The sequence below is a fragment of the Rattus rattus genome, chromosome 5 (assembly GCF_011064425.1).
Source record: "Rattus rattus isolate New Zealand chromosome 5, Rrattus_CSIRO_v1, whole genome shotgun sequence".
NCBI classification, from domain to species: domain Eukaryota; kingdom Metazoa; phylum Chordata; class Mammalia; order Rodentia; family Muridae; genus Rattus; species Rattus rattus.
The window spans coordinates 574,450-691,041 of record NC_046158.1 but is presented as its reverse complement, the minus strand read 5'-3'; the positions used below and the strand labels follow the sequence as shown (position 1 = coordinate 691,041).

At 44.8% G+C, this 116,592-nt stretch overlaps 1 protein-coding gene across 1 annotated transcript; it reads right to left on the bottom strand.

The window, feature by feature from the left end:
- Positions 1–20,826: 20,826 nt before the first annotated feature.
- On the bottom strand, positions 20,827–104,743 carry C5 (complement C5). Its single transcript, XM_032901831.1, has 41 exons — positions 104,612–104,743; positions 100,732–100,924; positions 92,771–92,933; positions 89,433–89,503; positions 88,821–88,912; positions 88,193–88,275; positions 85,786–85,876; positions 85,320–85,434; positions 83,725–83,851; positions 82,439–82,554; positions 82,146–82,331; positions 80,699–80,902; positions 78,991–79,200; positions 78,723–78,872; positions 77,117–77,249; positions 74,811–74,882; positions 73,352–73,549; positions 65,629–65,719; positions 63,408–63,481; positions 62,523–62,662; positions 60,668–60,895; positions 59,265–59,325; positions 56,060–56,149; positions 54,456–54,668; positions 53,981–54,056; positions 50,943–51,102; positions 48,718–48,813; positions 46,814–46,985; positions 43,504–43,709; positions 40,955–41,107; positions 37,613–37,675; positions 35,725–35,806; positions 34,459–34,516; positions 29,751–29,853; positions 29,349–29,423; positions 29,133–29,238; positions 27,966–28,049; positions 27,243–27,332; positions 23,786–23,869; positions 22,264–22,402; positions 20,827–21,332 (listed from the first exon to the last, which is right to left on the bottom strand). The coding sequence occupies exons 1-41, from the start codon at positions 104,689–104,691 to the stop codon at positions 21,194–21,196; spliced, it is 5,067 nt and encodes a 1,688-aa protein (XP_032757722.1). The 5' UTR covers positions 104,692–104,743; the 3' UTR covers positions 20,827–21,193.
- Between the last annotated feature and the right edge of the window lie 11,849 nt (positions 104,744–116,592).

Sequence of the window (116,592 nt, the reverse complement as noted above, 5' to 3'; positions counted from 1 at the left end):
CCTGCCTCAGCTTCCCAAGTGCTGATATTACAGGCTGGGCTTTTGTTTGGAATGTGGGAGGTGTGGACATCTCTGCCCCGTAGCAGTCTGCTGCTGGCTTCAGGTTTCTAGCAGGCCAGTGATGCTGAGAATTCCAAATGCTGGAATAAAGACTTTCAGGGTTTGACTTGGAAGGGAATGTCCCCCTGAAGGCAAGTATTATGTCTCAGGAACCTCAAAACACAACCTCTGTGATCTGTGCAAGCATGGGCAGAGGTGACCTCTAAGGGTCTTCCATTCATCTGCTTTTAATTTTTATTTTTGAGACAGGGTTTTGCTATGTAGTCCAGCCTAGAACTTGTGATCCTCCTGCCTCAGTTTCTCAAGTGCCGTGACCACAGGCATACGCCACTTAGCCCGCTGTGGGGCTTTCAATTCTAACAGTGAAGGATTCTACAAGCTCTCTGTGTCCTTGACATTAAAAGTCACTGGCTGGGGCTGGAGAGATGGCTCAGTGGTTAAGAGCACCCGACTGCTCTTCCAGAGGTCATGAGTTCAATTCCCAGCAACCACATGGTGGCTCACAACCATCTGTAAAGAGATCTGATGCCCTCTTCTGGTGTGTCTGAAGACAGCGACAGTGTACTTATATATAATAAATAAATAAATCTTTAAAAAAAAAAAAAAGTCACTGGCTGTCTCTTAGTTCTGGTCGCGACCCTATCCTTTAATGGCTGATCTACCGCCTGCACACAAAAGTCACTGATTCTCAAATGCAATCGGCGAAGTGACATTTCTCAAGTGCGGGTGCTGTAAGATCCTCTCTGGTCCCACCTCTCTCCCACCCCTCCTTCCTCTCTGCCTTAGGGTAAAGAAAAAAGAGCAGGCAGTCTGACCTCACACTTTATGTGCCACATCCTGTTTTCAGATGAGTGAGTTCATATACTGGAAAATTACCAAGGGAAATAGTTTAATTTCGGAAAGTACCAAAAACTCATCTGTAGTCACCCGGCTTAATTTTGGGGGCCCTTTAAACAGCGGGGGCATCACCGGAGGACCACTACGTGCCCAGGGATGAGCCAGGCAGCGGAAATCGAAAGCCGAGCATGGATGAAGCTTTCGATTCAGAAAGACAGTAAACCTTTTGGAGAACATTCACCTCTACCCGGGGCACTTGCTTTACTTTCTAAAAAAAGAAGTTTCAAAAGAGGAATCGTCTCCCTGGCCAAGGCCTCGTATCAGATAGTCTCTGACTGGGGCTGCGATGGAGGATCAGGAAAGCAGACATGGGCTGAGGGGCGTAGCTTAGCTGATAAAGTATTTACTAGGTACTTGAAGACCTGGCTTTGCTCCCCAGCACCACATGAAACTGAGCATGGAGTTAAACACCTGAAATTCTAGCACCCCAAGAAGGGGAAAGGAGATCAGAAGCTCAAGGTTATCCATGAGTATACAGAGAAGCACGTGACCAAGTGATCACGTGATCACGTACGCCTCCGCCCATTTCCTTCTCACCCACACCTGTTCCTTTGGATCTCAGCGGCACTGACCACAAAGGTTTCAGTCCCGAGTTCTGTCTCAGTTCCGCAGCAGTCAGACCTTTGACATTGAAGGGAACTGCCTGGCTTTCTACAGTTTATATAGAGTTCGTGGCAGCTGCCATGGAGTTGGGGGTTGAATGGCAAGGGGGATGCTGGGTAATTAACAGGTTTGTGAATCACTGTGCACTGAAGAGGAGCACAGGACACCGATGAACGCCCTGGAACTGCTTCCAAGTGTCTGGTCCCGTTTCCTAGAGGAAGTTTATGGTCCAATGCCGGGACACACAGAGCAGAAAACTGGCGAAAAGTGAGGTGGTTTTCATGGCTTAAGACAAGGTTGAAAGGCCCCCCCACCCCTTACCCCTCCACCCCCACCCTACCCCCACCCCATGTAGAGACTCCAGAATGAGCGCTGAGCTGGGAGCTGAGTAAGCTTCTGTTTTGCTTTATATTTCTCAGTCACACAAATAGTTGTTTTCTGGGGAGGGCGATGTAAACGAAATAGAAAATGCAAGGCACAATGGTTTATAGATAGTTTTGGTCTTTCCCTCTCTCCCTCTGAGTATGTGTGTGCAGGTGCATTGGCGTATGGAGGTCAGAGGTCAGCCTTGTTTTCCCACCCCCCACCCCCCGCCCCAAACACACCCGGAGTTATCCATCTCGTTTTATAGAGACAGAATTTCTTACTGGGACCTGGGGCTCGAAGATTAACCCAGGCTGGCTGGTGAGCAGGCTCTAGAGGTCAGCAGATCTCTCTGTCTCCATCACTACAAGGGTCCAGGATCATGCTGAATAAATAGTGTTTTTGTGTGGCTCCAGGGTGTGGCCTTAAGTCTGTGTGGAGAAGTGCTTTCCTGAATGAATTGTCTTCCCCAATCCACTTTAGAGAATTTGTTTCATTTTTGTTTGTTTGGTTGGTTGGTTTGGTTTGAGACAGCGTTTTTCTGTGTAGTCCTGGCTGCCTCGGAACTCACTCTGAAGACCAGGCTGGCCTTGAACTCAGTGATCTACTTGCCTCTGCTCCGGGAGAGCCGAGATTGCAGGCATGTGCCACCACTGCTGAGTTAGATTTTTTTTTTTCTTTTCTTTTTTTCGGAGCTGGGGACCGAACCCAGGGCCTTACGCTTGCTAGGCAAGCGCTCTACCGCTGAGCTAAATCCCCAACTCCTAGATTTTTTTTTAAAGGCAGAAAATGACCTTAATAATCATAAAACACACCGGATTTTTCAAACTTTGTCTGTCTTATTTTTACATACTCACAAAAGGAGCCCAAATACACAATACAGATGGGAGGGAAGAAGAGAGAATGTAAGTAGGACAGGAGGCTAGGAATCTGTGTACCGGCTGCTCCCTCTCCTGCCACCTGGATCTTGGGCTCTAGGCCCCCATTGAAACACAATCTGCAAATAACGCATGGAATTAGATGCTTTCAGGTACCAGATTAGGGAAGGGGATTCTCTCTCTGGCTGCCCTGCTTCTGTAGTCCCCGCCCTTCGCCCCTCCCCTCCCCGACACGCCCACCTTCACTTCCTGTGCTTCATGACTGAGTTGCTACAGAAGGAAGACTTTACACTGGCCTGGGTCACCAGCCTTCCGTTTCCAGCCTGGCACACTGGGGTCTGTGGTGTTGGTAAACGTCTAGCAGTGAGAATGAGTGGCTCCCTTTAATTTGATGTCAGTCATGGCTCTGAACGTATCTCATTCATGTCTTTAGAAAACCGAGGCCTTGAGGTACATAATTAGGCTCAGGTCAAACAGCCAGTGATGGTATGCTTGGGAGGGGTAGGCATCCACCTCTAGATACACATGCTTTTCTACTGCGATCCACACAAAAGTTCGAAATCAAACCTGATATTGTTCTCCCGCTGTGGGCCTCAGCTTCCTCCGTGTTGAGTAGCAAAGTTGCAGGATGGAAATTACGCTTTCTCTGACACTGCGCGCTGACATCATGAACCGTTGGGAACTCGGGAACCTGACTCCATATCCCTGCCCCACACACTAGCCTGTTCTTCAGCCTCTTCGGTCTTGACATTTCCCTATCAGGGCGCTGCTGACCCTGAATCACTGTGGTCCACATTTCCACTTCAGAGGGTGCCTTTGAGAGCCCAGCCCGGAGAGACACAGCTCTGCTGGGTCAGGGGTAAAGGCCACACAGGCATGGTCCTGGTGCCCTGGTGGCTGTCTCCAAGAACAGGACAAGGTGCGGGAGGAAGTGAATGAACCCACCCGGTCCGAAGCAGTCATGTGACACGGTCCTGCTTTCTTCCCGAGGCTCATGTCAGAAAAGGCACGCACACAGGACAGCTTTGCAGTCACTACCAGCCTAACCTCTGCTGACGCCTGACTCATGCGCCAGGACTTTTGGTTAACTGGATGACTGCGGGCCAGCAGCAACAGCCAATAAGGAGAGCAAGTGCTGGGTTCTGCAATGCAGGGGCAGCATCTCAGGAGTTTACACAACTGCTGTTCACAGCAGATCAGAAAAACACTCAACGAACTCGGAAAAACTAGAGTGCTAGGGCTTACCGTGCAAGTATGTTTGTTTGCTTAAGTGGTAGTTAGAGGCATTCTTGCTCTACATAACTAGAATTTTTTTTTTTAAATTCCATTTTGCAACCCCCCCCCCTTTTCTGCAGCAGACTCTAAGGGCATATCAAATGATAAGAAACAAGGCTTGTGGATGTGTGGCATCAAGCGAAGCGCGGCCTGGAGGCAAGCCGCCATTGCTTTAATGTTGTTTCCGGGTTTGCCCAGGCTTAGGTGCCTGTGTGCGTAACTTCCACCGCTTGTAGAAAGTTTAGGGCTAGTGCGATGGCTTTGTGGGCAAAGGTGCTTGCCACCATGCCTGACAAAAACTGAGTTAGATCCCTGGGATCCGCGTAGTGGAGGAAGAGAACCAGTTTGAACGGAATGTTCCCTGGCCTCACATGTTTCCTGCTGTGTTGTGATAGTGTATGTGTGAGTGTGCATGTGTGTGCGTGTGCATGTGTATGTATGTGTGTGTGTGCGTGTGTATGTCATGGCTCCTGGGCCTTGCCTTTTCGCACACACACACACACACACACACACACGCACACACGCATACTCACACTCACACACACACGCACACGCACGCACACACAAGTAAATAAATGTTTTACTTCAGGAAGAAATAGTTAAGGATGGTGTAATCATTAGCAAACATTAAGTTTGTCTTTGACGTTACCCTTTGGCTATTGAAAAGTTAGAAATAATGTGCTAATAAAACATTAAAAAAAAGTCTTGGTTCGTGGAAGGCAGAGACTATCTGTGTCTCGTGGTTTTTCCTGTCTCAATAGATTCAGATCCTAAATTAAAAGTCGTAAGCCCTGTGGAAGTCTCTGCATTCTGAGCGCTGGCTCCCTGAGGGTTTCTCAGAGAGCTGCTGACTGGGCCCTTTGCAGGTGATGTGGATGTCATGGAGAGGCCTGGACCCTCAGGAACATGTTGTAGGGGGGATCTTCTGTGCGACATGGGAAGCTTCTTCACCTGCCGATAAAATGTTGTTGGCCTATTCGCTTAGGCAGGAAGCAGGGAGGTGGATGTTCTGGTACACAGGGAGGATTCTCAGAGGGTTTGAGGCATGGGAGATTTACCAGAATGCAGATGGAGAGAGACACAGGAAACTGAAGGAGCAGTAGCAGGATTATTGAGACAGGAGCTAATTGGAGAACAGAGCCACAAAGCTATTGGTCTTTGTGTATAATCATAAAGAATTCAGTCTTGGGGCTGGGGAGATGGCTCAGTGATTAAGAGCACTGACTGCTCTTCCAGAGGTCCCGAGTTCAATTCCCAGCAACCACATGGTAGCTTACGACCATCTGTAATGGGATCTGATGCCCCCTTCTGGTGCGTCTGAAGAGAGTGACAGTGTACCCACATAACCACATACATGAAATAAATAAAAAATAAATAAATAAAGACAATTAAAAAAAAGAATTCAACCTCAGAGTTGTTGTTCAGGGAACTTGGGCATAGGTAGCAAAGCCGGTGGTTACAGCAGGTATCACGGTCCAGGGGAAGAGCTTGACGGATACAAAACAACCCCAAGATGTCCACACTGGGGAAGACCTTAATCCTAGCCCACTTCTCTTTGCCTTTTCTGGCTACCCAGGTGCCATGCTCTGTGACCATTTTCGCCGTGTATCAACCCCTTCTTTCATGGACTCTCCCCCAACGGTGGAAACATCAGCAGGGGCCTCCACATTACTACTCCACACGGTGTGAGTCATGTTTCTGCTGGTTATTGACAACTGCAGAAGAAGAGGGTCCATGTTCTAAATCAGCGGCAGTTGGTGTCTGGTGGAGGCAGGGTGCAGTCTGATGGTCCTCGGGCACATCATCCCCGAAGACGCAGTCTCAGGGAAAAAAATAAGCTGTATTCGATCAGGGTTCTCAGCCTGTGGGTTGCCACTGCTGTGGGGTTAAACGACCCTTTTACAAAGGTTGTCTAAGACCTTCCAGAAACACAGATGTTTACGTTACAATTCATAACAGTGACAGAATTACAGTTGTGAAGTAGCAATGAAAATAACTTTATGGTTGGGGGTCACCACAACATGAGGAACTGTATTAAAGGGTCACAGCATTGGGCAGGTTGAGAATCACTGCTTCAGAGGGACAGACCTTATAGAATATATATATATATATATATATATATATATACATATGTATATATATTTTAGAGAGAGAGAGAGAGAGAGAGAGAGAGAGAGAGAGAGAGAAGGGATTTATTACAGTGGCTTACAGACTGTGGACCAGCTAGTCCAATAGTGGCTGTCCACCAGTGGAAAGTCCAAGAGTACAGTAGCGCTCAGTCCATGAGGCTGAGTGTCTCAGCTGGTCTTCAGTAGACACCAGAATCCCAAAGAAGCAGACTCTAATGCCAGAGAAGGAATGGGCTTGCCAGCAAGGGGGAGAATGATCACACACACACAAACACACACACACACATGCACACACACATATGAGCACACACACATGCACACACACACATACAAACACACACACAAACACACATTATTAGTGTTGATAGATCCCATTTAAGGGATGGAGGGAGGAGAGGAGGGAGAGAATGGTAGGGAGAGATAGTAGAGGGAGAGGGACACAAACACACACACATACAGAGAGAAAGAGAGAGAGAGAGAGGGAGAGAGAGACACACGAACGAACTCCTTTTTTTTTAGTTTATCATTTATTAAAGATTAAAACCAATTTGCATACTAATAACACGTTTGTTTATGAAGCACCAATTCTTGGCTGAATATTTGAGACTAACCTAGTTTGCTTGTTGTTAGGATAAAACACTGTGGTGATCAAAAGCAGCTTAAGGAAGGAAAGGGTTTATTTGGATTACACTTCCGGATCATTGTTCATCCAGGGGAGTCAGGGTAGGAATTCAAAGCAGGAACTGGAAGAAGAAGCCATGGAAGCTATTTGCTGATTTGTTCACAGGTTCATTCTTTGTTAGCCATCTTATAACCCAGGTCCACCCGCCTAGGGCAGGGTCCTCGAACATCCATCATCAGTTAAGACAATCCCTCATAGCTATGATTCTAGCTCAATCTGATACAGACAGTTCTTCAGTTATCTCTTCCCAGGTAACTCTAGCTTGTGTCAAACTGACAATGCCAACAATAATAACCAGGACACAGTGTCTTGAGTGTTTTTTTCAGGGTTAACGGGTAGCTTGGCTTCATCATCATCAATACTGAGAACGCCCCTCATAGGAACACATAGAACAAAGTGTCAGAAGTATGTTCGAAACCTTTGCAGAGATGTTTGGAAATTCTGTCCTACTCCCGAGACAAAATCCATTTAGCAACTTTTTTTATTTTAAGTGAAATTCAAGTTAGCAACTCTAACAGAAAAAAAAAATTTAAATAGAACATTCTAGCACAATACAAACTCATTTGATATTTACCTGCTGAGGAATCCCAGTAAGGAAATATCAAGTCTTTGTTTCCTCATAATTAAACCATCATGTTACTATACGAACAGAAAACTTAGGAAGGTTCGGTCAAAACATGGCGGTTCATAGCCGCCGGTGGCCCGGGGTCTGAGCCGGGGATGTACAGGCAGCGCTCGTCGCTGCAGTGCATGAAGGTGTAGGTGCAGAGCGTACGGGATGTGCGTACAGACCCAAAGCTGTAATGAAATCCCAAGGTCCAGCATGAGTGAGCAGAGCCAGAAACATCCGAGCTTTATTGCATGTTGATTTTGAATGACTCTCTGGCTGTTGTGTACTCTGGCCAAGGCCACCCAGGGGTGGCCTGACTTGCCAAGCCTTCTTGAACTTTGCTGCGAGGATTCGGTGTCTACACCCCACCGCGGAAGGAACCGGGCGCGCAGGCGCAGTCTAGAATCGTCGCACCGACAGCTCACCAAATAGACTCTGTCCCCTCTAGGATTGTGTGGCAGCCAGCAGCACTCCCGGGCACCAAGAGACCTTTTACATACCATATGGCTATAGAATTAATAATGTGCTGTTGGGGTAGAAATCTCGCGTCCGGACAAACCGCACCAGGCCAACATGGTTCCATGTGGAAAGGTTTAATGAGAGAAGAGTAGAAGAGGAGAGGAGTAGAGGCCGGCCATGAGCACATGGAGGAGAGGAGAGAGGGGAATGGTGAGAGAAGGGACAGAGGGGACGAGGGGAAAAGGGAAAGAATAAGGAGTGAGAGAGCACGAAACTCTCTTCTTCTAAGTCCTTTATACAGGCTGCCACTAGAAGGTTGTTCCCGACTAAAAGTGTGTTTTCTAACCTCAAAAGATCTGGATTTAAGGGGAGTCTTTCAGCTTCAAATGATCCTATAAACTAAAAATCCCTCATTGGCGTGCCTACCAGCCTAGGGTTTTAGCTAACTCTAGATGTGGTCTATTTGACAATCAAGAATGGCCACCACACAAGGTGCGAGGAACGCTGTTTCTCGGAAACCCGGACACCTGCTTTCTGCTGCCTTTGCAGCGGTGAGGGAAATGCTCTCCCATCCTCGCATCACATGTCCCCTTAAAGAGTGGGAGAAATTTCTCATGGTATCCTTTATTGTTCAACCCTGATGCTGGGGAAGGGGTACAACTCACCTGTTGTAGGGGTTGCTTTTCATATTTGGGCTTACTGTGGTAACAGGAACCATGGTAAGAAAATGCTGGAAGGTTCTACGAAAGGCCTAGCCTTTTTGAACTATGGACTTGATTTTTTTTTTTTTAAGGGAAGTTATGTGCAACCTCTCCTATGCTGGACTCCTCTTACCTCTCAAGCCAGACAAATTCCCAGCACAAGCCAAGACTTGGGATCAGGAATGCAGGTTGGGAGTAGAAGACCGAGAAGCAGGGCAGTGGCCTTTGCTCCTCAAAGAATCCAAAACGGGGGGGCCAGGCAGGTGTCAAAGTGAGGCTGTTCCTTGCTTGTCATTTCTGATGCTTTTCCTTACACAGGGGAACGGAGAACCCAGAGAGAGAGCCCAGCTTGCGCAGTCTGTCCAAGGGCCAGACACATCTTCGGCCTTGCCTTTTGTTCTGGAACATCTCAGTAATAACCTTCTATTTTGGGTGCTGCATTCATGTCTGCTCAGATGGCGATCTCTCTTCAAGACAAGACCCTGAGGGACAAGGAGGCAGGGCAGAGATGTCTCTGAAGGCCACCATACATCCCACCTCTTGCATTCAGTGAAAGCCCAGTTAATATTTGTTAGAATAGATTTGTCATCCTAAGAGGGCCCAGTGACACCAGGAAACCATCATTCACATCTATGGGCCTCTGAAATTTAATGATTCATTTTTAAAAAGATATCTAAATAATTTCTGAGGGAGGTCATTGTCTACCGTGTTTCAGACCTATCCTTGTAATATCTGTGTGCCTGCATACATACTTGTATGTGTATACATGTGCAGGCCTGAGGCTGGTTTTGGGTGAGGCCGTCACCACCCTCTGCCTTATTTATTTTGAGACAAGTCTTTCGCTGAACCTAGAGCTCGCTGATTTGGCTTCATGGCCAGTTTGCCTCGGGGATCTCCCTGGTGCCAGCTTTACAGGTGAATGCTGCTGTACCCAGCTCATTATGCATGTCCTAGGGATTCAAACCCAGGTTCGCAGGCCTCCGTGGCAATAATTTTACCAACTGTTTTCTGTCGCTAGTGTCTGGTTCACAGCTACAGATTCCCACGGAGGGCAGACAGGCAGTCTCTGTCTTCCATCGAGACCAGAGTGGATGGGGTAGGCCAGCTCACCAGCATTAGCTCCTGGCCCTGCCCTCCTTCTCCTTCCTAGAGAACATGTCTGCACATAAGCACCCCTGAGCTGCCTGGGATCCCCTCCAAACACTGCGCTGGAAACCAACCAGGCGAGAGAAGCTAGGGTGCCCCTGGGAAGGACATGGCTATTGAGAAGCAGAGGCTATGGTGTGCAGGCACACACATGCTCGTGGCTGCAGAAGCCTCCAGAGGAAACTGGAAATCTGTTTTTCTTTTTCCTGTGATCTCATGATTTTTTTTTTTCGTTTCTTTTTTTCGGAGCTGGGGACCGAACCCAGGGCCTTGCGCTTCCTAGGCAAGCGCTCTACCACTGAGCTAAATCCCCAACCCCTGATCTCATGATTTTTAAGAACCAAGAACAAAAGTCAAAACCAACCAACCAACCAACCACCACCAAAAGCCCCTCAAACCACATGAGATTCTCCACACTTCCTGTCTGTGGGCCACAGTATGAGACTTCTTCTGGTCAAACCTGGCATTCCAAAAACACACGGTGAGTGAAGGGGTGGGCGAGATGAGATGCCACTCACCCAGGCTACACACATTCTAAGTGTCTCTCCAGATGTAGATTTATGATTGGGGCCATCTCTGAAAATTGACGCGTGCATGCTCCCTCCCAGGACGTGGTCTTAATACTTAGATTTCTCATCTAAGAAGAGCAAATGCTGAGGACGTTACCAGGTCTCATGCAGTGAGTGGGTGGCTGGACTGGCAGGCCAGGTTGTCTGACTACAAATCCAGTGTGGGTCAATACAACTCAAACTGCCTCTCAGACACCCAAAATGAAATTGCCTGTTAGTTTGCTGAGCCCCTCGAATTTTGCAAATGTACCTTTTAAAATCGCCGTTGCAAAAAGGACATAGAAATCACGCAATCAATAACTGGTGGGATTGTACTCATAGTTGCACACAAATACACATTCAGACATGGAACACGTAAACATACATATGTGTGCATACCATACCCACACTCCAGTATGCATGTCTTTGGCGCATCAGAGTCCAAGCTGGGCCACCCCGAGTTCTCTCTGACAGCCCTGTGCCAGCCTCACCCAGCCTTCACCAAGAGTTTGCTGGAAATCTAACATCATCTGTGGAGTTGTTTTTTTTTTTTTTTTTTTTTTTTTTCCTAATCCAGGGGATGAATCAGCAGTTTTGTTTTTCAAAGTCTGGGTTTCGTAAACCTGGAATCCTTCCTTTATTTTTCCACTAGAAATTTCCTTGGCCTATTGCCTCTCTCCAGGACCTTGGCCAGGAGGTTACACTTGGAGCGCCCTCTGCTGGGCACCGTCCTTCCAACCTAGTGGGCACTTGCAGAGGGGAAGTGGTTGTCATCAAATGGGGAAACCAAGGGTGGCTAAGAGGGGGTGATGCTGAGATGTGTGTGTTCATCCTAACTATGTGCTGATGTGTGTGCTACTAGTGGGTGGACTTGTGTGTGTGCGTTTTCATTATTGAAAATAAAAGAGGGGCTGGAGAGATGGCTCAGTGGTTAAGAGCACTGTCTGCTCTTCCAGAGGACCTGAGTTCAATTCCCAGCAACCACATGGTGGCTCACAACCATCTGTAATGGGATCTGATGCCCTCTTCTGGTGTGTCTGAAGACAGTGACAGGACACTCATATAAAAACAATAAACAAATCTTTTTAAAAATAAAATAAAGAAAATAAAAGAAAAACTAATTCTGAGTTCTACCTAAAGGTCCCGGACTCTACTTAGGTCCCCTGCGTGAGACCCATGACAGGAGTTTGGGGACATGACCTAACTCAGTCTTGTTCTTCAATGCCTGTCACATTCAACAGGCTAAGACACAGGGAGACTAAAGAGGAGTGGAAGGCTTGTGTTTCCGAGTACCTGCCCATGGCTAGTTAAATCTGTAAAATCTCCCCCCTCCCTTTTAAAAGTGTGCAGCTCAGGCTGGCCTTGAACTCATGGATCCTCCTGCCTCTCTGTCTCCTTCAGCAAATCCTACCAGCATGCGCCACCACAGCCAGCCTACCTATACCTCTTGAGGTGCATAGTTTTGTTCTCAATTTAAAGATTAAGACACAGAGGTCTTACATAAGGAAGAACTATTCTGGGATTTGGTTCTTTTTTTTTTTTTTTTTTCCCGGAGCTGGGGACCAAACCCAGGGCCTTGCGCTTCCTAGGCAAGCGCTCTACCACTGAGCTAAATCCCCAACCCCCTATTCTGGGATTTGAATCCAACCTACTATCCTCTCGTCTTCTGAGGCTCTTGGATTTCCCCGTTTGGCCCAGAGCAGAGACAAGACACAGCACAGTGCTCCAGCTCAGAGATGAAGTCCTTGCCTGTAACCCTTCCTAGGGTGCTGTTCCCAGCCCTGATGGGGCTCCCCCACATCAGCTCTTGGAGCCGTGGGCTTCAGCAGGGAGTAGGGTCCTAGAGCCAGAGCAGTGATGGCAGGACTGGATGCTTCTCTAGACACTCAGTTCCACTCTGCAGCTGTCCTGGAAAGAAAGCAGGTCTTGGAAGGCGTCGGGTTTACTTTTCATTTTAAAGGGTCCTGGTTAATGGTGCAAGGAAATGCAGACCGAATTTCAGCTCTTCTCTCGGCTCTTGGTCCCACCTGGCTTTCCTTGCCTCTTGTCTCATTTGCACAAAAGACTGCCTGCCCTTGTCTGCTTTTATGACTCCTGTCTGAAATCCAAATCTTGACCGTTATTTTTAATCGACTGACTAATTCATTGTTTTCCTTCGTGCATGTTCAGGTCAGAGGTCAACTGTTTTCCTCCCAAGCAGCCGTGTAGCTTGTGTTTTGAGACAAGGCTAGCTGGCCAGCTAACTCCAGGGATCCTGCCTTCCTAGAGCTGGGATTGCAAACTCACCACCGCACTCAGCCCTGTAACATGGGTGCTCGCGACCAGGCTCCGTTCCCCGTGCTTATACAGCAAGCAATTTTACCAGCAGAGCCGTCTCCCCAAGCCAATCCTGATCATTCTTTAGAACCCCTCTCAGAGGTCACCTCTGTGGAGCCTTCTCTCCAGACATCAGCAAAAACTACCCTTCTCTTACAGCACAGGCCCCGTAGTGAGTGGAATATCCTGAGAAGCTAGCGGGTTCACCTTTGATCCTCCCGCCCCCCTCCCTCCGGCAGCCATCACAGTGTGCGTGTGGTGCGTGCACTTTATATGGCTTTTGTGTTCTGTTCCGATGAGGAACTAGTGACAAATTCCAAATCTACCCAGATTCCCACAGGGAGGTGCCCTCTCTGAGAAACAGGGTCCTCAGCAGACAAGTCCCAGACGGTAAATCATATTAGTTCGGGAGAAGATGGAGCTAGAAAGGAGGGAAAGCTGGCTGAGCAGGGCCGGGATGGGATGACTCCAAGGCAAAGGCCACAACAAGCACAGAACTGGCTTCAGGGAAAGGCTAAGGGAGCGCAGTGGGGCCCTTGCTGGTCCACGTGGCACCTGCTAAGGCTCCGCAAAGATGAAAGCTGCTGAGAGCAGCAATGCGAGTGGGAAACGGGAGGCAGAGGCCCCGCCCCTGCAGAGAGCAGCAGTGCAGTGGGAAACCGGAGACAGAGGCCCCGCCCCGGCTCCCTGAGCAGGGACTGTCACTTCCCCCAACAAGTCCTTTGGCTGGGGTCCATACTCAGGTAGGATGTTGTCCCCAAGGGGAGGGGAGGTTGCTTCTCTAGAGCCAGGGACCAGAGGGCTAAACCTGGAGTCTTACAGGAGGTTGTAGTCAGGCCCCAGGCAAGGGCTCACCTCCTGAAGGATCTGGCTGATGGCTTTGTTCTGATCTGTCTGCTGCCATGACAGAATCTGCTGGAACCGCTTGTCCATTTCAGCCATGCTGCCAGAAAAACAGCACAGTTACTCACTGGGTATTTCCTGAGCACCTACTATGTGCTGGGCATGTTGGAGGAGACAGAGATAACAACCACTCAGCGCTCCTGGCAGGGCAGTGTGCAGAATCTTGTGGACGACAAGGAGGATGGCAGAGCTTCCATTTGACAGAATCACCGGGCCTTGGGTCCATCGTCTCCCGCACCTTGTTTACCTGCATGCCGCCATGTTTCCCGCCTTCATGATAAACCTCTGAACTGTAAGTCGGCCCCACTAACTACTTCCCTCTGTAAGAGTTGCTGCGGTCATGGTGTCTCTTCACGGCAATTAAAAACCCTAACAAAGATGCATCGCTCTAGCCCTATGAAGTTTTAAAAGCACAGAACAAAGTCTCTGTAATATCTCAGCACGAAGATGCAGTAGGCGTTAGATAATATGGTCCGTTGTGGTTAGAATGTGTAGAGTCCGCCATAGGCTCAGGTCTCCGTGTATCTGTGGTTCCCAGGCAGTGCTGTTTGAGAAATTCGTGGGCTCTCTAAGAAGTAGAGTCTAACAGAAAGAAATATACGACTGGGGGCAGGCCTTGAGGTTTGGTAGCTCAGTCCCACTTCCTGCTCTCTCTCTCCACTTCTTTACTGCCCACACGGTGTGACTAGCATACTTCACACTCCTGCTTTCCCCACAGTGATGGACTGTAACCCATTGGAACTGTAAGCCAGGATACGCCTCTCCTCCCTTAAGTCGCTATAGCAATGCGCAAAGAAACTAAGAGTGTGAGACTACTTTTGCTTTATAGTTAAAATGTTCTTCACTCCTTTTTTTTTTTTTTTGCAGATTTATTCATTTATTATATATAAGTACACTGTAGCTGTCTTCAGACATACCAGAAGGGGGCATCGGATCCCATTACAGATGGTTGTGAGCCACCATGTGGTTGCTGGGATTTGAACTCAGGACCTCTGGAAGAGCAGTCAGTGTTCTTAACCACTGGGCCATTTCTCCAGCCCCCACTCTTTCTTTTTAAAAAATATTTATTTATTTATTTATTTACTTATTTATTTATTCATTCATTCTATGTGTATACGTGTTTTGTTAGCATGTATGTGTGCGTGCCTGTTGCCATGGAGACTAGAAGAGGGCATCCGATCTCTTGGAACTGGAGTTACAGATGGTCGTGAATCACCCTGTAGGTGCTGGAATCAAACAAAGGTCCCTTGCAAGAGTAGCCAGCCCTCCTACTTGAGGAGTCATCTCTTTGATCTGCTCGGCTCTTGCAACACATTTGTAAGCTGTGCCTGCAGAGAGCCATCACCTCTTTGCCAAGAGAAGGGAGGCACAGAGAGGAGGTGAATCCCGAAGCCAGTGATGGCCTTCAATACCTGGCTGGTACACAGCAGTATCTAATCTGTGCAGCCCTCGGGGCTAAGAATGTCACTTTCACTTTATGGGTGAGGTTCTAGAACTTTCCCAGGGTCGCAGTTCCCCACATTGTAAGCAGAAGTTACACGGCAGTAGACCTGGGTTTCCTTGGTACTGGGCTTTCGGGGACAACACTTCTGACTCATGGTTCAGTATCTCACTTCTTCTTGTCATTTCCTTCGGGTAGCACCTCCCTTCTCTGGTGCCATTTCTGTCCTGGAGCTGGTAAGAAGCAGTTCAGGCCACCAACAGCGGCGCACAGAGCCTGGCGCTGTGATTCTGACTGACTCTGCTGTGGAATCCTGGGTTCCTCGTTCTCCCTGTGAAGGGAGGAGGTGCTGATTATGTGACTTCTGGGGGAAATCTGGAATGTGAACAGTTTCTAATTTTAAGTAGAATGTTCATCAGGAAGGTTCTTTTTTTCCTTTTTCCTTTTTTTAAAAAATTAATGTCATCACCCCGTGGTATGCCAGAAAACTTATTACCGAGTCACATGTGCACCGGTTACCTTTTTACTGCTGTGAAACCTTACCTGACAAAAGTCACACAAGGAAGGGAGGTAGCATGATTCATGCGTGATGGTGCGGTCCCCAACAGTGAAGGAGACACGGCAGGAGCGTGAGGCAGCTGGTCCACAGCACCGGATGGATGGATGCTTGGCTCACCTACCCCTTTATTCAGTTCAGAACCCTGTCCTATGGGACGGTCCCACCTACACTCAGGGTGATTCCAATAAAGGAGATCCCACTAGGCATGTCCAGAGTGGTGCAGGTGATTCCACATGTCCGTCGAGTTGACTAGCAATGCTAACCCAAACTCTGACCGTGCCTGTCATTTTGTAAGTTATCTGTGCTGTCATTCAAGTCTTACAAAAAAAACAAAACAAAACAAACAAACAAACAAACAAACAAACAAAATCCTCTGACTTGGGAATTACTAGCTCTTCTAGTTGTCAGATATGAGGCCTGAGACCTCAGGAGGTAAAATGTCCTTTATTCTTTTTCTGCCTCACAGGTACAAAGATGCTGGGCCATCGCCAAGGCCTACTTCCTCCTGCCCGTGCAATATTCCTGGAACGTGGTATCTGGACTGCACTTGGTTATCCTGGGTGCTGGAAGCTCAGTTCCTCCTAGAGAGTTCCGTGTTATCTTTGAACATGGCCAGAAGGACATACTTTTCCCCAGGGAGGATTTGATTGCTTCAAACCTTCTGCTTATCTTTGTGGTAGAAAGAATGGTGGGTCCAGTCAGAGGCTTCGGACTTGTGTCCTGACCCAGTGAATATTTTATTCGTTTTGTTTAATTGTGTGTGCTCGTGTGCCTGCATGGCGTTGCATATGTACACGTGAGCATCTGTGTGCGGAAACCACAAGACATGGTTTCTCACTGGCCCGAAACTCACCAACTTGCCTGGGCTGATGACTACACTTTGAGCCCTCCACAATCTACCTGTTTAGACACCATTGTGATTATAAGCATGCACTATGTTGGCATTCCTCCTGGACTCCACCCAACCGTTACCTGGCAATAGCCAGGTAAGCCTGGCTTGTTATAAAAAGGGCTGTTTAGTCCTCTCTCTCTCTCTCTCTCTCTCTCTCTCTCTCTCTCTCTCTCTCTCTCTCTTCTCTCTCTCCTCTCTAGTCCCTTTTTAACCTCTCTTCCTCCTCTCCCCATGTTTTCCTGGCTGACCTCCTCCTCCTCTTCCTCTTCATCTTCCTCTTCCTCCTCCTCTTCCTCACCCCCTCTCCTTCCTTAACTTCCCCTCCAAGCTCCTAAATAAACTCTATTCTATACCTCAGTGAGGAGGCAATGCCTTAGCATGGGCCCACTGCTCATCGTACTATGCTCTATAAAACATATTCTGATCTTTTTATAAAACACAGTGCACTAGCTAGGCTGGTTTTAATGTGTGTTTAGAGGATCAGATTCAGGCTCTCGGGCGTGCAAACCAAGAATATTATCAGTTCAGTCATCTCTCTAGTCCTGTAAAGGTGCAGCTCGGTTTCCCCATCAAAGTGAAAGATCATGGCACTGGAAATAGATTCTCGTCACACTAACTCTATAGAACCAGTCTCAGGTGTAGGAAAAAGTCCATAAAACTTAACCGAGTCTTGTGTCTTTAGGGACCTTCCGATTCAGTTACTAAATAGTCAGCTCTCGAGCAGGGGTTTTCACTTCTGTGAGGCCTCTGCACGGCGGCCTCACAGGGGCACCTCTGAAACTGTGTGTGAGAGAGGAGAGCGGCCCTTGACGTTGGCTTTGGCCTTGGTGTCTGTAGGAGCTGGCCTGGTGTGTGAGGTCAGGCTACAGTGTTCCTTGTAATATTGTGTCACAGAATGCCAAGGCCAGACAAAAAGCATCAAAAAAAAAAAAAAAAAAAAAAAGAAAAGTACCTCTGCCATCATGTTTGATCAGAGAATAAAAAAGAACATTGCCTAATCCACAAGACTACCACATTCCCCTTTTCTGGCTCATTGAGACCCAAAGGCGTCCCTTTTTTTTTTTTTTTAAATTAAGAGTGTCAAGATACACACTGTATGATTGCTCCTGTATTCAGCCTAGAGAGAAGCTCTGCTCTCTTGAATCATCCCCCACCACAGCCCAAATCCCATAAGTCTTTGCTAATGTGTTCCCCATGCTGCGTTCTTCCTCAGCAAAGTCAATAGATTCTACCCAATGACAACCGTTCCTGTTAAACTGACTGCATGGTGTATAGCTTTAGACTCTGAACGTGGCTGGACACGTCCCAGAACCCAGGCTGACCAGTCCCTCTTTAAATTCATGTTGAGAAACTCCAGTGGACCCTTCCCACTGAGAGTACCTTATCCACCCTCAGTCTGTTCAGTTTCTCTCTTTCTAGACAATTGCATCCCTCTCGTGCCTCAGTTGGCTTTTTCCATCCGGAGTCTCCTTGATCTGTCTGCTGGTTTCTGAGAGGTGAGCTTTCTTAAGCACAATAGCTCACCGATTAGCTTCTGCTTTTCAGACTCTGCCTCTTGCTGATCGACATGGTCAAGGAGGGATATACCGCTGCCCAAGGGTCAAATCCACATCCTCCCTAAGTGCTGTCCCCAGCTGGGTTTGCACTACAGAGGCCACGTGACCTGGGTTGCCTGTTTACAGAAGCTTGAGTCCAAGCTGAGGCAAAGATGATCAAGCAATATGTTTTTTCCTTCTGTTCCTCTTCCTCCTCTCCCTTTTCCTCCTCCTCCTTCTTCTTCAACATGGTCTGAGAGTCACCAAACAAGGATGGTTTGGCCAGAGAGCTCTGTTAACCCACCTGTCCCCACTTGTCCAGCACTGGGGTTACAAGTGTATGCCCGACTCCCAGCTCTGCACAGAGTCTGGGAATTAAGTTCTCCTGACTTTGCCATCTGCCCAACCTACAGTGGACTTCTTAAATCTCAACTCTTTTATGTGTCAAGTTGGCTTTTCCTTAAGAAAAAAAATCTAGACTTTTACTTACCACTTTTCCTAAGAGTTACTTTTGGACACGTTTGCTGTAAAAGAAGATTTTAAACCAGGACTTGGACGAGCTGCTTCTGCGTTGCCCAGTGTAATGATATCATTGAGTTCTTCTGTGGAAACCACTGATAGTCTGGCTAACCTCTGGAGTGACTTGCTTACGTGTCTGCCCTCTGCTTTGAAGACCCTTGTGCCTCCTCACCTCCCTAGGTCCCCACATCCTTCTCTCAGAAGCTATGGACAGCACACACCTTCAGCTCTCTGAAGCACACACCCCAGGGCTGCATGCACGCATGCACGACTTTGGTTTTGTTTCCTGTTTCTCATCATGAGATTATTAGATAATTTTAGCTCTATAGAGAGAACCATCCAGGCCCCTTGTTTTTCAGTCTGTCAGAGAGATTAAACCAGTTAGGGGCAAAGCTGAGCCTAGAACTTGGATCTTCACATTCTTCAACATGTGTCTGTAGGATAGCCCACAAGCAAGAGCTTCCCGGATCCTGTCAAGTTCTTGGCATTGTGCCAGACACTCGAATTAAGGCGAAGAGAATGCTCGACCTTGCCTACTGGGAGCCATTTTGCCACTTTTCTGAAGCAGAGGAGGGAGGGAGAGAGAGAGAGAGAGAGAGAGAGAGAGAGAGAGAGAGAGAGAGAGAGAGAGAGAGTGTGTGTGTGTGTGTGTGTGTGTGTGTGTGTGTGTGTGTGTGTGTGTGTGTGTGTCAAGGCAGGTCGGGGCCTGCTGGCAGATTTTCCTGCTTGCTGAGACATGGAATTCTAAGAGGGGCGAACCTGAAACTCAATGCTAGGGGCTGAAGATTCTATTGACCTTGGTGGAAAGAGGCCTTTGGGATGGGAAGGAATATCTTGCGTACATGTAAGCAAATTGTTTCTGTTAGCTTGTGGCTTTGTTTCCCACGATGCTGTGGGCTACGTGGAGTCTGAGAGAATTCAACCGCAGTACTGACTGGACAGCCCTCCCGATTTCTAACCTTTGTGTGTCTGAGTCTTCCTTTCTGTCTTTCTTATAATCATCCTCACTTTCCACTCAGAGGACTGTTCCGGCCAGACGGGTACACTTGCCCATGCGGAGCTCATGAGGGATTCAGGGAGGCACATGCTACACAATTCTATATGATTAAGTCACGGCAGGTGTGCAGGAGCCTTGGAGGAGGAGAAGGGCAGGCTGAGTCAGGATTTGGCTGAGTCTGGAGTGTCACAAAAAAAACGTGACTAAAGGAGGCATGCTCAGAAGGGGCCGGGGTAGAAGAGGAGCAGCTCACATGCTATCAACAGTTCAGCTGCATTGGTGGCTTCATCTGGTGACTGTGGTCTGGCCTATCTGCCACCACACTTGGGGACAGAAGCCTAACGGCCTGGAGGTCTGTGCTGAGGAAGCAGGGCCTTCCTACCCTCAGCGAGAAGAGGCAGGAGCCAGGAGAAAGCTGGTTTAGCTGAGGCCCTTCCACTCTTGCTTGGCATCGTGGTCCTATGCTGTGCGGTGTGGGCTGGGACACCCAAAGTTCCTGGAAGTAGAAAATCCTCTGCCAATAAGGAGACGTGCTATGAAACCCTGCCAGTCTCACAGATGGGGCAGTGAAAGGCAGATTCCTTTTGTCCTTGTTACCCAGTCGGCTGACCTAGTTATACACTTCTTATGTTAATTCAGTGGAACTAGTTAGCCTATGCTTTAAGAATCTCTGGTTACATTTGCTTTCATCTTTGAAAATCAAGCCGAGTGAGCAGTGGGCTGTGTGGGAGTGTGGACCCGGGATACCCTGGGGTTTAGATCTGTTTATGCCTCTCAGGGAGGCTGGGGAATTGCTTTATGTTTTGGAGCCTCCACTTTGGCAACTCTAAAATGGTGCTTATAAGCATCCTGTACTTTGTGAGACTCTCAAGCCGCTGGATGGGGATATCTATGCGAACTCCTGAGACCTAAGTGCTACACACAATGTCACTCGAAATCTAACCCCTGTATAAGTCATTTGTATACAGCACAGACCGAGGATCCAAGAGAGAGTAGGTCTGGGCCAGAATGACAGTCTCGTGAGTCTTGGTTTCCTTTCACCGGGCTTTTGCAATGGGGTCTGCCTTCTGGTAGAGCAATTACTGGCAGGAGTAAGTTCCAGGGGAAATGGATACTGAGAGGAAGAGGCAGCTGGGAGAGCAGAAAGCTTTCCTGTCAGGGACACAAAGAAAGCAGGAGCGGGGAGCAACTCCCCTGCCTGCTAAGGAGGTCAGGGCCTTTCAGGGTCCAGGGACCTCTACTGACAGCTCCCTCTCAACCCTCGGGTGTGCCTGAAGCTGAACCAGCATAAAATAACACCATTTTCAATACAGTTGAGTGCAAAGTCAAGCTTTTATGGCATTTTCTGTCCTTGGTATTTTTTTTTTTCAAGCAAGACCATGTTTTCCTAAGGGGCTACAATTTCAGTGAGTCTCTTCTTCCGGCCCCAACAAACACCCCTGGCTGCTAACGTTACAGACTTGTTCCAGTTTATTGGTGCTGATGTCCAATAGCCTTGGGGGACCTGCCTTCGGCTCCCCACAAGGCTATTTTGTTTCACAAAGTAACTCTTCAACTTATGCTTTACTATAAAGAAAATGTATCCGATTCTAGGCTAAGTTTCCAAGCGAGCCTGGCTCCTAGGAGAAGGAGAAATTCCACCAACAGGAGTACCCGGGAAGGCCAGGCAGCAGAACTTCCTCAGGCATTTTCACAGCCATTTAGAAAGATGTCTTCAGCGAACTCGTCCAAATTAGCTACAAACGCTTGGCAGGATGGACACGTTGTGTCTGTGGGCCAATATTCAATCCAGGTGGAAGAATCTAGAGGGTATATATACCTAGGAAGGCAAAAATGGAAACAGTGTTGGTGGTGGTGCAGAAGTGTTCCATACTTAATGGTAGTGTGTGTGTGTGTGTGTGTGTGTGTGTGTGTGTGCGCGCTTGCTTGCTTGCTTGCTTGCTTGCTTGCTTGCTTGCTCATGGAAGCCAGAGGTCAACCTTGGGTGCTGTTCCTCATGCACTGTCTACATCATCGTTTTTGTTTGTTTATTTTTTGAGACAAAGCCTCTTACTGTCCTAGAACTTTGCCAGCGGGTGAGGCAGCCTGACATGTAAACCTCAGGGATCCACCTGGCTGTCTCCAGCACTGAGATTACAAGTGTATACCGCCAAGCCTGTTTGTTTGTTTGTTTTTAACTAATTATTTAGTATTTGTTTAATGCATGTGACTGTTTTTTCTACATGTATATTTGTGTACCACACATAATGTCTGATGCCTGTGGAGCCCAGAAGAGAACATACAATCACCTGGAATTGGAGTTCCAGGTTATTGTAAGCCATCATGTGGACACTGGGAATTGAACCTGGACTCTCTGGAAGAATAGCCTGTGCTTTCAATTACAGACCCACATGTCTGCTTTTGTGTTTGTTTTTGGTTTTTTGTCTTTTTTTGGTTTTAGGTTCTGGTCATTGAAGTCATCACAGCAAGCACTTTACTGATGAAGCTGTCATCTCAGCTCATAAGACCAGCTCTTTACAGATAATACGGTGCATGTTTAAACATCCTGCTATTTACAACTAGAACTCTTTGCATAGGAAGGACCAGGCTGGTAGTCAAAGGATGTGGACATGTATTCTCCATTCCCTATCAGGCTCTTGGATGATAAGACTACTAATAATTTGTTGATGGAAATTAAGGCACTGATATGGACCATGAATGTAGTTAAGAGTAAACGATGGTTGAGCCGGAAATCAACGCCAGCAACTTACTTGAAACTGAAATTGTGTTTGATCTGCAGAGCCTCTTTGCCCATGATTAAATACTGCTTCCCTTTCACCAGGTTGGCATTGGTACAGCTTATCTTTCTAATGAAGGTGATCTCAGAGTCCTTCTCAGCAGCGGCTTCCCCTAAGACACACAAGGCAGCTTATCACTGTCACAAAAATGTTAGTTATGAACCCTCTTGAGCCACTCTGATCCTCAGAGAGGTGAGTATGGCTGAAGATGTTCTCTTCCTGTGGTTGACTGCGACTCTGGAGCCAGACCGTCCTGGTTGAAGCCCAGCAGTGCCAGTTCCCACTGTGTGGTTCTGGACACTGATTTATACTCCCTGGAGTAAGGCCTCAGCCCCTCCTCTGATTGCCAACTTGGTATGACTGCAGAACTACTAGGGAAGCTGAACGGGCTATACCACAGGAAAGTGCCGAGAGCAAAGCAAGAGCCACGGAGTGGTTCGAAGACCCAGGACCACGGTTCATAGGCAAGGCACTACTTATCTCTCTGTGTTAATTAATTAACCTAATTAACAAAGTGTTCGGTAGCTGGCGGTGGTCAGCTTTCTAGAAAGGCACACAGTGTGAAGGGATCGCAAATTTAAGGGAAGATAACTTTGGGATGCCTAAGGGACTCAGAAGTAGCCATGAGTTGATACTTCTGCCCTGAATGCAGTCTTCCGCATGAAGCCTGTTGAGTTTCATGTGTGTAAGCCTACCTTCACTTCTCAGAGTATCGGCTAAGCCCTCTGTTCACTTCCGTTGTAGTAGCAACAGAGACTGAATCTGGGGTCTTAGACAAGTCGGTAACTTTCTAGCCCTGAGCTATACCCCGGCCCCTCCCCACTTCTTTTGTATCTCTATACCTCAATCTAATCTCCTCCTCCCCCTCCCTCCCTCCCCCCTCTGTCTCTCTCCAAGGACAAAGTGTTTTCTGATTTGAAATTCTTAACAGAATTTACCAAGAAGATACATGTCAATAAAAATGCATTATGATTTAGACTTACAGCCCCACCTATTGGAGAATTCATCGTCACTGAAATGAGAGATTGATTGTTTGGAAGATATCAATAGGGCAATAAGCCTAAGTTATTTAATAAATTCACTGATTCCATTTTAAATGTGTTTGAAGGGCCAGTAAGTTGGCTCGGCAGGGAAAGGTACTTGGTTCCAAGCCTGATGACCTGAGCTCAATGCCCAGGTGCCACATGGCAGAAGGAGAAAGCCAACCCCTGCAAGTTGCCCTCTGACCCCCACGTAGCCCACAGACACGCGCGCATGCGCACACGAATAAATGTGATTTAAGTTTCTTAAAGCGAAATGCTGAAGTCGAAAGGTGGTTGTGGCTTTTGCTGACATACAAAAAGCATTCGCTGACATCTGTGATAAGAGAATTCAATGAGAAAAAGAGGCTTCATGAAGGTGAGACCTCTGCTCCTGTAGTCAAGTCATCTCTGCTCCCGTACAGCGCCTGGCTCGTACGGCGCACCAAGTGTTCGAAGGAAGGAGGAGTTCTCACCTGTTTTGTAAATATCCAGAAGCGTCGCAGTGTACTTGACAAAAATGTTTTCTTCCGTGGCCGACGTGATCCTGACCTTATAAGCTGGCAAAAACAGACCAGGATGAAATGAATGCAACGGGCCGGGCTTGCCGTTGGGTGAGGAGTGAGGATGGCAGCTGTCTAGGGTGCCCTGAAGTAAGTCTCATTCATTCCAAGTATCCTCCCAAGCCCCCTCAGCCAAATCGCTAGATTAAATTAAAAAAATGGTGAGGAACTCGACGGAAAGAAGTACAGAAGGAATCCAGAGTCCACTCTAAGGTCAGTGATTGCACTGAGAAGAGTATGTAGAGAGCGATGGCACCAATATCAGGGCCAGTTATTTAATAAATAACTTCCTGCCTTTATGTCCCTCATGGCCTTGAGCAAACACTTAATGTCCTCAATGTGATTAGGTACGCGGATCAAGGCTACTCACAGCAAAGAGAACAGCAGCCTGTCTTGAGAAGATTAGGGCTCATGATGGCGGAGCAAACGAAGGATGGCAGGAGAGGTGGGGGGTCGGCTGGAGGGGTGGGGGGGTTAGTCGGGGAGGAGGATAGCGTGAACTTTTGAAACTAAACTTCAAAACCCACCCCCCAGTGACACATCTCTATCCCAAACGGGTCTACCAACTGCGGATCAAATGTATGAGCCCACGGAGGCCATTCTCATTCAAGACAACAAGGACATAATTCTCTCAGGGACTGTAGGATGATGTCATTATACAGGTGAGGGCAGGTACAGGATAGAACGAGGCCTGTCATTGGACGAGAAGGAAGGATGGGTGGGAGAAAAGTTTTAGAGAGCAGAGGAGACTGGAACAAGAGGAGGCAGCCGGGAGAACATGGAGGCGGATGTTAAACTTCCTCTCTGCACGTTTACAGGTTGGTATGAATATTCTTTTTTTTTTTTTTTTTTTTTTCGGAGCTGGGGACCGAACCCAGGGCCTTGCTCTTGCTAGGCAAGCGCTCTACCACTGAGCTAAATCCCCAACCCCCCCCTTTTTTTTTTTTAAAGATTTATTTATTTCATGTATATGAGTACATTGTAGCTGTTCTCAGACACACCAGAAGAGGGCATCAGATCTCATTACAGATGGTTGTGAGCCACCGTGTGGTTGCTGGGAATTGAACTCAGGACCTCTGGAAGAGCAGTCAGTGCTCTTAACCCCTGAGCCCTCTCTCTAGCCCTGTTATGAATATTCTTAAGGGATGGATGTGTACAGGGCTTTGTATATCTAGGTGGGCAATTATATCTTATCAATTGGATTAGAGGTTATTGTGTGGTGTGTTCTTTCATGTGGCGATTTAATTGAATTCAAGAGAGTGTGAGGTGGATGGAGACATGTGTATGTGTGGCATGGCGGTAACCTATCTTGGGAACTAGAGGGGTAAAGAGATTGTTGCCAGGCGCAGAGAGTAGCCATTGGCAGTGTGATATGGGATGGAGCAAAGCAAGTGAGGCATTTTGCTCTGAGATGAAGATATCTACCAGATATCTTGGGGCACCACGGTGCTGGACCTAGTACAGGATAAAAGATAGAATTATTTTACTTTTACTGCAACAAGGGACTTGAGACAGCCCACCACTGTACATGGAAACTTAGCTCTGAGCTCCGGATGATGAGAAATAAGGAGAGCCTTAGGCACAGATATCGACTGCACACATCAAAACGTCATTCAGTAGTTTTCTTTGCTTTAGAGAGAGATTTGAAGTAGTGGCCTTGTTTTCCTGCTCTACCCAGTGCACGAACACACTTAAGCTGAGACCTTAAGACTGTGGCCTTCTGCTCCCTCTCTATCTCTGTCTATCTCTGATTTTTTTTTTAAAAAAATTATGGCAATTTTAAATTTAAAATTTTTAGTTTTATGTTATTTAAGAATTTTAAGTTACTTTAAACTATCTGTGTGTCTGTGTTAGGGTCTAGGTAAAATATTAAGATCTAGATGGAATGTTAGGGCCTAGGTAACTGTTACCTGTCTAGCCTGCCATTTCCTGCTGTTACTGATATTATAAGGAAACTTTCTCATATGATGTTTCTGTTGTTACCAGGAAATTTTCTCACAACCAAGTTGATTGCACATCCTGTCATGTTCTGTGCCTCTGGAAACCAAGCCCGACAGAAGTCGGTAGAACTCCTTTGTGTGGTTACCCACAATAAGCTTGGCTCTGAACCAACCACACAGGAGTACTGACTGCACCTGGGTGTAAACTTTTATGGTATTTGCTTTTCTAACTTTCTCCTGGGACGGACCCCAACACACACCTGCACCTATTTAGAATAGGACTTCCATATTGAGTAGGGGTCAAGTAAAGTTTAATTTCCCAAGACCTCCCTGGAAACTAACATCATACATGGCAGAAAGAGACATGTATGTGGGTAACTGATATCCTGGTTGACAAGTTAAGAAAGGAATATTAGACAAGTTCCATCCTGGTGGACAAGACAGGAATGTTAGCCAAGGCAAGTCTCCTGCCAATACCCCAACCAATGGGAGCAGGATAAGTGTACAGCAAAGGATATAACAAAGACATGTTCCTAAGGAAGTCTCCGTCCCTAAATTGTGATTGGTGGGATAGCTTGGCACAGATGTTTGTAGAATTCAGGCTTGACTCAAAGTCATGGTCCAGCTTCTGAGCCTAGACCATGGCCCCGATGGATCAGTCTTGGGGTGTGTGGTCAATAAGCCATCCTTATTTGACTGAGATTGGTGTTTGAGTGGTTCGTGTAGCAATTCTCAGACCCCAACAGTTTATGCGTATATATGCAGGTGCTTATGGAGGCCAGAGGCTGGATATCGGGAGATGGAATCACAGGCAGTTGTGAGCTGCCCAGCGTGGGTGCTGGGAACTAAACTCGGAAGGGACGATCTCTTGCGTACTGTGTAGAAACATCACCTGCCAGTAAAAATCCGATGGCCTATTAGCAAAAGGCAGGGAGTAGAAGGTGGGAGTTCCAGTAGAGAGACTGGAACTCTGGGACATCTCCGTTGGAGGTGGGAGATTCATCCCAGACTCTGAGGAAATTGGACTAATGAAATGGAGGATAGGTAGCTAGCCATGTGGAAGACATAGAATAGTTTAAACAGGTTATAGAAGTCACCAGCTAGTCAGAGAATGAGCCAAAGCTTGTTGTCTAGGCATTTATTCATAAATAAATAAGCCTCCAAATTGTTATTTGGAAACTAGGGTGTGTGTGGAAAACCAGAGGTTATAAAACTCGGCTCCTATGGAAAAGCTTTACACATGCCTAACCATTGAGCCAACCCAACTTCTGTGGTGTTTCAAAAGCTTTCTTGGAATAAGTGTAGTACCTCTATTCAAACGAGGGACCAGAGGAATGTGATATTCACACAGCATCACCAGTGTGCAGTGTCTCATCTCTCTAACTGAACATGCGCTGATAACACTTCATGCTTAAAACATCTGCACTCACCATATGCGATCTCTGGTTTACATGCTGTTTCTTTCCTGGTGTCTGCAGAGATGGCCAGGTCCAGTTCCGCCTGCAGTTGCCCACAATCAGCTGGACAGTGTGGAGAAGGGTGAGAGCTAGGTTAGTCTGCTGAAGCAGGCATTCTCTGTGGGAGTGAACAGTTTCTAATGCGTCCTGAGACAAACATCATATTCTGAAGACCTGTCCATTTTCTTCTCTTCCATTGTAAAATGAAAGTTAAACCAGCTGACCAAAGTCTTGAACACAGACTCATTATTACACAGTTATTTGTTCCACAGTCACTCTTCAGAAATGCACATCCTTCCCTTGAAGGAAGGGAGTGGGGACTAACTTTCCATTTTCAGAGTCTAATGAAACATAAAATGATTTGCCGCAAATGAAAGAGAGTGGAAAAGACCTGGTGGCCAAGCCCAGTACCTCTGTTCTCTTTGGCTATTGTCCTTTGCTTAAAAAAAAAAAAAAAAAAAGTAGGCGAAAATAAAAAAGGAAAGCACATTGTGTCCCTTGGACACCCAACAACCATCTGGGTGGCCTTTCTCTGTTCTTAAACAGTGTCCCATCCAGGCGGCTGGTAGCTGTAAGGGGATTGTTACTTTTCAGTCAGTTGCAATTCTGTATCTACTTCAGAGAAAGGATTGTTTGGCTAAACAGCTTCCCAAGATGACCTTCAGACAGGCAAAGGCAGACTGAACAGGTGCTTACCTTCAACACATTTGCATGCCGCTCCTTCACAGACTCTCTGAAGGTTGGTGTCAGAAGTGCTGTAAATCATGGTACACTGCTTATCTGTGAGAATGGAGATATGATTACACGAAGTGGTTGGGCTGAAACACAGTGTTTATTAGCCATTGAGTCTCTTACAAGGGGCCTCAGCGATGGTTTATCTCAGTCTCTTAAAAGGGCTCCAGGCCCTAGGAGGTTAAACTATGAATTAGCTATCCTGAAGAAGACACCCCACACTTTGTTATTTTGGCTCTGTGCTCAGAATTTTACTCTTCAATAGTCACTTCTTAGAGTGAAAGTATTTTATGCTCCAAGGAATGAAAAGAAAGTAAATTATATTACTCCAGGGTCTTTACACACACAAACACACACACACACACACACACACACACACACACACACACACCACACATGAGAGAGAGATGTTATATACATACATATCTATCTATCTGTCTATCTATCTATCTATCTATCTATCTATCTATCTATCTATCTATGTATATATGCTGTGTTCTATGTGATTCCAGAGGATAAAACTAAGGTCAGCATTTGTTACACTTCAGGATTTTCTAACAAACAGAACTGCCCCGAGTGGGTTAAAAAGCTGTGTGTGATCTCTCATCTCCTCAGGAGCTGAACTGACTTTACATGTACCTGCTGCTACGCTATATACCAGGGGCATGAACATGAACATATGTCAGGGACTGGTGGGAATGGCATAAAAACCAGGCAATTTCAGTGCAAGGTGGCAACTGTTGATTTGTGCCAACTGAGAATACAGAAAGGGCGGGGGTCTTTTTGGGAGGATGAAAAAAAAATTGGAGCAGTAATTGGGCTTCTCTAGAAAGGAGAGATTCAAGGGACACAGGCAGTGACTACCTGACCTGAAGAAGAACCCGAGGCAAAGCATTTTAACATTGAGCAAAGGGTGATACAGTCCAGTTATATAAAAAAAAGGAAGAAGCTGAAATGCGAACTGATTGTGTTGACTACAAAGCCGTTTGAATGCAGCACATCAAAATGAATGTACTGGTTGGATTTTCCAAATTACGCGCTAAGATGCGCAGGCCTCCCTGCATTTCTAAGTTACAGGAAGACGGCAGCAAGGTCTTCTGGGAAACTGTGGAGTAGATCAGAGCCAGTTACCTGGTCTATGATACTCGTACACCGTGAACGTAGCAGGATTCAGAAACCCAACTTGGAAAAGTTCAAATATCCGGAACCGAACACAAAGGAAATCTCTGGAGGGAATCTGTTTGACAAAGTCAAGGTTTTAAGGCAGGCGTGGGGAAGAGGTATTCCTGATGCTTCAGCCTGTGAAGATGCGGTGGTCAGGCGCAGGTGCAGGGAGGTGGAGCTTACCGAATTCAATTGCAGAATAACATGGCTGTCTTTGATCTGGTAATCAGTTAGGAGTTGATCCACTCCTTCCACAAGCTAAGAAAGAAAGGGGAGAGGAGTTTGAAGGTACTTTCCTTATCTCTGTGTTTAATTCCATTTCCCTGTTGATGGAATATTAAGCCGCACCGTAGCCCACTACTCTGAGCGGAAGGATGATTCCTTTCCGGACTGAACACATCACTGCGCATGCTCCTGCTTCATTGTCATAGGTCAAATCACAGTTACACATTTGTTTTAGAAAGAATATTTTGAGTGATTGCATGAGAGTGAGATATTGAAGTAAAAGAATAAAAGTTTGCCCATAAAGTGACATAGGAAATAAAGCCAAGCATTCACAACATCTCGAAGAGAGAGAACACTTGCAGCTCGTAAATCTTCTTGGTTTGCTCCGATTCCGGTCGGCAGCAGTATATCCATTACTGCATGGGAGGACCCAGATGCTGACTCCTCCTTGCTGGGCTTGTAGCTAAAATAAATCAGAGATTGAAGGATGGGTTAGATAAATGATAAATTCTTAAAAAAAAAAAGGCCCCGTTATTTAGCAGCCTTTATGCTTTATGGGTCTCTCGATGTAGCCATTGGCTGTCCTGCAGCTACCTATGTAGACCAGGCTAGCCTCAAAGTCCCCGTGATCTACCTGCCTCTGTCTCCCCAAGTGCTGAGATTAAAGGTGTGCACCACTACACTCTACCCAGGACCTTGCGCTTCCTAGGCAAGCGCTCTACCACTGAGCCAAATCCCCAACCCCGCACCACTACACTCTTTATCAACTTTTAAAATTTACATTTGGTTCTACGTATTAAGGTAGATGGGTCAGATCCTGAGAGCTTTAGAACCGCAGGAGATCTCGGAGCTATCTATCCCGAGGCTTTCCTTGAGGAACAATCCCAGCACACTGCTGATCTGGTGCACAGAAATCACCCACCCACTCCATGACAACTGCCGAAGCCAGAGTTCAGCCCCGCGCCAGGGTTATACAGCTGGTTCACGCAGAACACTGCATGAATCCAGGTTTCTTGAATGTTTTAATTCTAGTTTTTCTAGCAGACTGCTTCCAAGGTAAACTACAGGTTGTATATTAGAAAGAGACCCGAAACCCTAATGCTAGCCCTAACGCTAGCTTTAACCCTGAGAATAGAGTGGAAGGAAACACATTAACACGTCAGCAGTCCTGTGTATGTCAGATTGTGCTTGGTTATATTTCCTTTTTCTTTTACTCTTGTCCGTTTTTTTTTTTTAAGTTCTAGGGCATGGGTACCCCACAAAATAACTCCCCAAAGACTGTTGTCTGGGAATTTGGGTAGTTTGAAGTTAAGAAGAAGCAAAGTGGGTAAATCGGAATTCATTCTCATTCTCATTCTCCCTTTCCCTCTTCCCCTCCCCCTCCCCCTCTTCCTCTCTCTCTCTCTCCCTCTCGCCCTCTCCCTGAAAGAGGATCAGGAAATCTGGGTCATGTCCAGTCTCACAGAGCAGTTTCCACAAGTCATTTTCTTATTTTTGAGAAGTATGAGCACGTGTTTTCAACCATCTTATGACTCCCGGGCTCGGAGGGCAGATGCTCACTGTTACCAGCAGACTGGGTCAGAGAATGGAGTCAGAGGAGAAAGGGGGCTGGGGTGGCGGCAGGAGAAGCAGGGAGAGAGCCTGGGTCCCAGGTGAGCCTCAGGGGAGTCAAAAGCATCTGCAGGCTGGAGCTCGGGCTCAGGATGAAGAGATAGCTCACAACTGATTTCACCCCAAGGAACTGTCTTGGGAAGCAGGTGATTAGGGAGCAGCAGAAGTTCAAAAGCTGCGTCTTTTCCTCCGCCTCTCCATGCAGAGCACGAAAAACAGCTCTTATTAGGAATTTTTAAAATCTCGTTTACCACAATAAGTGAATTCCTTAAAAAAAAAACAAAAACCCTGATTCATAAAAATGTAACTCCATTCCCACCGAAGGAGCGATTTAGGAGTGTCTCAGCATCCCCTTAGCTGGGTAAGGAGAAAAAGCAGGGATTTCTGGCTCACAGATGCAAATACCACTTCTTCAGGATGCAAAAGGACTCCAGAGTGGAGAGTATCTATGAAAAGGTCAGTGGAACTTCATGACTGGTTGCCATGGGGACTGTTTCAATCACGGAACAGAAATGTTTCCTTCAAGAAGCCCTTTGCCTGCTGCCAAATCCAGCAATCTTCCCAGAGGCATTTTGTTGTAGAAATGAAATCCTTCCAGCCCCCTCTGCTTTTCTTTCGAGTGTAACAAGAGGTTGGAGAGAGAGAGAGAGAGAGAGAGAGAGAGAGAGAGAGAGAGAGAGAGAGGAAGAAGAAAGAATGTGAGGCCGTGCTGGCATGATTTTAACCAGGAGAGAATATTTGATTTTTTTTTTTTTTTTTTTGGAGCTGGGACCGAACCCAGGGCCTTGCGCTTGCTAGGCAAGTGCTCTACCACTGAGCTAAATCCCCAACCCCAGGAGAGAATATTTGAAAGCAGAGAATGTTTTTAATGAAGAAGGACTTTGGAATCTAGCCAATATAAACCTCTTCAGTGTCACAGAGCCAAAAGCAACTTCTACCTGGGTTTTTAAGAACCCTCTGTCCCTAATCTGTAAAACAAACAAACAAATAATAAAACAAATAATAAGAACCCCCCAAAACAAACCAAGGCAACTCACGAAAGACATGCTGTGTAGCCTCCCTTTGTATGTTGACCATTAGGCATCTTGTCACGAATGTTGGTAGGGATGACTTTTGAAAGTTCCTTTTTGTGTACAGAAGGGTTGGGGACAATCAAAACTGTCAGAAACTTGGAGGTAAGACAGTCCAATATGCTCTACAGGAAATGTCTAGAGAATGAACTGCTCTGCTCTGCTCTGCTCTGCTGAGGATTATTTCAGTGTTTCTTTTCCTCCTGGGGGCTCCCCAAGTGCACCACCCATTACCCCAGAGTGCTTCTCCAGCCAGCCCCAGATGCCTCCTCGTCAGATCCTGGGTACTGATTCTAGCTCTCCCCAGATGTTTGCTCAGAATGTGACTTGTGTTATAGGCTTCAAAGAGCTGTGGCATCTCTGGCACCCAAGAGGAGGGATGGCAGTGAGCTGGAAGAAAGGTGCTGGGAGGTGACCTTGGAGGAGAGACATTGGGGTGAGAAGAAACAGAGGGCGAGACCGCCAAGGGCAGAAGTAACAAAGCTGGAAGGAAGAAAGGGAAGGAGGAAGTTAGGAAGCAGGAAGGAGGGAGGAAGGAAGAAAGGGAAGGAGGAGGAGGGAAGTTAGGAAAGAAGGAAGGAGAAAGGGAGGAAGTTAGATAGAAAGGAAGGGAGAGTGGGAGAGGAAGGAAAGAAGTTAAGAAGGAAGGAGGGAGGGAGGGAGGAAGAAAGGGAGGAAGGCATTAAGGAGGGCTTCCTGTCAGGGAGTGAAGCCTAGGCAGTAACAAAATGCAGACAAGTGAGAGAGGCTGGGGTGAGGAGAAGCGGGTATTTCTTGGGACTAATCATAGACCGAGGGAGGTGGATTAGATACTGAATTGAGTGGCACCAGAGGCCTTGCCTCTGCCTCTAATGGACACTGTAGCAGGTCACTTCACTTCCTTGGATGTCGGCTCTTTTGTTTCTAAAACAGGGCTTCCTACAGTCGCATCAAAGTCTCTCCACTTAGAATCTAGTAGACGTTTTACACCAATTTCAAGGTTCCCAACGGGCATTTTGCTATCATATATGATTATAGGCATGTATAGCCAGCAAAATATGATTTGGGGCTTGCCTGTTATTGATAATATAAGACTCAGGGAGATAGGACAGGGCAGGTGGCTCTGTGAGGGGATGGAAAGAAGTGCGTGCGTTTCAAAACCAGGGCACATTTTACAGACACACTAGGAAGGAGGCCATGGCATGCAGACTTATTGACTCCAAAGATGCTCACATCCTAATCTCTGACCTGTGATGATGTTGTATAGCAACAGGGCTTTAGACATGGGACTTGAGTCAGGATTGGTGTGTGTGTACATGTGTGTCTGTGTTGTATATGTAGTGCGTATGTATGATGTGTGATGTGTGAGTGTGGTATGCATTTGTGTGTGTGCTTTGTGGGTGTATGATGTGTGGTGTGTATGTGTGCCTGTGGTGTGTGGTCTGTGTATGCATGTATGTCTGTGGTGTGTGTATGCAGTATGCATGTGTGTGTGCATGTGTGTCTGTGTGTTGTGTGTTGGGTTGTGTGTGTGCTGTGTGCTGTGTGTGTGTTATTTGGAGGCATTCACTGGACTCACAAGACACTTTATGAGGTAAGATGAAGGAGAGCAGAGAAGTCCTAACCATGACAAGGATCTAATTCACAGTGAGCCAGGATTGCCTAGCAGCAATAGGAAACTAATGGAGTAACCAGTTTAGGGTTTGCACTCGCCAGCAGACGGTTTGACATGAAGACCATTCAGTTCTCAATGCTGGCAGCGTCAGACGGGGCGAGCTTTGGGTGCTTCTGAAGCTTCTGACCTGAGTGTGCAGCCTGAGCCGAGAGCAGCAGCTGAAAGGCCCGACCGAGTTGTTGGTGGGGAATGAGATATTTTCCCCCTGAGGATATGACCCACATGTGAGAAACCTTTCATATTTTCTTTCCCTAATAATTATATAAGATCTCTGCCATTCTGAAAAATCAGCAGAAGCTATTATATTCTTTGAATCAGAAGAAGACAAAAACAAAAAAAACAAACAGACAGACGAAAACTTGGGAGAGATGGCATATTAGCAGACCCGGAGCTGCCTTCTAGAAAAAGCAGCCAAGGATTCCTGCTGCATTCTACACTTAAAAACAAACAACTTTAATTCCAGCACTCGAGAAGGAGGAGGCAGTTGGATCTCTGAGTTCGAGGCCAGTCTGGTCTAGAGTGAGTTCCAGGCCAGCCAGAGCTACCCAGAGGAACCTTGTCTTGAAAAACCAACAAAACAAAACAACCCCCTGAAACCAACCAAGCATCCACCGCTGCCACAACCAACAGAAATGAACAATGGGGTACCCTTGGCTGTGTTAAAGGGCACCTAGGGTGTTGCTGCAAACTCGAGACCTCAGAACCTCCACTCCATACCTGGAACTGGGCTCACCTGGCACAGGCTATTATGCGCTTGTGTCCCGAGTCACTGTAGCTGAGGTAGCTGGAGGCTGGCACAGAGAAACACACAGATTACAAGCTAGGAAGTAACTGGTTTTTAAAGTTGTTTTGGAGCATGCTCTGACAGAATTGTTAATGAGAAAGTCTCTAAACACACTTAAGCATGATTTGTGATCTGGAAGTTGGCATTTGTGGAGATTTTAAAGCTACTGACAAGACAGGATCTGTCCATTGCTGGAGAAGTGCTCTCCTCTCAAACATCTCACCCCCTGAGGAAGCAAGTATGTGTGGGCAATGCCTTTGAGGAATCTAGAAAGAGGAGGGAGTAGAGAGCTGAATCTGCTGGTGTAGAAGTTTCTTGAAGGAACAGGCCCAAGTTCCTGACCCCAAGTTCCTGATGAGGAAGGTATCCTCTGACATTGTGACCCTGGAGCAAAGGTCAGAGGAGAAAGGCAGGGGCATGCAAGTGAACTTGACTTTGGAAGTGTGGATGATTAACAGGCACAGGAAGGTTGTATATTTGACGAAAGGAGGGGGAAGCACATTTTTAAAAAAAGACCATAAGTACTAGAGAAACTGAATGAGGTTATAAAGAAACCTGGGGGAGAAGGAGGTTTCTTGAAATAGAATCCTTACACAATGTAATCCAACACAATCGAAAGTAAAAGCAACCCGGAGCCTTACAACCTGCTACACTCTGTACAATCTGCTACACTCTGTACAACCTGCTACATCAGTAATGACCCGCTCGCTCTGTGCGACCCGCCACGCTCTGTAATGACCCTTCGCTCTGTAAGACCGCTTCGCTCTGTAAGACCCGCTACATTCTGTACAATCCGCTACACTCTGTACAACCCGCTACACTCTGTACAACCTGCTGCACTGTGTACAACCTGCTGCACTGTGTAAAACCTGCTACACTCTGTACAACCTGCTGCACTGTGTAAAACCTGCTACACTCTGTACAACCGGGCTACATTCTTTAAAAACATCAATTACAAAACAGCAGCAGCAAGTGCATTCAGTTATCTGCTTTGTCATTTGCTATTCATTTGTAATGGTAATTAAAATGGTATGTAAAGTTATTCCATCTGTTGTAATCAATGGCGGTACGTTCACTTGGACGCCCGCCTACTTAATAACTAGATGAAGAAAAACAATTTTTTTTTCGCACAGGCACACGTTTCCTAGTTAGAAACACTATCTACTCGACATTTTTAGTGTGTAGCTAAAACACTGCACATGGCAGGATGCTTACCTTCAACTTCTTGGGTATCAATTTTCAAGTAAAAGCTGCAAAATTCCTCAGCGACACTAGTTTTGTGAACCACAGTTTTTACCTGTGTTGGGGAATGGAAACAAGAAGATTCCATGTGAAATGGGAAAATGGAAAGACCGTTGACAGGACTGTGGCAGAGATGGGAAGGCCGGCAGCTTTGGTGCCTAGCGCATGTGTGTGAGTCTGTGACTCCACTGCTCAAATAAATGTGAAGAACCAGAAAAACCCAAATGATGACTCTTGGCCAAGCACAGTCTATAATACTAACACCCTACTCCACAGGCTAGCTTCTGGGCTAACACTCTACTCCACAGGCTAGCTTCTGGGCTAACACCCTACTCTGCAGGCCAGTTCCCAGACTACCACCCTACTCTGCAGGCTAGCTCCTGGGCTAACACCCTACTCCACAGGCTAGCTCCTGGGCTAACACCCTACTCCACAGGCTAGCTCCTGGGCTAACACCCTACTCCACAGGCTAGCTTCTGGGCTAACACCCTACTCCACAGGCTAGCTTCTGGGCTAACACCCTACTCTGCAGGCTAGCTCCTGGACTACCACCCTACTCTGCAGGCTAGCTCCTGGGCTAACACCCTACTCCACAGGCTAGCTCCTGGGCTAACACCCTACTCCACAGGCTAGCTCCTGGGCTAACACCCTACTCCACAGGCTAGCTCCTGCTAGCTCCTGGGCTAACACCCTACTCTGCAGGCTAGCTTCTGGGCTAACACCCTACTCCACAGGCTAGCTTCCTGGGCTAACACCCTACTCTACAGGCTAGCTCCTGAGCTAACACCCTATTCTGCAGGCTAGCTCCCTGAGCTAACACCCTACTCCACAGGCTAGCTCCTGGGCTAACACCCTACTCCATAGGCTAGCTTCCTGGGCTAACACCCTACTCCATAGGCTAGCTTCCTGGGCTAACTTCCTACTCTGCAGGCCAGTTCCCAGGCTAATGCCCTCCTCTGTAGGCTAGCTCCCCGGGCCTGCAGATTCACTTCTTACTCTAGTCTCAGCCAGCCTAAGAAGAGCTGACTCCTCTACACACCTTCAAGGCAAACGAGTCCCTGTAAACATTTGGATGAGTAGGGTACGGTCACAAATAGATACACTGACAGCGACCAGAATTGAGAGAAAAACAAACAACCCACTTTCCTCTGAGCCATCTAATAAACAGTCCTTCAAGCAGCAAACATGCAGAAGGCGGGAGCGTTACCAGAAGCATCGGTGTGATTTCTGCTCAGAGTGCAACTCTAAGCTGTGTGGATACACACAAAAAACAAAGAACACCAACCCCAAGGACACTGAGTAAGTGAGAGGACTATGTTACAAACCATAAAATACACACGCCATGCACCTCACAACACACACACACACACACACACACACACACACACACAGAATTTACAGATTGCACACTATGTAACAATGTGGATGCTTTCTAAGTTGCCGTATGTATACACACATCTTTGTTAGGCAAACCTTTTCATCCTGCAAACATCATAGAATATGTTTATTTAAAGTAGGGTAGTATGGCATCGCTAGCCTTATGTGACTATAATATATAGTCTTATGTGACTATAATATATGTAGCCATTTGTTGGCAGAAATACCATGATGCAGTGCATGATATATGCAAAATATAAATGTTCCCACCAATGCTCGGAGGGTGTGCATACAAAGATCACCAGTTATTGTCTAAAATAAACCATGAGAATGGTCAAGACATCATACATGGGAGAATTAGATAAATGAATCCTACTTCAGTCATGGTAATCCCAAGACATTTCTGTGACTTTGAATAAAGCAACGTATTTTTCCCCATGTTATCTAGACACACAGCTCTCCACGGCACCAGTCAAATACTCACATATACTGTAGCCAAGCCACTGCTGTAGCCTGTGGTGACGATGAGGTCATCATTGAGGGGTACCTGAAGGGATGGATAGAGAAACCATGCTTTTGTTCTTCATTTAACAAAGTGAAGAAAGGAGTTGGGGTGGCGGGGGCTTGTCAGCCTCCTCTCATTTCTCGTGAAATTAAGTGGATGACATTGAAGATCTCCACAGAGCGGCTTTAAAAGATGCTATGATCTCCCACCCCTGCCTTCCACCATAACAGGATGCTCCTCTCCTGAGCAAGCCAACTAAAGCATCAAATCAGAGGAATATATATTTTTATGTAAAAATATATAAATATATATTAATAAAAATACATAAATATGTATTTATAAAAATATATAATATATGCATTCTATTCATTAATTATAGATGTACACACACACACACACACATATATATATATATTCATTGTGAAACTAGTTAGTTATTCCCCTTTCTAAGGGATCAAAGTCCATTTGCAGTCTAGTTCAAGACTCACATCTCATGTGCCAGTGGGGATTGTTTTCATAGGCACCAAGATGCAAGATGGAAGGTTCTGAAGGGGCCATAATATATGCCTGGCCCTCTACTACCTCCTGTTTGCACCCCTCTTCTATATTTTACTTTGTGTATGTGAGTACACTGTCGCTGTCTTCAGACACCAGAAGAGGACATCAGATCCCATTATAGATGGTCGTGAGCCACCATGTGGTTGCTGGGAATTGAACTCAGGACCTCTGGAAAGAGCAGTCAGTGCTCTTAACCACTGAACCATCCCTCCAGCCCATCTCTTCCACTTCTTGATGGTACATCTTCCTTGCTTCTGACTGGCTAGCGCTTATTCAAACCCCACCCAGATGCCCCATGCCACACCCCTGGAACTCTACCCCAAGCCTCTGGCCACCCCACTTAATCCTGCTAAAAATCTGCTTGCTGTTTCCACTCCCCGAGAGAAAAGTGAAGACAGACACAGCTAAACAACCGTCCTCCCGAGAGGCACTCTATCATCTACCCACATGTTCAGTAGTTCGGGGACATTGCAGAAGAGATGACTTTGATCAAGGCTGAAGACTCAGCCCCCACTCCCTCCACACTTGCCTCTTCCACTTCTCTTTTCCTGGCACCGTGGTGCCAAGGGGCTTGGTACACATTTAAGTTTGCCAATCTTTCCTTCAAACTTTACTAAACCCAGGGAAATAGACCACGTTTCCTATTGTCCCTGACAGGATACAGCAGCGTTTACCCAGGGAATGAGTGCTTCCAGATGCTGAATGAGAAAGGCTTTAAATGAGTCTAGGAAATGTTGTGCATTGTACCCCACCTCTGCCCCCGATCCTCTTAGAGTCACCGTGCCTAGGAGCAAGCATTAGAGACCAGATTTAACCACATTTGACCATGTCTATTATTCAGCTGCCTAACACATTGCTTCGTGTGGCACATTTTAGGAAAAGCTGCGGTAGAGAATTCAAGCGAGATAATGGCAGCCCAGGTTTCACTTCAGTGTGAAAGCATCAAGACTGAGGTCGTGTTATTTTAAGACGGCAAAAGGTGCCTCACAGCATTACCTCCTAAAGACAGAAATAATTCTGTCTACTCGAAGCAGGGTGTGCTGGCTCATTTTAGTCGCCAGCAAAGCATCATTAGTATCACCCAGAAAGAACATCTCAATGAGGGACCACGTTGGTCTCTATTGGGTTGGCCTTGAGCACGTCTTTTAGAGCAGAGCTTTAATTATGCTAATTTATACAGGAAGACCCGCCTACTGTGGGCGGCACCATTCTCTGGATGCTGGACTGGCACCCAGAGCAAGGGAGCTGAACGTAAGCATTCCCACAGTTGCCGGGACTATGGACACGAGTAGCCGCTTAAAGCTCCAGCCTCCTTGATTTTACCTGCAGTGATGGGCTGTATCCTGGAACTGTGAGTTAAACCTTTTCTCCCACATGTTGTTTTGTCGGGTATTTTATCGCAGCACAGGGCACGAAAATAGGATACAGCCCTACTATGCTGTTCCGACCTACAGCTCCTCATTAGAGCTTAGATTCATAATCTGTCTCTGGTGACTTCTAAATGTTCTCTTGGACAAGAGATATAATCCCAACCTAGAGGCCACAGCGTGCCACCCAGAGTTTAGAGAAAATATGGACACAAATGGATCTGCAGATATCACATGACTGGCACAGATTGAAAAAGCCATGCCCTAAACTGGAGAGATGGCTCAGTGGTCAAAATCACTGACTGCTCTCCCAGAGGACCTGGGCTCAATTTCTGGTACCCATCCTCATAACTGCCTGTAAGTCCAGTTTCAGGGGGTCCGACACCTTCACACAACTATACAAGCAGGCAAAACACCAATGCACATGAAATAAAAATAAATAAATTATTTAAAAGAGAAGAAAGGGCCGTGCCTAATGTTGTCAGAACTGATTTTTTTTTCCCAAAGGAAGTTGGAAATCAGATCTGTATTTGAAATGTTTGGACCATTAGTTATTGGCATAGATTTTTGTCTATGGCCATCAACCTTATCTATTGTTATAATATTATTATATTAATATTTCCTCTATGAGCCACGGTTTATGATTTTTTTTGCCTAAATTTTATTTCTCATATCTATTTACTTTGACAAGCAAGGGTCTGTAAGGCGTGTCAGTCAGGAGTATTTCCATTGGTTTATATATTAAATGCATTAAATTCACAGATAACTAGAAAAGTGTGCATTAGACTGCTGGCTACGGACTGTCAACAATAACATATAGAATACTTTGCCTAATATATCTTTTCTTTGGGAAACTTTCATAACCCCATTGGAGTTTTCCCTTTAAAAATAATCTATCTTTGCGAAAAGACATGGAGCAAGGAGTCTAGTGACCCAGAGCTAGCTACAGTCTGTGTGTCAGACCAAGGGTAAAAGGGACCAGCAGCAGGTGCCTGACATGTGCTTCATGTCTCTTCAGTCGTGCTCTTGTGTGTGCTGCTACATATGTCTGTTCTTTACCCGACTGCCCCTTTCCGATCCTTCCAGATAGAGCCTATACACACGGGCATACAAAACTGTCCCCTACGTAGAACGTGTCAGCCTGGATCAGGAGGCCCCCTCTGCACTGCCACAGAGGTGTTTCAGAGCTCTTGCGTATTTAAGTGACTGTCCCTCCCCAGGACTTGAGTTCTTTGTATCGTCAGTGATGACGGTCTAAGAGGATCCCTGATTAGGAGTCAGGAGGCACTCGATGCTCGTTTAAGCAGTGACTAAAGATACGCATTCACCAAGGACAGAAGGGATGACTTAAACGGTTTCATCTGATTGTAAAATATTATAAAAATGCCTTCATTACCTCCACTGGCCTCCCGAGGAAGTTCTTCTCCGTCACCTTATACTGGTAGAAATCCCCTTTGTGTTTATAGGAGACATTGATATCCATATCCAAATGAAGTTGTTTAACCAGGAGTGAATACTCTGTCAGGCCCTCGATGGCGTTAATGGTATCCTAGCGATAATCCACAAGGCACGAAGGCACAGTTAGTTTATGTATTCATGCTCAGTTTACAAATACACCCATCTTCTTTTTGACAATGGGGTTCTGATACATCGACTTGAACTCGAAATGCTTTTACACTGGCCTCCCAAGCTCTGCTGTGCACCCAGCTCTGTAATTCCCTTCTTGGGAGATGGTAGGCAGCACCGTCTGGAGATGAAACTCCAGCTGACCGGGTGAAGCAGGTTGAGGAGCTATTGAGGAGGTATCAGGAAGGTTACTCTCCTCCACAGGAAGGAACTGTTTTCAGCAGGAAGAGGAAGGAAGTGTGGCCTCGGGTCTGGGTTCACTAAATCCTCAGTACACATATCCTCAGGCAAAGTCACTCTGAAAATTGCCTTTGACTCTTTTGCACCCTATAGTCTCAGCTTAACCACCCCCACAGCGATGCCAAAAACTATCTCTTCCTGATCATCATAGCGTTCATTTCCTGGCCCTCCATTTATAATGGTATCACTTACGTTATTTGATTGCTCCCTTCCTCTCTGCACTGTAAGGTTCATGGAGCACACTGGCATCCACATCTTCCTTGGTGTGTGTGGTAGGTGACTGTGTCCTTCAAAGTTCACACGTTGGGAACTTAATGTCCAATGTGGCGATGTTGGGGAGTGGGAGGCGGTATTTAACTGGAGGTGTGTGGATCATGGTGGCCACCCTCACAAATAGGTAAATGTCCTTGTCCTTATAAAAGAACGAATCTGTCCCTTCTCTCTCTGTTCCCCTCTCCTCTCCTCCCTTTCCTCCTCTCTCTGTTCCTCTTTCTCCTTCTCTTTGTCCTTCCTGGGATGACACAGCAAAGATGGTTTGGCCAATTATGGCCCCTCGATCTTGGTCTTTCTGTCCTTGAGAAACATGGGCTAGCACACTTCTGTTAATTACAAATTACTCAGCTGTGTACAACCAAAACCATGCCTGACACAGTGTCTGTTGCACCTCGTATGGATACATGGTTGCTCTTCAAACAGTATTTGAGGAAGGAATACTTGAACAAACTATCATTCTGGATCTTCCCTATCTTCTTCTATAATGTGAGTAACTGTGACTGGTTATTAAATGTCTGGCCACTCCTGTGTCTATAGCAGCAACACTAATCAATGGAGCACATTTTCCTGCTAGGCCTGTCTCTCCACAGTAAAACCCATTAAGCAATCACTAAATTGATCTAGAGAAACCCCTGTACTTCGTACAGACGCACCACCATTATGTAAACATCCAGAGGGCAAAGATGCTAACATCTGAGCTCAACTTTAAACACAGACGCACAGTCATGAACTGCTTCAAGACAGAGCATGCTCTGAAAATGGATTGCTGGGTAATTTCATAACTGTGTAAGCATCACTGAGTGTGCTCACACAAACCTGGTCAGTGCAAGTCAATCACAAACAAGAGGGACACTGAACACGACGCCCCAGTGTGTTGCTTGTGAAACATGCATGTATAAGTAAGATTCCCCTTCAGAAGCAGAATGAACGCATTCTCAATAAGGACAAGGTGTGTCTAGGGCTGGGGATGCATTTGGATGTAGACCATGTCCTTAGTAGCCAAGAGCTCCTGCGTTCAATCCATAGAAACCACAGATAAGCACACGAGCCAGTAGTGGAGCTGTCTGTCATCTTTCCGAGCACCACTGCACTAGTTGTAGGTGTCACATGTGTATGTGATTGGTAGCGCGGTAAGTTTGCTCACACCAGCATCAGCACAAGCATGTAATGTGTTACATACAACATTAAGATGGCCACAAATCTAGTGGTAGGCAATAGGAAGGTTTTAGCCCTGTTATAATTTTGTGAGGCATCATATTTGTGGTCTGCCATTGACCAAAACATTGTTACATAACACGTGACTGTGCATTATCCAACCGCATAACAGTGGTACTTGATAGGTAGATAGCTGTAGTGTTAGTCTTGCAGGAGAGGACTCACCAGCACCTTTGCTTCCATGGCAACCACTACTCATTAAACAGGATGTGATGTAATTGCTGATAATCTACTAGCTTTCCACGGTCTTTAAAGACAGTGAAAGCAGCACACCAGGCATAGGCTCAGGGAACATTGGTGCTGATGTGGATCCTTGACTAAGCCTCCTTAGGCTCATGTCCTCTTCTGAATAGTGATGTCACCAATACAGTTAACCTCCAGGGTCCTATGATTCTAGACTTGAGTTGTACCTACGGCAGTTCATTTGTGAGTCACGGAGGCCAAAAAAAGTGTAAAAGGTGTATGTGGGAAACAAGAACATGGATCAGGCTAAGAACATGCCAATAACATGCCAAGAACATGCTAAGAACATGCCAAGAATGTGCTAAGAACACACCAAGGACATCTAAGGACACACTAATGACATGTTACCTGGGTGGAATAAAAGCCGCCTCCATACCTCTGCTCCTCAGATAGCCACTTGATGATCGGGTTGACATAACTCGTCTCCTTCAGGTTCAGGCTGGTGAGCAAAGCATAGGCCGTGGTTTCTACCATACCTGCCGTGCCGCTGTTGGGTACAGAGCTGTCTGGACGTTGGAGAGTGTCTCTCCAGAAACGGTAAATGGGCGGATCACCTGAGGTCAAAACAGGACATTCTTCAGTAGAGGTAAAGACGAGAACTTGATGCGATCCTAGCACGTGGTGACTGCTCTCTCATTTCTAGAAGTCTCTCTTCTCTGTAAGAGCTTCATCAAGGTGGCCAAGAAAAATTGAGATCCCATATCACGGTGCCCCTTGTCCCCATTGTAGAAGGATGGCTACAACGTGCCAGGGAGTACATCCGGTCTGACAGTGGGGCAGCAGGGCTGATCAGCTAGGACTTAGCAGACCCAGATTATCTGGGTCTATCCTCCACCCTCTCCGGTTAGCTGACTTCATCGATCCAGGAAGTTCATTAGTTCTGTGGGACCCAGTCTCCCAATACTGTACATAGGCAACATTCGCTCCCATTTGGTGAAAGTCACAAGAAATACACAAGGGAACGAGTTTATAGGCCAGCAAACACCACCCGTAGATGAAGGGTTGTCATTATTCACATCAGCAGAATAAACTTGACATGATATCTTTCTCCTTGGAGGAAAAATACCATAGCCTGGAATGCTTGAGGTGACACCAAGATCGGCAGGCAGGGTTTCTCTCTGAGGGACAGAAAGCACCCATATTCTCCTAAGTGCAGCATTTCCCATAATATAGGTCCTATCTTACATTTGCTGCTGTTGCTCCAGTAACATGCAGGGATCACTGCAGACCTTTCTTGGAATAATTTGTTTTTTTAAATAGTAAGGTAAGATTATTTTGGGGGTATGTGTGTGATGCTTTGCATATGCTTGGCCCAGGGAGTGGCAATATTAGAAGGTGTGGCCTTGTTGGAGGAAGTGTGTCACTGGAGACCCTCCTCCTAGCTGCCTGAGGGTACTCAGTCTGTTCCTGGCTTCCTTCGGGTGAAGATGTAGAACTCAGCTCCTCCTGCACCAGGCCTGCCTGGATGCTGTGATGCTGCCATGCTCCCACCTTGATGATAATGGACTGAACCTCTGAACCTGTAAGCCAGCCCCAATTAAATGTTGTCCTTTATAAAACTTACATTGGTCATAGTGTCTGTTCACAGCAATAAAATCTTAACTAAGACAGAAGTTGGTACCAGGAATGGGGTATTGCTGTGATAGGCCTGACCATGCTTTTGTTTATGACTTGACTTGGTCATGGTGTCTGTTCACAGCAGTAAAACCCTAATTAAGACAGAAGGTTAGTCTAATTTTGAGGTGTCATTATACAATTATCACATGATTCACATGACTCTGAGCACAATAGTTTTTATCCTGCTCCTACTCAGATTTACCATGCTTAAAATGAAAGGTTTGTTTAGGTTTTAAATATTATTTGAATTATTCAGTTCTCCCCTTGCTTTTAAAGGGTATGATTTCATAATGTATCTTACAATTCCCAAGACATTTTTTATGCTATTTCTGATGCATCAAAGAAGTGGTTTCGAGGTGTTAAAACTTAGACATTTTTAAATGATGACAGAGGTGACATTTTGTAGACAGTCATAAGCCTCGAATAAAACTTGTTTAACATTTAGGAAACTCAGATTGGGACAGGGCTCAGAACTGCCAGCCATGACGATGGCCTTCTGCCTCCTAGTGAGATGTAAGTCAGACCACACACTCCTGGGCCCAGCAGCTCTGGTGGCTCAAAGTGCAAGTGAGAGCCGGCTGTGACTGCGTCGGGCAGCCCTGCCCTGGAGGACATGGTTTGGGAAGTGGAGGCAGAGCAGGCCAATTTCAACATCAGCTTATCTGCTTGCACGGACACTGCAGTGACTTAACTTACGCTGGTTCGTTCTCGCTGAACCAGTGTTGGGTAGAAAGCAGTTGGGCCATAAGGATAGATAAGTGGATGATTTTCTGGGGTACAGGTTAGTTACTCTAGTTCAACCCTCTTTTCTGTCTCCTCACAGTGTCCACTTGCTTTCCCACCACGAGGGCTTCACCAGAAGCCATTATGATGTTGGGCTGTGCGCTCAGACTCGCAGAGCCATTGGTTAAAAGGAATCTCTTTCCTTTGTCTGTCTCTGATACTCCGTTGTAACAACAGAGCATGAGCCGAGACAGGTGTTTTAACCATTGCATAACTGTTTGCATAATCCTGGTGACCCTGTACTGACCCCTAATGACCTCCTCTGCCTTCCAACCCTCCCTCACCTCTCCTTCCCTGGTCTTACTCCCTGCTCTTCTTCTCACTGATCAGCACACCACTGGCCTCCATGCTGCTACTGGAGCAACAGGACTGCTCAGGCCACAGGGCATTTGCACCTGCTATTTCTCTACCAGAAGCAGCCTCCTAGATAGCCTTGGGCCTTGCTTCCTCCCCTTTCACATTTACACTCAAATACAGTTATATGTTGCACAGTGATAGTTTGGCCAATGGCAGACCACATGTGACATTATTTACCCCAGGGTTGCCATGGCGATAGGACTTAGATCCGTGTCAGTATACTCTGTGATGCAGTGGGAAAACATTTCTCTGAATACACTGAGTGGCACTCCGCTGTATGTTGTTCTTGTGACTGACACCCAGTTGCATGATTTAAACTTCGTTTACTGCATGTGTAGGTAAGTGGGTGCACGTGTGCATGGCATGCTTGTGGAAGTCAGGGGACCACTTTCAGGAGACAATTCTCCGCTCCCGTCAGTGTTGGTGATTGAACTCAGGTCCCGGAGCTTAGCAGCAAGCTCCTTTACTTACTGAGCCATCTTGTTAACCCCTGGATGTTTTGCTTCTTTTTGTTTTTGTCTCGTCTGGCACTCTCCATCCCCCTGCCTCAGTTTCTCAAGTGCTGGGATTACAGGAGTGCACTACCACACCCAGCCAGCCAGCTTAGATTTGTTCTGCCCTGGTTATATTCGTTGATTTGTCCCTTGGGTGTAGAACAGTGCCTGGGCACAGGAAAATGCCATAGGCTGCTTCAGACTTCTGTGTTGAACGAACAAATATGCATTTCCTGAGTGAGTAATGATTTGAGTAACAGGATTCATCACCGTGCGGTGTGAATGGTTAATTCCATGTGGGCAAGGATGGCATCTTCGTCTGCTTTCACTGCACCCATTTCCCAGACGCACAGACCCTCGGTGCTCAGCCAGCGTCCACTGAGCAACTGTGTGGGGCGAGGTCCTACCTTTAACCAAAGCTTCCCTCTTCAGGGCTGACACGATTGAACGAAACCGAGGGTGGCTTCTGTCTCCCAGGGAGAGAGCATAGGCCACAATGGCCAGGGTGAAGGTGCTCTTGGAAGGCAGGGTCCTTTCAAGTAGGAAGGAGTCAGCTTTAGCTAGCGCCGTGTAGATTTTCTGGAAGCAAGAGCAGAAGATAATTAACTTTCCTTTCCCAACCTCAGCCTGTAAACTGAGGAAAGCACCTCTAGGGTTGCTGGGTTGGGAGGTGAGGGTATGAAGACCCTGGGGACCTGTGAATACAATCAACAAAGCAGATCCTTTAGAGAGAAGGGGTAAAGATATCTCAGAAGAAACCACTCGGGTGTCCAGTTTGGCTTATGCTCTGCCATCGAGTTCCTGTTTCCCTCCAGAAGTTTGTTCTTTGGGTTTCTGATTCATCACTGGCCCAGCCCCTGGGGAGAAGCACCGGGACAAACAGGATTTTCATCCTGCGTCAGCGGAGCCAAGACAGTCTTGTGTTCAAAAGGATTATACCAAGACAAAACAGAAGAGAACCAGAGCTGCTGGAGCTCTCTGGCTTTCCAAATGCCTAGGAAGAGTTCTGGTCATGTCCTGAGGTTGCCAGAGAGCTGCTATGGATGAGGGGCCAGGGAAAGCCTGCCAGCATCCTGCCAGGCTCCTCTTCCAGATCAACCTGTGCATCCTGAGGGCATGGTTGCCAACCAGCATCTACCTGCTGGGACCTGGTTCTTGTTGATTATTTTCTTGTGAGTGAGATCCTGGTTATGGATCTGCCCAAACAGAATGTCTTTGTTCCTGTGGATTTCATTCGGCAACTCCCATTGAAAGCTGGGATTTCAGCTCAATTGTGTAGCCTGATTTTACAGGACATGTCTGCTTGACTTCGACTTTGCAGGCAGGAATCCTTAACCTGAGTGCAGGTCTCTAACTCTTTCCACAAAGGGCTGTTATCTGTGTTAACCTTCAGAAGCTTTTACAGCCTTGTTCTTTACAACATGGACTCCCATTGGACCTGGAGCTTCCTGACAGGCTATACTGGCTGCCCAGCAAGTCTCAGAAATCCTCCTGTCTCTGCCATCCCAGAGCTTGGAATATAGGTGTGGTTGTGTGGTGATCATGTCTACCTAACTTTTCATACTCAGATCTTTATGCCTCAGTGGCAAGCACTTGGTAAAGATCTCCCCTCTTCTACCTCTGGAAGCATCTATGCTACTGTAAGGAGGTAGATTGCTCCTTACGTCCCCAGCTTCCAAGCAAATGAAAGATTACAACTCCAAAAAAAGTAAAACTGATTGGATGGCAGGGGGTCTCTGCACTACTGAAGTCAACAGCAAAGTTTAGCAGAGACAAGATCAGAGACGAGAGTGGGAACCCGGGGGCTGGAGAGATGGCTCAGCAGGCTAAGAGAACTGGCCGCTCTTGCAGGAGACTGCGTCCTTATGAGGTGGCTCGCAGCTACCTGGAACTCCAGTTCTAGGGGACCTGATGCCCTCTTCTGGCCTCTAAGGTGGACAAGCAGGCACACACACAGGCACACGCAAATGCACAAAGATAAGATGTAAAATGAAAAAAGAGAGGGGAGCTAGACACATTGCATCATTCTCCTATCACGGTCCCAGATAGCTACCCCAGCTCTACAATTTAGTGTTCAGTAACAATGAGCCATGGGAGGTGACACTTACCGTGTCAGCTCTGTCAACTCATGATGAGTCTGCAGGTCAGACTGCATGCTAGAATCTATCCCAGTTAGTAAACCCTTTGATTCTGATCTTAAGATTATTTCCAATAATGTGCAAAACAGTGTGAAGTGTATGCTGGTGAGCCCTACCTGCCCCCAAGTTTGGGGTAGGCTAAGCCAAGCTAGGGAAAGCAAACTGGTTCTTACCTCCGTGGGGCATATGCCAATAGCCTTTCTAATTCCAATCACAGAAAAGGCTGTAAGATATAAAGTGTTCTCTTGGGCTTCAGCAGGCAAAGTACCCTAGAACAAACAGGGTTTTAAAAGAAGTGAATGTTCTGGTTCAAAACTCTTTTGGTGATGTCTCTATGTTTCTGCATCATGCACTGTAGCTGGATGCTTACTGCTGTCCAAGAACCCTGGAGTTCTGTCATGCCTGCCTTAGTCTGACTCTCCCACCTTCACCTGTCAGCTCCATCTCGTGATTCTTCAACACATTCAACCCCTCCCCTCTCCTTCAAGATCCTATTAAAATATCACATCTGCTCTGAGGCTCCATATAGGCCTTCCAGGGTGACCCAATGGCAGGCTAACAAGACCTCCAGTGGAGTTGTTCTACCTCTCCAGACTTATACCTCTACACATTCTATTTCTCTTGGCTATAGTTCTTTGAATAAATTCCACTTTTCTCTCTTCTTCTCCTTTCTCCCTTCTCTCTTCTCTTTTCATCTGGAATTTCCAAGCATAATAGATAGGCATATGAAAAGTGTTACACATCACTAGTCGTCATAGGAACTCAAACTAGAAGCACAAGGAGTTGTCCGTGCACGCTGTTGCCATGGATATGACGGAAAGCTAAGACGTAAATGTTGCCAAGGGTGTGGAGGAAAGAGAACTGCGCCATTGCTGGGAAGTTAGCACAGCCACTATAGAACACAGTACTGAGGTCTCTAAAAAATTAAAAACAAAACTACTGGTATACCAGCTCTATTCCACGAGGGTATATACTCACGGAGGGAATTAGGATCTCAAAGACACATTTCACTCCCCTGTTTTACTGCAGCACTGTTTGTGACCACAAGATTTGGGACACCCCTACCCCCACATTTTACAATGGGTTTTATATCATAAACATGGACATTTTTGGTAAAAAGAACAAATAAGTTAACTTTGAAGAAAGACTCAGATATGTGGTTGACTCAGCGTCCTGTTTCTGCCTCTCCTACATTTCCCAGGAGTCACATGTGCAACAATGTAGACTCATCCCCTGCTGTCAAGGAAGCCACATGTGCAACAATGTAGACTCATCCCCTGCTGTCAAGGAAGGGGCTCCTGTTGTGGTTTGCCCTGGAGTTATCTGTATTTTGATGCTAATCCCACTGCCTGAAGGACAGTTACTACTCAGGAATCAGGTGACTTCACTAGAACCTTCTCCCCATTGAATTTGTAAAATACAGGTGAGGGGCAGGTACAGGATAGAAGGAGGCCTGTCATTGGAGGAGAAGGAAGGATGGGCAGGAGAGAAGTTTGAAGGAAGAGGAGGAGACTGGAACGGAGAGGAGAAGAGACAGGAGGGAGAGGGCCAGAAGCCATGGCAGGTGATGTTAAGATTCCACTCTGTGTATTTACAGGTTGTTATTAATGTTCTTAAGGGATGGATGGTACTGGGCTTTGTATGTTTAGGTGGGCAATTATATCTTACCAATCGGGTCAAAGATTATTGTGTTTTGTGTTCTTTTATGTGAAAGTTTGAGTGTAGGAAAGTGTGCAGTGGAGACACTGGACCGCTGAGGAGTTGGGATGTTTTTCTGCCAAGATATCTAGCAGACATCTTGGGGCACTGCGGTGCCAGACCAAGCGAGGTAAAAGACAACCTTGCTTTATTTATTTTTGTATTTTTTACAACAGCCTCCCTTTCACTAACAAGTACAACACACTTGAAAACCCTTCATGTCAAATTTATGTGTTAATTGTCATCCTGACCCCATCTAAAATCACCTGGAATGGGTCTCGACAATGCATTGTCTAGATCAGGTTGGCCTGTGGGCAACTTTATGGGTAATCGTTGGCAAGAAGATAAGCCCCCTGTGGGCAGCATCATTCCCTAGGTTGGGGTCCTGGACTACAGGAGAGTGGTTACAGTGAGCTGAGCACCTGGGAGCCTGCATTCATTCTCTCTTCATGGTGTGATTAGCTTGGTTCCTGCTGCCATGACTACCTGGGTATAGTGGGCTGGGGCCTGCACCTGTGAGCGGACGTAAGCCCTTCCTCATAGAACTTCCTCTTGTCAGGGCATTTTATCACAGTGACACAACTGAAACGAGGACAATTGTATATTTTCCCCTCTTCCTTAGCCTCCCTATAATAGGATGGGAATAAAATGAGAGACTGTAAATAAAACGAATGTTAATTTACATATTGGATTTCCTCACCTGTAATTTTATTGGTAGATATTGGGAATTTTCCTTGAAAGATCCGTTTTCCAGCTGACACTTCTCAATCAGCCATAACAAGGAGTTACAGATCGAGTATTGGTCTTGTTTCACATACTTGTTCACCTGTCCAAGCACTCTCAGAGCAAAAGCTGTCAGCCTTCAAGACAAACCACACACAGATTTTAGAACACCCAGTCTCTCCTGGCTTTCTAGTGACAGAGTAGTTTATTTGAAGACTTTATTCAGACATACAATTCTAGAGTAAGTCATCATTTTACAAGGAGACAAAAAAAATCTTCAAAATATCCAGTCAACAAATATAAACAGTACACTTTTGCTTATGACACTGTTAGCTAGCACTGGAGCTAAGAGTTGATTTCTGGTTAAAAAAAAAAAAAGCCATGTTACAGTTAAAGGTCACAGGGGGAAGAAAACAGTTTTGAGCTCAAGTACTGATCCATAAAGGCAAGATGTACTAGAGGAAAATCACTGGCATCAGAGCCTCACTGAGGTCTGGCTTCTTTCTGCAGCCTCCCTTCCTGTTGCGCTCTGCTGTGGACTCAGAACCCCCACCTGACAAGGAAGTGTTACTTACTGATCTCACCTATTTAGACAGCAAGGGGCTCCTGCCCACTAACAGCCACACCAGACTAACACCAAAGACAGAGTTCATGACCTCTCTAGCCGCCCAAGAGCCTGCTCTTGGAGCCCTCTCATGTCCTTTTGGGTCTTTGACTCTCTTTTCTCCTGAGTTAAAAACTCTGTTTTAGCCAGGCATGGTGGTGCAGGCCTTTAATCCACTTCATGGGAGGCAGAGGCAGGAGGATCTCTGTGAGTTTGAGGCCAGCCTGGTCTACAAAGCCAGGACAGCCAGAATGATTTATATAGAGATAGAACATCTCGAAAAAAATTTGTTTTAACTGTATTTTTAAATGCATTTAAAGGAAAAAATTCTAAGAGCAAAACTTTTCAAAAGTCTCAAAGCACCAAAGAATAGTTAAACAACGACAACAACATAACTCTCTCCTCTCTGAGTCCCCGTCCATCTCTCAACAGGCATCTACTGATTCCAGCCAACAAATGCAAACTGCTCACCCATGACGACTGCACTGTTAGCTAGCACACAAGCTAAGGGCTCTTCCAAATGGCAAATGGATGTCTAGAAGCTTCTTGTCCACCTATCAATTCCACTGTATTAAAACATATAATATTTACATTTTCCTGTCCTTGGGGCTTTTCCCATTAGTATCCTTGTGGGTTTTACTTTGAGGCAGGGTCTTGCCGTGTAGCCCTGGATGCCCTGAGGCTGGACACAGATCTAAAGGGGAGGGTTTCAAAACCAGCTGATGATTCTGACTCACTGAAAGACGGGGTTCAGTGAAGAACCGGAAAGTGTGTTTGAGAAAGAAAGTAATGACTTGGGGGTGCATTGTATCTGGAGCTCTTTGTACCCAGACACCCAGAAATGTGGATCTGGGGCGGAAGAGAAGTTTATTAGAGACATTGGACAGGGAAGCCATTTACATTGAGGTCATGGAGGTCTGGCAAAGATAAGACTGTCCAAGAGAGATTACAAGCAATAAGAGGCCAAGGATGAAATTTCCGAAAACATCTAAAATTCACTTACTCTACCTTGCTGGGAATGGTTGTATACCATTCCTTCACACAATCCTAGTGCTCTGAAGGCAGAGGCAGGAGGATGGCTGCAATCCAGGCACGGTCTAAATAGTAAGTTTCAGACCAGCCAGGGCTACATAAAAAGACTGTCAAAAATTCTAAATTATTGCAGACTGTAAGCGTGTTTTATGTGGTAGGGCCTATGGGGTACTGGGCACACATCAAGTCTTGTTTTATCTCTCGCCTTATAATACAGCCTGGCTTTGAACTTATGCTCAATAACTCTTCCCCCCAGGGGCTGGGATTGTAAGTACACAGCACCATGCCCTACTATTGGTATCATTTTTGTTTGTTAAAACTAAGTATCTTCCAAAGGGAGAAAAAAACCCAATAAAATAAATAAAATTATGAATCCTGTCAAAGCATGAGAGCATGTTTTGAAAGCAGACTGCTGTGTATGCATTCCACTCATTTAGACTGTCTTTCCTTAAATTAAAAGGATCACAGAAGCGATCGCTCGCTGAGTGAGCTTTATTGAAGGTAGGAGGTCCTAGCAACTCATGGAGCTGCCCACACACTGTACACATCCTAATGGGGACACAGGGAGAGGAAGGATGTAGTGCTGGATGCAGTAGGGTGTGGTTCTTACCGAATGAGACGGCAGAGACCATCTTAAGAAGGTAACTTTCAGTAAATCCCTGAGGGAAATAAGGCATCCAGTCTTGCTCTTGGAGGAGCATGGCAGACAGAGGGCGGAGTCAGTGCAGAGGCCCTGAGGTGGAAGCAAGTACTATCCAGTGAGTTAAAGGAGCAGAGAGGAGACCATAGGGCTCCAGTGTCCCATAGAGCAAGGAACACAGGGTGGGAGAAATAAGGAACCGTTGGTTCTCACCCTAAGTGGGAAGAGAAGCCCCTGAATGGCTCTGAGCCCTGAGGCCACTGGGACTTCTGCACCCAGTGTCAATGCAGGAGATCAAGTCAGGAGTCAGAAGAATGCGAACAGAGAAAGCTGGCTTGAACCAGAGTGGGGGCACCAAAGCTGGGAAAAAGCAGTCAAGAATCTATTTGAAGGCGCATCCACACCCCTTACCTAGATCAGATGTGATTGTAAGGGGGAGAGAGAGGCATGTGGAAGGACTGGGGTGTCAGTCTGAACAAATGGAAGAGAGCGTCACTATGGAAGCCATTCTTTCGTTCATTCAATCATTTAATCGATTAATTATTAGTGCGTGCACTCATGACGAAAAAACAATTTGTGGAAGTCAGTTCTCTTCTTATACCATGCGGGGCTTGGTGATGGAATTCAGGATGCCTAGCAGGAGCCTTTACCCACTGGGCCGTCTCCCCATCCCATGGCTGTTATACTTAATGAACGGATCAACTACTATATGGAAATATAAGACAAATCCATTACTCACCAGGCACTAGAGCTTGCTCCCTTCCACATACTGTAGGAATAGTCAGCGTTTCTGTAGGACATGACGCTCACCAGCCCTAAGAGGAACCAGAACAAAGGAACACATCCCTTCACGTCACAGGTATGGTGGATCAGCCATGGGGTGGTGAACCCTCTGTGAGGTGAGCAGCAGGCATAAGCTCGGTGGCCAGCTCTGGCCCTCTCATGGGAACCGTGCGAATTGCTTGAGTTGGGAATCAAATAGAACAATTCTGCTCCCATCTCGTGTCTTGTTTCATATCCAGGCATTTTACCAAGTTAAGCCAAAATGCCTCAGAAAGAGAATATGCTGTCGTTTTTTTCTCTTGCTATAATTCTTTTATAAGTAATCATATATATATATATATATATAATTCTTCACGATTTAAATATTATGTTCAGTAAGATATTTGCTTAAAATTCTGTAAAATGATGTATAAAATAATTATTTATTGTACCTTCTTTTATTTTTTTCTGCAGGCTCTGTTTTCTAGCTAACGTATCAGGGTGGAAAATATTCCAATGGTTTCCTGCTTCCAGGTAGTGGAAAACGTAGAACACCGGGACTATGCTCATGAGTTCTGCCTCGGCGCTGCCCTTGGGGAGGTGGGTTAGGATGTCGATGCCTTCCTTACTCAGAACCGTGGACAAGAATTCCCCTATAAGCAGTCCTGAAAGAAAAAGAGACCCGAGTGGACACAGCCACTAGCTATCCACTCCCAACAGTGTATTCTGAAGAGGAAATGACCAATGTCTCTTCCCTTTTTTAATAGAAGCAGTTTACCTGTGTCACAGAAATCAGGGGGGAAAGCTGGATTTGATTAGGAGCATGAAGTCTTGGTGGCAGATAGGTAATGTGGTAGGCAGATGGTGGGATAATTAGGTGCCAATGTTATAAGTCTCACTGACCAATCCTCAGGGGAAGCAGGGTTAAAGATCCTGAACAGAGAGGGCGCTGGCCACTCAATCTATAGCGACACTGTGCAACCTTGGGCAAGCCAATTTCTTATACGTCTAATATCAAGATGGCACGTGATCTAAAAGGCCCTTTCTAGTTCTGATACTCTGCGATTCCAACATCTGATCTGAGATGAAATGCAGCCGGGACACTCTGTCCTATTGGTGATGTGTTATCTCACTGCAAGGGCTCCTGGGTAACCCACCAATGACGCCCATCCTGCAAACACCCTGGAGGGCAGAGAATCCCTGTTCTGCTTTGAATGCCTCTGTCCCTCCGTCTGCTGCGACCTAATCCATACCGTGATAGAAGGCGAGCTTTCTGGAGGGTGTGGGGGAGCCATTTATCCTTTGACATTTTGTTCATCTACCTTTAGTCATGTGAGGGTGACCCACAAAGACAGCAGCGGTAAAAACAGACAACAACTGTTGCCTGGCACTGCATCACCTTGATCTTGGACGTGGAAAACTCATAAGCCTTTCCCAATTTATAAATTGCCCAGACTCTGGTGTTTCAATATAGCTGCAGAGGTGGGCTAAGCAAGTCCCACCACCCGGGGCTGAAGCTCCGAAAGTAAAGCCGGTGCCTCAAGGCCATTTGCAGGCCGCAAAGTCTTTGGTGGAGGCAGGCCTGGCTGCTGAGAACATGGGAAGTTGGGTGTGAAGCAGCTGCACCCCGTTCTAGAGAAGTCACTGGGCTAACAACCAGTACCCTATCCTCACAGGATGATTTCCAAGTGCATTAGGGGAAGAGAGTTGCAAAAGTAATCAAGTGTCTGAAGACAAAGGGAATGGAAGAGATCTGTCGGAAGCCAACCCATGTGTGGAGATGAAGAAAACGAACACGTTTGGTTTTGGTTTGAAGCGCTGAGTGGAAAAAAAAAAAAGAATGGGGTTTATTTATCTATTTATCTGTTTTTGAGACAGGGTTACTCAGACTGGCTATGTTGAGTGAGTGACCTTCAATTTCTGTTTGTCCTGGTTCCATCTCCTAGGGCTGGGATTGTGGGCAGGCACCACTGTATCAAGGGCTTCATGCATGCTAGGCAGCCACTCTATCAACGGAGCTTCCCTCCTGGCCCGTAAATTGGATTTATTAACTTACCTTTTACGCTCAAAATCCTTTTGACGTTGGTTTTGGGGACCAAATCTAATGGTATCCTGTATGGGAATTCCTTTCGTCTGTTAACAATACCTGTAATAATAATAATAATAATAATAATAATAATAATAGTAATAATGATAAACAATAATACAAAAATTAGATTTGCCCAGAGTTTTTTAAAATTTAATTAATTTTTTTTTTACTTATTCACTTTACATCCTGCTCACTGCCTCCTCTAGGTCACCCCCTTCCACAATCCTTTCTTCATTATTCCACTCTCCTCTCCTTGTTTGAACAGATGGGGGTCACTGGGGTATCCCCCCACCTCTGGCATGCCCAGAGTTCTTAACAGAAAAAACTATTTTTAGATTCTATATCTACTAATAAATAATTTTTCACAATAAAGTACATTTATCATAACATTAAAGTCTTAAAAAGAGGAAAATAGTCAAGGATTTTAACCAAACCCTGGACTTGTATCATTCCCTTAAACAAAACACTAAATTTGATGTAAGGTTACTGGTTTTTATAAGGCATGAGATAAATGACTTATATACGCCAACGTTATCCACTAGGAAGAGGTAGCATGTCTCAAATCACTGACATGTAACCTCTGGGCTGTCTGACCATCCGCTCTGTCAGAAAGCATGACCAAACATTCTTCCTGCCTCCCCCTCCCCTGTCTGACATAAGCAGTTTTCTATATGCACACAACTTCAGAATGCCAGTGTCAGAGAATTTTAAATTATACTACTTTATGTCATACATAGCACCATTTTAGCAGTTAACACAGAGGCTCAGGACTGCTCCAAGTGCTAAGAGTAGCTGGTGGTGAATACTAGAGATGGGCCATCTGTATGAACTCCTGATTCCTAGGCTCAGGGAACATCTTGGAAGACTGGGTATAACAAACGTAAGAGCTGGAAGATGGGGAAGAGCTCTGTGAATCTGGGTCATTTGGCTGTGACAGGACCGCTGTGTCCACGAACCACTGGCAGCTGTGTTTATGTGCTCAAGGTCAAGCCAGTTAAAAAGGTCCTGCCGGGATGAGGAAGGGGGCCCTGAGGCCGGTTGTGTAACAGTTTCCTCTGGAATTGAAACAGTCCATCCGGCAGGAAGTTCCTTCAGCAGAAAGGTAAACAACTCAAAAGTAGCTTCAGGAAGTTCCAGGAAGACCAGATTCACTGGGTCCCTCCCTGACAGACTAAGTGATAAAAACTTCAGCCTCTCAAACAAGCCACGCTGCAGAGAAGAGTCTGCAGCGAGACCATCTGCCTGGAAGAAGCAGAAAGCACCAAGATGCCTGGAAGAGGCTTAGATCAATGGAGGTGACTGGAAATCACACCCTACGGGCTGTTCAGGTGCCTACGGGCTGTGCAGGGCCCTTCAGGTTGCCAGCTTTTGTGAACTGTCACTTACACTGAGGTGACCTCTGATGACGCATCTGTCGGTGAATCATATCTGCTTCTGTAAGTGACCCATAATTCTGATAAGTAATCCCTATATAACTCATTGGTTCACCAAGTTAAACTGTGATGGTGTTCTGACTTTGGCCCGTTGGGGGTTCCCTATGGTGGACGAGGAAATATATGCTGAGTCACCCCAGGGAAAGTTTTGTCACACAACAGACCCTGTCCTGCACCGAGGAAGCTATTGGCAATAGACAGCAACCAAAGAAGGGAGAGTTAGTTTTCTTTAGGGAGGTAGACACTGGCCAGTTGCCTATACTCTGGGGGATGACCTCATATCTGCGAATATATGGGAGATACTAATTGGACCCAGTGGGCTAAAAAGAATAAAAATAATGAAGTAAATAAATAAAAAAATTAAAAGAGGATATGAAATTGGGAAGGAGATGAGCTAAGAGTTGGGGTGGGGAGTGGGGATTAGCTATGATCAAGATTGTGTTCATGTATGAAAATTTTAAAGGATAAATAAAAATACTGTTAAAAATATCCTACCACCCCCCAAAACATGATACTATTTGTCACTGTACTGACAGAGAGCCAAGCTTCCACTAAGCTATCTAAGTCTTATATATAAGGTCTGTTTATATTATATATATTTGACAGGATTTCTCTGTGTAACAGAGCCCTGACTCTGCTGGACTCGCTTTGTAGACCAGGTTGGCCTCAAACTCACAGAATCTTCCTGCCGCTGCCTCCTGAGTGCTGGGATTAAAGGCTGCACCACCATGCCCGACTGTTTGTATTGCTTTAACATTGTACAGGGATAGTAGAGGTGGTGCCAAGATCTGAGGCTTAACTGTAGGGCTCATTAAAGTCACCGGAGTGAAAAATCCAGCTCTGGCACTTAGCATAGTCCCTGGTAAGAAGAAGTTGCTCTACAGAAGTTCCGAGATCTCACGGAGGAGCTACATGACTTTGGCTGAGGTACAAGAACATTCCTCAAGAAGCATCTTTGTTATTTAGCCCTTGATAGACCCTGAAGATACTGTGTTACAATGAGTCAGTGAAGGTGTCTAGGAAGTTTGAACTAAGGATGACAGGGCATGGAGTCTAAGGAGCTTAGTAATCACTTGTGCCACAAAACAGGGCACAGTGTTTCCATGTTGCATTTACTCCTTAGTTACCGAGAGGTAAGAATGTTTTCAAAGGATTTATTTGAGGGTAAAAATAATGCAGACAAAGAACCAAGTGATGTTGTAACAATTTAACAAGGACTGTAGTAGTCTGGCTGGCTGAAAACAGTTGGTTAGCTGGGCCCATTCTAACTTTCAGGAACAGCTTGTACTTAGCCCAGGATTCAGTTGAAATGTGTGAAAAGCTCATGGGTTGAGAAGATTCACAGCCCGTCAGCTGGAGGAGAGACGGAGCAGTTGAGGGGACTTTCTGAGTGACTCGTCTGACTGTGGTGTCTCTGTCGGTGTTTTCAGTTGTAGAATGACTTGTTCTCAGGTGTTCTTTAGACAGAGGCTTTTATACTAAACACCCTGTTACTGTCACTATGAGTTGACTATATGGAGTGCAGGGCATGAACTGTATTGTAATGCCCACTAAGTGTTGTCACATTTGGCCCCAGTCACACAGATCCCAGCCAGTGAGGGCAGGCAGCACTGTAAGAAATGGACGTTGTTGAACTCTACACACCGGGCTCTCTGAAAAGTGGTGTTTTGTTACATTAAAGTTACATTTTAATTCTGTGGCTGGAAGATGACACACAAAAATTGAAATCATTCTCTTACCATAAACTCCCCTGGGGTCCAGAGTCACACCAGCATAGCTTTCCCTTTTGATCCCTTCTGGCTAAAGAGAAACCAGAAAACACTCTGTTAGGGGCATAATTACATTTATAAGACGTGAATTCCCTTGGATCAAGCTTCTCCAGTTCACTTTGCCAGTTTCAAAACAAACAAACAAACAAACAAAAAACAAAACAAAACAAAACAAAAAAAAAACCCAACCCTCCTTCTCTGAAAAGGCAAACTTGATAGAAATACTTCAATGCATGCACACAATAAAAAGATCCTGGCTATTTGAATATTGATCAGAATGAATACTTAAATGGGTGCTCTTATAGGTCAGGTTATTGGTCTGAATGCTCTGTATATGTTAACTTATTCCGCTTCCATGAACCTCTGTGAGGTAGATGCTACAATAACAGGTGAGGAAGCCACACCGAGGAGATGAGTAATTTATCCCGTGTAATCCTGCTAGGAGCTCGAAGCCAGGGCTGAACTCGAAGAAGCCAGCTCCATATGCCAGTGTGAAACAGACACACACAGGAGTGAGCATGGCACGGCACGGCACAAAAGATCAGGCACAGCTTTCTTTTCAACAGGGACTCAGTATATTGCCTATGTTGCGTATGTTGCCCAGGGTGGCCTCAAACCTGCCTCTGCCTCCTGAGTCGTTGGGGTTGCCACGTAAGTACACTGTGCTGGCTGAATACTAATTTGCTGACGTAAATGGCATAGCCCAAAACAACCCAACGAATGAAGGTTTCAGAGGACTTGAGGGGTCGTTAACTAGCCGAACTAGCCGTGTTAGACTGTACAGGAACAATGTTTCATTTTAAATTAGAAAACCGTAATTGTGGGATTTTAATGCTGGGAGAACACTCAGCAAATGGCAGGGACAATGATACTTAATGTGTTGTTGTTTTCCCCTTTGACCTGCTTATTACCAATTTATATCTACACGGTAAGGTCTTGAAATGTCTATTACTTCTTTATATTCAGTATTTAGCCTGGTATCTTGTACATACACTTCAAGATACATTTCCTGAATAGGGTGGCAGGGCTAACCCCAGAAGGTGTGTATCAAGTAGCAAAACTTGGGAATCTCGGAGTTTGCACTTTATTGGTGATGTTTTTTCCTTTGTGGCTTTTGATATTTTTATTTTCTGCAGTAAGCAGGTATCGGTTTTCTATTTACTGATTTTATGCATAATATTAATGTACAAAGTTGCAAGAAAGCACCACAAATGTGTGTGTGAGTTTCCGTGAAATTCGTCAATTATTACCACATTCTATTGACACCGTCATTTCTCTCCCTTGCTCCTGGCCCCAAACATAATTATTGACACAAATCGTTGATAGCATTTTCCCCCAGAAACAGATTTTTAAAAGAACCATATTTTTCTTACCACTACCCGTAATGTCTTCACTAAGATTTCTTTCCCAAATGAAGTCTCTAGTGAGAAGTTTATGGAGTGAAGGCCAATTTCCAGAGGAAGCAGGCTGAAGGTCACCAAGTGACTGGAGGAGCCCTCTATTCTCTGCCGCACACATCTGGAGGACCTAGAGGTCTGAGGGCTAGCAGCCGAGCTTCCTGGAGTGCAGATCCCCTCCACGGCAGACATTTTAACACAGAACTAAAATACGACAGGGGAAGAGCCGTGTAAGAGTAGCTTGTCATTTGAGCCACATTTGATGAAAGAGCAACATGTGTGTGTGTAATATGTATGTATGTGTGTGTAATATGTATGTATGTATGTATGCATGTACGCATGTACGTACGTTCACCCTGAATTATGCTGGTCTGGACACAAACTCTCCCCTGGTTTGTTAGCAACATCAAAGTAACCTCTCTGGTTCTAAGGCCTCTGGTTCTGTGGTAGAAGGCTCACGTCAGATTTCCTACAGGTACATGAAAACTGATGTGGGTCATAGCGATGTCACGGGATATCTGGAAACTCCATACTTAGCTTAGAATGGTCATGCCTTCCTCAGGGTGCTGCGGCCCACCGGGTTATGTCTCAGCTACCAACATTCTTTGTTCATGGTACTGTGATGTAGTGGTTTTGTTCTCTCTCCATTCCGCACTTTGGATAGCCGGAGCCTTGGGTTTAGCTGTTCCATGTCTTAGCTGTGCCTTTCCCTCAGCCTTCGACTTACAATAAATGGTAGAGTGATAGATGATTGAAAACTCTGTCTCTTGGCTCATTCAAAGGCTTACCTAATATACACCCAACTGAAGTCCCCAATTTTACTAACTTCCCACTTGTGCCCCCTTTCTATAATAAAACCTGCTCTAGAAAGATGCAGGTTTAAACTTGGGCCCTCCTCATTTGAACTATGATATGAAAACAGATTGTGTGAGCTCTCTCATCTCCTGGTAAGTATTCATTGATTCCTGGCTCAAAGAGTGAATAAGTTTTCATCTTTAGTTTGATGAACTGATAGAGGCAAGAGCTATGCCCAAAGAATAAAATCCGTAAGATGCAGAATCAAGCAGATAAGCACAAGACAAGGCAGGCATTCAATAGCTAATCTTGAGGGATTTCCCCCCCAGTTAAAGTGCCTCCTGCCCATTGGCCATAGTTTTGGGCCAATGTCAACCCTGAGCCCTGGCTTGTACAAAGAAGAGAGTAAAAGGAAAAAACGTCAGCAGACTGGAGGATGATGGGAAGGGTTGAGTCAGTCAGTGGGTTAGGGGTTTCTGTGTGGGGATTAACAGTGGTGAGTTAGGTGGTAGAGCGCTTGCCTAGCAAGTGCAAGGCCCTGGGTTCAGGTCCTCAGCTCCAAAAAAAAAACAAAACAAAACAAAACAAAAAAAAAAAAAAAAAAAAAAAAAAAAAACAAAAAAAAAAACCACAAAAAAAAAAAACCAAACAAACAATGGTGAGTTAGGAAAATGGGAAGGAGGCTGTGGCTGAGAGGGGGAGTGGAAATTCTGAGGATGGAGGAACTGGAACGAAGCACACGCACAGCTCCCCTTTCTCTGAACACTCACAGCAACATCCCTACCTACTGCGCATTGTCCTTCAGACTGGCATCACACGACCCTGTCCCTTCCTCCTACCTGTACCCCTTCATGTGCCAAAGTGTGCTGCCAGGACAACACTCAATGCATGTGCTCATTGGAGTTGAATTGCACGTGCGTGCGTGCGTGCATGCGTGTGCGTGCGTGTGTGCGTGTGTGTGTGCGTGTGTGTGTGTGTGTGTTTACTCCAATGACATTTCTCTCTTTAGTCTAATATATCACAAAGAATTACTCACCATTGTCCCAGAGGTCCTATAATTGTAAACGGTTCCCTTCAATTGGATCTGCTCCCCTCGTACGACAGAATATGGTATGTTCATCTCCAGGAAGACATCTTTGAACACCTTTGCCTTGAGTGTGTCAGCAACACATATACCTTCAGCCCAGAGGGAAAAGCAAGGTAGGATCATATTAGGGAATTCTCATCACATTTTGTTGGTACTGATATGTAACATTTGCTTTCTTTGTTTTTTGTTTTTTTGTTTTTTTGTTTTTTTCAGAGCTGAGGACCGTACCCAGGGCCTTGCGCTTGCTAGGCAAGTGCTCTACCACTGAGCTAAATCCCCAACCCCACTGAGCTAAATCCCCAACCCCACATTTGCTTTCTTAAAAAATAATATTTCATTTGCTTGCCAAACATTTAGTTCTAGTCAGCACATGAGTGTTTATTAACTAGAATGCCAAGTCTTTGAAGACATTTATTGTTGGCTCTATTTAATGAGTATAAAATTTTGATTATGGAGGCCAAGATTTTGTAAACAACAAAAATATTAAGCAAAGGAAAGCAATCCAGCAGCTATTTGTAAAGTATTTGTAGTCACGTCTCAGGAGTGTCAGCCCAAGGGAGAAAGCACAGAGTTGTTTCTAAGTCTCCTCTAGCTCCCTCTCACTGTCAAAAGTGAAAGAAAGCATGGAGTTGACTGCAGCTTTATGGTCGGCAGCTGGTAGAGGAACAGAGCAAACTCAGTAGCTTCAAAGGTGCAAGCACACTGGAGTCTTTTGGAAAGGGAAATTAAAAACTTTGCCTCATATCCTGGGTGAGTTAAATGTACAGTAACAAGGAACTCCGTCGTGCCGAATCGAATCCTGCTGAAGTGAGCAGGTGACTTACGCTTTCTTACCATTGTCTGAGATGCCGATGCCTTGAATTTCCCAGGTCGTCAGTGAGTCAGGCAGTGCAACCTGCAGCTGGTTTCTGGAAGTTCAGACATTGATATTTGTGGTTGTTAAGATCACCAACTTGACAAGATCTGGACTACCCACAAGATGAATTTCTGGCTGTACCCATGGAGGGTTTTCTTGATTAGGTTAGCTTGGGAACTATTTTCTTGACTGGGTCAATTGAGGAGTAAAGACCCCCCTTAAATGTGGGCAGTGCCATTCCCTAGGCTTGGGTCCTGGCAGAAAGAGAGGCTAGCTGAACAGGAACGTTTGTTATATTTGCTTCCTAATTGTTGATACTCCAAGTTCCTGCAACCAAAACTTCCCAACAGCAATGGTCTGAATCTTACAACTGTGAGCCGCAGAACTGTGAGCCGCAGAACTGTGAGCCGCAGAACTGTGAGCCAGCCACAGAACTGTGAGCCGCAGAACTGTGAGCCATAGAACTGTGAGCCACAGAACTGTGAGCACAGAACTGTGAGCCACAGAACTGTGAGCCACAGAACTGTGAGCCACAGAACTGTGAGCCACAACAAACCCATCCCCCTTAGTTGCCTTTTTGCCAGGTATTTTATCACGGAAACAGGAAGAGAAACAAATGCAATATCCAACTACAGTGAAACATTAGAGTTGCTAGTAAGGAAAACTCATCCAAACAAATATATTTAGCATCTGCCCACCCATCTCAGGGTTGAGACATTGCACTTGTGGTGTGACCATTGGAGGTGAGAAGGATACCTTTGAATTGTTGCCCTGCCAGAGCTATAATACAAAGAAAGATACATTCCCTAATGTTATGTAGCAAAATGTGGGAGCAAAAGACTGAATTGTAACACTGCTTGTAACAAATCAGTATGACTAAAACCTGTTGGCTATGACTAAGCCTGTGTATTTATTGTGGCTGTGATCTACTGATTTTTTTTTTTTTTTTTTTTTTTCCGGAGCTGGGGACCAACTCAGGGCCTTGCGCCGCTAGGCAAGCGCTCTACCGCTGAGCTAAATCCCCAACCCCGACCTACTGATTCTTTATCAGGCATAGTATCAATAATGTACCAAGTACACAGAGTTCGTCAGCTATGATCCCGCTGTGCACTGGTTTCCTGTCTAGTGAAAGAAAGCTATAAAAATGAGTTGCTTGTCAGTATAACCACTGTTATCAAGATGGCGTTGAAAGAGTCCATTCAACACATTTAAATCCATGTCTCTATGAGCAGGACTCTAGGACAGGTCCTGGATCTAAAATAGAGATCTGAAGTCAGGTTTTGCTTTGGAGGTATTGACTTTTTGTTTTTTTAAATAAAGAAGACAGGTAAGGAGATGGGCCACTGTAATACCACGTGATTCCTGCAACAGGGGTAATCAATCCAGTCACGTTCTGGTGCAGGGTAGCACTGGGATACTTTACTAGAAGTGCTGAACTAGGAGCAATGTTGGGTGGAATGGACAACAATGGAGGCAAAGGATTCCCACTGGGAAGGGTGAGGAGACGCACAGGGAGAGTACCACAGCTCCTCACTAGTGGGGAGCTGGCCTAAGAATGATGAGGTGGGGTTCTGTGTTTTCCACATCGCTTCCAATTCCTGCTACAGAGAGGTTTCCCATTAAAATGAAAGCTCTAACCAGGAGTTTAACAAAATACAACTCCATTTTTGTTTTTTCTGTTTGTTTTATATGCAGATCCCTATTGGCTGAAAATAGTTGTCCAATATGGTGTTTAGCACATAGCTGTGTGCGGCAAATGCTTATTAAAGACACATTAAATAGAGTATTCTCTCTCTCTTTTTTTTTTTTCTTTTTTTTTTTTGAATTATTTGTTATATGTAAGTACACTGTAGCTGTCTTCACACACACCAGAAGAGGGCACCAGATCTCATTACAGATGGTTGTGAGCCACGGTGTGGTTGCTGGGATTTGAACTCAGGACCTCTGGAAGAGCAGTCAGTGCTCTTAACCGCTGAGCCATCTCTCCAGCACTGAGTATTGTCTTAACCAGTAATTAATGTCACCCTGTACTCAATTTTTCAAACAGAAATATACTAAGCAAAATTAAAACACAAAACAAAAATTAACCCAATAGTGGCATTATCTTAACTATAGGGGAAATAGGAATGTCCAGCTTTTTTGGCAGTGATAATGAGTTTTGGTAATTTTCCACACTCTTTTCCAGAACATCAAAGATACCTTTTGGGAACACGATGAACTTCCCACAGCCAGCTCTCTGGAAAGTAGCTTCGGATTTCTGCCTTCATCACTGGTAACAGGGCCTTTATTTCTGGGGAAATAGATTTAGTTATAGAGACCAACATTAATTCTGCTTATGGAAGACACAGGAACAGAGGAGCAGTCTTGGGCAGGATCCTTCTGCCTGCTCCCTGAGCTGACCCTTTGCCACAGCTCTCTGTACCCAGATCCCGCTGGGAGAAAACTGGATTCTGAAAAGTGCTGACACACCTGAGAGCACAGGTAAGACCACCACTTCTGCTCCGAGGGCCCGACCCAGAGCCCTCAGAACACTGGAACCAAGGAGCAGTCTAGGAGGGGATCCTTCCAGTTTCTGCCTACACCCAGAGCTGACCCTGTGCCACAGCTCTCTGTACTCAGATCCCACAGGGAGAGAGCTGGTCTCCCAGTAGTGTTGACACACACTTACAGGAGGCTCAAGCCACTGTCAGAGACAGCAAGACCAGCTAACACCAGAGATAAGCAGATGGTGAGAGGCAAGGGCAAGAACCTAAGCAACAGAAACCAAGGCCACTTGGCATCATCAGAATCCAGCAAGTTCTGGATACCCCAACATACTGGGAAAGCAAGATTTTGATTTAAAAATCACAACTCATGATGATGTTAGAGGACTTTAAGAAAGACATAAATAACTCCCTTAAAGAAATACAGAACAACACAGATAAACAGGTAGAAGCCCTTAAAAAGGAAACACAAAAATCAACCAAACAGGTGAAGGAATTAAAGGAAAGTATCTAGGATTTAAAAATGGAAATAGAAACAATAAAGAAATCACAAAGGGAGACAACCTGGAGATAGAAAACCTAGGAAAGAGATCAGGAGTTACCAACAGAAGACAAGAAATGGAAGAGAGAATCTCAGGGACAGAAGATACCATAGAAAACATCAACACAACCTTCAAAGCTAATGTAAAACGCAAAAAGCTCCTAGCTCAAAACATCCAGGAAATCCAGGACACAATGAGAAGATCAAACATAAGGATAATAGGTATAGAAGAGAGCAAAGATTTCCAACTTAAAGGGCCAGTAAATATCTTCAACAAAATTATAGAAGAAAACTTCCCTAACCCAAAGAAAGAGATACCCATAAACATATAAGAAGCCTACATAACTCCAAATAGATTGGACGAGAAAAGAAATTCCTCCCATCACATAATAGTCAAAACACCAAATGCACAAAACAAAGAAAGAATGTTAAAAGCAGTAAGGGAAAACGGTCAAGTAACATATAAAGGCAGACCTATCAGAATTACACCAGCCTTCTCCACAAAGACTATGACAGCTAGAATATTCTGGGCATATAGACCCTAAGAGAACAAAAATGCCAGACCAGGCTACTATATCCAGCAAAACTCAATTAACATAGATGGAGAAACCAAGATATTCCATGGCAAAACCAAATTTACATAATATCTTTCCACAAATTCAGCCCTACAAAGGATAACAGATAGAAAACTCCAACACAAGGAGAGAAACTACACCGTACAGAAAAAAGAATATAATCTCCTTGCAATGAAACCAAAAGAGAGACACACAAACATAATTCCACCTCTAACAACAAAAATAACAGGAAGCAACAATTATTGGTCCCTAATATCTCTCAACATCAATGGACTCAATTTCCCAATAAAAAGACATAGACTAACAGATTGGATACATACAGAGGACCCAGCATTTTGCTGCATGCAGGAAATACACCTCAGTGACAAAGACAGACACTACCTCAGAGTAAAAGGCTGAAAAACAATTTTCCAAGCAAATGATCCCACGAAACAAGCTGGAGTAGGTATTCTAACATCAAATTAAATCAACTTTCAACCAAAAGTTATCAAAAAAGATAAGGAAGGACACTTCATACTCATCAAAGGAAAAGTCCACCGAGATGAACTCTCAATTCTTAATATCTATGCTCCAAATGCAAGGGCACCTACATACATAAAAGAAACCATAGTAAAGCTCAAAGCATACATTGCACCTCACACAATAATAGTGAGAGACTTCAACAACCCACTCTCAGCAATGGACAGATCATGGAAACAGAAACTAAACAGAGATACGAAGAAACTAACAGACGTTATGAACCAAATGACTTAGCAGGTATCTGTAGAACATTTCATCCTAAGACAAAAGGTGCCTTCTTCTCAGCACCTCATGGTACCTTCTCCAAAAATGACCATATAATTGGCCACAAAACAGGTCTCAACAGATACAAGAAGATTGAAATAATCCATGCATCCTATCAGGTCACCACAGACTAAGGCTGGTCTTCAATAACAACAAAAACGACAGAAAGCTCACATACACACGGAAGCTGAGCAATGCTCTACTTAACGATAACTTGGTCAAGGAAGAAATAAAGACATTAAAGACTTTAGAATTTGATGGAAATGAAGGCACAGCATACCCAAACGTATGGGACACAAAGAAAGCAGTGCTAGGAGGAAATTTCATAGCTCTGAGTGCCTCCAAAAAGAAACTGGAGAGTGCATACACTAGAAGCTTGACAGCACACCTAAAAGCTCTAGAACAAAAAGAAACAAATATACACAAGAGGAGTAGAGGGCAGGAAATAATCAAACTCAGGGCTGAAATCAACCAAGTAGAAACAAAAATAACTATACAAAACAAGGAGCTAGTTCTTTGAGAGAAATCAACAAGATAGATAAACCCTTAGCCAGACTAACCAGAGGATACAGAGGGAGTATCCAAATTAACAAAATCAGAAATGAAAAGGGAGACATAACAACGGAAACTGAGGAAATTAAAAAAAGAAAAAATCACCAGATCCTACTACAGAAGCCTATGCTCAACAAAACTGGAAAATCTGGATGAAATAGACAATTTTCTAGACAGAAACCAGGTTCCAAAGTTAAATCAGGATTAGATAAACCATCTAAACAGTTCCATGATTCCTAAAGAAATAGAAGCAGCTACTAAAAGTCTCCCAACCAAAAAAAAAAAAAAAAACAAAAAAACAACAACAACAACAAAAAAACCCAGGACCAGATGGGTTTAGTGCAGAATTCTATCAGACTTCATAGAGGACCTAATACCAATACTGTCCAAACTATTCCACAAAATAGAAACAGAAGGAGCACTACCCAATTCCTTCTATGAAGCCACAATTACTCTTATACCTAAACCACACAAAGACCCAATAAAGAAAGAGAGCTTCAGACCAATTTCCCTTATGAACATCGATGCAAAATTACTCAATAAAATTCTCACAAACTGAATCCAAGAACACATCAAAACAATCATCCCTCAAGAGCAAGTAGGCTTCATCTCAGGGATGCAGGGATGGTTTAATATAAAGAAATCCATCAATGTAATCCACTATATAAACAAACTCAAAGAAAAAAAACCTACATGATCATCTCATTAGATGCTGAGAAAGCATTTCACAAAATTCAACACCCCTTCATGATAAAAGTCTTGGAAAGATCAGGAATTCAAGACCCATACCCAAACATAGGAAAATCAATATACAGCAAACCAGTAGCCAACATTAAACCAAATGGACAGATACTTGAAACAATTGCAGTAAAATCAGGGACTAGACCAGGCTGCCCGCTCTTTCCCTACTTTTCAATATAGTACTCAAAGTCATAGCCAGAGCAGTCAAACAACAAAAGGAGGTCAAAGGGATACAGTTTGAAAAGGAAGAAGCCAAAACATCACGATTTGCAGATGATATGATTGTATACTTAAGTGACCCCAAAACTTCCACTAGAGAACTACTAAGCCTGATATAGAACTTCAGCAAATTGGCTGGGTATAAAATTAACTCAAACAAATCAGCCACCTTCCTCTACTCAAAGGATAAACAGGCTGAGAAAGAAATTAGGGAAATGAAAACCTTCACAATAGTCACAAATAACATAAAATACTTTGGTGTGACTCCAGTCAAGCAAGTGAAAGATCTGTATGACAAGAACTTCAAGTCTGTGAAGAAAGAAATTGAAGAAGATCTCAAAAGATGGAAAGACCCCCCATGCTCATGGATTGGCAGGAATAACATAGTAAAAATGGCCATTTGCCAAAAGCAATCTACAGATTCAATCCCCACCAAAATTCCAACTCAATTCTTCATAGAGTTAGAAAGAGCAATTTGCAAATTCATTTGGAATAACAAAAAACCCAGTATAGCGAAAACTATGCTCAACAATAAAAGTACTTCTGTGGGAATCACCATCCCTGACCTCAAGCAGTATTACACAGCAATAGTGATTAAAAACTCTATGGTATTGGTACAGAGACAGACAGGTAGATCAATGGAATAGAATTGAACCCATATATCTATGATCACTTGATTTTTGACAAAAGAGCTGAAACCATACAATGGAAAAAGGACCGCATTTTCAGAAAATGGTGCTGGTTCAACTGGAGGTCAGCATGTAGAAGAATGCAGATCGATCCATTCTTATCACCCTCTATAAAGCTCAAGTCCAAGTGGAACAAGGACCTCCACATAAAACCAGATACACTCAAACTAATAGAAGAAAAAGTGGGGGAAAGCCTCAAATACATGGGCACTGGGGAAATTTTCCTGAACCAATGGCTTATGCTCTAAGATCAAGAGTCAATTAATGGGACCTCATAAAACTGCAAAGCTTCTGTAAGGCAAAGGACACTGTCATTAGGACAAAATAGCAACCAACAGATTGGGAAAAGATCTTTGCCAATCCTACATCTGAGAGAGGGCTAATATCTAATTTATACAAAGAACTCAAGGAGTTAGACTCCAGAGAACCAAATAATCATATTAAAAAATGGGGTTCAGAGCTAAACAAAGAATTCTCAGATGAGGAATATCGAATGACCGAGAAGTACCTAAAGAAATGTTCAACATCTTTAGTCATAAGGGAAATGCAAATCAAAACAACCCTGAGATTCCACCTCACACCAGTCAGAATGGCGAAGATCAGAAACTCAGGTGACAACAGATGCTGGCGAGGATGTGGAGAAAGAGGAACACTCCTCCATTGTTGGTGGGATTGCAAGCTGGTACAGCCACTCTGGAAATCAGTTTGGCGGTTCCTCAGAAAACTGGATATAGTACTACCTGAGGACCCAGCTATTACCATTCCTGGGCATAAACCCAAAAGATGCTCCAACATATAACAAGGACACATGCTTCACTATGTTCATAGCAGCCTTATTTATAATATCCAGAAGCTGGAAATAACCCAGATTCCCTCAACAGAGGAATGGATACAGAAAATGTGGTACATCTACACAATGGAGACTACTCAGCTATTAAAAACAATGACTTCATAAAGTTCATAGGCAAATGGATGGAACTAGAAAATAGCATCCTGAATGAGGTAACCTAATCACAGAAGAACACACGTGGTATGCACTCACTGATAAGTGGATATTAGTCCAAAAGCTTGGGTTACCCAGGATACAATCCACAGACCACATGAAGCTCAAGAAGAAGGATGACCAAAGTACAGATGCTTTAGTCCTTCTTAGAAGGGGGAACAAAAATATTAACAGGAGGAAATATGGAAATAAAGTTTGTAGCAGAGACAGAAGGAAAGGCCATCCAGAGACTGCCCCACCTGGGGATCCAGCCCATATACAGCCCCCAAATCTAGACAATATTGTTGATGCCAAGAAGTGCGAGCTGTCAGGAGTCTGACATAGCTGTCTCCTGAGAGGCTCTGCCAGAACATGACAAATACAGAGGCGGATGCTCACAGCCAACCATTGAACTGAGAACGGGGTCCTCAATGGAGGAGTTAGAGAAAGTATTGAAGGAGCTGAAGGGGTTTGCAACCCCATAAGAGCATCAATACCAACCAACCAGAGCTCCCAGGGACTAAACCACCATCCAAAGAGCACACATGGACAGACCCATGGCTCCAGCTGCATATGTAGCAGAGGATGACTTTATTGGGCACCAATGGGAGGAAAAGCCCTTGGTGCGGCCATGGCTGGATCCCCCAATGTAGGGGACTGTCAGGGCAGGGAGGCCAGAAGGGGTTGGGAGTGAGGAGAACAAGGGGAGGGGGAGGGGCAGGGAGGGTGATGGGATAGAGGGTTTATGGATGGGAAACCGGGAAAGGTGATAGCATTGAAATGTAAATTTAAAAAAATCCAATAAAAAATTCTGCTTACAGGTGAACTTTTAAGTAAAACTATTCATTTAGACCTACAGGCCTTCGAAAAAGGTCAGTACGGCATTGCTTAACGGTTTTAGAGATGAGCCTTTATGCTCCTGTATTGAAACAGCAAAGGGGGGGTTGGGGATTTAGCTCAGTGGTAGAGCATTTGCCCAAGAAACACAAGGCCCGGGGTTAGTACCCCAAGGCGAGAAAAAAAAAAAAAAAACCAAAAAAAAAAAAAGAAACAGCAAAGGGATAGCTGGGGATTTGTTTCCTATCGAATTTTTTTATCTTTCTGAGATTTTTACAAAACATCCTGAGTCTACGAAATTATTCGTACTTTTGTGGTTTTGACATGTTTATATCAGAACACATGGGATTTCCTGCAATTTCTGGCTTAATTGGTAATTTCTATTTCCATTTATAAGGCGGATGGAAGCTCTGTTCCATTCCAAGGTGGACTAATAGGGGCTTTGGATTCACACTGAGTCTCAGAAATCTAAAAACCAGAGACACTATGGGAAACAGCCACTCCCAGACATTAGCATGTCCCTGAATCCCTGAGCAAAGCAAGCTGGCTCTGACCATCCCAACTCCTGACAAACCAGGGCTATTCACACACCAGGCAAGGCAGGGAGCCACACAGCCCTGAAGGCTGATGGCTACGCAGATCAGACTGTGGGGAGGCCAGGCTGTCTAGAGTGGGGAGTAGGCTTAGCAGGCAGAAGGGCTGTCCAGGGTGGGTACCATGTAGCTAAAGTCAACTGGAAGATGACAGTTGAAAAACTGGTTAGTAAAAAAAAATTGTACTGGATTATTCATCAGGATTACACTTGGAGAAGCAAAAACTGGAAGACAAGTCAGTGTACTGGGTTATGACAAAATGATCCCTAATAGCGTGTTTGGGTTTTTTTTTTTTTTTTAATTGCAATACCATTTATGTCTGTAGAATGTATCCATGGAGATAGACATCACTTAAGATACACAGCTAAGCAAAACAGAGTAGAAGAAATGCCATTTCCCTCTTGCTTCTTTTCTTAAAACTGATGCATAAATGAAGGTCCTAAAAGTTTTGGACACATAGAAAGTTTTATAGAGTCTCAAAATCACATTGATGGCGGAAACGGAAACAAGTCTTCCAGTCACAAGCAAACTTAACGTTTTGCTCAATTTGGAAGTCTTCTGCTGTGTTTGGTCAGTGAAAACACAAACTTTATTTTCAATGGATGCAGTGTAACAGAACCCTAGACTTCTAGAGTTCAAGCATAATAGTGCAGATATCGAAGCAAGGCTTGAGGCTCACAAGAGAAACCATCACTCAAGCTTTGGGGATGAGCTGGCTTTAGAGTTACACTGGATCTGGATCCCAAATGGCCCAGGCACTGTATTATTCCAAATCCCAAAGAATAAGGGAAGTATTTGGATGCACATGAGTTCTCTTTTCCACTTCTCGTTTTTAACTGAAGCATCAAAGCTACCTTTCTTAGCAGCATCCATGTCCACAGACTCTCCCGAATCATAGAATTCCGATAAAAGAAAACTCATACTTACGGATCCTTCCCAACAGCATGCCTTTGTGCTGGCTTTCTTTTCGGATCTTATCCGCAATCGTACAACACTCGTTGAAGGCCCTGATGCAGTGTGGGCCTATGGTCACCCGGGCAACTCGCTGCTCACAGGTTTCGTATTTGTTTTCTCGGGCTCCATCATAACAGCATTTCTTGGGCACACGGTGTTTGTATTTAGCAGCTGAAATGGTGGCAACATCCGAACCCTTATCATATGCAGCCGTGGCATCTCAGATTTAGAACTCTCAAGGGATATTTGGTTCCCTGTCATCAGATCACCCCTCACTCAGCAGCCCCAGCTGGCCAACTGACCAGCCTCTCCCTGGACTGTCTCCAAAAGCAGGGATAACGTGTCCTGTCGTCTGCTCCAACTCATACTGAACGGTCGAAGGACCCCAGCAAGTAAGCCAAATACTAACTTTCAAAAGACTTCAACCCCTTTTGAGTAAAATAAATGAAACATTCAGGATACATTGCCATATTTTGAGATGGCTTTTGTCATTATAACTAGATACCCTGCTTTTTCTAACATTTTTCCTACGTGGTTTATAGACTTCCAGTGAGGTGATCATCCTGTTTCCTAAGTACTCTCCTAGTAACAGCATCAAAATCGATGAACTTGTCTAGATGACCCCTCTCGGTTTGTATTCTTTACATGTTAACATGTAAATAAATAGTAAAATTAAAGTGTATTACAAAAAGACGTTTAATTATCTTACTACCATTTAAATAATTTTCACTAGCTGTATTTTATAAAGAATAACCTAAGTTAGTGATTCTCAACTTTCCTAATGCTGCCACCCTTTCATACAGTTTGTGCGGTGACCCCCGACCATAAAGTTATTTTTGTTGCTACTCCATAACTGTTATTTTGCTATTGTTATGAATCATAATGTAAATATCTGTTTTCCAATGGTCGTAGGCACTCGGCATGAAAGGGTTATTTGACACCCCCTCCCAGAGGGGTCTCGACCCGCAGGTTGAGAAAGCTGATATAACTGTTAACGTATATAAAAGCAATAGGTTTTACGAATGCAAAGCCAAAGAGCATGATTTTAATTACCAGGTGAAGTTTGTAGAAAGGAAACACTTGGGAGGAATAAAAGTCAATACTTTTTCACTTTTAGAGATAGAAATGCTTCCCTTTTACTCCAAGAAGAAAACTGAGCCCAGGGCCTGTGCCTGCTGGGTGAGCTCTACACTAACTGTCTCTCCAGCTGTAAAGGTACACACAGAAGAGGCGGGGAGTTTCGAGTCAAGGTTATAGCCTGGGGAATACTGACTTTGTTTGGACTAAATTTCCTGAAAGGGGCAACCTAGACCTCCACATGTCTCTGTTTTTACCTATTCGTCTGGAATTGGGGGAGGTTCTACAGCATTTCACTTTTACAGCTTTTGACATAATCATGGTGGTTTATGGTCATAAGAAACTTGACGCATACCTTGTTCTTCCACTTTCTGATGTAGGCGCTGCAGGTCTCTCTTTGGCCTGAGAATTTCCTTACAAGAGTCATCTGTTTAGAAAAAGACAGAGAACATGGGGCAAAGGACATAAAAATCTGACAGAATGAGTGTCATGAAGTGTTCGAAACAGCGCCAGCGTGGGTGTGACAAGACTCCACGGAGGCTGATTTGGATCAGGTTTTCTTGCAGGGGTCTGCACCATCTCCTCTGTACACGTGCTGTGGTTGTATACCTTGGGATTCTGTGGGACTCCTAACAGCCAGAGAGGTGTCTCTGACTCTTTTGCCTGCTCTTGGAATGCTTTTCCTCTTACTGGGTTACCTCATCCAGCCTTGATATGGGGTTTGTGGCTAGTCTTATTGAATTTCATTATGTGGTGTTCAGGCAAGGAGACCTGCTCGTTTCTGAAGGAAAAAGGAGGAGGAGTGGATCTGGGGGAGAGGGGAGGTGGTAAGAATCTGGGAGAGGTGGAAGGAGGGGAAGCTGCAGTAGGGGTGTATTGTATGAGAGAAGAATGAAGAAAAAGAAAAAGAAACAAATTAGGCCCCATGAATTCACACCTTTGAGTGTGATGTGTTCATCAAATAGGCACCCCTGACCCAGCATCTTGTCACCCAGGTTAGTTTTATGATCTTGGTTTTGAGTATGGCTGCTTTTTGGACCCACTGATTACCTATGCATTTAGAGGAGAGGGAGCAAATTATTTTGTGTTATCTTTTTCTTTTCTAATTTTGCTAAATATTTATTTACATTGTGTGTGTGTGTGTGTGTGTGTGTACTCGTGTGCAAGTGCACATGAGGTGGCCAGAGGGCAACTTGCAGCAGAAGCTTCTCTCCTTCAGGGTTGCAAAGGTCAGTAGGTTTTGCAAATACCTGTCACTCTGTCACCTCCCTGGCCTCGATTTTTCTTATTTGTCCTTTGAGCTACGTTATTATAAATATGAAGACGGACATCATGGAATTGAGTAGAATTATGAACATTTTAAAACCACAGAAAGAAGGCCATGGCCATGTGATGACTGCTCCAGAACAGCTCAGGGCACCAGAGGTGGGACAAGACCTGCAATGATGTGGGGACTTACTCGTTACAATGTAATGACTTACTCGTTACAATGTAATGACTTACTCGTTACAATGTAATGACTTACTCGTTACAATGTAATGACTTACTCGTTACAATGTAACAGAACGATAGAATACTGTACTGTAGTACACAAGGTAAATCGGATTATCCAACCTAAGGTCTTCATGCCTGCAGTACAAACAGATCTGGTTTCTAGAAAATCTTCCATGATAATGGCGGAGCCATGATTAATTCAGTATAGAGAAGATACCCCACAGAAGAGATGATTTTTTTCTTTCACTTTTGAGACAGGGGTCTTTGATTTTTCCAGGCTGGCCACAAACTCAATTCTCCTGCCTTGGCCTCCTAGAGTGGTTGGGGTTTGCAGATGTGCACCACTGTACCTGCATCCAAGATAATTCTTATTCTAGCTTGCACGGGCTTATAAGGGGAACCCAGTCTCCATGGATAGAGGTCCAGAGGTATAAAATAACACAGCACCAGCCAAGAACAATGGAGAGCATTGTGAAAAAAGGCTAGGAAGATCATGGAAGGCTTTGAGTACTGCTTAAAGACAAATCTTATCTTGAGAGTCAGCAAAAACACCTCAAAAAATTCTTTTGTGGGTGTACAGTGTGTGTACATGCTAGTATGTATGAAGTTTCATGTGACAGCCAAAGCTGTCAGGTGTTCGATTATGCTCAGCCCAGAGAGTGGCACTGTTAAGAGGTGTGGCCTTGTTAGAGTAGGCGTGGCACTGGGCTGTGGGCTTTAATACCCTAGTCCTAGCTGTCTGGACTTTATTTATTTGATATCTATGGATGTTTTGCCTTCATGTGTCTACGTGAACTGTGTGCATGCATGGTGCCTGTAGAAACCAGGAGCAAACATCAGATCCCCTGGAACTGGGGTTGTAGATGGTTGTGAGCCTTGTGGTGCTGGGAATTGAACATAGTCTTCTGGAAATGCAGCAGCTGCTCTTACCCACTGAGCCATCTCTCCAGCCCCTCCCTCCACTTCACTTTTTGAGGCAGGGTTTCACTGAACCTGGAGCTCTCTGGCTGGCTAGTGAGCTCTAGGGATCTGCTTGTCTCCTCCCTGTATGCATGCATACAATGAAAGACCTTAAGAAAGACTTACAGAGCCATTGAGAGTCTTAGGAAGTGGGACAGGAGTGAGCTGGGAGGTACATGTCAGGAACGAAAGTGCTGAATGGCTTACCGTGGTATTGGGAGTCATCTGCGTTTGCATTGGTGAGGAAGGTGAGCCCAGCTAGATGGAATACATCTACATTGTCACGGCCACCACCTGCCCCACAGCCCAGATCACTCTTGTCATCAAAAGCTTGAAACACCTGTTCGGAAAGGCAAAACACTGAGCTTATTCCTCCAAAGGGTAAAGGAATTATTCGTCACACTGCGTCAAGAAATCTGTGAAATACATGGGCATTCATACATCTGATTCCCAAAGACCACACTTCCCAACTTCATTCCTTCCATTGTGTGTGTATATAGGAAAACCTTCCTATCTAAGATTAGCCAAGAATGAAGCCTTACGCAAATAGCATCGATGAGGAGAATCTTGGGAATTGTCCCAGAGCGTATACTATAGAATATGTGATTATATATGGTATATATGACACATGCATTTACTACATAGCATACATTATATATATGTATAAATTAATGTGATAAAGAATAAAGGAATAAACTAACAGACAACATTAAGTTTTGTTTTAAGGAAAAGATCTAGATTTTATGTGGGAAAATACTGTAAGCGGTTTATTTTGGCCTTAATTTTGACTCAAAAAAATCCTTTCTTCTCTGTTTTTAACTTTATAATTTCTCAGTTCTTTCTGCTTCTCCAAAGAAACTAGAGGCTAGAAATAATAACTGAATATCATGGAAATAGATGGAACATATGGGAACGTATGGGAACGTATGGGAACATATGGACTCTGGTCATTTCTAAATTCAGACTTAAGTGAGAATTCAAACAAACGCACTGATTTCCTAGTTTCCTCTCTGGGTTCATCATGCTACTTTTGTAACTACCATCATTCCTGACCCAGACTCTCAATCCCCCTCAGCTGAGCTTGTGTCTATATTTGGAAGAGTCAAAAATGATGACTGACTTTTCTTTCTTAATTTCTTTCTTTCTTTCTTTCTTTCTTTCTTTCTTTCTTTCTTTCTTTCTTCCTTCCTTCCTTCCTTCCTTCCTTCCTTCCTTCCTTCCTTTCTTTCTTTCTTTCTTTCTTTCTTTCTTTCTTTCTTTCTTTCTTTCTTTCTGGAGCTGGGGACCGAACCCAGGGCCTTGCGCTTGCTAGGCAAGCGCTCTACCACTGAGCTAAATCCCCAACTCCCTGACTGTTCTTTAGGAACAGAAGAAACTCTTTGTTGAATGTACTGTAGAAGAGCAGGCCAGGGCCCCTGTGATGCTTGGCCCAGGGAGCGGCACTGTTGGGAGGTGTGGCCTTGTTGGAGTAGGCATGGCAATGTGGGTGTGGGCTTAAGACCTAGTCCTAGTTGTCTGGAAGCCAGTATTCTGCTAGCAGCCTTCAGACGAAGATGTAGAACTCTCAGCTCCTCCTGCACCATGTCTGCCTGGATGCTGCCATGTTTCCACCTTGATGATAATGGACTGAACCTCTGAACCTGTAAGCCAGCCCCAATTAAATGTCCTTTATAAGAGTTGCCTTGGTCATGGTGTCTGTTCACAGCAGTAAAACCCTGAAACAGCCCACTTCTTTCCTTCCCCACAACCTGCACCAGTGGCCATACTTCGTGACACTACCCCACCCCATGGTCACCGCGGAAGTGCACTTAACTCTTTGCATGGCCCTTTTGGCTTTTCCCCGGACTCCATACACAGCGCTGTCCACCGCAGATAGTGCCACCCATGAGTCTGCTTCAGTCACCATGTCAAGGGACACAGTTTGGCCTGGAGAATACACGTCTTTATCTGGAGACAGATGGACCTAAGGGGTCATTCAAAAAAGGAAAGATCACTTGACCACAAAACCAATCCAAGGCCATTGCTTTGGCCCACCTCCTCCAGCCATGAGAGAATGGCACTGTGCTATAGATGTGTCTCACCTGGAGCTGGTTGCCACACTTCTCCTCAATGTTTATCCAGACTGCGTCAGCCACCAATTCTGCTGTCTGCTCCCCCGTGACTATGTAATAGACCAGGAGTCGCGCTGAAGGAACCATGTTCTGTGTCACTGGGATGTTTATATTTTGGTAAGATGAATAGAGAAGTTTCTCCTTTGTGCCATACTGTACAATTTTGCCTTTGGATAAAATCTGGAATTAAACAGCAGCAACAACAGTCAGCAACCAGAAATGGAACCCATTTGCTAGGGTGCCATTTGGAGCTGGAGCAGAATTAAAGCTGGAACATTTATGTTGTAAAGAGGGAAATTGGCCTATTTGCTTCTACTGTGTGTTTCACATTTACTAACGCTCTTTTGTTCTCACAACACACCAGCGAGGCAGGCATATTCATCTCCACCAAAGAAACTTATGCTCAGGTAGGTACAGCTCTTGGTACAAAATGGGGAGGACCGGGAGTTCAAGTCCAGAATCCACACAAGCAGGGGTGGCAGCTGTTGGTAATCCTAGCACTCAGGAGGCAGGAGCAGGATCCCCGGGGGGGCAGTCTGGGTAGCAAGATTAGCTGATCAATAAGTTCTGGATTCAGGGAGAGACCCTGCCCCAGTAGATATGTGGGGAGTGTGCAAGGAAGGGACTGACATCAGCTTCAGGCTTCCATGTGTGTGGGCACATACATATGTTCCTGCACACATGCTCTCATGTACCTGTGAACATACACGCAGGCATGCCTAACACACACATGCAAAGAACATTGAGGCTCAGGAGCTACCTATAAACGTCATAGAGATTTTAGTTCAAAAACAGCATAAATAGAAAACTAGAGAGCTGGGGTTGGGGATTTAGCTCAATGGTAGAGAGCTATATTTCAAACTAAACTCACGCTTACTAAAACCTTCACTGAATTGTTAACTTAAAACAATATCCAACAGATGCGTGAGTAACTCATGGAACATAACCTTTATCTGGGGATCGGGTTTTAAAGTCCTGGATTAGATTCTAAATGGGGGGTTTAGCGCTAAAAAGAAATAACTTGAAACCGAAATGTCTTCAAAGGTCCCTAGGTAGCAGGACTGCACTCATTTTGAGCAGCTTTCGAACAGTTCCTCTAACTCTTTAATAGATTATTATTTCTCATGGTTCTTGTTTCACTGTCTCCTAAATACCATTGAAAACGTCATCACCTATTTGCCCAGGGGCACTGGAGTAAGTCACCCCACCTCCTTGGCAACCGTTAGGCACGTTTTGAACCCTCCTTGAACCTTAGCTGCTGCACCTCTAGGACTAGAAACAGGGTGATGTTCCTTGCCTATCGGCAGCAGGGTCCCCTGTCACATCAAGGAAATACACACAATTGAATTAGGTGTAGATAAGTAACCGTTGGCTGTGAGATAGGATGAGATGACATAGGAGATGGACTGGCTTGGATGGAATCATTGGATGGGAAACCATGGGTCCCAGTTCAGATCACAGCCTTCCTTCCCTTTCTCAACTCTGAGGAGGTGTGGTCATGTAACCTCTCATCCCTCCCCCCCTCGGAAATCAGCATGAGACTCACGCGTGCCTCAGTAGTTTGAGAAAGCTGCAGGCGATGTGCTTGGATATGCTAGGAAATGAATGATGCTTGCCTATCCTAAGGACGGTGTCCCGGGTGGGGGAAGGGTGGGAAATCTCTCATGGCTGTACTTACCAAGTAATTATAGTGAGTTATTTTGTCAATATACGGACTCTTGGGGGTGACGATAATATTCAGATATTCTCCCACAAGCATGGGCTTGTAGTTTTCAGTCCAGCCGATGTAAATGTAACTCTGGCTGAGGGATGAGTATGTAACTGCTTCATATTCTTTGCTGGCTTGATTTTCTTCGGGAAGTTCCGGGGCATCAGTTTTGACCTGGAAAGGAAAAATGTCAAAAGCCCACGTGGCCTGTGTGTCATGGTTTCCGTAAAACGTTTATCTTTTAAGTCCTTTGTCTCTTCAGAGTCCTAAACTTCACAATGCCAGCTGCTAAAGAGAAGAAACACCCCCGCCAGTCATTCCAGCGTTTGTATAGGCGGAGTGTGACGTAACCCTAGAAGGTGTATGGGGGATACTGAGGGCAGGGTGGGCTCTGATGAAGCTAAGAGAAGGATGTTCTGAGGCAGGAATATGGGTGCCTGAGATTCCCTGATTCCCTGGAGACTTCTCCTAGGGGATGAGAGGTCTCGACAGTGTGAGAAAGGACAGGGAGGAAGCCATCGCTGCTCAGGACTGGGGCATAGGAGTTATAGATGCACAGCCTAATGGCGGTCTGACCCAGTTTCCATGGGGACATGACACAGGATCGCTCATGAACCCAGCGGGCAGTGATGCCTGCTTTCGGGCAGTGGGAGGGGCCCCAGCTCATGTCCTGGAGTTAGATATGGTTTCCATGCAACTGCGATCCCTGACTAATTCCAGATCCATTATCTGGTTAAGAGAGGTTAGAGGCTTTCCCTTTGTAGCTGCAGTACAGCAGAGATAATAGTCTCAGTTCATTGCACTGATGAAATGCATCTTTCATAGGGCCCTTAGCACAGTGCTCTTAATAAGGGCTCTGTAGATGCCAGTGCGTGTAAGCCTCAGCCAGTGACCCCGGTTATTCTCATAAGGGCTCAGAAAGCACCAGTGGAAGCCAGCTTCAGCCAGCGACCCATGTTATTAGCTCACTGCGATTCTATTTGGGAACTTAAACACATTTTCTGGCAGAGAAGACAAACTGTGAGAGAGAGTAGCTTATGCATCAGGAAAAGGGGGATGGGGCTTTCACATCTGACTCCAGAAATGATAAAATCCACATGTGTGGGAGGAGGCTTTTCTCCGACTGACCTACACTGCACTGCTATTCCGATACGCCTGGATTCTGATATAATCTTTTTGGTATAAAAGAAAATAGTTAATTTCCAATCTCAACCCCCCCTCCCAAATTTTGACAATTTCCCCCACACACTACATTAGCAGATTGTTTAAAGAATGCATTCATTTTGGGCACAAAACTATGGAATTACTCTCAAGACTTGAGGATAAAATCAGCCACATCTGTCTGTCCACCAGCCAAAACACACAACCAAAAGCTCACGCTGTTCTAAGGAAATACAGCAAGAAGATTTTGGCTCACCTCAAACTTCAGTGATGTCACTTCGGACGGGAGGTTCACCACGAACGAAGCCACTCCATCAGCAGAGTGCGTGATGCTCCTCTTTGGCTCCAAGTCAGACGTCTCTTGATTCACATCGACTGTTTGTGCCATCAGAGTTACTGGGACCCCTCCTACCAACTGCTCGAGTGAATCCTTGACCTGTACCTGTTTGCCAGAACAGTTCAGATCTATTCCAGTAGGTCATCGCGTCTCAAATCAGATCAAATCTGAAATGGCTTTCTCTCCTCTCCGCCTCCTACCGCCTTACCTACCTTGATGGAAAATGGAATCCCAGGCTTCAGGAAAAGAGGGGTAGCGACCAAATTCAGTGTGTAGGGAGAGAGGACGTATTTGATGCCGGGAATTTCTGCCTCTTCCGAAAATCCACCTACAAGGGCAGCAAGCACTGAGTTAATGTTTCCGGAAAGATGATGGCGGGCTGTAGGACATCTGTCGGTCTCTGTGCTATCCATCCCCTGAACCATTCCTATCTTCATTCATTGGCCAACTGGGGGAAAGTGCAGACAAGCATCGGGAGCTTCCACAGCCCGTGTAGAAAGATGGGTCTCCGGAAGTCAGGCTACAGCACAAGACTGGGGGATTTGACAGAGGACTCCGCCCTTCAGCAGCGGCCCCAGCTTCAGGTTCAGTTGAATGTGTTCAAGGGATCAAGGGGAGAGGCAGGGAGCCCGGAGGCTGAGCCTCAACAGGGGTCCAAGATGGAGCACTGGGACCCAGAGACAACTGGAGAAGAATCAGCTTGGTCCAGAGAGTCCGGATGGGCTATTTAAAGAGCTCAATAGTAGGGCTGGAGAGGTGGCTCAGCGGTTAAGAGCACTGACTGCTCTACCAGAGGTCCCGAGTTCAATTCCCAGCAACCACATGGTGGCTCACAACCATCTGTAATGGGATCTGGCGTTCCCTCTTCTGGCATTCCTGAAGGCAGCTATGGTGTACTCATAAAGAAAATAAATATTCAGACCAGACAATGTGCTGTCCTGGGAGATAGGGCTTCACTCCTAGTCCCTTTCTTTCTGGCTCCCTGTGGAGGGAACCCTGCTTCCTCCCTCCCTCCCTCTCTCCCACCCCCCTCTCTTGCACACACACACTCACATGCACAGACACATATATACACACACACACACACATATCACAGACACACACAATGCACACACGCATAGACACGCACATGCACACGCACAGACACATATATACATATACACACAATACATAGACACACAGACACATACACATATCACAGACACACACAATACACACACATACACATACACACATGCACAGACAAACATATATATACACACAACACACACATACACACAACCCACACATATGCACACAATACACACACACATACACATATCACAGACACACACAATACACACACATACACATACACATATACACAGACAAACATATATATACACATAACACACACATACACACAACCCACATATATGCACACACACACACACACACAAAATGCACACACACACACACACACACACACACACACACACACACACACACGCCCCTTTACCTGAAGACTCTGTGACTGTTACAGCAATATAAAGGTACTTGTTGTTTAGATCTTCTAGACTTTCATATGACAGCTCTTTCACTGCTGTTTCAGAGTCAAAAGAGATCTGAGCAACTCCATTGACCAACTTTTCGAAAGGAGCAAACAGAAGGAGTCAAGTTAGAGAACACTTCGGGGGAATGATCAGAGTCTGCTCTTACTAGCCTCTAGATTGAAGGCCAATTAAAGAATTCATGAGCTATTGTCACAAGCCCACCGTGAAGGCCAGAGGTTGCTTTCTGATGATTTTGTACAGAGTTACAGGCATGGGAAGGTTCCAGTCATTGCATGGTCTTTTGGGTACTAGTTGATAACATAGCATACAGTATGCAAACAGACATGAGGCTTGTTTATATCGCGAGTTACTAGTTATATTGCTGAATTATTTAAAGATACTACTCTTCTTCTGTTTTTGAATTATTTATTTGAACATGATTTGACCTGAAGGCAGGCCTTTCTGTCTGATTTAGCTTGATTGACAGCTCTTGGCATTGAAGATCTAAGCATGCACTGTATCGTTGAGCTACGTTCCTTGTCTCTATTTCCTTTAAATCTTGGTGCTTAAAGTAGAATCTTGAATTTAAAAAAATCTCTTAATTTGCATATTGAACTAATAACATCATCTTTTTTTAAAAAAAGAAGCTAAATACTTGATTGTGCAAAATGCACACAAAAGAGACACGGCCTCATGTCATCTACGGGGTGATATAAAGAACACTGAATAAGAGAAAACAGAGCCAGGGCTTTAATCTCAGTTCTAGTAACTGATTTCAAGCAGCCCTTGACTGTGGACAGATTCCACATTGTGTGGGATACTCTGTGCACTGAAGAGATACCCACCACCCCAAGCTGCTCAAAGTCAGAAGCACCTTCGCTTTTGAACAATCATAATTAATCCTGGGCATTGGTGACCGTCCCATCGGGTTAAATGCTCTCCACCCCAGCTGAGAACCATAACTCCAGGAAGCACGAAACACGGTTTGATACAAGAGACTCACAGCCTAGGGAGCACATAGAATGGTGAGCTAAGCGTGTGCAGGTTGCCAGGGGCTACTTCCCAAAGAAAAGCTGCTAGCGTTGGAACATAAGAAATGAGAAGGAGTTAGACACAGAGGAGACAGGAAGGATGGAGGGAAGGAGCAAAGACCTAGAGGCAAGAGAGACCATGTTGAAGAAGGGAAGAAATGGTGCCATATTAACTGGCAAGGAAGGTTGGTGCCAAAGAAAGGGCACTTTACTTATTTTCTGTTTTCACTTGGCATGCATGTGTGTATGTTGTGTTTGCTGTATGCTCATGGATGCATGCACTGTTTTGCATGGATGTGAACATGCAGGCATGGGTGGGTGCAAGGCCCAAGACTGACATCGCATATCATGTTGGATTGTTCTCCCACCTTACTTGTCGAGGCAGGGTCTCTCCGAGACCACTGGCGTGCCAGGGCAATAGCTGCCAACTGGGAAGGTTAAGCTGCGCTGTCCGCACGTGTCCAGCATGTGGGACTGCACTGAGGGTTTGCCCGTAACTCCTGCTCATCACATCTGAGCAAACATCTTACCGTTGCGGCTTGCATGGCTTTATGCATCATCTGTTTCTCATCCTCCTTTATGTCCTCTCTCAACCCAAAAAAGACATAGACTTCAGCATCGGGGACCACTTTATTATAAAAATATCTGCCAAACGATAGAAGAAAGTCGTTGTCCCAACCCTGTTACAATTGGTGAGTCAGATCTAACAGTTTAAAGTTAGAGAAGGCACACGACATGCTGGCCCCACCCCTACTGTATTTCACCCTTAGAAGGTATTAGTAAGAAAAACATGACTTTTAATCCCAGCACTGAGTTCAAGGTCAGCCTGGTCAGTGTAATCACTGACAGGCCAGCCGGGCGCTGCACAATGAGAAGCTATCTAAAGAAGGCATGAGGCTTCCTGACTATCCCTAAAGTCATGGAACACAAAGTCACAGGCCGACTTTGAACCCCCAGAACCTACCATAGCTAGCCTGGGGAAAGCCATTCCCTTACCTTGCTTTCACAGTGATTTCAAAGTTCTTAAAGTTCTTATAGCCAATGAAGTTGCTTTCTGGTTCTATTGAAACAGAGAATCGGGGCAAGACTGGAAACAGAAATGAAGACAGTGTTACCATTTAACTGGAGTGGCCTCTGAAGCACAGCAGGCTGCTGGACTTTCTGGTTGGACAAGAGGTTATCATCATCCTCATCCCCATCCCCATCCCCATCATTATCATCATTCTATTGCCACCACCATCATTACCACCACTATCACCACCATCATCACCACCACCATCACCACCATCATCACCACCACCATCACTATCACCATCATCATCACCACCATCATCATCACCACCACCACCATCATCATCATCACCAACATCGTTCCATCTCCAGCAGCAGCAGCAGCAGCAACAACAACAAATATCTCTGATAAGCTTTCCCTTTCTCTAAATCAGAGTGGATCCAGGCTTGATGTACCCAAATCACTTCTCTATATTTTATTTATAGTGATTGTGATGGACAATGGATTGTTTTCTCCAGTAGAAGTTCCTTAAGAACAGAACAAGGACATCCCCCCCCCGCCTTTGTCTCTCAATGTCTCTCTGTGTTTATCTCTTCCTCTTATCCTTCTTGTAAGTCTTAAATATTTATATTCAATGAGTTTATTAAATTGAAAATAGGAAGGTGGTAGAGCACACATTCATCCCCGGTTGATTTGGAGGCCTTGTTTTCCTGGTGTCCTCCGTCCCTTCCGGTCCTACACTCTGTTTCCTCTTCCGCAGGGTTCCTTGAGCTCCGAGCGGAGGGATTGGATGGAGGCATCGCATGTAGAGCTGCGTATTCCAAGGCCTCTCACTCACTCTCTGAGTAATGTCTGGCTGCGGGTCTCTATGATTTGCTCCCGTCTGCTGCAGGAGGAAAACCTGGCCAGTCTTATGTTTACTTGATACAAGCTATAGTCACCTGCGAGGCGGGATACTCAATTGAGAGAACGCCTCTGTGAGATCGGGTTGTAGGTAAGGCTGTAGAGCTTTTATTCAATTAGTGATCAATGGGGGAGGTGCCAGAGCTACCACGTCTGGGCTGATGGGCCTGGGTTCTATAAGAAAGCAGCCTGAATTGGCACGAGGAGCAAGCCAGTAAGCAGCACCCCTCCATGGCATCTGCATCAGGTTCTTGCCTCCAAGTTCCTGGCCTGTTTGAGTCCCTGGCCTGACTTCCCCCAGTGATAAACTGTGATGTGGAAGGGTTAGCCTAATGAACCCTTTCCTTCCCAAGCTGCTTTGACGGTGGTGTTACAGCAACAGTAACCCTAGGGTAGTAGTTTATTACCACACAAGTCAAACTACAGCAGGGGAAGTAAATAATCTCGGACTACAGAGTGCTGAGACGCTACCTAGGAAGCAAATCTAAAGAGAGATTCTCTAAGTGAATGAGCATCAAACTGAGACGTGAGACACGAGCGGAATCGACTGGGCCGGGAGGGAAATGGAAAAGCACCACGTGCAATATTTCCAAAGCTGGGGGAAGGGCGGGGCCAAGAGCAGTATAAGATGAGGCTCACGAGGAACCGCGGCCAGATCAAGCGAAGGATGCAGAGTTCATTTAAAGAGGAATGAAGAGTGAGTGGTAGGTGCTGTCAGTGTGAACGTTATGGTGACGTTCATCCTGAGATCATTTGACCGATACTCAGCAAGACCGCCGAGAGCCAGCGGTGCCAGCGGGGCTGCCGCAGTGTTCAGCATAAGCTTGGTGAGGTGAGTGGATGGGCGTAACTGCAGATAATAAGATACAGGCAGGATCTGCATCCCACAGAGAGCAGCAAAGGCGGGAAGCAGTGAAGCTCAGAACAAGGCGCCGGGGCTCAGTCCCCAAGGCTGTGTTTCACCAGGGCAGATTTAGTCACCGTCTCCCCGCGGTTTGTGAACCGTGCGTTTATCTACCCTCCTCATAAAGTTCCTGAGGTAAGAAAGAGTGGCTTTAAGCAGAGAAGCCCAGCACATAGCGCAAAGCCCCAAGAGTAAATTGCTACAAGAAATGGGAAGATTAAGCTACTTACAATTCATGACCCCGTAAGATGACCGATCTCAAAATATGAACCTTGTTAGGCTCCACTCACTTTATCTAATTATTTGTTTATCTTAAGACTATAATTCTGGAAAGGACTTTAACAGACCAAGCTCCTCAAGGGACCACACTTCTTCCAGCTCTGTCACGAAGGATAGGACACAGTCCAGGCAAATGGTTGGCTTCTTCAAGGCTCATGGGGCAAGCTAGAACTAAGCACCAGCTACTCAAACAATGACTATGTAGTCTGTCTACCCCCCCCCAACTCTCTTCTGCTACTTCCGGTCATACCAAAGGTACCCAAAATCCCTCTCAGAGATAATAATATAATAACATTAGAGATTACCATATTCTTTAACTTCAAAGTATGCAGTTCCAGTCGTTGTAAAATCCTTCTTATATTTAGCTTTAATTGTCCACACACCATACCTGTGGAAGCGAAATATTTAAAGGCGTAGATGTCATTAAATAGCTCTAATTTTGCCTTCTTTAGATTTCCTTCTTAGAGAGCATGGGGAAATGACCATAGCACGGCCGACTGAGGTTCTGTAGCAGCTGTTGGCAGATTCTCATGTCTAATTCATGCTACACTGCTCTCCCTTAGAAGCAGGACCGGGTCTCCATCCCTACTTACCTTGCTGCTCCGGGTCCTCTATGTTACATTGTAGCTGTATACAGACACGTGGTAGCTAAATAGGAATCACACCGGAAGTGTGTGCATGTGTGTTTCAGACAGAGCTCTGCTTCCCAGGCTGGGGATGAAGGCCTGGGCTCCTTCAGCCCCAGCCTCCTGAGTATCTGGGATGGTGGTGGGCTCAGCCTCACTAAAGAGTCCTCACATTCGCATGCATGGTGCTCTGCTGACACTAGGTGGCTCCACTTGATTGTGTCGGTCCTTGCCAGCCAAAAGTTCCAGACATGCTTTTTTAGAGAAAATTTGCTCAATAACACACTTTTTTTTTTTTTGTACTTACTTGGGATTAGATGGAATCTTGAAGTCAGGAAAAGAGATAATTCCAGTATAATCATTTTCTTCTATGATGTCAACTTCTGTTCCTTCGGGATCCTTTGAATAGAAACAGACATCCACACCTTAGTTCACTTTCTGTTACGGTAAAAGAATATCCGAGATGGATAATTCACAAGCACTAGAGATTTGTCATTACCGTGTGTGCATAAATGTTCTGCCTGTGTGCACGTCTGTGTACCACTGTCTGCCTGGTGTCTGAGTAGGTGGTGAGCCTTCATGTGGGTGCAAGGGCTTGAACCTGGGTCCTTTGCAAGAACAACCAGAGCTCTTGACCGATGAGCCAACTCTCTGGCCCTGTTGATTACTTCTTGATGGGCATGCTTTTAAAAAGTAAGTAGACCGAGGATGGGTTTTGATGGTTTAGATCAGCATCCTCCCCTTGATAATTAGCTTGGATGAGCATGCTATGTGTCCGTCAGAGAGGCGTGGATCTATAATGCTTCGTTCACATTGTTTAGTGGCATCCGATGACTTAGTGTAGTGTGAGGATGGAATCATGGGGGTAGATTCCTCAATAAACAAGTTAAAGTCGTATTTACAGAAAGAAAATACTTACTATGAAAGTTAAGACAGTCTCCCGTTTGGCTGGCTTCAAGTCATCACTCAGAGAGTAGACTCTAATCTTTACTGCAAAAACATGTGGCACCATCAGAAACTAGCAGGCACAGCTTCTATCTTTCATTCGCTTATTTACTCCATCTTTCCACTTTAACTTTTCAGTCAGGGTTTCATTTAATTAGTTAACCTGGCTTTGAACTCACCCTGAAGCCCAGGCTGGCCTTGAACTTATAATCCTCTTGCATCAGCCTCTCACATAGCTGGGATTGCAGGCTTAGGCCACCAGGCCCAGTATGTATGTATATATATATATATATATATATATATATATATACATATATATATTATATATATATATTTAATTTTACAGTCCTTAATGAGATAACTCTCATTTGAAAGGCTGTATTCACAATCCATAAATGAAAATGTATATTAAAAAAAGAGACTCTTCGGATTCATGTAAGGGACTACTTGTATTGAATTTAACATACAGTTCAGTGTGTTACATATGTTTGTTTGCAAATGGCCTTTGGGAACACATCCTTGATGTTAAATAACTTGTATCTGTGACTGTTTACCAAGTAGGTACCATGTGGTTAGATGGGAGTATAAGGTGTTTTTATCAGAGTAGCAGTAAATCGGCAGTTTGATCCAGACGGTATATGTTTTTTCTACTTACAAAATTCAGCGGGACTAAAACACTATGACTGAAAGCAACTTGTGGGAGGAAAGGATTTGTTTCAGCTCACAGCTCTCAGGTGATACTCCATCCCTGAAGGAGAAGGAGCTCAAGGCAGAGGCCTGGAGGCAAGGACTGAATTGGGGGCTATGGAGGAGCCCTGTTTACTGGCTTGTTCTTTCTGGCTTGCTTAGCCTGTTTAATAAATTCAGGGCTGTTTGCCCAGGGCTGTTACCCCTCCCATTATGGACATGACCCACCTATATCAATATTGGTACAACTCCATGAAGCAAAGTGTAGTATCTTTTTTTTTTTTTCCAGAAAAAGAAGACGGGCTGTGAGAGGCTAATTCACAGGCTACTACATAGTCAACAAACGCTCATGCTTGGATCTGACCCCGATTAAAATGGCACCTGTAGGTTGATGTCATTATGCAGGTGAAGGCAGGTACAGGATAGAATGAGGCCTGTCATTGGATGAGAAGGAAGGATGGGCGGGAGAAAAGTTTTAGAGAGAGGAGGAGACCGGAGCCAGAGAGAGGGAGCAGCCGAGAGAACGTGGCAGGGGATGTTAAAATTTCTCTCTGTATGTTTACAAGTTGTTATCAATATTCTTAACGGATAGATGTGTACAGAATTTTGTGCTGTTTAGATGGGCAATTATATCTTATCAATTGGATCTGAGGTTCTTGCGTGATGTGTTCTTTCACATGGTGACTTGAGGTCAAGAGAGTGAGTGGTGGCAGGACAAACCGGGCCCACCACGGAATTGGGATGTGTATGCCTGGCGTGGTGGCAACCTGCCTTGGGAACTAGAGATTGCTTCTGGTTTCAGAGAGTAGCCATTGGCAGTGTGATATGGGATGGAGATTAGTGGGTGAGACGCTTTGTTGACTGAGATGAAAATATGTAACAGATGTCATGTGGCCCTACGGTGCCAGCCCTGGTGTGGGATAAAAAAAAACTTTTTTTAATTATACCAGAACAGGCACCAGAGTCTGTTTTTTAACTACTCTATTTTGCTATCTGTCATCAACGGAAAAATATTTATAAGAAGTTATCTTGTTAACTAGAGTAAGTAAGGACACCAGATTTTCTTATCAGTCAAGTTATGATGGGAAAACACGAGGTCATTCCCAAAGGAAGCCTTAAAAATCAAGTAAGGTCCTGGGATTTGGGCTCTAGACTACATACCTGCTATACAAGAGTGATGACCCTGAGTGATGGGTAGTGTGGATGGCACCCATTCCAGGATGCATCCTCTGTGATAGGAGGGGAAGGTGAGGTTATGCTTAATTTTATGTATAATTGGGTTGAAATGAGACTGTAGATTTTCCTTTTCAAAAAAAATCATCTTTTTTTCCCCCCGACTCTAAAAATGTTTGTGTGTCTGGGGGTTGTGTACTATGTATGCAGTGCCTTCAGAGGCCAGAAGAGGACGGTAGATTCCTCTGGGACCAGACTTACAGAAGTTGTGAGCTGCGCGTAATCAAACCTGGGTTTATTAATGGCAGTAGTCTTAACTGCTGAGCCATCTCCCTAGTCCTCAGTTGTCTTTTGCCGGTCAAGAGCTCATACTATTTTGGTAAACGACATCCTCATCCTCTCCAGACTTTTCCTGCCTGAGCCAATCATAGCAAGAGCTGTATCATGTCACCGCTGACGTCATCCACAACCATCAACATTAGCACAGCACGCGGTGACTTTACAGTGCCCCACTCGGATCCTGCTTCCCTTTCTCTGTCCTTCCCCAACAACAATCTTATTAACGGACTCTCATCGCTTCCTCCTTCCGTATACACGTCTCTCATAGAGCATCCTTGATGTGCAGATGAAGGAATTGATTTTGCAAACACGCGAACATGAGGAGAAGCATCTATACTTTCCTGTGTAAATCAGGGCTTTCCTCAACCACAGGGTTTAGGCTGGTTACTCCCCCTTCCCTCTGTACCAGAAGAATTATGACTTATGGCACTGTTTTAACCGATATTCTCATTGATAAATAGCCTTTGAATATTAACACCCACACATTCTCATGATCTTGCCTGTCTCTTCTGAAACATCTAGTTTCCCCAGGCTGGGTGGTTTTTTTTTTCTCCCCATTTTTTATGAACACAGTTCATATTTTTGTTAAAATTTTATTTGCAATAATATCCATTAGTTAACGGGTAAGTTCTAACGGCATTTTGCAATGCTTAGAAAGTGCCCCACCACCACGCTCCCAACAGGGTTTCTTTGTGTAGCCCTGGCTGACCTAGAACTAGCTCTGTAGACCAGGCTGTCCTTGAACTCAGAGAGATCCACCTGCCTCTGCCTCTCCAGTGCTGGGATTAAATATGTGTGCACCACCAGCAGCCTGCAAGAAGGATTTTTATCTCCTTAGAAATAACTGATAATGTGGTAAATGTACTTTTTGATTTTTCACTCCGTTTAGAAATTTCTCTATAAATAAAAACCCACAGTGCTATTTGAAAATATAAAAGCAACTAGGGACTAAGGACTGTTTTTGATGTGGGAGTTGGGGGTAGAAACCTTTCTCCACTCAATTTCATGTGTCCAAAAGGTCTAAAAATGCAATGTCAATTTTCACACACACACACACACACACACACACACACACACACACAAACACAAACAAACACACGATTTATACTCTACCTGACTGGTCTGGAGTGTAAACAGGTTTGTCTGTATGGATGAAGAGAAATCCATTGTCATAGGTTATTGGTATTTTCTTCGATTTCGAAAAGTGCATTGACACAACTTCCAGATACACGTGAGAGACTGGGTTTTCATCTCTGGGAAATTGTTTGGGCGGTAACTGTAAAAATAATCACGGAAGGGCATCACTCTCAGCATGCCACGAACCCACAGCCAACTTGTTAGAACCAAAACACAATACTCTAGTTACAACATTTGGGAAGTTACGGTATAGCCTGGCACCAAAGCCCAGTGATCAGACCTTCAAGGTCACTGTGGGCTGCCTAGCAATACCCAGTCCCCCAAACCAACCAATCCAGTGGACAAACAGAAGCAACAAAATGGCCCAAGAGCTACAAGAGCAAATTAGTTTTGCCAAAAGCCCTTTCACTGTCTAATGTCATGATGAAAATTGACCTTTAAGCAATTGAAAGTCGTTTGTTTACTGTAGGAACTCTGAAGATTTGCCTGGGAAGATAGCTCAACTGGTAAAGTTCTTATCTTGCAAGCATGAGGTCCAGAGTTCAAAGCCCCAAACCCATGTTACAAAAAATCTGGGTGTTTCGGGTCAGAACCTGGGAGGTAGAAACCGATTCCTAGAGATTGCTGCCTGGCCAGCCTAGTCTACTTGGTGAGCTCCAGGCCAGTGAGAGTGAGAGAACCTGTCAAAAAAACAAGGATGATGGATGGCAACTGAGGCGCCACAGCTGAAGTTGTCATCTGGTATGGTCACCTGCACACATGCACACACCACACACACACACACACACACACACACACACACACACACACACACACACACACAGGGGTGGGCACAGTCTAGAAGAAAAAAAAACAAACAGAAACAACAAACAAAACCAGAATGATTGGGCAGATCTGCAGTCCAGCCAGACAGAAATCTGGGATCTAAATACCCATGCCATATCCCACTGAGTGCTAGGATCTCTTCTTTGGAATTGATGGGAACAGAGCTGGGTAGTTCTAGAGTCAAAGCACTGTCCCGTGTAGCCCATTCTGGGAATCCAGGGTGGATATCGGGACTATTCTGGCTCTGGCTGACTACCTCTAGATACAGTGTTAAAATGTCTGAACCAGAGAGGAGAGTGAGGGGCTTGTTAGCTCTGCAGAACAGGGATGAGGGTGGCAAGTGCTTCCGGCTTTTGAAGGGTATGCCAGCGGAAAGCACACCAACAGCCCTTTCTAGCACCAGAGTCCTCAAGACTCCGCTCAGCTTCTGACTCTGGGACTCATGACACAAGGATCAGCCCAGGAAACCTAACACCACAAAGGTCCAGCTCTCATGAGAAGAGACCAAGCCAAATAGGCAAAGGGAAACCGAGATGATTCAGAGTTAGTGTCCAAACTGGAGAGGGATGGCCCCTGTGCTGAGGTGTGCGACCACATGCGCGTGCATCATGTGTACACGTGATGACCACATAAAGACAGTCTGTGCCTGAACACATGTGATGACCACATAAAGACAATCTGAATCTGAACACATACATGTGATGACCACACCACATAAAGGCAGGTCTGTACATGAACACACACATACACATATGATGACCACACCACATGAAGACAGTCTGTGCCTGAACACACACATGTGATGACCACATAAAGATAGTCTGAACCTGGACACATACATGTGATGACCACACCACATAAAGACAGTCTGTGTCTGAACACACATATGTGATGACCACACCACATAAAGACAGTCTGTGTCTGAACACACATATGCGATGACCACGTAAAGACAATCTGAATCTGAACACACAGACATGTGATGACCACATAAAGATAGTCTGAACCTGAACACACACATACACACACACACACACATACACACACACACACACGTGTGATGACCACACCACATAAAGACAGGTCTGTGCCTGAACACACATGTGATGACCACATAAAGACAGGTCTGTGCCTGAACACACACATGTGATGACCACATGAAGACAGGTCTGTACCTGAACACACACATGTGATGACCACATGAAGACTGGTCTGTACCTGAACACACACATGTGATGACCACATGAAGACAGTCTGTGCCTGAACACACACGTGGCTTTATGGAGATAGTCCATATGTACTGAGACAAGTGACCACACAGGGACAGATGCTATTTAATACCTAAATGTAATGTTGTAGACAACCGCACTGCCTTACTCTCCCAGGGTGCACAGGAGTGCCCATGTCTCTTTCTGGTGATGCGACTTTTTAGGTTGTGTGGTTCCATTTTTTTAACCCCTTTCTGTTTTCATTCCACCTTTAACTGGGGCTGCTTCATTCCTCTCTTCTTCTTTATTGATCCCCATTTACTTTTCTCCCCATCTTTCCTTGTTTTGATGCTAACAGCTCATTTGACTTAACTTAAAGTACTTTAGCTGATATTTCCTTTCATCCTTACTTTTATAGCTAACACCTAACTCACGCTATACTATCCTTGATCCTTTATTGTCCTAAAAGTATTGGAGTCGAAAGAGTGGTTGTTTTTAATACAGTAATGTACTCTTACTGTATTTTTATAGCAGGCCTGCTTATCAGTTGTGGTTGTTTCTGCAATTAGAATTCTACTCTCAGAGTAGCAACGGAGACCTTGTCTGGTCCCCTGAGCATGTGGGCTGAGAGTATGGCCACTGGGCCAGATTCCCAGCCTAGAGTTGGAGGAATAACAACTCAGCCCTACTACAACTTGGTCCCCCTTGAAGGGGGAAATATTTTAACTGAAAAAAATACAGGTGATTTAAAAAAAATACATAATCAGTGACCTAATCCCAGTTGCTCAAGTTCAATTTAAGAAACAAAAGAAACATAAAATCACAACACGACTCATTCCCCAAATTACCAAGCCACAGAAATGGGTCCCAATGAATGTGAATTAGATGAAGACTCAAAGAATTTGAAAATAACAATTATAAAAATGTTCAAGGAACTCAGAAAGTACATTAATAGATTTCTGAATGAATTAAAAGAGAATAAAAAAATGAATTGAAATAAAGAAGCCAATAGAAAACATGAAAGGGGGATTCAATAAAAAGAAATAGTAAAACAAATCAAATCGAAAGTTTAGAAATGAAAACCTCAACAAGATGAATTTAAAAATTCAAGGTGAGCCCTGTCCAGTAGAGGGTATCAAGTGGAAGGTGTGGGTTTAAGGTAATACAGATAGATCACTTAGCACAACCAGACAATGAGTATAATAAAATAACAGCATGAACAGAACATTTACCGTTTATGGGACACCATGACAAAACACCTAGGTCATTGTTCATGGGCAAAGAAGAGTTCTCAGCAGAAACTCCAAGTGCCAAGAGAGCGCAAGTGATGTATTTTTTAAACCGTGAAAGACAACTGCCAAATCAGATTACTATATCAGCAAAGGTATCCCTCATAAGTAAAGTGTAAGGAAAACCTTCCGACAGTAAACACTGGCTAAAAGAGCTATGACCACGTATCAGGGTCCTAGAGCCACCATGAAGAGAAAGATGAAACATTAAGCCACAGGAAAGAATAAGGCACAAATGAGGACCAGAGAGCACCAAACACTACAGGACAAGGCGATAGGGTTTAGCAATACATCTTTCAATAGTAACTCTGAATAACAATAGACTCAATTCTCCAACCACAAAGCACAGTGTGGCAGACTGATCCTAAACATAAAACTTCTCTGTTTGTTGACCGAAGAAACACACCTTACTGGCAAAGACAACTACCTTATCGTGGAAGGGGCTAAAGGAATTCCAAGCAGATGGACTAGCAAGTGCTGCTACTGTGACACCTGAAAAGAAATAAACTTAAAAACTACCCAAAGGGCTGGAGAGAGGGCTCAGTGGTTAAAAGCACCAACTCCTCTTCCAGAGGTCCTGAGTTCAAATCCCAGCAACCACATGGTGGCTCACAACCATCCGTGATGTGATCTTGGTGCCCTCTTCTGGCCTACAGGCATACATGCAGGCAGAATACTGTATACATAATAAATAAATCTTAAAAAAAACAAACAAACAAACAAAAAAACTAGCCAAAAAGACTTGATATTAGTTAAGGCAACAATCTATTAGGAAGGCATGGTGATCCTAGACATATGTGCGCTGAACATGAGCACATCCAGAGCATAAAGCAAACACCCATGGATGAATGACACAGACTGACATAACACAGTAATCATGGTTGCCTTAAGTGTCATACTCTCACCAGACCCCCTCCCCCAAATCAACCAAGAAACATCAGCTTTAAATGATATTTTATGTCAAACGGACTCAACCAAACATCCATGGAATATTTTACTGAAGCACTGAAGAAAACATTTTTTTTTCCCTCAGTAACCCACAGAACTTTTTCTGAAACGCACCGCTTTTTAGGACATAAAGCCTGTCTAGCTGAATAAAAAGGTTGGAATGATTTCTTTGATTCTATCCAAGGACGGTGGATTCAAACGACAAGTTGGGGGCGGGAGAAATGATAGAAAATGCAGTCATGGAGGTTGAACAATGCATCACTGAGTAATGAAGAAGTCATCGAAGACCAGGAGAGGAATTGAAACCCTGCAAGAATCAAATAGCAATGAAAACATAAAATAACCTGGAGGATAGCGGTTCTCAGAAGGAATTTTATAGCTATAAACGCCTGCATTAAAAAAACACACTTGGGAGCTGGAGAAATGGGTCAGTGGCTAAGAGCACTGACTGCTCTTCCAGAGGTCCTGAGTTCAAATCCCAGCAACCACATGGTGGCTCATAGTCATCTGTAATGAGATCTGATACCCTCTTCTGGCCTGCAGCTGTACATGCAGATATTAAATTAAAATTATTAAATATTAATAAAGCCATACTTGATATGCACTCATTGATAAGTGAATATTAACAAAAAAGCTGGAATTACCCAAGATGCAATCCACAGACCACAGGAAGCTCAAGAAGAAGGATGACCAAAATGAGGATGCTCCCACTATCAGAAAGGAAAAAATATCCATAGGAGGGGATATGGAAGCAAAGTTTAGAGCAGTGACTGAAGGAATGGCCATTCAGAGTCTGCCCCACATGTGGCCCATAATATATACAGCCACCAAAACTAGATAAGATTGATGAAGCTAAAAAATGCATGCTGAAAGGAACTGGATATAGATCTCTCCTGAGCATGTCAAATACAGCTAGCAGCAAACCACTGAACTGAGAACAGGACCCCCTTGAGGGGAATTAGAGGAAGGATTGAAAGAGGTGAAGGAGCTTGCAACCCCCATAAGAACAACAGTGCCAACCAACCAGAACTCCCAGGGACTAAACCACTACAAAAAGTCTATACATGGACACCAGGGCTCCAACCGCATATGTAGCAGAGAACAGCCTTGTTGGGGCACCAGTGGAAGGGGAAGCCCTTGGTCCTGCCAAGGTTGGACCCCCAGTGCAGGGGAATATGGGGGGGCAGTAAGGGGGATGTATGAGGGGAATACCCATATGGGGGAGGGAGGGAGGGATGGAGGCTTATGGACAGAAAACCAGGAAGGGGAATAACATTTAAAATATAAGTAAAGAAATATATCTAATTAAAAAAAAACACTAGAAATCACAAACAATGATGCACTCCACCTTCTTAAAGAACATGAACAAGTCAAACTTCAAATAAGTAGATGGGAAGAAATGAATTTTATGAGTGAATTGTTTCTCTGAAAAGACGAGACTGGGCTGGACCAATTGCTCAGTGGGAAAGAGGTAGTGCTTTTGCAAGAGGACCCGATGGGCTCCCACAGCCACGTCAGGTGGCTCACAACATCTGCAACTCCAGCCCCAGGGGATCTAACACTTCTGACCTCCGTGGGCACCAGCATTCTTGTCACATACACACCCACTCCCAAAGACACAGTCATGCGATTGAAATTAAAATTGATCTAAGAACAAGATTCACAAGTTTATAGCTATAGTAGAAGAGACAGAGAGAGGATAGATTACATACATACAGACAGGTGACAGATAATGTCATAATAGACAGGTAAGTGATAGATAGATGATCAATACATAGATAATGGGCAGATGATGGATAGAGCATAGGTAAACTAAAACCAGAGATGAAATACAGACACTACCACAGATATTAAGAAACTTCAGATTCATCAGAATGAACTTGGAAAACCTGTATTATAATACATTTGAAAAACAAGAAGCAAACTGGCCCCAACAGTTCAGGAAATAAGCAATACCCAGAACTAAAAAACATAATCGAAAAATTAATTTTTTTCCCTGTAGAACAAAGAGAACAAGAGAGAAAATGGCTTACATAGCAGGAGAAACCTTTGTGCTGTCCGTTGGATAGAGAATTAGTATCCGGAATAAAGAACTTTGAAAATGAAAACAACCTAAGCCACAGATTGGCTAGGGACACGAGCACACAGCTTGTCCACAGTGGAGCACAGGAGACGAATGGATCTGTGGAAATCCGCTCAACATCCCTGGCCATCTGCAGAGGCCAATGAGATTGAGAGGCCATCTCACTCCATTAAATGGCTATCAGCCACGACCACAAAAAAATGATCAATGCTGGTGACAATGTGCAGAAATGGACATATTATATTTATTATATTATATATTGCTAGTGGGGACATGGATAGGTGCAGTCCCTGGGAAAGGCAGTGTGGAAGGCCCCAAAAACAGAGCTATGAGGCGGATAACTGGGTACAGCGCTCGGGTATACACCAGGAGGGGTACATGCCACAGAGGTGCTTCCACATCCGTCTGTCATTGCCCCCGTCATGGGGCCCAAGCTTCAGAGCCAATCTGCTTGTCCATCAACAGAGAAGCGGATGCAGAAACTGCAGTACATGCCCACAGTGGAGTTTCAGTCAGCCACACAACTGCTGGGAAATGGGTACAGCTAGAGGTCTTCAGAGTAAGTGCAATGAGCCGGACTCAGAAACAGATACTGCATGTTTGCATGGTTTTTGTCATTGTGGATCCTAGATTGTCCACGTATACATACACACATGCGCACACATGCACACGTGCACACACATGCACATACACACACTCAATCATCTCACACACGTGCACACACACTCACGAAGACACACAACACATTCTCACACACATGCACGTACACATATGCACACACGTTCATGCACATACACATATACACATGCATGCACACTCACACACACACACACTCAGATACACACACACACTGACACATACATAGATACACACACACACACTGACATAAAGAAATAGAAGGGAAAAAAAGAAATAGAAGGGAGACTTGACGAGCAAGCAGGAGGGGGAGAAAAGAAAGGAGAGAGAGGAGAGGCTGAGGGAGAGCGCCGTGTTCAAAGCACATGGCATACTTAAAAGAATTCGTGTATATGAATCCATCAGTATCCATAGTGAACACGCTCAAAAAAAGAAAGTTGAAATCTTGCTTCTAACCAATCAGAACTAAAATGTCTCAATGAAAAGTTATTTGATTGGTTTGTTCTTTTTATGCTTTGTGTTTTCAGTGAGAGTTGCTGTCCACGGGGGTCAATAACCCACAGCATGAGGGTTATGTATGTACAATTCAGAATGGTAAAGTTTAACACATTTCAAACAAGCCTCCAGCAGTGTACTCCAGATCATATGCTTGTTCAGTTCACACTTTTCCATGTCTAATGTTCGCTTTAAAAGTATTTTCAGTTCATCTCCAAAATGCTTTCGTAGAGAATATTTTATTTTTGAGAATGTGAGTATGGCCAGATCACAAAACCCAACGTCATTTTTCTGTTCAGAGCCCTGTGCTTCATCCATCACTAGTGACTGGTAACCATCTTGAAACCCCACAGCTGGGGGATGATGCTAATGAATGCAATTTTACCAATGCTCGAACTTGACGTAAGTTTTTACCAAAAATACATTTATAAAAAACAAGGAATAAATACATACTGTCAACAGTGCTGAGTTCTGGAATTTGTTTTCCGGCGACAAGTTAATGTAGCCGGAAGAGTAGGTCACTTTTTTGTCAGGATAGCTTTTCAGAGAGATCGTTGCGTCAAAGGCTTCGGTGTAGCCATGGGCTTGAATTACGACATTTTCGGATGATCCGACCCGGAAGATTTTGGGTGCTGAAATGACGTAGCTGTCAAAACAGGAAAGAGAAGGCTCACTACCTCTGCTTGAAGGCTTTCTTACATTCTGCTATTTTTCTTTCACTCCAGATTAATTTAAAAAAAAAAAATTAAGCCAGGTGGTAGTGGCGCATGCCTTTAATTCCAGCATGAGGCTAGCCTGGTCTACATAGTGAGTTCCAGGACAGTCAGGGTACAGAGAAATCTGTAATCAAAAAAAATTTATTTAATAAAAATAATATTTTGAAAGTCAAAATTTATTATGCTGGAAAAAAAAAACAACAAGTTTTCCAGGAAGGAACAGGGTGTAATTAAATCCAGGCAGCAGCTAAGAGATTGGTTTATATTTAGTATATATTTGTATTTGTTCTCTTTGTAATAGGACCTTCGTGGGATGATGCACCCACGGAGGAGTTAACGGTGCTGACTAAAACACGTAAATTTGGTCATTTTTTCTAAGCCAGGAAGATTTTTAGTGTAGGCACCAAGCGTTGAACTTGCTGTTTGTGAACAGAACAGCCGAAGTGAAGTCACTAGTCTGAGACTCGAATCACAAATCAGCTAACAGGAGGGAATCTTAGAAATATCTTACACTGATAGGTAGCTACAGACAAAGGTGGAGATCCGTAAATGAAGGTTCTTTTGAGGGCTAAAATAATGTCAGTGGCATTAATAACATACAACAGTAATGCTAACAGTAACGGCAGACTCAGGGTGTCCTCAGATGCTGGCGAGCCTGTTAGCATTTTAAGTAGAACTCTTAACCTTTACAAGAAGGGAATGATTCAGGCTGCATAGCTATTCTCATTTTATACACAACCAGAGGTTAATTCCCTCAAGGTCACTTGGCTTATAAATGAATGAGCTGGGACTTTACCTCCAGGTCTGTTTCAGCTGCTAAGCAACACTGAAGGCAACAGTCCAAGGGTTAGCCAACCATAGATTGCTCTCTTGTTTTTCCAAGCAATTGCTACAAGAGGGGGATTTCCTCTCTGCAAGCTTTCGAAACAATGTTTTAAAGAGTGCTTTGTCAACTGAGAAGTACGGGTGATGTCATTAGGAACTCATTGCAAGAGTGTCTCGTTTGAATAGGGAGAGCTGCATATGTGATCACCTAGGAAAATAAATGTGTTAACCCCAATAATTGAGAGTCTCAGCAGACGCTGGGCACACTACTCCCCATCCCCCACCACCTAAGAGTTATTGCAAGCTTCTATGAACACGGAGGACATTTTCTAAGCCTTAAAAATCACTAGCTCTTTAGTAATGAAGATGTTAGTTTGTTAAGGGTTAAGACCTTTAAATGATCTGCACTGAACTTGAGCGGTCTGCTTCTAGAGTTAAGACTCTCAACAGCTGTCCTAATCTGAATCAAGAGTTTTTGAAATTCGGAAAATTTCAAACACACATGCACACAAGCAAGCACGCACATACCCACACTAGCTTCATGCGCCCGTGCACGCACACATTTGATCCCAGGAACCCACACAGTGGAAGGAGAGACCTGCCTCTTAGGTGTTCTCTGAGTTCCACATGTTTGCTGTGTAATGTGCATGCGTATACCTCTCCCGTATATACACACACACACAAATACATAAATGTTTTAAGGCACTGGCCGCAGAACTTCCCTCCATGTAAGCTGGTCCGTATGGATGCAGCAGCCCATGCATAGCTAGAAAGTTCACCTTGCCTATTTTTTTCGCACTCTCAGAAGCAGCCCAGGCCCTTAAACTGACATAGACAGGGATCTTACTTGGGTTGTTCCTATTTTTCTGCAGACATTGGCACAGGACCGCCCATTTCTATTTGCATCTGGCCTTTGTAAGAGATCCTTTCCTAGATTTGCTTTAAAACAGTGACCCCTTGGCTTCTGTAAGCCCTTTTTTCTGCATAATACTAAAACTACCTGCCCTTACTTAGTCATTCGGCCATTGGGCCATTCATTCATTCATTCATTCATTCCCTCATTGCTTCTTCATCTAGAATACAAGCTCTTCCACCTGAAGATCCCATGACAAGGAAGTTGTTCGGGCCACCATCTTTCATGGACTGAAAAACGTCTCAAGTCTCAGTAAAGCACATCTGGCCAGTTGTGTCTATGGGTTGTTTGGGGGGAGAATTAACTAACTAGGGACTGTCAACCACATCCCTGTGGATAATGACAGCATATTGTCAACCAACGGATCACATGCAAAGGAACGAGTAGCCTCTTGAGTGCAGCATCCTCGCTCTACTTCTTAGCTGCCCCAACAGGAACTACCCTGTCTGTCATACCCTTCCAGTAGGTGATGGCTAAAACCTCAGAAGTTTTTCTGAAGTAAAATCCTTCTTTATATTGCTTAGGTCCAGTATTTGTCTCAGTGGTAAGAAAGCTAGCTAGAATGAGGGTCAAAAATGTTTACAGAATCACCGAGCGGTTAACCACTGTGCTATAAATGTCACACTCTCTCATGTTTTCAGAGAAAGAGAGGAGACACTTTTATATAAGGGCCAATGCGGTAGACCAGGAAGAATTCACTTAGGACACAAATCCCGATGCCCGGGTTCTGATATTGAATCTCAAGCTCCCTGAGCATGTCTGTCAAAAAGGAATAAATAAAAAAGCTAAGGTAATGGGTGGGGGTAACTGTGGTCTTGTGGTAAAATCTCGGAGTAGACCTGTGCGGCTTGCTTTGACATCTGTCTAGGTTGTCCTTCCATTTGCCTCTCTAGAGATGCATTTCTGTTGAAGTCGGGGAGGAAATGAAGGGGCAAACAGGAAACCTCAGTAAAAATCCTCTCTTCCTATCAGGGTGAACTTTGGCCAGTCACTTTTCCTGGTGGGCTTGTCATCGTGTGTGGATCTAGCAGGCTCAGCATTTTAGCAAACACATGTATTACCAGCTATCCAGGGGACGGATGCCAGAGATTTATGAAGGCAAATGATTTGAGACCAGCCTAGACAACACAGCCAAACCTCATCTTTAGATAGACAGACATACAGACAGACAGACAGACAGATGGACAGATGGATGGACAGATGGATGGATGGACGGACAGATGGATGGACAGATGGATGGATGGATGGATAGATAGATAGACAGATTGATAGATAAGTTCAGTGAGATAATGTTCAGTTAACTTCTAATACTAAGCTATCTGTACACATGACAATCACCATTTAAAAGGACAAGATTTTGGTAACAATGAAATTATATGACAAGTTGGGTCGTGAGTATAGAAGTCATTACGACCATAGCTTTGAATTTGATCCCTGAGATGGGAATGCTTCGGGGCCCACGATAAAATAATCTGATCTCTCGTTAATTAAATGTATGGTCGCTAACGATTCGGTTTATAAGACCGCCGTATTCAAGCTACCCTGGCTGAACTGCCCTTAGACCCAGGACAGCACAAACTGAGCATCAAGGACAAGTAAGTGCTGAATGCCAAGGGGACCGATCACCTTGTTTTTCCTTCCTGCTGAACAGGAGAAGGAATAGCCATTCCTGTCATCTTTACAGGTGGCTGTCCCACAGGAACGGCCGTGGTGCTAGCCTCTCACCAAATCGGTCACTTCCACGGCTTCCTCGTGTGGGGCTGAGGCTGTTCATTTACCGTTAGAGAAGGGGATGGTTGTTTTCAAATGAGCACAACTCCGCTGAACCTCTGACACAACTACGGTGCCTAAGAAAATGACGATCACTCATTTTACTTACGTTTGTTCCTGTCCCCAGGTCTTGTCCAGGAAAATTAAAAGGCAAAGTAGTCCCCAAAGGCCCATGGCTGGAAGTGGCATAAACCCACGGGCATGGCCTTCCTGTAACCACTTTCCTTCTAAATAAACAGAGTTTGAAGAATTTGGGTAAATTAGTTCTTTGGTTAATTATTAATGTCAGAGAAAAAGATCTTTAAGTGAGAAAGCTAAACTCAGAAATGGGCATGTGAGGGTGTTTTAATGAACGTAAAATAGGTTTTAACATCCTTTAATGTCCAGTAACAAAGACAGGGGTGTTTAACATTAACCTAAACCCTAGGACTTATTTTAATGTCTACAAGCACTCCAACGTGGGTGCTTGCCCTCCATAAAGAAAGTGGCAGGAGCCAGGAGTTGCTTTGCCTCTGGCTTTCTTTTGTTACTTTGAAGGTGGTTTGTACCACCTTCAAAATTGCTTCTGGTAGGTTCCCTTTGTTCCTGAGACTGACGGGAGACCCACTTGGATTTCATTGTAAATGGATAGCTTTAGAATGAAGGAGTCTGACTTAGAGACATGATGGTAGCCCCCTCAGTACCAGTAATAGTCAAACGAGTCTGCAGAGGGGTCCATGCCATTCTAGAGGAGACATGGGGCAGTGAATGGAAAAAGGTTGTGGGGTGGATGGAAACCCTGAGGAGATGCTCTTGTCATTCCCCCAACCAGACACTTGGTGCTTTAAAGGGGATGTGTGTCTGTCTATAAATGCACATATCACTCTTCCAAAGTTCACATACAATCAGAGAATATTTTAAGTATTTCTGCTTTTCGGTGAGGATTTCAATAGCTTAATGCAAGAACTCAAGATGAACTTAGATCAATAGTATTCCCCACGACAGTTTGTTTTCTTCCTTTCTTTTTAAAAATGTTGGTGTTCAGAGACAGGGTTTCTCTACACAGCCCTGGTTGTCCTTGAATTTACTGTATAGACCAGGCTGGCCTCCAACTCCTAGAGGTCTGCCTGCCTCTGCATCCCAAGTGCTTGGATTAGAAGAATGCATTACTGGACCTCACAACAGCTGATCTTCAGAACTTGATTATAATTAAGTAAAATTAAGGGAAAAAAAACCTTTTTATACTTTTAGTTGAATTTATTTTATGTTTTATGCGCATTAGAAAATTTTATTTACGCCTTCCTTTTGTTAGTATGTAGTATGTGCTGTGTTTTAAGGTAACAAAAGAAATGTCCAGGCCTGGAAGATGTGTTCCGTTGGTAGAGGACCTGCTTAGCATGCTCAGCCCTGGGTGGAGCCCTAGCCTTGCATGAATATTAGGTATGGTAATGAGCACCTGTGAGCACAGCACTCAGGAGGTAGAGGCAGGAGGATCAGAAGTTAGAGGTCATCCTTGCCAATTTCAAGGCCAGGCTTGGCAACATGAGACCCTGCCTTTAATAATGACAATAATAATAATAATAATAATAATAATAATAATAATAGTAGTAGTAGTAGTAATGAAATAGTAATAGAGAGATGTCTAAACACAATCCTAGATGTCAGTTGTTTGATAATACTGCAACGACAACCTTTACTTTGAATCAATATGTTTTTATATACCAACACTTTAATATTAAAAGAAAAAGTAGCAAGAAAAACTTTATACACTATTTTACTAGTAGTGTTTCTTTTATACATGTCAGTAAAATGGAAAATGAAACCTGCCACTAGCCCTTTTATTTCCAAAGAAAACTTGTAAAATGATTAAGCTGGGTTGCAAAAGATGGGTCGAGCTAAAACAAACAGGACTTTTGTGGTCATTTTCGGGAAACAAGAGAGAGCGGGAAGGCCCTGTTAACATAGGTAATAGTTATACTTCAAGTGCAAGGAAAGGAGAACCTTTTTGTGCTCCGAGGGCAAATACTAGTAAGTGGTATTTTCAAAACGCTCTTGGAGAAAATGTTTAACAAATGACGGTTCTCAACAACTCATAACGTCTCAACTGATTAACCCAAACTGCTTAAATCTAGCTGTCTTCTAAATGCAGTTCAAAGACGGGTGCCCATTGTGTTTTAATACGTGACCTTTGCACTAGTATTTGGTGTTGCGTGTGGAAGAGGAGAGTGGGTGGTTGACTCTTATTTTGTACAAATATTGCAGACAGATGCTCTGCTCTGCTGGAAACCCCGAGGGTCACTGAACCTCTCACAACTGTCACCTAGCTTCTGCTCTAAGGTGGAGATGAGATGGCTTCCCCTAGTTGCTGGCTAGTTTCATATCAACTTGGAGAAAGGGAACTTGAGTTGGAAAGTGTTTCCACCAGACAGCCTGTAGGCAAGCCTTGGGGGCATTTCCTTGATAGATGTTTGAGGTGGGAGGGCCCAGCTATGTGCAGTGTCACCCCTGGGCCAATGCTACTGTGAGCTCTAGCAGAAAGCAGGCCATGGTAAGCAAGCGCTCCCCCATAGTCTCTGCATCCGCTCCTGCCCTGAGTTCCCTCAGTGATGGCCCAAGACAAGAAACTGTAAGCTGAAACAAGCCCTTTCCTCTCCAAGTTGTTTTTGGTCACGGCGCTTGTCACGGCAATAGTAACCCCAAGTATGACAACCTGGTCCTCAGAGCCCTTCGCAGTCTGGGTCCTTCTTGGTTCCCCGGCATCCATGTTCCCATTCTTCACTGCTTATTACGTGACTGTGATGTGAAGGGTCTCCTGGAGGGTGAGGATTTTGTGTGAACGCTCTTTAAGTAGTGATCTCGCAATTACTTAGCCCAAAGAAAAAGTCTGGAAATCCACTATTAACATAAACCACAATCTTCCCTCCCACCAACGAAAAAAGGCCTTATTCTATGTGCTTCGAAGTCAAATAACTCAGTCGGCCACGCCGCTGACCTCGGGTGCCTGCTGTCTGGCTGGCGTGGGAGAGCTGTACCTGCTCCACAGAGTTCATGCCCTGGAGTCCGAGGACGAGAAGAAAAAGAGAAATGGAATACTTACTCTAAATGGAGCCCTGACAATGTTGTAAGTTTTATTGAACAGAGGTAGACTGTCACAGAGGTTTATCCCTCAGCCTGGTTTGGTCTCAAATCTAGTCCCATGCCCTGATACTTTTATCCTTAACTGACTTGTACCCAAACGTATGTCTTCAGAAATATAGGAAATGCATGAATTCCCTCTACTAGCACCCAAGATCCCAGTCTTAAGAGCTTCCCCCAAACAACAGTATGCAGGAGACCTGGTAGCGCAATCTACTTCCGGTTGCGGAACTTTAAAGCAAAGTACCTGTTCTTACTCAGCTGCCTTGGTGTAGGGTGTGCATGTATATTTAAATTGAATTAAAAGACATTTACTTTTGGAAAATGTTCACCAAGACAAAGTTTCACTGAATGGAGTCACTCCGGGTGAACAAGATTGGGGAAGTGCCTTTATCTGCTTATCGCCCCCCCCAACCCCGCCATGTGTATCCCAGGGTCCCACTGAGAAGGCTGCATGGGAACTCTGGGAGCCCTCTGGCACATGGCATTTAAGCCATTGCTATAAACCACTAAGCAATTTCTTTCAAGTGTTCTTACTCATTCCGTTCCTGTGGATCAAGGAAACACAAGATGAAGGTTTTTTTTTTTTTTTTTTTTTGTTTTTTATCGCTCAGACTAAGACAAACTTGTTTGCTATAGTTTTCTTCTAAAAACTCCCCACAAGGTCTTTTACTAAACCTTCTTCCAGAGGGTCCTGGTTAAACTAAATGGGTAACGAAACAAAACCAAAGTCATGAATCTGGTAGGGATGAACAAAAGAGAGATACGAGATGGTCAGACAAGAGTAATCAGAATTTGATGTGTAAATGTATGATGTTGTCAAGTAACAAAATTAATAATGAATAAAAAGAAATGCCTTGTAGGACTAAGAGAACTAAAACATCGTGCTCCTCAGAATTTAATTATTCTAAATTGAGACTTGAGAACCATGTTACATTCCTGGCCGTCCTGGAACAATGTTGGGCTTAGTGGGAAATTTCCAGCTGTTTGGGTATGCCCTTAAGTAAGACCAAACCTCTCCATTTCTCCTCTGTCATGAGCAGGCCTGGATCTTCTCCATCTCTGTTTTCCATCATGAGAAGCCACCTCTTCTCCACACCTCAGCCAGAAAGCAACGAGTCTGCCTCGAAGATCCCTGGAACTACGAGCTCAGACAGCCCTTTTCTGTTTATGGATTGATTATGTCCGTGATTTGTTGTAGTAATGGAAGCTGAGCCACTGATTTCCTTCTCCTTGTTCCCAAGATACACTAACTTTGTAGCGAGTTAAGACCTCTCTTCCATAAACAAATAAAACAACAGAAAAGGGGTTGGGGATTTAGCTCAGTGGTAGAGCGCTTGAGTAGCAAGCGCAAGGCCCTGGGTTCGGTCCCCAGCTCCGAAAAAAGGAAAGAAAAAACAAAACAAAACAAAAAAACCAACAGAAAAGTCCCCTCACCCAGATGACTTGAACTGTCAATACCAACCCCAACACCATTTGTCCTTCACAATCTATACTGCTAGCCTCACCCAAGATGTCAGTAGCCCAGCATCTTTTTTTTAAAAGATGTATTTATTTATTTTATGTATGTGAGTACACTGTCACTGTCTTCAGACATCGAAGAGGACAGAAGAGGACATTGAATCCCCATTACAGATGGTTGTAAGCCACCATGTGGTTTCTGGGAATTGAACTCAGGACCTCTGGAAGAGCAGTCAATGCTCTTAGCTGCTGAGCCATCTCTCCAGCCCAGTAGCCCAGCATCTTACCCAGAGTTTAGCACATAGCAAAGTAATGGAGAGAGGGTGCTGTATAGGCGAACTCTCCATAGCAGACACCGTCTGGAAACTTTCACACACATTCTAAAGAGATGGACATAGGGATGTTCTTTGAGACATATTTGTAATTTCAAAAGTAAGGTTGCAACCCCAGAGATAGGATGATGAGAAGTCACTAGAACATCCATGCAATGGAATGCAGTGTTGCATGGGCCATGTTTTGAAATGACACAAAAACTGTGATAACATTCATATAAGCTTAAGAGCACACAAAGCCAACGCTGTTGCCTGCCAGCAAGTTGTTGGCAGTTAGAAAGACACATGGTACAAATCCACTGCAGATGAGTTTATATTTCAGGGCCACATGGTAACTCAGGAATGATAAAGAAAACTACACGCTGGAGTCCAGACCCAGCAGGTCAGGGATCTGAGGAGGAAATGTGGACTTGTCAAGGTGAAGACACGCAGACATCTTAGTGATGGAACAAGCTCTAATTCTCACATTTTATTGAAACTTTGTATCCCTTGCAAACTCGTCAAAACAAAAGTCTATGCAGAAAAAAAAAATCACCTTATAGCCACAAGACACATATTTTCAACCACATGTGGGCTTCTGAGGAACTTTGTTAAAAAAATAAAAGGAGAGAATTAGAGCTTGCTAATTCCATAAGACATCTGTGGGTCTTCATGTCCCGGACTGGACACTTTTTCCTCAGACTCCTTACCTGCTGGAGCAGCCCGACTCCTGTAACTGTTGTTTATGGTACTGGAAGTCACTGGAGTCATGGGTGAGGATGGAACATGGAACTGGGAAGAGATGGGAAATAATCCCCTGAGACAGAACCGAGTGTTAATGACAACAGTTGACATGGTCCTCATAAGAAACGAGGGTCTCAACAGATTAGAAGCTCTTAAAGAGGAAACACAAAAATCAACCACACAGGTGAAGGAATTGAACAAAACAATCCAGGATCTAAAAATAGAAATGGAAACAATAAAGAAAAAAAGAAACAAGGGTCTCAAGTGGAAAGAGAAACGAAGGGGCTGCCTACCCTCCCTCTGTCTCCCACGGCTTACCAACTCCCCGGGTCTACTCTCAGAGTGCTTTTGACTTTCTAATGATCTCGCCTTGCCCCCTAACCTCTTTGGTTGCATGGATGCACTCTTTGTCCTCATAGACTTACTTGTTGCTCCCTGTTAGTTTTTTCATCTAATCATACAGCTTGTTGCTCGTTCATTGAGTCGAAGTAGAGGCCAGCCTTGGAGATATCCCTTCCTGGACCCTACCTCCTGTCTGTAGACTTGTGATTATCTTCCCAGGTACCAGGCTTGGGTCCATTTGACAGTGGCAAAACTAAAGGTATGTGTGGCCTGTGACCTTAGTTCTAATTACACTGATTCTCCTGCATTGTCCATTCATGAACTGCCTGTTCTGGGAGGAGTCAGATGCTATGTCATGAGGACACACAGGAGCCCCAGGGAGGCTCCTCAGACAGCTCGGTTGATAAAGCAATACCCCAAAAAAAAAATGCCACAGGACTGGAGGATTTTCCTCCAAGCTAACCTTCTAATGCCTTGAGGTAAGATTTGATGGTCCCCCTTTAAGGCAGTAAGAAGTGATTCATTCCAACAAAAATATGAAAAGACATTGTTTTGCAATATTCCTTTTTTTTTTTCAAGAATATCCTCAAGAATATAGCTAACCTTTAAAACTAGCCTTCGTTCTGGAAAATCAGGAGTTGTATGGACTTTGTGTATCTGCAGTCAATTTCTATAACTAGACCATGCTTCCTATAAATTACCAATGTTGATCTTTGACCTCCACCATTCTTTCGACTCTGGCCCATCTGCCATTAAGGAAAGACGGAAAGCTCAGAAATGTCTTAGCAATTGTGGTGGTTTGTATAGGCTTGGCCCAGGGAGTGGCACTATTAGGAGGTGTGGACTTGTTGGGGTAGGTGTGGTCATGTTGGAGTAGGTGTGTCACTGAGGGCATGGGCTTTAAGACCCTTGTCCTAGCTGCCTGGAAACCAGTCTTCTGTTTGCCTTTGGAACAAGATGTAGAACTCTCAGCTCCTCCTGCACCATGTCTGTCTGGGCACTGCCATGCTCCTGCCTTGATGATAATGGACTGAACCTCTGAACCTGTAAGCCAGTCTCAATTAAATGTTGTCCTTGTAAGAGTTGCCTTGGTCATGTTGTCTGTTCACAGCAGTGAAACCCTAAGACAGCAATGAAGACATAGAAGACAAGAGAGAATCCATGTCAGGCACACTGTGGACTAAATGGCTTATAAAACAAAATTCATACTTATAATTGCTTTTATATTTGTGCTAAAAATGTAACTCTTTTTACCAATAGTTTTCATTTCTCTTAGTAAATAAATACGTAATGTTCGTCACAGATATTGCATTGAGTCTATGTTTTATCATGATAGGATGTGAACATTTCTCTTATCTTCTTTAAACATTCTTTAAACATTATGTGTTCAGACATTTCAGCATGTGTTGAAATAAAATTTGGTTCAATTACAAAGCAAAATTACTAAATCTATGATATGTCATATATCATGTATTTGGATTTTTATCTACTTCATTTAGACATTTCCGCTTCGTTACAATGACCCTAAATGAGAGATTGAGTCTCCACTTGACACTTCCCATGACTTATAAATGTAAGTTTGTTTCACAATCATCTGCGTGCTCACCTGATAGCCTGTCACGTGTTAATCCAAATATATAAACTGTATCCACAGACATTCATTTGTGCGGTGTACAAAGACACATTTTGCATGTAAGAGACACGAGATAAATGAGATAAAGTTAAGGCTGCGGAGTTCGGGAATTTAGGTTTTCAGGTAACTTGCCCCTAATTGTGTGTAGAGGTTCTGTCAGGATAGCTTTTAGTAGCCATGGTCACGGCAAACTTCTGTGTTTCTGGGAGCCTGAGTCACTACATTTGTGCAATGTCACAGGGTGCCTTAGGGACGGAGGTGACTACCCATTCAAACAGGGAAATTACACAGTAGTTTAATCAAATATGATTTTAATATTGTTTTACTCAGAATCAATGCAAATTATTGTTCCTTAAACAACAACATGTTTTTTATTTCTCAGACTGCTCTTAGCTCCGGAGAAGGTATGCTCGCTTACAGAAGGCATTCTAGGGATGAGATTTCCAAGCAAACGAGCGACTGCAATTGGCTGCACACTGGGAACCCTAGCAGTTCAAACCATGATCATTTTTCTGCCTTTCCTAGACTCCATTTTGAAAAAAAACCCCAACCAGGAAGTTACTCTTCTGGTGTCAGTGTTCCAGCGATAGGGTTGGTGAAGGAGTGGGAAACAGGGTGGTGAGTCGCCTGGGAAAACCACAAGTCATTTAGAATACAAATTCTCACTACACAAACACACACAGCAGCAGCAACCCTGGATGTTAGAGAAGGAAATGAATTCACCTGCAGGGCCCAGAAGTCAAATTTAATATTATATGTCCCTCCTCCAGTTCTGGGCTCTGAAAAATTACAACCTTATAGTTTTTAAATGCAAATGGAAGCTTATGTTTGCTCCCGTCCCCCAGTTTATGCCTAAGATCTTTCTGGCCAGAGTGGGATCCGGTCGACACGACCTTTTTCCAGACTGCCCTCTTTTGGCGTGAGCTCATCTTGAATTTGGTCGAATTTGTCCTCCAGTTAGTGATCAGCGACAGGTTGTGGGAACCCTAAGAAGGGTAGTCTCTGAGTTCACACTGCAGCCTTTAACCCTCCACAGTTCACTCCGGAACCGCAGGCCAAGAACCTTGACTTGGACGTGGGAAGAGGAGAGAAGACACCCCACATGCTAGTCTCCAAAAAAGGTTTCAAGGCTGGTGCAACTAAGACCTGTCAGAGGCTGCTCGAGGCTGCCCTTGCTGGTGCGGGGACTCCCACAGCATCTTTCGTCTTTCCTGCCAGTGCGCTCAGCTTGCAGACACGGCTGGGGTCACCACTCCATGTAATCCAACTCAGCTGTGGAAGACCGCCCCTGGAAATGCACTTGATTTTGTTTTGTTTTGTTTTTTTTTTTTTTTTTTTTTTTTGGAGCTGGGGACCGAACCCAGGGCCTTGCGCTTGAAGCGCTCTACCACTGAGCTAAATCCCCAAACCCCGAAATGCACTTGAAATTACATCTCCCCTCTGGGTTTATTGTCCTATTGATACTTGAGTTGTTCTGAGGATATGACTGGCTCTCTTCCTTGCCCCGAGTGGGGCATCTGTGGTAACTTAATGCCCTGCGCCCCCGGGAGAGTAGTATGAGGGTAGGCCTCAAATGATCACTACTTAGCCTCTCCTGCTGTACATGTTTTGCTAATCCTTAATGGGTTTCTCTTGGGAATGGATCCCTTCTTCAGGCTTCACTTCTAAAGAAGCAACCCAAACTTAAGGAATTTAATACAGACTGTCCCAGGTCTGGAGAAGGTGGTGTGGCTGCTCTGGAGATGATCTGGTTCGAACTGGGTCAGATGAGGCCTGTTCTAATCCTTCTTAGAGCAAATCGGAGATCCACCCATGGCCTAGAAATAAGCCATCTAGGCCAGGAAGCTGTGAGGATATCCCATCCTTAGGTTCCCTGCAGCCTGACTTAACTCCGTATACAGCCTCTACTCAAGTTCAAGTTTCCAGATGTATTAACAGTGTGGGTGGTAGAGTGACTGCTTTCAGAGGGACAGCTTGTCTTGCTTGTTTTCCTTCCTGACTCTTAAGTTCCAGGAGAATAGTTACAGGTCTAACATATATAATGGGAAACGAAACTGGAACTTCTCATAGTCCCTCAGAGGATTGCTGCTGGATGGCTGAGTCAGAACACACACTGGACAGCAGGCTTGAGGCAAGCCGTGTGTAGCCCAGAATTCTGTGCTAAGGAGTCTGGACTGTCTTCTCTGAGAATCAGGAAATGGAGCCAGACATTGACCCTTGCTGCCTCAATCCTAGAGATGCTACTTTCTTTTCAGGACCAACTTATCTTTCTTGATCTATCAAGATGCCAACCAGCCAGGGCAGGCTGTACGCGTGACTAGAGAAGTAGTCCTCTAAGGTAGAAAGCAAGCGAAATGTTACTTTGAACACTGACCCACAACAGTGACTTCTAAGTGTGCTTAACCGTGGCGGCCTTAGGTTTTCAGTGGGTGGAGTAGGGAGGGTCTCGTGACACAAAGCAAATGGATGGAATTGTCTGAGCGGATGACCATTCTAACACAAGCAACACCTTGTTCCTTTGTGCATATCTGACCTGGGACAGGAGGACAATAATTAAACCACTGTTCGATTTGTGAACTAAATCAAACAGGGTATTATTGTTGACCTAGACACAGGAAAAGTCCTAACCCACAGTTAAGAATGTGGGAAAGGATCTACATGACAGTTGGAAGAGCTGGTCACTCTGACATCAGTCTAGTCCAGACAGGTTTCCGACCAATGGTGACAGGCCATACTGCCACCTCTCGTGAGAATGATGGTAGCCCTGCTTCAGCATAGGGCTGGTTGCTTTAGTAACATTTCAGTGCCATTTCACAGGCACGTGGGCCACACAGCAGCTCTTCTCCAGCAGGTCTCAGACTCCCAGCCACAGAAAGACAATTTATGCTCATGAACTTAAATTGTCACCAAGGAGGAAAAAAAAACCAGCAAAGGGACAGAGGCGAGGAGCCTGACAAACCCTATGGTTTAAAGTTCATCCTGTTACCAGAACCCGCGTGGCTTAGGCCCCAAGCTTTGACGTTTCCAAACACAGCAGTTTTCAGAATCTGTTTTCCTAGTCTTAGACAGGAGGAACACAGCAACACAGGTGGGGTTAGGTGGATGTGGTTGGCCACGGCACAATACTGTTTCAGTCCCAGCCTTGAGTGTACAACCTTACAATGTGCTAGGCAAGTGCTCAACCAGAGAATCTCGTTTCAATTTTTATTTTTACTTTCAGACAGTCTTACTGGCGATGACTTAGGGATGCATAGATGGAAATGCTACCATAAATCTTAGAGAGTCCAGAGGGAACCTCGTCATCTGATACCGGGAGTGTCAGAATCTCTTGGGGATTTTAGTCTTGTTGTTTGAAAGCAGACTCCAGCGGAAACTTAGCAATAATTTGTTGCAGTGAAAACAAAACAAAGCGGGCAAGCAGTCAATTCCACAGCTGTCTAGAGGAGAGAGAGAAACTGTCATGCTGTTTCTGATAAGCAGGTGGCAGGCAGGCAGTGGTAGGAAGCGGGTTTTGAGTAAGGAAACACAGGGTGTCAGGAAAAAGCACACTTAGGGTCTATCTGGTATTCATAAGAAAAAATAGAGGAGAAGAAAAGAAGAATAATTAAATGTTTCTGAAGTGGGAGTCAGAAGGACAAACAGACCCAGGTAACCTCATGACCACTTGTCAGGACTGCATTTGGAGGTAGGGGTAGGGACAGGAATTCCGGGAAGAAAAGAACATCATTTTAAAGTGGATCCCATTTCCTAAGAATGTCCACTTTAACTGGATTAACTCTTAAGGGAAGAGACATGACTCCATCTAGGAATAAAATCCATTCTTTACTATAACGCCAAGCTCCTCATGTTGGCCTTGAACTGTCTGTGTAGTCCAAGCGAACCTTGGACTTGTGATCCCCCTGCCTCAGCCTCCTAAGAGGTTAGGATTACAGGGTTACACTGCTGTGCCTAGCACCGTAAGACTGATTTTTGAATTTTATCTTATGTGTATGAGCATCCTGTGTTTCCTACACATCTGTAAGTGTAGTGCTCACAGGGGTCAGGGGACTGAACTTGTTAGCTGGCACATGGGGACTAGGAACCAAACCAAGGTCCTTTACAAGAGCAGTAGGTGCTCTTAGCCACTAAGCCATTTCTCCAGCCCCCACGGGAGTAGTATTAATGTACAAGATAATAGATTTCATTGAGATTTTCATCTATAATTTGATTGCATCTTCTCCATTACTTCTCTTGCCAGAACTCCCTTTCCTGCACAGCACCTCATTCTTCCCAGACCATTCCCTTTTACCTTTATGTCTTTTTAATATCCCTGAATGGGTTGGTTTGAAGGAAAATGGCGCCCAACAGATTGTATATTTGAATGCTTGGTTCCAAGTTGGTGGAACTCTTTGGGAAGGATTAGGAGGTGTGGCCTTATTGGAAGGGGCATGTCATTAGGGGTGGGCCTTGAGGTTTCAAAAGTCCACACCCTTCCCAGTTAGCTCT

Bases quoted from the DNA above. Each gene is read 5' to 3' on its own strand.
- C5 (XM_032901831.1), bottom strand. From the start codon at position 104,691: ATGCCACTTCCAGCCATGGGCCTTTGGGGACTACTTTGCCTTTTAATT. The intron at 89,504-92,770 runs GTAGAGTATAAA...ATGTTTTTGCAG, and splicing joins TTACACTCCAGACCAGTCAG to TAAAGATTAGAGTCTACTCT. The intron at 85,435-85,785 runs GTAAGGGAATGG...ATCGTTTGGCAG, and splicing joins GAAATCACTGTGAAAGCAAG to ATATTTTTATAATAAAGTGG.